General features: G+C 42.3%; 1 protein-coding gene across 1 annotated transcript; it reads left to right on the top strand.

The window, feature by feature from the left end:
• Window positions 1-77,633: 77,633 nt before the first annotated feature.
• Window positions 77,634-132,474, top strand: KCNJ16 (potassium inwardly rectifying channel subfamily J member 16). The gene is made up of 2 exons (XM_067020457.1): window positions 77,634-77,795; window positions 128,838-132,474. Exon 2 carries the CDS (start codon window positions 128,932-128,934, stop codon window positions 130,189-130,191), a length of 1,260 nt encoding a protein of 419 aa, XP_066876558.1. The 5' UTR covers window positions 77,634-77,795; window positions 128,838-128,931; the 3' UTR covers window positions 130,192-132,474.
• Window positions 132,475-144,179: the final 11,705 nt, after the last annotated feature.

The following is a 144,179-nucleotide window of genomic DNA, read 5'->3' as shown; positions in this document are numbered from 1 at the left end:
ATACCTATTTGTATTTGTTTTCTATGACTGCATAACAAATGACCACAAACTTTGTGGCTGAGAGCAGTACACATTTATTATGTCACTGGTTCTGTGGGGCAGGAATCTGGGCTGGGCTTAGCTGGCTCGTCTGGAAAGCTGCCATCGAGGTGTTGGTCAGAGCTGGGCCCTCATCTGGGGGCTTGACTGGGATGGATCTGCTACCAAACCCAGTGCACTGGCAGGATCATCTCTGTGGTTGTAGAACCCAGGTTCTCTGCTTCTTGCTGGCTGTTTGCTAGGGCTGCTCTCCGCTCCAAGAGATTGCCATGGTTCTTTGTCATGTGGCCTCTCATCAGGCCTTCTCACAACAGCTGCTTCCTTCGAAGCCATCAAAAGAGAAAGTCTTTTGCATGAGACCGCTAGCAGGGCAGTTTTATGTAAAGTAATATCGTCATGGCAGTGACATCACCACCTTTGTCGCGTAACTGTTTAGCATCATGACAGGAGAGACAGCGTCCTCGGCAGTTTCTGTGGATCGAAGCAGGTTACAGTTACAGCCACATTCCATAGGAGCAGATTTCACAAAGGCGTGAACACTTGAAAGCCAGGGTCATGAGGCTGCCTTAGAGTCTGTCCACCAGACCGTTCATCCAGGTCTCTAGACGTTAAGTGTACACATCAGAGCATTTGTTCAATTTGTAGACTACAGAATTTAGGCATCAACCTTCCTACCTTTTCAACAGACCTGACTACAGAAACTAGCAAACAGTCATACAGAAATAGAATATGTCACATTCCTGCAAAGTAGAAAATACACAGAATATTCTACTTAGCCAAAGCTGGGTGTCCGACCTCGCTTTTTCTCCCCTAAAACAAGATGAAGATCATCTTAACTTCAGTGAAGTTAGGTCGTTGCGATGAGGGTTGCCACGGGGACCAGCGATGGTGTCATTTCCCTCCTGCAGTCATTCTCCACCCCCATTCACCTCGCTCCAGGCGCTGGGAGGTTGACCACTGTGGAGTCTATCAAGCCCTTTCAGTGCCCGTTGAGTTCAGCCAACGGGAGGCCGCAGCAGGACTGGGGAGAGGAGAAGAGCCAGGTCCTTGCTCGATCATTTCTTCCCCTCCCTGTGGGATCTGCTTAGGCTGCCTGGGTCTCTCTGAGAGCTCCGTCCCCACCCCCATGCTATCCTCGCATGGCAGTCTCTCTACAGGACCCTCCCAACAGGATTCAGTAGCTGCTCTCTTCCCTCCTCCATTTAGGCACAGATAACAATTTGGATGTCCCTAGCCCTGGGGTGCTGCCTCGATTTTGTGTACTTGTGTGTATGTGATTCCTCTGAATGCCCCCCACAGCTTTGCTAATAATTCCTGTATTAAATCTTCCTCAAATTACCATAAATCGAGCATGGCTTTTTTTTTTTTTTTTTTCTTGCAGGACTCTGGCAGATATATCACTCAAAGAATTTAAGTTTTATAAACACAGGGGTTTGTGCATAAAGGGTAATCAAAAAGTTGTCGAATGATGGGAAAAGGGCTCTTTGCCAGTGAGTGCGGTCCTTTTCCCATGCAGCAATTCAGTCGGCCTTGAGGGGCCTCCCCTTCCTTGTGGCGCTCTAATGAGGAGAGTCAATGTGATGGTTCATACTTCCTGGAAAATCTTTCTAAAGGCTCGAGATGATAAATATTGCTTATGCCAGAAGAGATAAGGTGTTGATTTGTTTAAACTTTCTCCTTTACTCTTATCCAGGAAAGAGTTATGGGGAGACAAAGGCAAGATGTGTATGTTTATAGCAGAATCTCAGTGCTGATTTCTGTGTTTCATGATGTCATGATTCACATCCGTCTTTGGTGGAAGAAGCAACAGTGCAGTAGCAAAGGCTGTAAAATATTAAAGAATTGTGGTATAGCATATGTTTAAAAAGGACAAAATAAGTGAAAATATTGGATAAAGCTAAAACGTTTTAAAAAAATAGGCATGCTATAAAGAAAGTCTAGGTAAAAATATGTGAGGTGGTAGAATAAACACTTGAGGACGTGTGAAATGTTTGATTTTTAAAGACAATTAAAAGGGAATTTGGCTGGATATTCCATATTGCCTTGTATGGATGAAAACTGGGTAACTGTGAAGGATTAAATCAATACTTTTGAAGTCTTGTGATAGCTCTACTGTTTATAGGACTATTTCATCGTGTTCTGCTGTTAATATTTGCTCAGTGGTGTCTGATCAGTGAGATCTCACTGAGATTTCTCAAACATTTGTTTTAATCACACAGATACGAGTTATCATAGCTGCAAATAGGAACTAAGCCGCGGCCAGATTTCTGGGCTTTGTCTGCATTCTTTTCTCATATGAGATTTGACATTACAGACCCAAGATATCCTGGATGGACAGAGGGTTTTGGAGCATGAAACCCGTTTCTAGACGTGGAGTCATTTTGTTTGTTTGTTGGCAGCTCAAGGGCCCCTTTTCTTTCAGGCTAATTCCTGTACTGCTGTAAACGTAGGACACAGCATGTCAAGGCTAAACATCTGCTGCTCTATAGACATGCAGTCTGACTTTTAAAAGAGTAAGGACCTGGCTCGGGGACTCTTCGCAGACATCCTTAGTTTTTAAGCTGTCTTCTGTACACTCAGCTTTATGTAATCTTCTAGGAAGGCGTTTTTATAGGGAATCCATAGCTTACCTATACCGGAACTCGGTTAGTTACTCAAAAGTAGTAAACATGTACATCCTGTTCTACGAACGTCTTCAGAGGACTTTTACACATTTTTCTTTTCTGATTTTGAAATCCTGGTTGGAAAGCTCTGGTAGCAATCGTGGCAGAGGTACACTTGCTGTAGTTCTAGGACCAGAGTCCAGAGACCTGTGATCCAGTCCCAGCTCTGCCACGATTTGACTGTGGAAAACGGACCCCTTTCTCCCTCTGAGCTTCACTGTCACCTTCTGAAAAGTAATCCTACAAGAGCAGTAGGTTCTCCTGCGGAAGAACCATGATCCATACAGTTTAAGGTTCTCTAATGTGTACTCTGATTTTAACTTGCTCAAAATACACTGAAGTCTAAGCTCGCTTTCATGAAACTTCTTTTTTTCCTTCATTTTATTGAAGTAGAGTTGATTTACACTGTTGTGTTCATTTCTGCTGTACAGCATAGTGACTCAGTTATATATAGATATGGATATACATATATATGTATTCTTTTTCGTATTCTTTTGCATTAGGCTTTGTCACAGGATACTGAATACAGTTCCCTGTGCTCTACAGTAGGACCCTGTTGTTCATCCATCCTATATATGCTAATTTTCATCTGCTAATCCTACACTCCCACCCCTCCCCTCCCCTCCCCTCCCCTCCCCTCCCCTCCCCTCCCCTCCCCTTCGCCCTATGAAACTTCTGAATTAACGCATTCAAAATATTTATTGAACATTTGCTTTCTTCAGAGAGTTAGGTGGGGTCGTATAAGCAGAAGAAAGTAGCATAGTTATTGAGCCTTTTTTTTTTAACGTTCACTCTCTAAACATGGTCACTGCTTTTAAGGAACTGATGATCTATTAAAAGAGGAAGGCCATGTTTGCACATAAACCCGATGCTTGCCAGGGCTTGAAAAGAGAGTCTGGGACCAGCATCCGAAGACATAAGAAGTCACTGTGCGTCTAGGAACCATGGTACGAAATACAGTAGTAGCGAATGTGTGATTATTTACTGTGAGCCAGAACCTGGGCCAAGTACTTCTCACAGGTGAAAACAAAGTTATTACCTGGGTACCATTATATGCTCCATTCTAGGTTAGAAAGGGGTATCACAGAGAAGTGAAGTGATTTCCCAAGGCCACAGAACGAGACAGTGCTAGAATCAGGGTGCCAATTCAGGCTGCTGTCTGCAAAAAACCCACTCCTTTTCAGGTATAATCAAGATGCTTGATGTAGTCCAATGAAAGTGAAATTATTTTCAACAAGTGACATCAGAGAAGTCTTTATAATAGTCTATCTTCTGGGCCTTTTCAATGTTTCTCAAAGTTATATTTTTTTTAATCCCAAGACCATCTGTCTGAGAATCACTTGGGTGAACTTATTAAAAACATAGACTCCTGGGCCCTATCCTAGACCTATTAAATCACAATTCTGAGACTGGACAAGGAAATCCAAATTTTTAACAATCTCTTCTGATGTACACTAATGTTAACAAATTCTAAGGGAAAGATTAGATTTCAACATGTGAAAAAGTTAAACAACAGTTAACAAAAGTTAAACAACAGTTCTAGGTAGAGAGAATATGAACAAAAGTGTGGCATCCAAAGATAAGCCATTCTGGGGGTTTGAAAGCAAACATTTAGCAGGCATGTAGGGTGTATATAAGGAAATAGCAAGATACAAGTGTAGGTCTTGAAAAAGTACAAGTCAGTCTGCTTTGAGCTTTGAGTAAAGTTCCTAGGGCAATGGACTTTATTGGGCAATCAGATAGAGACATTTGGGGGATTTTTTGGATAGAAAAGTAGCCTATTAAAGGAGAGTTTTAGGGCTTCCCTGGTGGCACAGTGGTTGAGAGTCCGCCTGCCAATGCAGGGGACACGGGTTCGTGCCCCGGTCCGGGAGGATCCCACGTGCCGCGCAGCGGCTGGGCCCGTGGGCCGTGGCCGCTGCGCCTGCGCGTCCGGAGCCTGTGCTCCGCAACGGGAGAGGCCACAGCAGTGAGAGGCCCGCGTACCACAAAAAAAAAAAAAAAAAAAAGTAAAGGAGAGTTTTAGGCAAGTTCGTCAGGTGGCCATTAGGATGGGTGGGGTGTGGATAGATTGGCAAAGACCTTATGTAACTGGGGCTCCTAAATGCCTTGAATGGGTGATATTGATGATATTGAGTACTCAGAAAGGAAGGGAGTAAAGTAAAATACATTTTGGGGGGAAAAAATCACAGTGTAAAGATATTTCCTGGGTTAGATGTTGTGAGAGGAGTCTGAAAGATGGGAGCTTGGACGTCTGGGTGCCAGGGATGATGGAGCACACGAGCAGGAGGAGGGGAGTCTGGGGCAAGCACGGGTTTGGTGGCACGCGGTGGAGAGTCCACTTTGACACACATTCGTGGTGCCAGCCAAACACAGATCTTCATGTCCAATCGGCAGTTCGTAATTCGAGACAGAATTAAAGGAAAACGTCAGCACTTGAGGCGTAGCTTGAGATGTGTGCTGTGCGTGACTGACAGAAGAGGAGAACCTTGAAAGCGAGAAGTAAATGACAGCGCGTAGAGGATTCGAGAAACACACACAGGACGGCACCTGGGGAATCCTTTCACTGCTACAGTGGAGAAGAGATTGAGGAGGAAAGGATGCACTTTTCTGTCATCAAGAAGAGTTAGACAAAAATACAGTCTGAGCTTAACCTTAGGTGCATTCTCTCCTTAAACAGGGGTGCGAGAAATACACGTAAATGTCTCAAAATATATTACCAGTCGCCCTTGCTACGAACGTGCGTTTCCAGAGAACGTACAGTTAAAATTCAGATCCAGTAATCCATGAACACGGAAATGGATTTTATCCCTCTTAACAATCACAATAATAAATTAAGTAGCATTTGAAAGCACCAAGAGAGGAAAGCACACGTCAGATCAAAACTGTTTTATTCCCAGAGTGCACTCTTGCCTTAAAGCTAGGGTGCCTAAAGCAACCCATCGCTGCTGGAGATGCACTCCCTCTGAATCAGCTACTACTTGGGGCCAACTGTGAACCATTCAAAAGGAAAGTCTCATCTTTCTGAGTCCTGAGATTCTTCCTTTGAAAATACCTTATCATCAAGACCTTTAAAATTAATTTTCAAGTCCAACCTGGAAGCAGAACCAGTAAGACAAGTCGATATCAAAAGCAAAAGGGAAACCACATTGATAAAAACGTTGGAGCCGCCAAGTTCAGAGGGTCCAGCTTTTGGAGAGGATTCAGAGGGGTCTTTTCCATCAGAGCCGATTTCCCCTTCTTCTTCGTTTCCCTTTCATGGACTCTGCCTCTGGGCACGTGAAAGTGTCCCTCCATGCAGTGGGGAGTTAGTTTATTTGTGCATGGGGGTGAGGCAGCCTTTGATAAATATAAAACCCCATCATTATCTCATTTTGGTGTATTCTGAGATTTTCCTAAACAGATGTCATGGAAAATTCATTGAGAAAGAACATAACTTGTTGCAAAAGTAACCCACAGATTTTATCTTTCTCTTTTCCCTTAAAAGTTCAAAGCTGGAAGGAAACGACTTAATTGAGATAGGCCTTAAAGAAAAAGAACTTCAGGGTGATTCATGTGTCATTGACTGGGTAGTATTAAGTGAATGGTGTCGGGTGGAAATTTAAATGCTCTCAATGCCCTGTGATCACATCTGGCACTTCAGGCGTGTTCCATGTTCTTACAGCCTTCAATCCTCCTCATTTTGGATATTGCTACCCTTCCTATATTAAGAAGATGCCACCATGAGCAGAAAGGCAACTTTGGGTTTACTTCTCTAAATAACAGACTGGTTTTCCCATGAACTATTGAGAGGCCTTCCTCATGCATCTGATAACAGAAAGAATGCATTTGCAAAGAGAAGAGTGGGTTCAGGGATAGTCCAAAGGACAAAGAGATGATATTGACCATTTGAGAATCAAATCCTTGACTTTGATCGTTGGTTAAGTGCTGTTTGAACTTGTCACTAAAATGGAGAAGTATTTCTAAAGGCCTGTATCCTGGACTATAGTTGAGGGTAAAACTGGAACCATTATTATGGAGTTACAACTAGTCATTTGAGACATGTCTTTAAGATAGGCTTTCTCTCAGAATCCAAGCCTGGATGACCGCGCAAGGTATCTGAGAAGCAGCAAAATCATTTTTCTTCACAATTATCTAAAGAAGTACCCTTACCCTTCTCTGACTGTTAGACGGGTTAAAATAAGAACAACCTACACACAAACAAAATAATGATACGACATCAAGGGATGGTGAAGATGTGGAGACATAGCAACATTCATACTTTGCTGATAGAAATGCAAAATGTTGCAGTCACTTTGGGCAGTAATTTGACAATTTCTTTTAAAGTTTGACATAGATTTACCATATGACCCAGCAATTTTAATCCTTGATGTTTACCCAAGAAACATCAAAATCGGGGTTTACAGAAAAACCTATACAGTAATGGTCTTCTCAGTTTTTTCATAATCGCCAAAACCTGGATGCAATCCAGATGTTTTCCATTCAGTGATTGGATAAACAAACTGGGTTCCATCCACACAATTAAATTGATGTGCTAATCAACAAGGATGAATCTCAAATACATATTGCTCGGTGAAAGAAGCCAGACCCAAAAGGCTGCATACGTACTCTACGATTCAATTTCTAAGACATTCTAAAAGAGGCCAAGTTATAAGGAGGAAGAACAGATCAGTGGTTGCCTGGTGATTGTGAGTGGATCAGTTGACTGCAAAGGGCCAGTGTGCGGGAATTTGGGGACCTGCTAAAACTTTGAGCATCAAATCTCACAGAACTATGTACCACAGAGAGTGACTTCTACTGCATGCAAATTTAAAAGATATATATATATACATATACATACATATATATACACACACACAAATACTACAAACTTATTCTACAGCGTATCTTTTTCAAACTGGAATTGAAATTCAGTAAAAGAGCTTCAGCTTACATGTACCCCAAAAAGGAGATGCTAAAAAGAGTAGAGAAACACTGGGTTTGCTTCTTCGTTAAAAATACCAGTCTGAGATAAAATACTTTGGGGGGATTTTCTGTGCGATCACACTGGTGTCTGGCTCTCCTACTTGTGGCACATGGCTTAAGTACCTCTAATTGCTTTCTTACTCTGACTCTGTGATAATCAATGCATCATAGATGTCGAGAGAGAAAGGGTCATATTTCACCGAATTAATTCGGCAAATACTTCTTCAATGTCTGTCATGTTCCTTACACTCCTCCAGGGAATGGAGACTTATCAGCTTAAATGGATAGACTTCATCCTCTACCAAGCAACCCTGAATTTTGTATTTTTAGTATTCAGTAGTCAAAAATCTTCACCTTCAACTTTATTTTCCGGTTACTGCAAACTTCCTAGTTCATCCGAGCTTCAATTAGTAATTAAAGTTGATTTGAGTGGGATAGGGAGGATGGGAGGGAGATGCAAGAGGGAGGAGATATGGGGATATATGTATACGTATAGCTGATTCACTTCGCTATAAAGCAGAAACTAACACACCATGGTAAAGCAATTATACTCCAATAAAGATGTTTTTAAAAAAAAAAAGTTGATTTGAAAAGCACAAAAAGGTAACATCGAAAGAAAAAAAAAAAACACCACTATCAATTTGGGGGCCTCAGTCACTTCCGATACTATTTTTTCTGTTTCATAACTCAAAAGAACTTGTATCCTTTGCAAGTTGAGGTTCTAGAAACTAATTGGCGTTTTCACTTTCATTTTTAATTCCATAAAATTATAGGCAACCGACAGTAATTTGTTTATTTGAAAGTAACACATAGAAATTAGAGAAGTGCTGCTTGTGAGATCCTGGGACACTAGGTGAGAACATTCTGTCTCTTAGGAAGGCTCCATGTGTATGTGAGATCAGTTATTTAGACAGAAATCTTCTGGATGTGCTAGAGTCAGGAGCTCTCTAGAACTTTGAGAAAGGAACTGTATGTAGTCACAAGAAGCAATCTTTGCATCCAAAACGAGAGTGTGTCCAGGACTTGATAAAACACCTAGGGGATTTATTAATTTCCTCTGGCTGCTACATGTAACACATTACCCCCGACTCCGTGACAATACGAGTTCATCATACTGTAGTTCTGGAGGTCAAAGTCTGAAGTGGATTCCAGTGGGTTAAAATCGAGGGGTTGGCAGGGTTGCATTTTTGTTTGTTTGTTTTTCTGGAGGCTATAGGGGAAAACCTGTTTTCTTACCTTTTTAGCTTCTAGAGGCCACCCACATTCCTCCTTCCATTTTCGAAGCTGGCAGTGGCTGGTCAAGTCTTTCTCATGTCCTGTCACTCTGAGGCTGACTCTTTTGCTTCTTCTTCCATATTTAAGGACATTGTGATTATAACCAGCGCACCGCGTTAACCTGGGATAATCAGCAGATAGGTAACCTTAGTTCCATCCGCTGTCTTTATTCTCCTTTCCACGCAGTGTAATGGATTTACCAATTTACCAGAGATAAATTTATCTCTGGATGCATGTTGACTGGCTTCATGCGGGTCTTTTGTTTTATGTAACGCTGCAAGAGGTATTATAAGGTGCTTCCTGTGCAGATCATCTTTCAAAGAAGTAAACAAGGCAATAGACAGAGGAAGAGAGACAGCCTACAGCTAGTGATGTATCCCCTCGTCCTTCCCAGGCAGCTCATCCTAAGTGACATTACTACCAAAACAAAATCATTGGCCTCCAGTTCCATTCTGTTCTCATTTAAGGCCATGCTAATGTGTCTGTTCACATCTGGAACCACTGCAGGCCGACCCTGGAGAAGCTGCCTGTTCGGTGCCAGATCACTGCGTGAATGTTGCAGCAAGCTGAGTCATACAGATTTTTTGGTTTCCCAGTGCATATAAAAGGCATATACTTAACACTATACTGTAGTCTGTTAAGTGTGGAAGAGCATTAGGTCTGAAAAACAGTATACATACCTTAATTAAAAAATACTTTATTGCTAATTATCATCTGAGCCTTCAGCAAGTCCTGGTAGTAACATTAAAGATGACCGCTCGCTGATCACTATAACAAATATAATCACAATGAAAAAGTTTGAAATGCTGCACGAGTACCAAAATGTGATACAGAGACACGACGTGAGCAAACGCTGCTGGGAAGACGGCGCCCATAGACTTGCTTGACGCACGGTTGCCGCAAACTTTCGATTTGTAAAAAAAATACAGTCTCTGCGATGTGCAGTAAAGCAGAGCACAATAAAATGAGGTATTACTGTACTTCTTTGCGTTGACACTGATACACTTGTCTTTCTAATACCTTTCCTTCAAGAATTTGAAGAACCTCTAAGTCTAGGATAAAACATGGTTTTGCAGGGCTTATGTGTTTCACCCATGAAGAGGATTTCCTCATTTGGGGTAACTTTGACCAGATTTAGCTTTTTCTTTAATCTTTCTTTTTCTAAATAGTGATTTAGAACAACAACAGATGAAAACCATGAGCCGCTCACTGTTTTACTTTGCTGTAAGGAATTCACACACAAAAAATGAATGTTTCTTAAAAAAATCCGAATTACTCAAGTTTAGTGTGGATTTCTTAGCCAATTACCAGTTTCTTTTATCCTAAGGGAGACCACTTGAGAACCTTAAAACTATGTTGGATTCTTTTAGTTCTGTGACTAGAAATTTTTAACAAAGAGTAAGTTCATGCTTTAAAGAAGATGAAAAATGTTTGTAAAATTAACTCAAGGTTTTCTTAGACATCAGTTTGGGTTTTCCTCATCTCTGACCTCATACGTATTTTTATGTGCTAAGTGTACATGGATCTGAAACATACAGATTGAAATAAATATTCGCTGTTTAACAAAGAAGGAAAGGGCTTGGTAAAATGAGATGACTTAGAATAGACGAGACGGGTCAGGACCACCAGATTGGGAGCATGTGTTTTGAAGTCTGACAGATACATGTTTGAATGCTGGTTTTATCAGGGCAGATACTCTAATTTAACCACCCCAAATCTGCTTTTATCCTTCGTCTATGGAAATAGAACCCCCAGACATATGCCAGTTTTTATCTAGGCTCACACACATCTAAAACTACTACCTTTCCCACTCCTGGGCATATATCTGGGTGAAACCATAATTCAAAAAGATACATGCACTCCAGTGTTTATTACAGCACTAGCCAAGACAATACACAATAGCTACACAATGGCTACACAATAGCCAAGACATGGAAGCAACCTAAGAGTCCATCGAAAGAGGAATGGATAAAGAAGATGTAGTACATATTTACAATGGAATATTGCTCAGCCCTAAAGAAAAGAAATTGAAATAATGCCATTTGCAGCAACATGGATGGACCTAGAGATTGTCATACTGAGTGAAGTTAAGCAGACAGAGAAAGACAAATATCATATGATATCGCTCATATTGTGGAATGTTTAAAAAAAAAGCTGATACAAATGAACTTATTTACGAAACAGGAACAGACTCACAGACTTTGAAGACAAACTTATGGTTACCAAAGGGGAAAGGGCCGGGGAGGGATCAATTAGGAGTTTGGGATTAACATATACACACTACTAGATATAAAATTGCTAATCAACAAGGACCTACTGTACAGCATGGGAAACTCTGCTCAAAACTCTTAAATAAGCCATATGGGAAAATAACCTGAAAAATAATGGATGTACGTATATGTATAACTGAATTACTTTGCTGTACACCTGAAACTAACTCAACATTGTAAATCAACTATACTCCAATATAAAACAAAAATTAAATTAAAAAAAAAATAAAAACACTACCTTTCCAAGATTTCCTTACAGTTAATGTGTCCCAATTAAGTAAGTTCCAACCAGTGGTGTATAGAAGTGAAAACTGTGGTATAACTTCCTGCAAGGAGGAGCCGTGTACTTTTTCTTTTTTTCCTTCCTTCCTTGCAGGGCTGGAACGACCATCTTGCAGCAAGATGTAGAAAATGGTAATAGAGCAAAGGTTGAAGGGCCTTGAGTCCCTGATGATAGTTAAACCACTATTAAATTTTCTGTTAGTCTTGGCCAAACCTAATCTAATTCAGTCACTTCTTTGAAACGAATATCTTAAAGGGCTGCTGGGAGGATTAAATGAGATAATATATTTAAATCGTGGAGCACGATGCTCGTCTGTAGAAGGTAAAATAAATGTTAATTCCCGTCTCCTCTCCAGGACAGCTAAAGTTCTTAAGACTTTCATCCATGAAAATATCTCAATAAGTTTGATCTTCAAAGTTAATGGCAAAGGAACATTCTTGACTATGAGATAGAGAGGCCTCTGTAAGGACAATAAAAGAATTTGTGGGTTTTTTGTTTTTTGGGTTTTGGCCACACTGCAAGGCTTGCGGGATCTCAGTTTCCCAACTAGGGATTGAAGCCGGGCCACGGCATTTGAAAGCCCAGAATTCTAACCAATAGGCCACCAGGAAACTCCCAAGGATTTGTGTTTCTTAATTCATTCATTTATATTAACTTATTCAACATGTTTTGAGTACTGATTAAGCCCCAGGCCTGTATTCAGGGTTGTCATTGTAAGAAAGGCTTAGGTTTTGCCAGTGGCAGGCTCAAATTCTATCAGAAAAGAGAGGCAGAGAAGCAGCCGTTAAGATACAGTGATAAGTACCGAAGTTAGAAATGCTCACAAAAATACTATGGGAATAGAGAAAAAAAGTGGCTCAGTCTGTCTGAGGAAGCTAGGAAGATTTTATGAAGGAGAAATTTCAACAGGGAACTAAAAGACAAATTGTTATTTGATAGTGAGGGAAGGAAAGGTTTTAAAATATAGGGAGCTGCATATCAGGGCATGAAACAGTGTATTTAGTGGATAACGGAGTAGTTTTGCAAGGCTGGAGTGATACGCATGAAGGTTTATGAAGAAGGACTGAATAGTAGGTTAGCATCAGATTGTGACCAAAACAGTTTTAAAAATAGGTCTAATGGCAGAGTGGAGGACGCATTATAAAGCTGTAAGTGTGGAAGACAGGGCCTCAAAAGACCATTTAGGGCACATTTTCTAGGTTTGATATAACAAAAAACTAACTCTATTTCAGCAAAAACTGGAAGGTGAAAATATTTCATAAAACATTGGAAGATAAAATCACCATTACTTAGTGACTCTTTGGATGTGGTGATAAAGGGAAAATATTCAGTAGAAGGCTAGAGGTCTCTTAAGCTTCAGATGAGCTCTGTGATAGAGTGCCTTTAAACAAAAAAGAGGCATATGCAGAAGAGGCGGTTATTCAGCTCTACTAGGATAAGGTGAAGCTTACTTGTCCGTGTGATGTCTGGGTGGAAACAGTTAATTGGCAATTGGCTAAATGAATCCGGAGTTCAGAGCTAATCATTCCTGAGTCATATGGGTGGTTGTCACCATGTGGGGAAAGAGTGACATCTAGTAAGAACTGTGAACTTTCAACAAAAGGGCTTGAAACAAGGCAAAAAAAGCTGAAGACAGAAGCCCAGGGAATACTTTATTTAAGAGAGAAGTCAGCAAGACATGCCACAGTTTGGCTCAGAAATTGAAGAAGATAAAAAAAATTGTTAAAGTTAAACTATTAAATAGAATGCTTCACATATTCAGAGGAATATAGAAAAGTATATCACACACCTCTGCACTTGCCACTGAGATTTAACAACTGTTCTTCTAAAGGTTTTGGTTTTGGTTCTTAACATTTAGGTCTATGATCTGTCTTGAGGTGTTTTGGGTTTTTTTTGTTTTTTGTTTTTTCCATATCGTATGAGAGAAGTCCTGAGGTTCTTTCTCTCTCCCCCACTCCTCCCTCCCTCCCTCCCCCTGTCTTCCTTCCTTCCTTCCTTCCTTTCCTTCCTCCTTTCCTTTCCTTCCTCCTTCTTTCCTTTCCTTCCTCCTTCCTTCTTCCTTCCCTTACTCCTTCCTTTCCTTTGTTCCTTCCTTCGTTCCTTCTTCCTTCCTCCCTTCCTTCTTCCTTCCTCCTTCGTTCCTTCTTCCTTCCTCCCTTCCTTCCCTTCCTCCTTCCTTCTTCCTTCCTTTCCTTCCTTCCTTCTTCCTTCTTCCTTCCTTCCTCCCTCCTTCCCTCCCCCTTTCTTTCTTCCTTTCTCTCTCTCTCTCTCTCTCTCTCTCTCTCTCTCTCTCCATAGATAGCTGCCTGTTGGGGAAAACCTTTTCCTCCAACCTTGCTTCTGTTGTAGAAAATCAAGCAGCAGTATATATGGACCTACTTTGGATCCTCTTCTGGTCTGTTGATCTATGTGTCTATCCTTTATGCCAATACCACATTGTCTGAATTATTGTAGCTTTATAGTAAGACTTAAAATCAGGAAATTTAAATATTTGAATTTCCTTTTTAAGATTCTTTCTATTCTACTTTGTCTTCATGACCATTTAAACTTTAGAATCAGTTTTTCAGTTTCTCAGAAAAACCTACCTGGATTTATATTGGAATAGTTGAAATCTATGGATCAGTTGGGTAGAAAATTTACGTTTTAACAATATTGAATCTTCTGATATGTGAGCATGGAGTAGTTAGCTATAGTATTCAGAATTGATCAGTAAATGACTTGAGCCTAGGGATTTCTTTATGGGAGTATTTTTGGTTAGGAACTCAAGTTTTTAATAGATAGTTTACTAGAGGTTTATTAATTTTATTAAATTTTTCAAAGAACCAACTTTTGGCTTTGCCAATTTTCTATCTTTTTTTCTGCGTCATTGAATTTCATCCTTATATTTATTATTTCCTTTCTTCTACTTACCTTGTGTTACATTTTCCCCTGTTTTTCTAAATTCTTAAGTTGGAAGCTCGATGATTGATTTTCAACATTTTAATGTTTAGACATTGATTTAAACTATTACAATTTAAAACATTGATTTTAAATATTTAAAGGTATACATTTCCTCCTAAGCACTGCTTTAGCTGCATCTCTCAATCATTGATATGTTTTCCTTACCATTCAGTTCAAGATATTTTCTAATTTCCCTTCTTATTTTTCATTTGATCTGTGTACTAGTTAGGATGTTGATTAATTACAAAATATTTTAATTTTCTAGACGTCTACATATTGCATTGTTATTGCTTTCCATTTGGTTTAATGGTAGTCTCAAAACAGGCAATGTATGATTTTAAACCTTTGAAAGTTATTAAAACCTGTTTTATTATCCTGCATATGATGTTTGGTCCATGTGGTCCAGCATATAGTTTATCTTGGTAAACATTTCATGTGGGCTTGAAAAGATTATTGTGCAGTTGTTGGATGCAAAGGGAAATCACAAAGGATAACTATGGAATATCATGAACAGCTTTATGCCAAAAAAAATTGACAATTTAGATGAAATGGGACAATGTCCTTGAAAGACACAAACCACCAAAACTAACATAAGATGTGATAGAAAAATCTGTATAGATGCAAACAGTTCTTTATATATTCTTGATATAGTGATTTTCTCTCAGGTAAATTAATTGTAAATGTTTTCTGCTGGGCTGTGGTTTGCCTTCTTATTTTCTTACTGGTGTTGTCAGAAGAGATGTTTTCATTTTGATGACGTCCAATGTATCAATTGCTTTTCTTTTCATGGTTAGTGCATCCTGTCTTGTCTACTCGAAGGTGGAGAAGATGTCCTCCTATGTGTCTTTCTAGATTTAACTTTTACATTATTTTATAACTTTATACTTTTTTTTTCTTGAATTAATTTTTTCATATAGAGCGACAAGTCCCAACTACTTTGTACAATGGAAAATGCCCTCAGGAGAGCATGCTGTGTAAATAGGGGGTCTCACCCAGTGTGGTTCCTTCCTTCAAAGACCCAGTGTCCCCAACTTTCTGCTCTGTTTCATCACTCTGCAGTGCCTTCAGAGTTGCTTTTACATTTTACTTGATTGTAATTGTTATCTGCAGGAATATTAGTATATTCTACTACTGGGCTCAGAACTCCTTTAATCTCCTTTTTAACCAGATACCAGACTGTGATTTTAAAATGTGAAGATTATCTGTTTCAGAAATTCTGGAAAATTTTCAGCTACTCTCTCTTTACATATTTCATTTATTCTCTATTCTCCCCATTTTTCTCCTTTTGTAATTCCTAGTAGCCATTTTTATACTTTCTTATTCTATCCTTCTTATTTCTCTTGATGTCTTATATTCTGAATTTCCCTTTCTCTTTGTGCTGCATTCTGGATAAGGTCCTCAGATCTGTCTTCCAGATTACTAATTCTCATTTCACCAGCAGCTTAATTTTGTCCAATGATCTTTTTTCTTTCTTTGATTACGTATTTTAATTCTGGTCTCCCCCCAGCCTTCCTTTTTTCCCTCATGTTTCCATTGTTCATTTTATATCCTTCATTATTTGACACTTACCTATGTTATATCTTTTTACGTTATTCTGTTACTTCAAGTCTTGTATACTCATCCTCTTGTTTGCTGACCCTACCTCATGAAATGGTTTTTGTGTGTGTGAGGTGCAGCGTTCATGATTCAAGAAGATGTGGCAACGATCTTCAGTGGAGGTTGATCTTTTTCTCAGTGAAAATGTGTGCGTTTAGTTTGCTCTGCAATTTGTTTCTAGGATTTCAAGGGCTAGTGACCTGCCTTTACACTGATTTCTCACCTTGGGGGATACAAGCACCATGTGGGTTGCATAAACTTTGCTCCACACCAGTGGTGTTGGTCTGAGACTCTTAACTTCCAATAGGATGCTTTATTTTGTCCTCCCATTAAGAGGAGCTTAGGCAGAGATATACATTCTCATTGCCACACACACAAGCTGATGAGCGGACTTAGCTAGCCCACCCCGTATGGAAGATTTAAATCTAACCCAGACCTAGCCGGATGTAAGGCTTAATTACAAATCTCAATCTAATGCAAGGTCAATGCAACCTCTCCTGTTCATCTGCATGAGTTAAAATACCAGTCCCAGTCTCCATGGCCTAGCTGCTCTGTTAGTTTCTGGGGTCCCTCTGGTAAGCGTTTGTAAGCTTCTCTCTCTAGCTGGAGTTGCCTCTTTATTTCTGGAACCTGGGAACTTCCCTTCCTTTCATTTGGATTCATTTGGATTCAGCTGTATCATTAATCAAATATTTCTGTGGTAGCGAGGAGAGAGTCCCTCACTACCTGAGAACTTAAAGTTGCCGTTAGAGTTTATTATTCTTGAAGGAATGTAGAGGGTGCATTTCATTTATATGTTTATCCTTTACAGTACTTAGCTCAGGGCTCTAAAAGTCCATTAGTGCTTAATAAAAATCGGCAGAATGAATTTTAAAATGAATCAAAGGAGAGAACTTTAAATAGTAAAAGCTAAAAGAAAGAAGGCTATTTAGTCTTTCAAAAGATGACTTCTCTCTCCCCATCTCAAATGGTTGTTAAGAGCGAGGTGGGGACAGGGCCCGGCAGAAGGTATTACCTTCCTTACTGATGTATCAATAGTCGCAATGTACTGCTTCGTGTCCAAAAAAAAGTCCCCTGCTGGTTGCTGTCCACAGAAATTCTGCCAACATCCTGGTGGTTGCTGGTTTGTAGTTTTATGGGTTTCCAGAGGATCAAACAGTGTATTATTATGTTTGGCTACTGACTCGGGTCAGCAGTTCAAAAGGAGAAAAGAAGGGGAATAAAGTAGCTAGGAGGGGAAATGGGGATCGTACATAAGCTGGTGTATTTAAGCCAATGAGTTGAATTTACTGAGCATGAAGCAGTCTTTACTGAATCTCAGTTAATTTCATTTCAACAGAATATGATTGTATAGGTGCAAAGCTCTCTTTTCTAAGAACTGAAGATATGGCAATTATGTACCAGTTTCAATTTGGACTAAGGAATAAATTAATAGGTTGCTTGCTTCATGTGTATCCTTTTACAAAGTGTTGAAATGGAATGTTTTTTATCAACAATGACAGAAACAAATAGATTATTAAACATACGCCAAATCCCAAACCCCTCTTCCTTCAAAATATATTTATTTACCTAAATATAACTTGTAGGAATATTGATATGAAATACGTAAATATAATATTTGGCATTTAAAAATAACATTCAGTAATTATGGAGGGGCTTCCCTGGTGGTGCAACAGTTAAGAATCCGCCTGCCAATGCAGGGGACACGGGTTCGAGCCCTGGTCCAGGAAGGTCCCACATGCCGTGGAGTGGCTGGACCCGTGCACCACGACTACTGAGCCTGCACTCTAGAGCCTGCGAACCACAACTACTGAGCCCACGTGCCACAACTACTGAAGCCCGCGCGCCTAGAGCCCATGCTCCGTAACAAGAGAAGCCACCGCAATGAGAAGCCCGTGCACCGCAACGAAGAGCAGCCCCCGCTCGCCGCAACTAGAGAAAGCTGGCGCACAGCAACAAAGACCCAACGCAGCCAAAAATAGATAAATAAAATAAATAAATTTATTTAAAAATAATAATTATGGAGTGACTGAAATACATAAACTATTTAAAGATCTGAGACAATGTGTATATTTTCTCAGAAAATGAAGTTCAAATTATTAATGTAAGAAACTCTGGACCCTTGACCATGTCATGATTGAAATCTGCATCCCCAGCACTTTCTTTAGTCTCAGAAAAGAATCAGCATATGTGTAACACTTGTAACATCCTCTTATAGGGCCAAAAAAAGAATCATGTTTGACTTTGCCTTAGATCCGAAAGGGACTGGGAGAGGACCGGTAAAACTATTTTGTTTGCCATTTTGTTTAACATAAGAAAAACTGTTTATTCCCATATCGGTTGCTTCTCTTTCCTGCTTCATTCTCAAAATAATTGTTTAGTGCTCTTAACTCTATAATTAGCTGGCTATCAAGTCTAAAAGGAATAAGAGAGGATTGTGTACTGACATTAAAAAAAGCATCAGGGAGGGATAAATTGGGAGTTTGGGATTAACACGTACACACTACTATATTTAAAATAGATCACCAACAAGGACCTACTGTGTAGCACAGGGAACTCTGCTCCATATTCTGTAATAAACCTAAGTGGAAAAAGAATTGGAAAAAGAATAGATACATGTATAACTGAATCACTTTGCAGTACACCCGAAACTAACATGTTTCAAATCAGCTATAGTCCAATGTAAACTAAAAATTATAAAAAAGCATCAGACACAGTACAGCTCTTTATTATTATTATTAAGACAAAAGTGTGGATATATACATATATTTTATTTATCAGTTTATCCATTATTCTCTCATCAAATAAATATTTATGGAGCACTTATTTTGTGTTTCTAGGCACTAGGAACTCAGCCATGAAGAAGTGAAACAAGACATTCGCTTCCAAGGAGGAAACATTCTGGCCTGGAGGTACCATAAACAAGAAAGCAGATAATGCAAGAGCTGTGTTTAAAACAGGAAAGAAGTAGAGAGTGACCGGCTTGTATTGGGAGGGCTGTGCAGAACAGGGTGGCCAGAGATGGCCTTTCTCAGAAGACACCATGTATGCAGGTATCTGAAGGACGAAAAGGAGCCCGCTTGTTGAGGATAGAGAGAAGCCGCTAATGGCAATACCCAGGCCACGCCCTCCTCTCACTGGGGTCCGGGCCGTAGGCCCCCATCTAAATACTTGGAAGTTATAAATCAAGCTTACAAACCATTAATACAATATTTTCTATAATCCCACCTTGACAAGTAAGCCTCCCTGCCGACCTGGAAGGCTTGCTTGACATTAGAATGCCTTGAACCTTTTGACACTCTTCACTGGCACATGGCGGCAGCATGGGGAGGGCCAGCCCCCCCCCCCAAATCAGCCTGTGTTTCCTTCTCCTCCCACTTCTGGCTGCTCACACCACCTGAGGAGACCCCAGGCTCGCGTGCGGACGCCCCAGTCCACGTGTCCAAGCTCCGTCCGCGCCCTAGCTGCCCGCCGCTGCCTGACAGCCTCTTTGGCCAAGAGAGAACGTGTCACTGTTTTCAACCAAGTTGACTTGACTGCAAGCCTCCCCTGCGACTAAAGGTTCCGACTAGAAAGTTCTCGAGCTGTGACTGTGACTGGGATGTGTCAGGAAAATCAGAAAGGCCGGGGTGGGCAGTGGGCAGTCCCCCAGGGCAGTGGCAAGTTACCAAGTTGAGCATAATCCGCTGCGCTCCACGTCTATCTCATGTCGGCATTTTCGTCTGTTACAGAAATGACATCTCCAAATGCCAGTCTAGCTTGTGGATTTCAAGGAAGAGTTTCCAATCAGATATATGGTATCATTCACCGTGTCTCCACCCTCCTTAAAAGAAAGACCCTGACTGCAGCAACACCTACACGGAGAAAGGAGGAGCAGCTCTGTTTCATGGGTAAGCAGACTGAAGCTCCGTGTTCCATAAGGTGGCACAATAGAAAAGGGCTAGGAGCATGGAGACTCATTTGGGTCCTGAGTATCCTACACGTCGGCTGTGTGACTTTGGATGAGCTAATATCTCTACCTTTAGTTGTATTTAATAAATCATCTCATCAATGGTGACAATAACGGTATTCACCACCTAGCGTTATGGAGGGAATTTAAATGAGCTGACACATGTAATGCGTTTAACAGAACGCCTGGCACATAATTTATGGTCAATAAGCATTCGTTGGTTTTATTTATTACTTCTACTACCAGTACAACTATTTCTGCTATGACTGTTATTCAGAGCTACATTAAGTAATTGAGAGAACTTCAATGTAGGTTTTCTGATTCAAAGACTAGTGCCCTGGAAACCTTTAAACTAATGCTCATTTCAGAAAAGAAATAAAAACGCAAAACAACAAGTAACAACAAAATCCAACAACACCATTACTTGCAGACAACCGCCGTCACCCACAATCACAGTGTTAAAGGAGGTAAAGTCAGGGCATTGACATCTCCTAGTTTTGTAAAGGCAAAGCTGTATCCTTCCCTGTACAATCACACTCACTGTGAAGCTGGCTCAGAACCAGCATCTGAAGAAGCTCTTGACCGTTCACATAAATGGAGAGTGACAGTTTTGAGAATATGAAACAATGGACTACAAAACCTAATTACAATTTGGCCTTTGGCTTTAGGGCTGGAGGTTCAAAATCTCTCTCTCTCTCTGTCCTTCTCTACCTCCCTTCCTCCCTTTTTTCCTCTCTCTGTCTGTCTCTTCCTCTGACTGTCTCTCCCTCACGTACACACAGAAGTACAGACATGCGCGGACGCAAAGACACACACACACACACACACACACGTTAGATGTGCATATGCACGGTTTTTCCTCTGTTGACCACTGTGCTCTTAGACTCACTTTGGCGCCCTGTGACTATTGTAGATAATCGCTGCTACTCAGTAGTTAACTTATACGTGAAATTCCAACATGACCTTAAATACCTTGCTATGTTAGACATTGTATTGCAATTGTGACAGGTTCAACGAGTTAAGATATGGTAGCAAGGTTGTTTTGCAGAAGAAAAATATTTTGTTCTCAGGCTTTGTACCTGGGCTTCATCCTGCTTCTAGGAAAACTTCTAGCCCCTGTGTGGCAAGAACTTTGAGCTCAAGCAGACTGGGGTCAAATCCTGGCTTTCCACAAGGGATTTCTACCAAGTTCAATCTCTCTGAATCTAAGTTTCATTTTCTGTAAGAAAGACTACCATCAATAACTACTTTTGTTATTGTTAATATTTATTATTGTGATTATTCCTTGAAATTAGAGCTAAGAGACTCTATGAAACCCATAAAATCCTTATCTGCCACTCGGGAGGAAAATGTTTGACAAAAGAAATTCTTAAAGAGCGTGCTGTTAGCCTAGGTTCCTTAGAAAGAAAACCCGAGGCAAGGACTGTACGGCGTAGTTTCTTTGGGGAAGTAATCTCAGGTATGAGGCGTGGTGGACTGGAGAAGGTGAAGCAAGATTCGTGGGGAAATGGCATTATTTTGTCCTTTTTGTGGCTGAGTAATATTCCATTGCATTTATGTACCACATCTTTATCCATTCCTCTGTCGATGGACATTTAGGTGGCTTCCATGTCTTGGCTATTGTGAACGGTGCTGCTGTGAACACTGGGGTGCATGTGGCTTTTCGAATTATGGTTTTCTCTGGATGTATGCCCGGGAGTGGGACTGCAGGATCCTCTGGTGGTTCTACCATCCTGTTCCCATAGTGGCTGTACCGATTTACATTCCCACCGACAGCGTAGGAGGGTTCCCTTTTCCTCCACACCCTCTCCAGCATTTATTGTTTTTGCTGCAACGTGAGTGGGCCTAGAGATTGTTATACTGAGTGAAGTAAGTCAGACACAGACAAATATATGATATTGCTTATATGTAGAATCTTTAAAAAAAAAAAAAAAGGCTACAAATGAACTTATCTACAGAACAGAAATAGAGTCACAAATGTGGAAAACAAACTTATGGTCACCAGGGGGTGAGGGCAGGGGAGGGATAAATTGGGAGCTTGGGGTTATAGCATATACACACTACTAGATATAAACTAGATAACTAATAAGGACCCACTCTACAGCACAGGGCACTCTGCTCTCAATACTCCGTGATGGCCTATGTGGGAAAAGAATTTTAAAAAGAGTGGCTACATGTATCTGTATAACTGATTCACTGTGCTGTACACCTGGAACTAGCACAATATTGTAGATCAACTGGACCCCAATAAACATTAAAAAAGAAAAAATAAGATGGGTGGGGAAGCCCACTAGTAGCAGCCTAGTTGAGTGGTCTCCACTGAGCTTTAGTAGCTCCACTGCCTGTGCCCACAGGCAGAAAGATCTGGGCTCACTGCGGTTTAGAATTGCCCGTCTGAAGGAAGGAAGAAGAGGAGATTTATCCACCAGTTCCCATCCTCCAAGGCTCAAAGGTTGACCCCGGGGGCAGCAGTTCCTTAGAGCTTCTGGGATGCACACGTATGAGCGCCCGGAAGGTTCTGGTAACCATCCCACCGTGTGGGTGTCAGAGAGGCCCCGGGGCAGAAAGTGCCGCTGAAGCAAGACCTGGCAGCTGCTGCCTCAGCGCTGGCCTCAGTGGAAGAAGAGCCAAGGCGGCGTGAAGTGGGGCCAGAGAAGGGGCTTCGGCAAGTATTTTCACTAACAACAACGCGTCAGTAATGATAACGGGCTTGTTGTTATCCTTTAGTAGAATTCGAAAGAATATACAAGTGCTTATACGTTCAGATAATTGTTAGTTTCCTTGGGGGATAGAAAATAATGGAGGCAAACACATTTTTTCCCCTCTTGTATTTAATGCAGAGTTTTTCGACCTTGGCATTATTCACATCTGGGGCTCAATATGAATTCTTTGCTGGGGGCCGCGGTGAGCTGCCCTCCGCTCTGTAGGATTCTTAGCAGACGCTGTAGCCTCTCTCCACTAGATTCCAGTAGCAAGCCCTCCGCCACCCTTTCCCTCGTCCCCAAATTGTGAGGACAGAAACAGTCTCCGGACATTGCCAGATACCTCCAGGGGATGGTTGATCACCGCTAGCTGAGAATCACTAAATCTAATAGCGTCGCAATGTCTCTCCCGTCTCCCCTTTCTCTCTACCTGCCCACCCCCATACTGACCCCCATAACTGTTCTCCCGGCCCAAGTACACAAGCAGTTCATACCTATGACTTACACCCCCATCCTAGCGACCGGTACCAACCAAGATTTTTCTCTGTAGTTCTGTTTACTAGAAGTGCTATTAAAAGCAACTTGATAGAGCCAGCGCAACTGGATGTAATTAAGAGCAGTTAAATAAAGGAATCTTATGAAAAAAGTATAAAGGGAGTACTCAAGTAGTTTGCTACAATGAGGTATGTTTAAAAAAATTTTTAATGTGTTTTTCTCCATGTTAAAATGCTCATTTAAGAAGGAACAGCTTAAGTACTACTTCAGAATGTTTCCTTTGGTAAGCCTGAACCAGACCAGCAAATTAACAAAGACAGTATAAGTCTGTCCAGGAACAATTTTTTCCCTTTCAAATGTTATGCATTTCTGTAAAATAAATGTTTAATTTGAGAATTATTTTAGATTTACAGAAAAATTGCCAAGGGAGCACAGATGGTCCCCTACACCACACACCCAGTCAGCCTGTTATTAACATCTTCTACTCGTATGGTCCATTTGTCACAATGAATCAAACAACATTGATACTTTAGTATTAACTAAAGTCAGTACTTCATTCAGACATGTTTAGTTTTTCCCTAAAGCCCTTTCTTTGTTCCAGGATCCCATCAGGGGACCACGTGACGTTTAGTCATCCTGTGTCCTCAGGCACCTCTTGACTGTGGTGGTCCGTAGCATCCTTTCTGACCCTGGGCTTCTAAACCAATAGGTGATGGGTGGGTAGTCCTTCAGGGTAGAGCACTGAGGACAGCTATGGATGAGGTTCGAGAGCCATGGCTTTATACCACCTGCATATCCACCAGGAAACGCTATATCATTGGAATTTCCTGAGACACCAGGAACGTCGAAATGACAAAGAACACAATTTCATAACGATGCACGAGGTTCCCAGGCACACAAAGACTTGCAGCGGCTTTAGATTCTGGTCCCAACCTCCCTTTTCAACCCCATTTCTTTCTGACCCCCCACCCATCACATCCTGAGACCCAGATGTGTCCCCGCTAGTCCCCGTTCTCTGTGTCCCAAGATCTTTTGACTCGGCGTTGGACTTCTGCTGGAAAATCTGTCGGACCGTCTTTCCCCCACCAGTCTTCCTAGTAACACCCTATACCCATCATGCAGGGTCACCTCCTCTTTTGAGCCTTTTCTCACAGTCACAGTCAACTTCCCTGTCGGCGCAGCTCCACGGTCCTCAGCTTGGACTGTTTCCAGTTACCTATTCGTTCTAGATGTCGGCAAGTAATAACAGTCGCCCTGACCGTCCATGGCGCTTCCCCGCGGGCCCTGTGCAGACGCTCTTCATGGCTTGCCTCGTGTAATCTGGGTCGCCCGCCTAGGGCGTGGTTACCCCCTAGTGACCCCACTTCACAGAAGACATGGAAGCACAGCACATTTCTCACTGCCCCGTAACTCGTGAAGTGGGAAACTAAATCTGCCCGACTCTGAATAAGGTCTGAGGCCAGCGCCTTCCTTTTCTGATGTCTAATAAGCTCCCAGCACCACTTTCCTGGCCAGAGCTCGTTGCTTCCCATTCTGCAGTCCCCTGTGTGCTGCTTCGACATAGGGATCCATTTCATGCACGTCTCCATTCACAAGGCCCTCAGTTTAATGCCTTTTACATTGAAGGCATTCACTAAAAGAGCTTACTGAATTGGATTTCTAAAAAAAAAAAAAGTTATCCTGGCCTCGAAGCTTGAACCCAGCGCCCTGAAAGTGAGTTAGAAGAATGCTCATGGGAGGAGAAGAGCTAAAAATACCTCCTCATTAAAGTGACGCTCAGAAGAGATACCGTGAACTCTGGGAAGGAGATGCTTCGGGTTCTCTGGCTGCACAGGGCTCTGGGCCGAGTTCTGACTGGAAGAAACAGGGCCGGCCCACGGACCGTCTTTTGGCCACACTGGAAAATGACCGGGTGTGGGGGAGCGCACTGCACTCTGGGACTCAGCCCACCAGGGGTCCAGACTGCGGGGCACTAACTCCGTGACCTCCAGAAAGTTTCCTGACCTCTCTGGGCTCCAGCTTCCTCACCTGTAAAATGCCGGTGGCGGAGCGCGGGCAGAGCTGGAGGGTCCCTGCAGCTCCAACCCTCTAGGACTCTAGGTGCAGTTATACGAGTCCTGGAAGCAAGGCTCATCCGTGCAGCCTTTTGGGAAAAAAAGGAAAGGAAAGGGGAAAAGAAAACCACTTCGATACGTGTATTTATAGCACAGCCAGTGACTATGAATCATGGCATAATTAATTCTCTTTTGTACAGTTAGTTGCCTTGTTCCCTGACTTGGTGCAGAGTCATTCCCAAGCCCTCCTCAACAGCCGCTTCATTGACAGATACGGCATCTCCCTTGTCGCTTCACACTGCATAAGTTCAAAGCATCCAGACTAATCTCTGAGTTTCTGCCAGTTCCAGATTTCTGTAACTGCATGATTCTCATCTTCTGTGACTGACTGACAGACCCAGTTCCCGAAGGATGCAAGATAAATGGGATCTATCTTGACTTCAGCAAAGCTTGGAATTAACTTCCTCACGTCACTTTTGTCCGTCAAGTTTTAGTATTAAGTGCTTTACCATTTAATTATGATTTGACTAGAAAGAAATGTCCATAGGCTGGTTTGATGCTGCCGTGTGCAGATGCTGGAGTCAGTAGATGACAGACACCCTCTTCTGCGAAAGGATCTGACCCTCCATTTCTTAAATCTGATTCTTTCTGGCACAGCCTTCTGGTAACTTGTCTTCTTAGTGACACCTCCAAGAAGAACGTCTTCTCACAAAACATTTTTCTCTGGTCTCAGACCCCATTCTGGGATTCTTAAAATGGCATCGAGGGAGGTACCTGCAAGTATTCCTGCTTGATATCGTCTTGATTATATTTTGCAAACTTCGTTTTTATTTACTACCCATCGACTTCCACTGTTGAGCTGAGGAGGTATCGTGTCAGTTCCTTTCCCCCTGATTTAGGGAATCGAGGAAAGTTTAGTCTGAAGCTAATAGCAGCTGATTTTATGTTGACAAATTCTGCAGAATGGCCAAAGTGAGAAAAACAGCAGGCCCGTGTAGCAGAAACTCAGGAGCTTTCGCCTCCCACTTATTCCCATCTCATGTCACGTTTGAATTTTGATGGGAGTGGTGTGAATAAAACGTGATGCAACCACAGTTCAGCTTTCCCCTTTGACCTTGAACAAGGCAGTTTACCTACCGGGTTTCGGTTTCCTCACATGTAGAATAAAGAAAGAACTTGGCTGGATGACTTCTAAGGCTTTAAATAAATATACCGGTAGTTCAATGTAAAGATTCAGGGAGCAATCTGGATTCATCCGTTCTTATCTGTCCAAGTTGGCTTGTGTCCTAAAACAGTAAACATTTAGGAGTTATTTTAAAGTTTTTGTTTCTGAACTTAAAATCTTATTTTCCAATGATATGCTTTTGCTGTATCCCTTCGGGGTAATACTATATAAAATGTACGGCCTCAGGGGTGGTGAACTGATCAGCTAGTAACAGCATCACCCTTTTGTCACCTGAGGTAGCAATAGAACATTATATGCCGCACCAGAAGTCTAAACATTTTGGAATCACTCTGGAAAAAATCATCCTGCCGTCAGTGTTCCTGAGCCAGATCGCAGTGAGCCAGACAAGAAGCGCAATTTGGGGGCAGAAATAGCCACTTTTCTTAAAGCAAGGTCCTACCATCCACTTGACCCCAAATGGAACAGGTTTAAAAACACTCAGGGATTTCCAGCTTGTCCTGCTGTGTCTGTCTTCAGCCAGTTGTGAGTACGTAGCTTGCCCTTTGTAGAGCTGTGACTTTCAATCCTATCTTCAGTTTGTAAGCAGACAGAGGTACCACTGCAGAAAATGATAGAGGTACTCTTGTTCTATTTTGTGAGAAAAAATATACATGTAATCTTTTTTACTTTACGTCATATAAAATTCATCATATACATTTACAAAGAAACTTTGAGACTCCATATAAGACAGCAATTTAAGACTTGGGGTCTTCTGAGTTAACTGCATCATTTGTTGTTTTGTACCCTTGGGAGGGTATCTCCTCACCTGTAGCCAATCTGATTTCATAATGCAGCTCAACACTTAACACTTGGAGAATATTGGAGAGAAGGGTGAGGGATGCCCAGAGGTCTTGCATAGAATTTCAAAGGAGATGTTGGTATGTAAACAACTCTACAGTCCCTTTCAGCAGCACAGGCCTCAGGGGCCTTCTGTCAGGACAAGTGATGGGAGAGGGTTGGCAGGTCTCTCGTCTAATCATGGCAACTTTATTTTCCGAGCTTAGTATCTGATTCTTTCCCAGGCAGCCGAACGTCAATGGACAGTCCTGCAGATCCCTTACAGTGCAACTTCTCCCTCATAATATCCGTAATGCAGTGAGATAAGAAATCTGCCAGGGAAGTCTGTGTGTCCAACATGGCAATTTGGGGTTTCCATTCACTACAGAAATGAACCTCAAGTGGGACTCGTTTTGCAAGAAGATAAACATTAATTTCAGGATTGAGTTTGCCTCAGATGCCGGCTGATTCCAACTTTTAGTCTTGTGCGGTTGCCTTGATCTGGAGGAGGCATTATTATTTTTTTATCTAGGGCACTTTGCTGGTTCCTGTTGTCTTTTCTCTGATGTACACTTTGTCTACCTGGTGCGGGAGAAAATGAACAATGACAGAGGAGAAATAGGGATGTATTTCCTTGTCGCAAAACCACACCAAAACAAAAAACTACTAATTCCGAAAGTAAACGTCTCGAGCAAAACAACTTCTTCCTTTGCTGGACAGACACATGTGACTGGAAGGCAGAATGAGAATTGTTCTCACACTGTGTGCTGCCACTGGTAGAAAAAATGGACTTTGCTCCATTTATATCCTGCCATTCTTTAAAGTAATGTTTTTAGGTCTGTTTTTAATTCTGTTAATGTCACATCGCTTTAAATGGTCCCGATTTACAGTGGATTCCCTTTATTAAGCCAGGGCTTCGTGATGTGGCATTTTCTAGAGGAAAACAGTGGCAAATACTGCTGAAACCTGTATATTATAAATGAGATCACATGACTTGCTTGCAAATACTCAGGGCACAAGAAAGTTCCCATTTTTTAATCAGCAGTTGACTGCCCAGGTGAGTAATGAAATCATGGTAGGAGAGAAGGGTTAACGTCTTTCTAATCCATGCCCTCATTCTAAGCAAGGTTACATTCATCTAAACGTTCTTAGAGTGACTAAAAGAAAATCCATCGAGCAGTATATTGTAATAGAAAGACTGTGGCTTTAGATTTTACCTATATTTTTATTCTAGCTTTTCTGCTTATAGGCTGTGTAACCTTGGACAATTACATAACTTTTAAAAGCTTAACTATCTTTCCACCCCCGACTCTCACCCCAAAATGTCTCATTAATTAAAGTTCGTAATAATTACTACATATATCATTGTGAAGATAAAGAAGTATAGCATGTATGGTGATGTACCCAGTGAGGATTGCAGTTTGTACGTGAGGTAACCATCATGTGGGTAATTTATACAGGTTTCTGTGTTTCGAGATGGTACCTGTTGATCTGAGAAATTCCCTAAGAAGTTGCTGGAGATACACACAGGTGTCAATCTACTGTTCTTGGTGAGGACAAACAACTGAATTTTGATTAAACTAGGATCTGAGTGCTCTGGGGACGTGACCTTTTCATAACCTCAAGGAGAGTGAAATTCTGCTGGTAGGGTAGGGCTATATGGAAAAGTTACATGAGAAGCACAGGGGTATCCTGGAAACGGGAGGATTGAGGACTTAACTCCTCTCTGAAATTCCCAGGTGGTGAAACTCACTAGATTGGACCAAGATGGGAGGCCTCAGTGAAGGCTTCCTGTCAGGGGAGGGGAGGTGGCCCTGGGATCTGCAGCACGGGAAGCGCGGGCGTATTCATGAGTACATCCTACACTTGATATTTCTCCAGTGTTGTCCCAAATGTACTGAGAACCAACCAATCCCAGTTCTTTGTCTAAAGAGAGCCAGTCTGTACAGATTCTCCACAAGTGAAGTAAAATTCCATTTCTAATTTCCCAAAGCCTGTCCTCTCTTGGTAAAACAGACTGTGACTTATAAATCTTACTGCCCGGCAGAATGTCCTCAGCTCCTGGACCGCTGGCAGGCAGCTTCCGGCTTGTTTGGAATGGTATGAAGAATTGAGAGGTTTCTCAAATCTGGTGTGGGAAATGGAGAAGATTCAATTCTTGGTGGTCAACAGAAAAAGGGAAACGATTCTTTTCACATCACGGAGAAAAACAATGGCCTTGTTCTTTGGCCTTTGGTTTCATAAATAAGCTTGTTAAGGATCAAAACAGCACCAGGGCCACAAATTCCCTTAGTATCATCTTTTACTTCATTCTCACCACTTTAAAATTGAAGGAGTTCGTGTTTAAGAGAATTCCTAGATAAAGCTGTTCTTTCCTCTCCTCCCTGTTTACCTCTATCCCAGGTCACCCTTGAGTGCTCTCTAGGAGAGGTACTTCTACTGGTCCAACCTTTTTACGTATTTCGTAACCAGTTAGATCCCACCAGATAGAAGCCCTCCGTCAGTTCTTCACTGCTATCCATCTTTTTCCGAACCGGTTGACATCTTGGTCACATCTTGTCCTACAGCCAACTAAAGAAGATGTGTTGCTGTGAAAGATGGCAGACTCGTACCTCGCGTGGCTGGCTTAGGGGCCGTATTTATTTTCTCCCCGTCGTTCTTCTCCTAGCTGTGGAGAGCACTTTACCCTTCTCAGTATGCTTCGGTCAGCGTTATCTAATTTGGTTCTTGTATAAACTTAAGAAAGATCGTGGTATTCTGCCCTTATTGTAGATTCATCATTTAGTCCCCAGATATAAGTGAGCTATGCTAGGCCAGGCATTGAGGAGACAGCTTTGAAGAAGCCATATGCTCTGCCTTCAGGGACATTATAGGCCAGTGAGGAACAAAGGTAAGTAAACGGGCAAGTGTATTATAGGGAAACGACTGCCATCACAGGGCTCCGCGGGAAGGCGTAAGAGAGAGAATCTACATGTTTTGCGACTAGCGTAGGCAGTGTTGGTGTAAACCACTTGGCCTTGACCATATCGGTACATGCTGGTCTGTCTTCCAACTTGCCAGCACCTTCATCTGTTTACCTGAGAGGGCTTCCTCTGGCCACCTAGGCTATTCCTCCCTTGGCCAATGACGGGTCGGCATTAGTGCTTGAGAACCCCAGCTCCCTTGCTCCTCGGTGCATATACTCCATGCTGGTTTCTACCCTTCCCCAGCTGGGTCAAGCTCTAATTACTCCCAGTGAGAACTGTCTTGATAACTCTCTGAGCTTCTCTTCCCCCGTCTCACTTTGGCAGTGAGGATTCTCAGAGCGACACTGTACTGTAGTTGAGGCTTTCTCTCTCGAGCTGGACATGACACGTGATGGGAGGCATGTCGGGGAATTTGTCGTGGACCACAGCGTGCTCCCCCACCTTCAGTTGCTGCTCCCAGGGCAGAAGCCACGAAGGTGATTGGGGTCCTACGTTGTCATTGGAACAGGCAGGACGTGTCTGAAGGTGGTTCCAATCCAAGTCCAGGGCTCTTTAGTATTATTTGATTCAAAAACAGAAACCGCTTGCACTGGTCCAGATCCCCTCCTGTGCGTTCTTAGAGCAGTATCAGGTGATTCCCAATGACTTACTTATTCATAAACCAAACTAATAGAAGTAAGTTCTGATTCTTGCTGGTCCAATTAAGGCATTCTGGCAATTGCCTTTTGGATAAGGTTGTGACTTTTGCTTTATTAGGATGGTACCTGCAATTCATAGATGGGAACCATGGGCTCTCCTTTTATGCTCTCCTAAATTGGAAACACTCAACAAATGCCTTATATACCTACAGCCTCACAGATATTTATCTTCCTTGGCGTTCTAGCATCCTTTACATTTATTCCCTCCCCTAGGCTTCTAGCAATTACAAAATCCATTTACTGTCATTACAAAGCTCCATTATAATTTGATATGTGCGACAATTAATATTCACCATCTGTAATCTTCCAAATGAATATCTGTTTATTCCAATACTTCAGCTGTGACATCTAAAAATGAAGGTAAATAATTTGACAAGGGCCTCAAAAGCCTTGAATATTTTCTTTCAACTGAGAAGTGTGTGACTTCTTAAAATATCTCAAGCTCTTTCTTTCATAGGACTTCTATGAATGCCCTTATGGATATTTTTGTGAGACTAGAAAGGGAAAAGATTTGGATTAAAAAATTCTTGGCTATTTTTAGAGAAGTCCTTAACAATCGAAGGATGTATTTAGAGATCTTTTTCTAAAGGGAATGCTATTCTGTTGTCAATGCAATCCCTAGTTAATAACTGAGGCACTAGAGTTCAAATGATTATCGCCGCCATCCTCAAGTTAGAAGCATCCTCATCATTATCTAAGGAATCTAATATTATACTAGTTTTAGTTGGAGTCCTTGGTTGAAATAGAAACCAACAAACCACCTCTGGGTAACTTAGATGGAAAAATGATAGTTCATGAGATCTGTAGGATCTCTCAGATTTAAGCTGGAGAGCCAGGCTCAGGCAGAAATCAAGGAAGGAAAGGTCCCTTCAAGGTGTCCCCAGTGGACTTCGGGACATCACTGTTCATCAGCTGACCTTTATTATTGCTGCCTCTGAGGTCCAGCAACCCTGGACACTGGCTGTTGCTCTGAAGAACTGAATTGCTCTTGGACGCTTCCTGCTATGCCAAGGGAATCCCCATATTACACTAAAATTTTTCTGACTTTCTACATGCATCCTTTGTTATTTTTTTTCCACTCCAGGGTCAAATGCCGGCCACAGCATCTGATTAACTAAGCTAGGCAATGTGTCCAGAGTTTTTCCTCCAAGAGGCAAAGACAGGGTATATCTGATGTTCCTTTTGATTCATAGTTAAAAAAAAAAAAAAAATGGAATTCCACCTCCTACCTATCACGTGTCCTGGTTTTCTGGAATCATCAAGATTGAAGCCTGTTATTCAGATGTAATGATTAATAGTGCTCCCCTCAGTCTGAAATGTATCCAGGTTTGGATGATGCTATGGAATGAATGTGTGTGTCTCCCCATAATTCATGTGTTAAAAACCTAAACACCAAGGTGATAATGTTAGGAGGTGGGGCCTTTGAGGGGTGATGAGGTCACCAGGGTGGAGCCCCCATGAATGAAATTAGTGCCCTTATAAAAAAGACCTCAGAGAGCTTTCTAGCTCTTTCCACCATGTGAGACAACAACCCTCTATGTACCAGGAAGCGAGTTCTCACCAGACCCTGAATGTGCCTTGATCTTGGACTTCCTAGACTCCAGAACTGTGAGAACTGTTCGTTATTTAAGCCACCCAGTCTATGGTGTTTTGGGGACAGCGGTCTGAAAGGACTAAGATAGATGATAAATGATGTGCTTGCCCGATACCTATTCTAGGATTCCTCCCGCCACAATGTGAAAGGGATAATTAGCTACTAGGAAATCAGATTTTATACTCCTTGTCTCTCTCCAAGATACAAAGTGCAACTGATGCTCTCTTACCCTTTTTCTCCCAAAGAAATAGGTATGGAAAGATGCTTTTCAGTATCGATCCTCTTGAGGTACTTTCAATTTTAATCCTCTTGAGAAGAGCAAAACCTCAGTGTAACTAAGTAGAGAGACTGGCTCCCTGCACAGTCCAGAAATACATCCCATTTATTAGCACTTTTGTTATTCATGGGCCACAAAAGTAGAGAACAGATGGACCACTAAATCCTCCCATGCAAAACGTTATGAAGTCATCACACATATGTCTGACTGCTAAGTAGCATCATTTACTTATGTGCCCGAAGTAAGATGGGGCCGGATATGAAAAACTGCTAGAGATAGTAGCTGGAGGGATTTATGGTTTATACTAATGGGAGCGCAGTAGGATCAAAGAGTAAAAGGAATTTCTTTCCCTCCACCTATAATTGGGATGATGACGAAGATAAACCACTTACTAACAGAGCCTGAAGTGACACCTCCTTCTCTTTTCCTATTTTTCTAGCCCTTCTGTCTGGAGTTTTCACTGACTTCTGTCACCCACCTGTCCTTTCTCCCTACCTAGATGACAGATCCTCTGATGGTCCAAACCACAACTTATGTTCGGTACCCTTTGATGTTGGAGACCATGCCTTGATCATATTTGTCTCCAGTTGCACTTGACATAGTGCTTTGTATGCAATAGACTCTCAAAAATCATTTATAACACTATAATTAAAATTTAACAACATTCAGTGCCATGCATATAAAAAAAGCTCAAAAGGTATGTTGAATGATTGAACATAATTCTGAGTAGAAAAAACCATTTGGAAATTACATGTTTCTGGATGGAGGGTCCTCAACATCTTATAAGCGAAGTTCCACCAATAAACAGATTGGGAACCTTGGGAGATGTATTTATATCTTATGCTGTGAATATAACACAATAAAGGGGGAAGAGAACAGTTTTCTTCCCAAAGAAAACCTTACTAGCTCCTTGGAAACTATTGTGCTGAGTTTATTTTAATGACATTACATCTTACGAGTTTTGATTGTCAAGGACTAAAATTGTGTTCATTATGACTTATCCTGATATTTTAGTTCCCTGAGATGAGTTTGTTCTTCATCATGGGGAAGTAATAGACTGAAAATAGATGCCTCCACAGAGATCATAATAGGTGAGCTCTTTCAAAGGGGAAATTGCTCTTGCCCGGAGAAATGTTCTCACCATTTTACTTTTTTTGATTGTTCTTTCACACCTTATTTCACATAGGAAGAAGTTTTCTTTAATTACCGTAATCAAGTGAGCAGCTTATAGGAAGTGACTCAAAGGAAAAGGTGTAGACTCCTGTGAGCTGATAACATAGAAGCTGGTGGCCACGCCGGAAGGCTTTCAACGGGGAAACACAATGTTCGTTTTGTGCCAGTATTCTGTGGCCAAATAAGCCACCATATTCTCTTATATTTACATGACTTCATGAAATCACTTTCAAGTAAGGGTTTCAGTCTATATCACACATGAATAGGATAGATTGAGCAGAGTTCCCTGTGCTACACAGTAGGTCCTTGCTGGTTATCCATTTTAAGTATAGCAGTGCGTACACGTCAGTCCCAAACTCCCTAACTATCCTTCCCCCGGTAACCATAAGTTTTTCTCGAAGTCTGTGAGTCTGTTTCTGTTTTGTAAATAAGTTCACGTGTATCATTTTTTTTTTAGATTCCTCATATAAGCCGTATCAGTCAATATTTCTCTTTCTCTGTCTGACTTACTCCACTCAGTATGACAACCTCTAGGTCCATGCACGTTACTGCAAGTGACATTATTTCATTCTTTTTTGTGGCTGAGTAGTATTCCATTGTATATATGTACCACATCTTTATCCATCCCTCTGCTGATGGACATTTAGGCTGCTTCCACGTCTTGGTTCTTGTAAACAGTGCTGCAGTGAACTTGTTGGTTATCTACTTTAAATATAGTAGTGTGTGTATGTGAACCCCATGGGTGATCGGGGAAGTTGTTCTGAGGAGATACTACACAGTCCGCAGTATCGGTAGTGAGAGAGAGGCCCTGTGAATACGTGAGAGTAGAATTTTCCAGACAGAGAAGTCTTTGAATTTGCTATCCTAAGGAATATCCTCTTTCAAGGGAAGGCCAGGAGCTCAGACAGTGAGGGTGAGAGGTAGAAAATGAGGTAAGAAAAGTAGCAGGGACCAGACCCTGTGCTTCTTTCTGTTGGCTTGATAAGGTCTCTGGATTGTATTCCAAATGTTAACGGTATGTTTATAAGCACACGGTCTCTGAGACACCAACTGCCACGGCTTGAAAATACCTCTTCTATCTCCTTTACCTTTCCTTTTCAAATGTACCATGCTTGAGGCTTTATTTTACACACAGTTTTGATACAGAAAGGAAAAGACCCAGCATTTAGTATTGATAATGGGGCAGCACCACATAAGGAATGTTCCCGTTTGATCTTCTACAACCACTTTCTGGGATTGAGCTCAGGTTCATGAACTAGTCACACAGCAAGTGGGAGAACCAGGGTTCTGCGGAAGCGCTGTTCCACCCCAAGGTCTGTGCCCGTCCTGCTCCGCCCCTCGATGCTGTCAAGATGCTCCATGCCTCAGGGATGGAGTAGAACTTCCACCCTCTTATCTGAAAATTGTGTGGGTGAACTTTACCTTATAGTCCAAGCTGTAGCCAAGGCTGAACTCAGACTCATGTCATGAAGCCAACAGGATTGTTTTCAGCTTGTTTCGAGTCCTTGCTGTGGGATCTTTGTTGACCACGAATGGGGGAAAATGTAAAGTCATCGGCCAGAACCGCACCTTCTGCGTTACGACGAACACAGCATCTGGCCGAGAGAGTTAGCGTGTTCTGTGGTCCCTCAGTTCTTGTGCTTTTTACTCACAGGTGAAAGTCCTTATGGCCAAGAATGGAATTGAAAAATCTGCCTCCACTAAGAGAAAAATAAATAAGGCCATACTAGGGAATTTCAAGGCCTTTATGCTATGTCAGAAGTTCAAAATTAAACGATTTATCTCTAGTTCCTCTATGGGCAGTAGTCACTTTCCATTTACGTGCTATTAGAAGAAAATGATGTGTTGATATAAATAAAAGCGTTGCAGTAAGGCACATTGACATGGAAATATTAAATCTCGCTCTGCCTTTCTCTCTTAGATTTTGATCTCAGAATACTCTGTTATCAGCTAAGGAATTTTAATGAAGAGGAACATCTGTAAGAAATGCTTCTTCATTTGTATCTCTTAGAGATATAAATATTTGTTTTACGTGTTTCTCACAGCGTGACTAATGAATATTGATTTATTAATCTAAAGCCTTTTCTCAGAACTCTCCTACCTGTGAACTAAAAGATATGTCTCAGAAGAGTGTGGCATTTAGAATCAAATCAAGCAAGGTTTAACTCTTTGCTTTCTCACCTACTCGGTGGTATTTCCTTGGCTAGTTAAGTAAGTCTCTCATAATTGTAATAACTCTCATAATTATATTGTGAGGGGTATATTATTATGTGAGATAACGTATATGAAAGTATACTGTGCGTTGGAAAGCCCACAAGGTAAAAAGGTAATATCGATGATAACCGTCCTTGTGAAGATGCTCACACATGGCGTGTGTAGTTATTCCATAAAACCTGTGATTATCTCAGTTGGCGATTAAAAGGGCAACTCTAAAATCCTAGACCAGTTTCTGTCACCCTGTTATTATATTTTAAAAATCTTTTTCCTTCTGATTATGTGCTCGTTCTTGACATCAGCCTAATTAAGTAATTAGGGAGCCTTGCCAGTTACAAAAAAAAAAGTCTTGATATGAATTCAAGGTCAAATTGGCATTTAAAAAAATTATTTGCCGGGCTTCCCTGGTGGCGCAGTGGTTGAGAATCCGCCTGCCGATGCAGGGGACACGGGTTCGTGCCCTGGTCCGGGAAGATCCCACATGCCGCGGAACAACTAAGCCCGTGAGCCATGGCCACTAGGCCTGCGCGTCCGGAGCCTGTGCTCCGCAATGGGAGAGGCCACAACAGTGAGAGGCCCGCATACCGCAAAAAAAAAAAAAAAAAATTATTTGCCTTTGGAATTAGAATTAATCGCTACTTCTTCTCTTAATGCAATTAAATACTGATCCTTTATGCATGGATAGCGGATGTGTTTTAGCAGCTGACTAGATAATCAGAGCTTTAGAGATGCTACTTTAACAGGCTATTGGGCATATACTGTAAGCATTGGACTAGTTAAATGATTAGTATATTATCATCATTAGCTGTTATTTGACAGTGGGCCAAAGTAATCTATAAACTTTTATAATTGTCTTTTACTGCGTATACCATTGCGTAGTTGCTTTGCAGGCAGGGATGGATTTGGGGAGAGAGGATACGATTCTTGGAAGACATAGAAAAATTGCAGTTGTCAGTTGCTTGTCCTTTGTGTGTTCTCCACTGATCACTGCACATAGACTGTTACAAAGCACTGTATTCTATACTGTGAGTGCTGAGGAAAGGCCTGGGGCTGGAGCGGGGTGGGGACATACAAGGCTTTTGCAAAACTGTCCTCTAATGGACAGTTGTCTCATAGCCTGAAGGGCCTTGAATGACAGCACAAAGACTGATTCCATTGAAGACATTTTCTAGGTCCGCTAGTTAAATGTTTCAAATTTGGAATATATGTATTTTTGTTTTTTCCCCCCAGTGATTTATTTATTTTTTTAATATTAAACAGTGTCAGTTCCAGTCAAACAAGACCTAATTTAAATTTTTCAAGAATACTTTGTGTTCATCTATCTCTCATGTGGTCACAGAGTCAGTCAACACATATTTACAGATTGCTGACTATCTAGGAGACACTGTTGTGTATTGGAGTCCCCGCTGTGAGCAAGTTTGACATGTGCTGTGCTTCTTCCTGCCTTTTCTTCTACATTGTACTCTTTGCGAGGAATCACAAAGCTCCACACTGAGCGGGAGCCACTTTGAAGTTCTGCACAAAAACAACACGTGACCCCCGAGATTAAAAAAGTAACTTCCTTCTATCACAAAGAGAAGAGCTCACATTTTCCTCTCTGTTCTATTTTGTGAAGAGGGAACAGGAGTTTGGGTAAAACTTTTAAGTCTTTTTTTTTTTTCAAAATACGGATCATAAAGCAAAACAACAAACAAGGGACAAAGAACAAAAGCCACAGCAAGAGCAACAAAAAAGCCAGGAGTCGGATTCCAGCTCAATCTAAGGCAATACCTCCGTGAAAGGTAGCAAGGACGATCATTCCTATAGCCTCTTCCTATTAATAGAAGAAACACAAAGAAGAAGAACAAGTAGCCATTGTCTGGCTTCCTTTTAACAATTGTGACCATACATTAAAAAAAAAAAAAAAAAAAAAAAAAACTGGAGAAGAGAATAATTATCTCCTTCCTTGATTCACACAAGCAATCGTTTTTGTTTTCATAAAGACAGACCAAAAGGCATTCCCCTATAAAATTTGGGATTGTTACTAAATCATCAGATAATCTCTTCTACTCTATTTTGCTATCGGTGAATCTTTTACCTATTGTCCCAAATAATGGCATATGGCCATGTTCCAAAGGTAAAGAAAAATAACATTGGGCTTATGCATGCTTTTTAATAGCCATATTCCAAAAAAGGTAATTTTTTCCAAAACAGGTTTGGTAGTCATGGTTTCTATTTTTAATTTGTACTTAACAGGCCATTTCAGTTCTCACCATCCGCGTGCTTTGGGTTTACTTACCTCACTTAAGACAGGTCTGTTTCCTTTTCTGCTTTATGGAAACCTGCACCATCTGCCCCCAGTGCCCTAATAGCCCGCCGTGAGGTTTAGGTTTACAGCCATACTGACACATTTGGTGGGGGGAGGGCTGGCAAAGAAAGTAAAGGAAAGAGAAACAAAAGAACGAAGCCAGTTGAAATTCAACTCAATTAATGGAAAACTTTCAGCTTAGCAAAGCGTTGTTATTGCACACTGTAAAAGGAAGTTTAAGTTTTCTAAAAGGGCATTTATTGCTGTATTTACTATTAATATTATTAATTCCTTTTTATTTGCAAAGTGCTTGGTCTTTGAGAGCTTTATGTTGTCATCACATGCATAAGTGAGATCTGTTTAGAGGAAGAAGCATTAAGATCATTTTACATTAAAAATAAACCAACTCAATTGAAACATCTCACCAAGATACATGAAAAGATTCTCAATATCATTAGTTATTGGGGAAAAGCAAATTTAAGCCACAGTGAGATAATATTTCACACTCATAGGGTGGTGGTAATAAAAAATAATACAATATAGAGGATGTAAAAGAAACAAAAACTCTCTTACGTCGCTCATGGAAATGTAAAATGGTTCAGCACTTTGGAAAACAGTTTGGCAGTTCCTTAATAAGTTAAACATAAATTGACCATATAAAGCAGAAATTCTACTTCTAGGTATCTACCCAAGAGAAATGAAAGCCCACGGCCACACCAAAACATGTACATGCACGTTCATGGTAGCATTATCCGTAATAGGCCAAAACTGCAAACAATTCAAATTTTCATTAACTAAATAAAATACGATGTTTCCATACAATGGAATACCATTTGGCAATAAGATAAAGGTACTGACACAGGCTGCAACATGGGTGAACCCTGAAAGCATTATGCTAAGTGAAATAAGCCAGGCACGAAAGACTACATATAGTATGATTCCACTTATATGGAAATACAAGGATACAGATATAGAGAGGGACAAAACAAACAGTGGTTACTTAGGCTGGGGCAGAAACAGGGATTAACTGTAAAGGGGGCCTGAGGGATCTCACTGGGGTGATGGAAATGTTCTAAATCAGGATTATAGTGACAGATGCACAATTATGTACCTTTACTAAAGCTCACTGAATTGCACACATAGTGGAGTGGAGCAGGGCAGTGGGTTTTCGGTACAGGTGTTCTAGCACCATTTCAAGATGGAAAGGGAGGTGAGCCCTCAGGTAGGAAAGAGACTTGCTAGAGAGGTTAGTCAATTCCGTGTCTCTGTCTGTACCACCTGCTCACACCGTGAAACCTTTATGGCCAATAAAAACAGGAAGTAGACCGTCCCTGGAGCTAAGATTTTATGTTTTCCTGCCCCAAAGGACAACATAAAAACTACCATAGCCTTAGATTTTATACTTTTCAGGTGTTCAAAAGAGGGTGCCGTGTGATGCAGGGCACTTGGAAAGGAGAGCAGCTGAAGTCAGGTGTGGGCAGGGAGGGAACAGGACACCTGGTAATTAAGGCCAATCCAAGGCCAGATGAATAATAAATGCAGCAGAGAAACAGGGCAAGTGTCACCAGAGAGGGTGAACAATGGCTTTCGACGTGTATCCTGCCATACTCAATAGAAACTGCATATGTTAACATACAAATGAAGTCTCAATACTTAAAATCATTCTTCCTTTCCACTCTATTAGAGCAGCAACTTTGGAGCCCCTTTCTCTGCGATGCATCAGCATTAAAGCAGCAGCATCATTCACGTGCTTCCATGAATCCACATGGCTTTGGGGTTGATATCCCTCCATCTGGCAGATGGAGGGATGCAAAGGGTGCTACATGTCATTGTTTTCCAGTGATTTGCAGTTCAGTGAAAGATATAAGCCAGACACGTACGTACATAAATAAGTGCAATAAAACAGGAGAGCAAATGCTAACAGCCAGAGGTGTCATGGTGAGTGGTAGTTCCTAAATGCCTTTCCATGTGCTGTTTCTAGACGGGCTGCATTAAAATCAGAAAAGGAATAAAAGCACAACTTCTCTAGTCCTGCCCTGGCGCCTTGCTACTCAGTGTGGTGTCAGGGAATCACCTGGAAACTTGATGGAAACAGAACCTCCATCCCCACCCTAGACCCGCTGCATCAAGATGGTGCATTTTTAATAAGGTCCCCGGGCTCTTCCTGTGCACATGGCGTTTGAGGAGACACCAGTCTGGGCTATAAAATTAGATGCTCCCGGTGCGGTGTCCTGAGCGCGTGGATTTGTGACAGGGTCCCCAGCGGGTTCTGTGTTCTGATCATCCAGGGGAGGTGGTGATCCCTGGAGACTTGGGAAATCGCAGAGACCCCACGTGGTGGGTAGGCTGCAGCTGCGTCCGTCGGGTGGGTGGAGAGTGGATGGGAAGAGCCATTCTGTGTGAGCAAAGGTGCCGAGGCAGCACCGCTCATGCCCAGCTAGGTGAGCTCTCGTGCGGCCGGCCCACCCCCTCTGTGGCCCTGTTTCTGATTTCCTAGAAATAGTTAGACGCACACATGCATCTTCCTTCGTAACAGAAGCGCTCCTCTTCTGGATCCTGACAGCCCCTCCAGTTGTCCCTTTGACCTCTGATTCCAGGCCTTCTGCTTTCCTCTAAGAGACCCTACTCCAGCAGCGATCCCCTTCTCCCCTTTCTTCTCCAACGGGCTCCACCCCCCCAGGTGCAAACAGGGGCGGGTGTCTGGCATTCCCCAAGCCCTCCTTGGACGCCACATCGCCCTCCAGCAACTGCCTGCACTCTCCTCCCCTCCACAGCTTTGAGAAAATGGAAACTAGGTTTCGCCTGGTTTTTTCCTACAAAAGAGATACATATTCATTATACAAAATTAGAAAACAAAGTAAAAAGAGAGGAAAAGAGAAGCCATAACCATATTATCAGCGGCTAGAGAACACCATCATCGACTTGTGTGTATTTCTAGCATATTCACCGAAGTAGTGATACTTCCGAAACTTTAAAATGGATCTTCACCGTTCACACTGCTTTATAATCTGCGCGTTACATGTTTAATATTGTATGAGGATTGTTCAGTGACATTGCATTTTAATTTACAGTGTTATTCTTAGTGGTTGAATAGTAGTCAGTGGTGTAGCTGGATCATATTTTTTAATTTAATTTTTATTTACAATTGGAGTAGAGTTGATTCACAATGTTGTGTTAGTTTCAGGTGTAGAGCTAAGTGATTCAGTTGTACATATACATACATCCACTCTTTTTCAGATTCTTTTCCCATATAGGTTAGTACAGAATACTGAGCAGATATGTGAATGTGTAGAATGTGCTCTACAGTAGGTCCTCGTTGATGGTCTGTTTTATATACAGTAGTGTGTACATGTGATTCCCAAACACATAATCTATCCACCCGCTCCCCATCTTTCCCCTTTGGTAACCGTATTTGGTAACTTAGAATTTATTTTCTAAGTCTGTGAGTCTGTTTCTGTTCTGTAAATAAGTTCATTTCTGTCATTTTTTTTAGATTCCATATATTTGATATCATATGGCATTTGTCTTTCTCTGTCTGACTTATTGAAACTTCACTTAGTATGATCATCTCTAGGTGCGTCCACGTTGCTGCAAATGGCATGATTTCGTTCCTTTTTTATGGCTGAGTGATATTCCATTGTGTAAAATATACCACGTCTTCTTCATCCATTCCTTTGCTGATGGGCATTTAGGTGGCTTCCACGTCCTGGCTCTTGTAACTAGGGCTGCAGGGAACATTGAGGTGCACGTATCTTTTCGAATGATGGCTTTCTCCGGTTTATGCCCAGGAGTGGGATTGCTGGGTCAGATGGTAGTTCTATTTTTAGTTTTTTAAGGGACCTCCCTACTGTTCGCCACAGTGGCTGCACCAGTTTACATCGAATGGTCGTCCGTGGTGCAGCTGGACACCGTTTTAGAGGGTTGACGTGTTTCTCTCCAAGCGCACCCTCTTGCACTTGCTTATCCCAGCTGCCTCCTCCCAGCGCCTGCCCCACAAAAGGAGGCTGTGAGTACCAGGCTAAGTATCTTAACCTGGGTTTTTTCTGCAGAAATGAAGACAGAATTTTCAACAGAGACTTTTGCGACTCGTGGTAGAGGGAGTAGAGATAACAGAAAGAAAAGTTTTGCCTTCAGGAGTCTTTGACGGATCTGCTTTTGAAAAGTTTACGACACAACTGTGGCCAGCGTCCGTGGTCACCGTGACTAGGGTCCCCATGGTCAAGGTTGAGAGGGGAGTTGGAGACGCTTGGGCTTGTGTTACGCCCCCCCCCCCCTTTCTAACTAAACCCAGGGGTGGGAAAGACGGAGTCCCTCGATTCTAGTCCCCGAGGATAGGAAGGAGTTGGGCTCCGTGCTCCCAGATTCCCAGCACTACCACCACCTGAAGAGTTGAGTGGAGATGGAAGAGGGGCAGAAGGGACCTGGCGTAGCCCACTAAGCTTCCTGTGACGCCAGACTGGTCTGGGGGAAGAGTCAGGTTCACCTGTGCGTTTAGAAAGGATATGGCATTGGACGAGCCAAGGCACGCCACACAGGAGGTCTGCGTGGGTGGCAGCACCCAGCCCAGACAGGCATGTGGGCGTCTCAGTAGGTGCAGGGTGAAGGGGCAAGTGCAGGAGAACGATGAACTTGGCGATCATGATATGGTCAGGTGCCAGCCGATGATCAGCAGCCTTCCCCTCTGCTCTCACCCCGTTATACGGAAGCACTAACTCAGAAGTGACCGCAAGGAGAGAGAGAGGAGAATGTCCTGAATGGATTACGTTCTTCGTGAGAAAGGAAGGAACCGAGAAAATAAGGTGACTCCTTTGCACACCTGAGCAGTGGCTTAGAAGGGTGGTACCTTCCCACTGATCGAGCTCTACCATAATTTAACGGATCACCTACTTGTAGAAGGCTTTTTTTGCTCCCAGTAGGTCATTATTATAAGTCACGCATAACCAGGCATCGCGTTCGTTCTCTCCACCGCTGGCCTTGCTGAGTCTGTCAGCGTGGTTCAACCCATTTTTTGTTCTTTCTGTGCCGACGAAACTAGTCTTGCGAAGGTAACCGGTGAACCAGGTCCTGCCAAACACAATGAACTCACCATAATCTCTCTATGTCACGTCACTTCCCTATTTGACATTGGTACATGTTCTTCTGAAACTCTCACCTCTCTTGAGTTGCTTAATGTAATTCTTTTATTTCCTCTACTTCTCTCTTTTTTTCCTTAGTTTGCTTCTGCAGCTCCAACTCCTCCAAAACCCATTTAAATGTTGATTTTTTTTCAGATTATCGTTCCCCTTGGTTCCCTCTTCTCCGTTGCCACGTGTTTCAAGTTGATTCTTGGTCAGTGTCACATATTTAACTATCTCCTAAATATGGTACCTCCTAGATCTTCTATATAAAATTTGTACTAGATTGCCTCATTCATGGCATCTTCTTATGGATCTTAATTCACCCATCCATCCATTCATTCATTTAGTGATTTAATATTTATTGAGTGCCAGATATTGGTCTGGGCATTTGTGATATAGTAATAACAACAACAACAAAGCCAAAGAAAATCTGTGCTCTGAGACATTACACTCTAGTTTGATGTGATGGACAGTAAACAAACAATAGAGGGAAAATGGCATTTTTTCAGTTAACCGCTCTAAAAATCAGGCTGTTTTCTTCTTCATACCTATGATTCTTCCTTCAACTACCATAGCCAAGAATGTTATGATTATCAATCAGCTTTTTCGTATTAGAATCATCAGAATCAACCTCAACTCCTCTTCTACTTTGCTTTGGGAAGCAACAGAGCCTAGTGGTTAGGAGTCTGGGCTAGCCCTTCCCACAGATCATGGTTCAAATTTTGTCACTTAAGATAGCTACGTGACTTTGGTCGAGTTACTTAACCTCTCTAAACTTGTATCAAAAAATCCTACCTCGGGGGCTTCCCTGGTGGCGCAGTGGTTGAGAGTCCGCCTGCCGATGCAGGAGACGCGGGTTCGTGCCCTGGTCCGGGAGGATCCCACATGCCGCGGAGCAACTAAGCCCGTGAGCCGTGGCCGCTGGGCCTGCGCGTCCGGAGCCTGTGCTCCGCAACGGGGGAGGCCACAACAGTGAGAGGCCCGCATACCGCAAAAAAAAAAAAAAAAAAAAAAAAAAAAAAAAAAAAAATCCTACCTCGGGACCTCCCTGGTGGTGCAGTGGTTAAGAATCCACCTGCCACTGCAAGGGACACAGGTTCGAGCTCTGGTTCGGGAAGATCCCACATGCCCGTGCACCACAGCTACTGAGCCTGTGCTCTAGAGCCCACGAGCCACAACTACTGAGGCCCGTGCACCCAGAGCCCATGCTCTGCAACAAGAGAAGCCCCCGCAATGAGAAGCCCATGCACCGCAACAGAGTAACCCCCGCTCGCTGCAACTAGAGAAAGCCCGCGCACAGCAACGAAGACCCAACGCAGCCATAAATTAATTAATTCATTCATTCATTAATTTTAAAAAAATCCTACCTCACAAGACTAAGTGTGAGTGAAATAATATACAGTCATTATCCCTGCCTTATATTTGGTACTCACTAAATGGTAGCTATTGTTCTTTTATTATTATTATTAATCCAGTTGGCAATTAAATCTTGCAGATTCTATTTTCTAAAACTTCACTAGCTAAAATGGTAGCCACCCATGCATGTGGTCATTGATCCCTTGAAATGTGGTTAGTCAAAACTGGGAGGTGCTGTAAATGTAAACTACACACTGGTTACCAAAAACAGTACCTAAAGAGAACGTAAAATGTCTCACAGATAATTTTATATTGATGACCTGTTAAGATAATAATATTTTGATCTGTTGGGTTAAATAAAATATACTATTTAAATTGATTTCACATGTTTTGTCTTACCCGTTTAATACAGCTACTAGAAAATTTAGACTTACCTATGTGGCTCTCGTTATAAATATTTCTAAAGGAAGTGCTGTTGGAAACATCTCCAAGTATCGTCCCTCTACTCCATGCATCATGTTTATCATCATCTCTTTGCTGTCTTAGCTCAGTGCTATCCTACTGGCCTCTGCGATTCTTCGAAATCCATCCTCTATGCAGTTGCCTGATTGATACTTCTAAAATGCTAGGAAAGCTTTTTCTACTACCTGGAGATAAATCCAGCCTCCTTGTCTTGGCATACAGAACTTTCTGTGATCATGCGTTTTTACCTCTCTGGACCGTCCTTGAATTCTTTCTCACAGTTTCCATGGAATGGGGCTGCTCAAAGCTATTCATGCTTCTTTGCTATTGTACATGGTATCCCTCTGCCTGAAATGAACCCTCTCATCCTGTCTACCCAAAGAATTCCTCCTTTATCCTTAAAAAACTACCTTGTTGCCCGTGTGCAGTTTCCCCACATCTCCTTTTGCTTTTGTTTATACAACCAAGCTTTCACGAACATTCTTCATTGCCCTTCTCCGTTACTTACTCTCTGTCTTTTTGGGCTTTGAGTTTCTTAAAAACTGGGATTGTAATTTATTACTGTCTGTATGCACCATACATATCAGAGTATTGGTAACAGATTAAGTAAGCAAAAATATTTAAAGGAAGGAAGGATAAATTGAAGGCTTATTTAAAAACATAATAAACAAGCAAGCCATAAAAACAATATAAACTAAATGTTTGGTACTGTCCGTCTTGAAGTTGAAAAAATACTCATGTCTAAGACACACCGAATGCCTAAGTAAATGTAATGTAACCTCTATTTCCAAATATGATAGTTGCATTTTGCATCAGAAGTACTACTGGAATCCACAGCCGATTCTGATTTTTCCATTTCCTGCTTCAGCCAATGGGAGCAGTTGGAAGTAATACAGGCACCTCTTGAAATAGTCAGTTCTTTCATAGAAACTCTAGAGCTTGAGCAGTTCACTCTTTGATGTAAGACTGTCTTCTCTAACGTAAACAGAAAAACAAAACCTGTGGTTAGCTATCCTTATTGGAAGTTCTGTTCTTACATTATTTCCACCGTGAAACTCACATAAGCAATTCTGAGAATAAGGCCCTTAGAGTGCACTCCTTGAAAGTTTGCAAGCCTCTTTGTTCCCTGGGTATTGTCTCCATAGACTGTCCCTCATCCGACAGAAAGCTCGCCTGGGAATTGCCCTTCCCCACTGGGAGAAACCCTAAAACCACTCTCAGGGGCTAACGATTTCTGAACCAGACAAAAAACAACTGAGAGACACGAGCACAGATTTCTGTGCTGTCATCTCATTCCTGGTGATTTATTCAGTGGAAGGCACTGTTTGTTTTCCAAGGTGGAGCCCTTAGGGAAGGTCTGCACTCATCTTTGCAATTTCTTAAGAACCTAAAAACAGATATAGTAGTGTACTGACCTAATTTTCCAGGCAAGGGTTACCCAATAGGTCAGTGGGCTAATTCCAGATTTTGATGTACTGTGAAAAAGTATGGTCATTGGATCAAGAAGTCAGCTGGGGGCGAAAGTTGCCCTTTGAGGGTAACATAGATGACAGATGACATCACCATTGGCCCTGGGCTTGCTTGCCATTGGGGACTGAAGTTTCATAAGTTATCACAAATTAATGTTTGTGCAGCATGGGCTGATGAGAGGCAAAAAGATATGATGCACTTTGTAGGAATTACTTGTATTAGGAAAGAATTCACCAAAAAAACAAACCAAAACAAAAAAAGGTACTTCAGTTTAAATGAGTCTAAAATCTTCATATAGATCCATTCGATTTTAAAATTCACTATTGTGATATACCAAGGTGCTGTTTTTGTAACATACCTTTTTATTATTCACATCATTATTGGTAAGTCAACATTGTGTTAACAGAACAGAGAAATATAATTTATTTTTCATTTACAGTTACGAATTTCACATTTAAACTTGTCATTAAAAATTCTTTATAAACGTAACTTAATGGACTGGTTACAACGGGCATCAACAAACTGTTTCTGGAAAGAGCCAGATAACAAATATTTAACTCTCTGCAGGCCATGCAGTCTCTGTAGCAATCTCTCAACTCTGCCCTTGCATCATGAAAGCAACCAGTAAAACTTTATTGACAAAAGCAGGAAAAATAATAAGCAGTGGGCTGGTGTCAGCCTACAGCCAGTTTGTTGACCCCTAAGCTATGGTATGATACAGTATAGTCTCTCAGAGAGATGCCTTAATTTACTCAACCATTCTCTTATTGCTGGGCATTTAGATTATTCCAAAAATGTCCTATTCTAATAAAAAAATTTTTTTTTTTTTTTTTTGGTACACGGGCCTCTCACTGTCGTGGCCTCTCCCACTGCGGAGCACAGGCTCCGGACGCACAGGCTCAGCGGCCACGGCTCACGGGCCCAGCCGCTCTGCGGCACGTGGGATCTTTCCGGACCGGGGCGCGAACCCACGTCTCCTGCATCAGCAGGTGGACTCTCAACCGCTGCGCCACCGGGGAAGCCGTCTAATAAAAATTTTTAAATAAACGGCTCTGCGATTAAAACTTTGTCTACACTCCCAAAATTGCCCTTAGAATAGATTCCTAGAAGTAGCATTTCTAGATCAAAAGCTGTAAATATTTGTAAAGCTTCCTATTCTTTTGCCCCTTGCGAGGAGTGTAAATTGGTGTGTCGTTTCTGGAAAACAGAACTGATGCCTCCCCAAGAGCTTTTACTAGTTCTAAGTATGCTCATTTGTAAAGGAGAACAAAGAAAGGATCTTATGTTAAGAAAAAGGTATCTCAGTGTATTCGTTTTGTGTGTATGCAACTGTATACAATTTGTATGTTACACAAATTTAATTTTTCCAAGTTTATTATCCATTTGTATGTCTTCTCGTGACGCTTTCATTTATATACATTATACTTTTTTTTTTCCTCTTCTTTACTTTCCCTTTTTTTTTTTCCTCTACCATTTTGTCTTCTCCTCTCCAATTTTATTTCCGTTATCCGTATTTTAGTAGTAAAAAAATCTAAGACCACAGGTTTTTGAATCACACTGCCCAGGTCCGTACTCTGATTCTGCCACTTCCTAGCCATGTGACCTAACTTTAATTTCCCATATTTCTCAACTTCAATATTTCTGAAATAGACTCAGTAGGAGTATCTGCATCATCTGTGGCTTTGAGAAAATTATGTAGAGCACTTTACACATTGCCTTACACACAGTAAATGTTCAATAAATACCACCTATGACAATGACAGTGAAGGCACAATTTCTTCATTATTTAAAGGTTCATTATCCATCTGGTGATCAAATATATTATTACTTCTATTTTCCTTTAACTTTATTTTGATTTAATTAAAAACTCCCCGGATGCTGTTTTGGTGTGAAGTATGAAGACAGGCTTAAACTGATTTATTTTCCAAATAGCTGGCCAATTACTGCAGTATTTTTTACTGAGTAGTACATTCCTTCCTCATTAGTTTGTGCTGTGACCTTTATCAAATATTTTGCTTTTACACATTTTAGGATCTGCCTCTAGTGTCTTAAATTTATCTGCTGGTTCATTCTGACCTCTTCATCACTGATTTAATTATTGCTGCTTTATAACACCCAGTAATACTTGCGTTACTCTAGTCTCCCATTTTTCCCCAGAATAAATGTATTCTCCTAGTTGTATTTTACAGTCATGTTTTCAGTTTCCATAAAGAATTGCTGTCACTTGAATTTGGATCAGAAGTAAAAGATACTTGCCAAAAAAATTCAGAATTGACATCACTATAATAAGCATTCTTCCCATCCTGGAACATAATGTGTATCCTCATTTATTCAACTCTCCTTTTATGTTTTTCGATGGAATTTTACCATTTCCCATATCATGCAAAAATAGATAACAGTTACTGACATTTCATTCTGTGCGAGGGATTTCTCTAAGGACTTTGCATGTATGAATACGTTTAAATCTTAAAACTATAAGAGAAAGGTTTTTCATTATGCCCACTTGACAGTTGGTAAAACTGAGGAACATAGAGATTAGGTCATTTGTCCCCGACCACCCTAGGCCCAAAGTTAGAACCAGAGTCTGCTTCCAAAAGCCCATGTTTTTAATTACTGTGATATACTCATCATATACTTTAGATGTTAACACAATTCTTAAATGTATCATATCACTGTGGCTGTGGGAGTGACATGGTTTTTTCCCCAAATTATTTTTATTTATTTATTTATTTTATTTTTGGCTGCTTTGGGTCTTTGTTGCTGCGCGCAGACCTTCTCTAGTTGTGACGAGCGGGGGCTACTCTTCGCTGCGGTTTGCAGCCTTCTCATTGCGGTGGCTTCTCTTGTTGTGGAGCACTGGCTCTAGGCATGTGGGCTTCAGTAGTTGTGGCTCTCAGGCTCAGTAGTTGTGGCGCACGGGCTTAGTTGCTCCCCAGCATGTGGGATCTTCTCGGACCAGGGCTCGAACCCGTGTCCCCTGCATTGGCAGGCGGGTTCTTAACCACTGCGCCACCAGGGAAGTCCTCCCCAGATATTTTTTTTTAATTGCTAACTGCTAACAGAGAGAGGAAATTTTAATTTATTGTTGATGAACTCATAATTTATTGTTGATGAACTCATAATTTGTACATAAAAATCTACTTTGAGCGTTTACAGAAAAGAAAAAGAAAATTGGGTACAAATGATATTTCAAGGAAAACAAAAAAGAAAGAAAACTAAAATTGAGATGGTTCCACTAACAAACTTAGTTTTGTTGTTGTGTATTTTTCTTGAAGACCAATTTGAATGTTGCAGCACAATACCTTGGTTTAGCTTGAGGAAAGAACCTGTCTTCAGAACAGAGCTGGAAAAACATGACCCGTGATAACTCTATGTCATGGAAAGGTCCATGGACACCCAGAAGAGGAAATCTAAAATTTCCTGCATGTTAGCAGTCTCTGTGCAGTTTCCTTAAGGTTTTCTGCTGTGTTACCTACAGGAAGAAATTGACACGTATTTAACTATATCTCTTAGAGTTCTTCCTTCCCTCAGTACCTTGTGTCTCTGCTGAATGTTATGATACGTTTGTGCCATTTATACACAAGATGTGCAGCTGTGTATACGCGCACACAACATACACATACACACATATACATACACACACATGCATATACACACACATGTACACACACACACAAACACAGCAACGCCAAAGTGAGGCAGCGTCATCAACTGTTGTCAATCAAATAATAGGTTATTCAGAACAATTAACAAATCATCCACTTGAGAGTAATCATGCTAGAAAATTTCCTGACAGTTTGCTATTGCTATGCTAATGTCACTGTCAGGGGAGGGAGATCATTTCTCACTTGAGATTCGAGCTCCGCAGGATATAAATCCCTATACAACCAAAGAAGCCGTAAGAACATGTTTTCCAGAATGCAAGACTATCCCTTGACCCATCAGTCTCACTAATGGGGCAGCATTTATCTCTCCCTTCCCGGGGGCTACTCTTATAGGCTAAGAGTAAAGTAGATGATGTTATATCCAGGAGCTAAAATGAGAAAGATCTGATGTGGGCATATCTGATAAGTCACCTTCCTTGGACCCCAGAAACGTTATGTGTGATTGCTCTGTGAATTAATGCAACAGACAAAGCAACTGGTGGTTTTGCTATTTGTTGTTTTTGCTTCCTCCTCCTCCTCATCCTCTTGTCCTCCTCTTTATTATTATTATTATTATTAATTATTACTGTTTATACTACTACTATTACTTTCAGTGCAGTCCACCTGACTACCCTTTATAAGTTGGTTACCTTCCCCTTTAATTCTGGCACTTTCCTCCCCTGCTTCTTTCATAGGATTTTGTATCTTTTAAGAAACTCTTATTTTTCTAGTGTTGATTGTCTCTCCCTGCTAAAATGTAATCCTTCACAGAGTAGGATGTTGCATCTGTTTTCCGGGTGTACCCACAGAGCCTAAAAGAGCCTGGGACACATAGTAGGTGCTCAATAAATAGATGTTGGATGGATAATAAACATTGCTGGTACATAGAGGGCTAATTACCTCTGTCTTTGAAGGTTTTTCTAAGCAGAGAGACCTGTTGCTTAAATAGTATTTTGATGCATTTATTGACCCAAAAATATTTTATCTGGGCCTTCCATGTACCAGGCACTCTGTTAGGCTCTCTGAAAGATTTAGAGAAAGATTAAGCCATAGGTCTTATCATTGAGATTCTTCTAGTTTATGAGGAAAGAGAAACTTGTGCAAATAGGATTATATTACACTATGGTGGGTTTTAGAAAAAAAAAAAAACAAAAAAACAAAAAAAAACCTTAGGAACAAATAGTTGGTGTATGATTTGCAGCTGTTTTATAGAGGCAGTCCTTCCGGAAGAGGTGATGACTAAACCAAGCATAGAAAGATGGATAAGAGCTTTCTGGGATTGTAAAATGGCAAAGGACATAGTGAGATTTGCACGTGAGATCTGGATGTGGAGGGTGTGGGAAACATAGTCTGTTACTGTCATGCAGCTGGGGCTCTAGAAAGTGCCCCCACGTCGACTTGTAAGTCAGCTCAGAGGCTGCTCCGAGTGGGCCACAGGCTCCCTGCAAGCCGCACCTGGTCCCTAGCCGGCGTTGGCAAAAGGGATGTGAATCTCCAGAGGGAGCTGATGCTGGGGCGATAAGATGCACTCATGTTTTTCTCTAAGCTTCCATCTCACGTGAGTTTCTCCTCACATATTTGGTGGTCATGTGGTTTGGCCGAAGGGAAGAGAGTTTATGAACACCGTGTCAGCAGAATATTGGCGTCAGAATTTCACAGTTATCTGGGTCCTCGGGGACTGACTGGGCTGGACCTCAGACCAAGATTCTGATAAGAAGAGATAATGGGGGTGGGGGGGGAGGTCAAAGCAGGAACCGTGCTTCGTTTAGCCTGAGTCAGAGGTAACCAGAGAAATTTAAAGAAGGAGCTAACGCAAGAAGTTTTGAGCCTGCAAATAGGTAACTCAAAACTTTAAACTCCAATAATTTGTAATAATAATAAAGAAGATTTTTTTTTTCCCCTACCTATCGTATTAAGTTAGTGTTGTCAGCTTTGGTCTAGATGCTTCTGTCATAAGTATACTGTTTACAATATTGTCTTTAAAATGTGTATTGAGGGTTATTTATGATCACTCATTGTACAGTAATTTATTTAATGTGGAGCTCTATTGCAATTAAGATCATTCTGGATCTTTTCGTTTTACACTGGAGGAACCTGAGGCTTACAGGGAGGCAGTGATTTATTCGGGTGACACAGTTGGTCCAGGTTTGGGATGGGGACAAGTCTCCTGACTTCTAATTCAGTTTTCCTCCTAGAATATCTATGAGTCAGGTTCAGATTTTGATCTTGTTCTTGTGGAGAGGGTATGGATTTTCCAGTCGATGTATGGGAGTTTGAATTCCAGGTCTAGTGCTTCTTATATGTGTGACTTTAGATCAGTTAACTTTATTGTTAAAATTTTCATTTAATTTTATTTTTATTGAAGTATAGTTGATTTACAATGTTCTATTAACTTCTGCTGTACATCAAAGTGATTCAGTTATATATACGTACATATACATTCTTTTTTAAATAGTCTTTTCCATTGTGGTTTATCCCAGGATATTGAATACAGTTCCCTGTGCTCTACTGTAGGAGCTTGTTGTTCATCCATCCTGTATCTAATAGCTCACATCTGCTGACCCCAAACCTCCCACTCTGTCCCTCCCCCACCCCCTCCCCCTTGGCAACCACCAGTGTGTTCTTAGATCAGTTACCTTTAAATTTCTGAGCCTCAGTTTCCTCATCTGTGAAATGTGACTATAGCGAGATAAAAGAGATCATATTTGTAAGGTCTCCAGCCCAGGGCCTTCCTCAGGCCGGGCGGTAAGTAAATAAGAACTGATGCTGTCGGCCGGGCGGTAAGTAAATAAGAACTGATGCTGTCAGCACCTCAAATCACCGGTTGGGTTTTACTCTGAGAAGTAGCCTGGTATGGCAGAGCTGCATTTTGGGTTCTATGACCAGAAGTGAGAACTCTGTAAGTAAATTTCAGCTGAATTTCTTACTCCGTGGTTTTGACATTCACGTTCCCTTGTGATGGTGAATAGCATAGAGGACAGTATTGCTTTATTTCAAACACTAGTGAATGCTCCTTTCCCCTGTTGTAGATCCTCAAAGAATAATAACACGTACTGAACTTTACGATCAGTAAGAGAGTAAGATACACCTTTGAAATCGTCACAAATCAAAATCACAAGGAGATATGACTTCACACTTGTTAGGATGTCTATTGTCAAAAAACAAAAAATAACAAGGGTTGGCAAGGATGTGGTGAGGACGTGAAGGATGCAGGAACCCTTGTGCACTGCTGATGGGAATGCAAATTGCTGCAGCCCCTGTAAAAATCGGTATAGACATCAGCAATCCCCACTTCCAGGTATTTTGCGCAAAGGGACTGACATCAGAATCTCAGAGAGATACCTGTCCTCTCCTGGGGTTTTTAATCTCTCAGTCGCATCCACACTGAGCCTCCGTCAACTGTCGATCACAGTTCTCCTTTCCCTCCCCCAGCTGGTTCCCGCAGAGGTTTCTGCTCTGCAAAGTCGTGATTCTCTGTGTTTGCCTGTCCTGTCTCCACGTCTGGGGACAGCGATTTGCCTTGTGACCTCACTTCTTTGAAGCATCTCAGAAGAGTTGTCGATTTTCAGCCTCTTCAGTTTTTCACATGTTCTCAGGAGGCTGTGACAACTGGCGACCTGCTCACATGCCAGACCAGACCATTCTTTTATTTTGTAAATTAAAAATTTCACTATATTTTAAAATGAGAGATACATCCTTCGAGAAATAAAGGATAATGACATATAGTATACATCTAATGATATTGTAAAACGACTGGACTTTGGAATTCATTCCCTGATTCTAATTATTTCCATAATTATCATCCAGTAAAGAAATTAATTAATCCTGCTATTCAGGCTAACTTCCTACGTACATTCATGCAGAGTACCTATTTAGAATGGTCAGCTCCTAAAGCCAATGACTAAAGATCCAGAGGAAAAATGTATTTGGAAAATAAGCGATAGATAATTTCTTAAGTCAACAGAAAACGGAGCCTGAATATTTTACCTAAAAACCCCAAACCAAATTCAAATCTTTCTTTTTCTTTTTTTTTTTTTTTTTTTTTTTGTTTCTTTATTTTTTGCGGTACGTGGGCCCCTCACTGTCGCGGCCTCTCCCGTCGCGGAGCACAGGCTCCGGACGCGCAGGCCCAGCGGCCACGGCTCACGGGCCCAGCCGCTCCGCGGCACGTGGGATCCTCCCGGACCGGGGCACGAACCCGCGTCCCCCGCGTCGGCAGGCGGACTCTCAACCACTGCGCCACCAGGGAAGCCCCCAAATCTTTCAATTGACAACCTACATGGATTTGAATGAAAGTTCCAATTCTATGTCATCAAGAGACCCTTCAGTAAATTTCTGATCGTGTATCAACCCATGAACGTGGAGTGCTCACAGTATTACATTTGAGTCTCCCCCAATTGCAGATGTGTTTTGAAAGAGGGATTAAAAGGAAATGAATGTAATAGCATTTAAAGAATCAGAGAATAATACACCAGCCCAAGTGAGTGAGGTCCATGGAGCTTTTGTTCATTTGTTTTGGTAAATTGACCATTAGTAGAGCCTCCAGGTGATGGAGTCTGTGAGTCCTCCAAAGGTTCTCAGATGGTAATATCTTTTGTTCTGATATTTTCATCCTAATATTGCAGACGACCAACTGTTGTGCTGATAATGAACAGAGCTCAGGTAGTTCACCTCTTATCAACCTCTGAAAGTGTTTCTTACTTTGCAAAAGACCTTGGAGAGTCCTGGCTCTCTCTCAGCCAGTGAGACTCGCTGACCCGAGGCAAATAGTTGACACCTTTTCCGGACCTGCATGAGGGCGGTAGGGAAGCAGTGCCTCTGTCAGGTGTTGCCTTTTCCTGGCCGGAAGCGGATTGCCTCAGCTATTAGGACATTTATTGATGCGTTCTAAGTTTTTACTGCCATCATTGCCAGGCCACACGTGCGCAGAAACTAAATAAACCCTTTTTATATCACGTTCACTACCTTTTGGCAGTACTATAGGCTTGACTTATAATTCAGCAATTAAATTTCCTTTTGCAATGGGAGGAATTTTGAAATGTGGCTCCATAATATCCCTGCATCCAGTGTTGTCAAAGGCTAAACACTCAATGGTTATTTACTCAAAGGTGTAAAGACAGTTTCACGTTGGGCTTTTTGTTTCTCCTTTTCAGCTGTGTCTCTAGAATCTTATTTTTGCTTTGGAGGCAGATCTCTTGTTGTTGACGCTCACATTCCTGGGGTGGGGATTTGAAACTGGGTCTGTGGACTTTTTCCTCTTACCGTGAGCCCTCTGACCTCTGCTGCAGTTTTTCTTTCCTGGGAAGTCCTGCAAAAATGGGAATGACTGACTTTGAAAACTAGCCTATCCAATTTAATTATCTGAAACCTACCACAAATCATGGCTACAATGGGAAGCGTTACTGAAGGTATACCAACCTAGGGCTTCCCCGGTGGTGCAGTGGTTGGGAATCCGCCTGCCGATGCGGGGGACACGGGTTCGAGCCCTGGTCCGGGAAGATCCCACATGCCGCAGAGCAACTAAGCCCGTGCGCCACAACTACTGAGCCTGCACTCTAGAGCCTGTGAGCCACAACTACTGAGCTTGCGCTCTAGAGCCCGCGAGCCACAACTACTGAGCCCACGCGCCACAACTACTGAAGCCTGCGTTCCTAGAGCCCATGCTCCGCAACGAGAGAAACCACCGCAATGAGAAGCCCGCGCACTGCAACGAAGAGTAGCCACCACTCGCCGCAACTAGAGAAAGCCTGCGCGCAGCAACAAAGACCCGACGCAGCCAAAAATAAATAAATAAGATAAATAAACTTTTTTTAAAAAAAAAAAAAGATATACCAGCCTAGTTGCTAAAGAGAGTTTAATTATTTAATTTTTAAAAATTCTTGGAATTATCTACTCACCATGACAACCATTGACTTCAGTGTCATTCTCTTTTTCTCTTTTGAGTCCCAAGACCAACTTCACATGCCTTCAAAGCTAAATATGGTTGATATTAATGTTGAATATGGTTGATAAAGAATAAAGGTCATTTTTAACATCTAGAAGGCGAGGATTCCCTTATAGCAGTGCAACCATGCCAAGGTTGGAAGCTGCACTTCGGTGTGAAGGGGGTCATTGAGGAACTGAGGGCAGACCAGCAAGGACAATCAAGGGCGAGCACATTTGCTTTTAGCAAACAGGAAGCCTGCAGCCTTTCCTTCATAGTACAATACAAAGAGTCAATAAGATCAGGCAGAGGAAGTAATTCAGATCTCACGGTGCCTGCCTCCTTTCTGATAAAGGATAGTTGCAAAATAACGTACACCGTATTTTTTCCTAGAGACGAGATTCATTCACATGAAGGACAACCAAAGGTGATTTATTTATTCATTTGTACATGTACTTAAAAAGCCAATATGGACTGCCCCATCTCTCAGTTACTGCGAAGCGTTAGAGAGACTGAAGAATGGGTGGTGGATGCCAAAGTGATGGAGGCAGGGCCCTGAGCTGTTCACAGCATGATGGGGAAGAGAGCTGTGCTTATAAATAATCATCCTTGGTAGTTACCAGCGTGACAGGAGAGCCCTGAATAGTGCGCCAAGGAAGGACACATTTTGCCTGGGAAGAAGGAAGGGAGAATTTATCGAGGATTTATGGACCCCTTGTAAGTCAGTGGTGTAGTATAATAGATCTGGCTGTTCTAGACTTTAAAGTTTCTCAGTTGGACAAATAAATGAATCCATCTTCATACTACAGATATGTTCTATCCCCTACGAATGGCCTTCGATTGAATCGGGAGTAGGATGGAGCAGCCGAGGCTTTGATCGTGTAGAAACGGAGCAGTAGGTGGTGTGGGGCTGATGAGCTTCCATCTTCATGGGTCCCATGAGTTCTGGTCTCTGCTGGTCTAAGTTAATTCCGTGCTGTAACAGAGCAAGAAGCACCCAAAGCTTTGCCGTTTGGAAATGGCCCCAGTTGAACAAACTTCATTTGCATCCAAGACTTCCTCTTCTTGTTATAAATGCTTCTTGTGAGGTTAAGGTGTGGACATTCCCACCTCACTGGCCACTGTTCTCTGTATGCGAGTGCGTGCGTGTTACAATTCTATCTAGACCTCAGCCAAGAGTTTGGGAAATTTAGGAGGGGGAACTGGGCAGGGGGGACGAGAAAGACAAATTGGAAAAGTTAATTTGAAAAGAGAGAAAGAGGACAGTTCTTCCAGCATGGAGCAGATTCTGTTTCCTTGTTCATCTACCCTCTTTCTCCCTCTCCACATTTTTATTGCTCCTGATGATTCGTGGAACCCATCCTTCTGGAATGCCATGGGTCAAAGTACTGTAAAGAAGTAGAAAACAAAATTGAAAGGCATCTGGAGTGAAACCAGATTACATCTACTAAATGGTACTAAATTCTGTCTTTGGTTTTCTGGCATTCATTCCACTTGGAAGATCTCAAGTAGTAGATTATATAGACAGAATTTGCAAAAAATAATAATAATAATAATAATTTCTAAGTGGCTCTTATGTGCTTTAATGAGTTAATGTAGCAGAGTCCTTTGTATTTTTAAAATAGCCTTGATGTATGGATTTCAAAATATTATAAGTAATAGCTAGTGATAGAAATGCTATCTTATCTTACGGAACTCAAATAATTACTTTGACTTGTAAATGTTAAATGTGTTCCTTACTTTCAGGGTGATAAGTTACTCTTTTTTGACTGTTAGGATAATTGAGGTTGCTAAGTTTTTAGGGTTTTTTATAACAGTGACTGTTATTTTTGTTTAATGTTGGAGAACGATGCAAATAGGGTTTTCTTTCTATGGCAGTCTGCCTATGAGTCTTCATATGCTCTTCAATAGATAGAAATAGAGTCACAGATGTAGAAAACAAACATGGTTACGGTGGGGAAAGGGGTACAGAGGGAGAAACTGGGAGATTGGGACTGACATGTACACATTACTGTATATAACATAATTAATTACGACCTACTTACTGTAGAGCACAGGGAACTCAGTACTCTGTAATGACCTATGGGAAAAGAATCTAAAAAAGAGTGCATATCTGTATATGTATAACTGATTCACTTTGCTATACAGCAGAAACTAACACAAATCAACTCTACTCCAATAAAAATTTTTAAAGAACATATGCTTTTCAATAAAGGCAGTTCATTAAAAGGATAATCACATTTTGTTTATTCAGAAATAAACTCATAAATCAGAAACATATTCTGCTGGACCATGTATCCTGATTTTATTTTCCACAAAATGTGGTCATTTTACCCATGATTACAATAACATAAGTGGCATAGCTTGGAAAATATACTGTTAAAGGAAACATTCTAGTGAGATTTAAAATGTGGAATGCATATTGTCTGAATGGAAGTGAACCTTTGGGGGAGGTACCAAAAAGGACTTTAAACATTAAAATACAGTCAGGGAATGAATGAAATGGGGTAACTGCTTCGGTAGATTTTGAAGTGAGGGTGATCATATTCTTTCCTGCTTTACGATTCTTTGTCTTTGCGGAGATCTCGTCAAGTTCTTGAATTTCGACGTGCTCGTTGTAATGGCCAGTGAAAATGCCATTAATGTAAAATCCCATGGAAATAGCTTGTGACGTTCTCTTTCCACCCACCCATTGTGGTTTCAGTGTTCAGAGCATCCAGGAACCTCCGGATCGGCGTCAGTCCGGAGGGCCTTAAAGTAATTTCAGGACATAAGTGGAGTGCCCATCCGACCTCCAGTAAGTGTGCCCGGTTCCAGAGCGCTTTGCTGTTTTCTCGCGATGACCTTGCAAATCACTTCTGTGATCAAGTAAGACCTCTTCTAACGCTCAGAGGAAAAGAAATACTTTTCATGAAACGATGAGAATTCAAGGAATAAAAGTGACTAGGACAACACATTGGTCCACTCTCGGTGACGATGAGACCTGGAAAAAGTTTGGCATTTGCGACTTCCTATTTACTTTCAAGATGACTGCAAGATCCAGGGCAATTAACATCCAGTCAATAGCTGGGCTCTGCCAATGTACATTTTTCTCCCTGCAGAATACCTACAAGAAATCAGTTTTCACTCAAGAGGAGATTTCTCATTTAGATTAAAGAGACTAACAAGTTCACTTAGCACCACCCCCCTCCCAAGAGCTATAGACAAAGCTTCTGTGCTAGCAAAGGTCATGATGCAATGACCCTGGGCTCCTTACTAGCTGTGTGACATTGAGGTCAACTTCAAGGTTCCCAGTTTTATTTGTAAAATGGGAGTGATAATTTTACGTTGACTCATGAGGTTATAAGGATTAAGAACATACCTCAAGCTCTTAACCTACTGCCAAGACCTTTAGCAAATGCTACGCAGGAGATAGGTGCTTTTTTTTTTTTTTTTAAACATCTTTATTGGAGTCTAATTGCTTTACAATGGTGTGTTAGTTTCTGCTTTACAACAAAGTGAATCAGCTATACATATACGTACGTTCCCATATCTCTTCCCTCTTGCGTCTCCCTCCCTCCCAGCCTCCCTATCCCACCCCTCTAGGTGGTCACAAGGCACCCAGCTGATCTCCCTGTGCTATGCGGCCGCTTCCCACTAGCTATCCACTCTACATTTGGTCGTGTATATATGTCCCTGCCACTCTCTCACTTCGTCACCGCCGTCACAGCTTACCCTTCCCCCTCCCCAGATCTGCTATTAATAGCTCAAGGTGGTTGTTTCTGAGTGGATTTTTCCCGCTGCAGTGATTCTCTTTCAACTCGAAGGTAGTAATGGATTTTTATCTATTGGGGGGCGGGGAAGGACATACAGAACAAACCCTACTTTTTTTCCCTTTGTTATGACGTAAGCTTTCCCTCAGGAAATACCTAGAACAAGAGCAATTCAGATGTAGTTTGAGAGGGTTCCTCATTTTCAAATGGTTATCTAACTAATGACCAAAAGAACCCCGTGACAAGTTGTGTTATTGTTTTCCTCGATTTACTAGGCTTAATGGTGAATTCTCATGGCTAGAATTGCATCATCAGCATAGAATTAGTGTAGTGTTAGAATTAGCTCAGAAGAGGAGAGCTCTGCTCGCTAGAAAGTGGGTACCCTGCCTTACCAATAAAATAAAGATGACAGTTTCTGTATTCTACAGTTTAGAGGGATTTTATTTGATTAATTTTAGATGCCCAAGGAGGCTGGCTTGAAGTAAAGACGTCCTGATTTCTTCTACACACAGAGCAGGTACTGCTTTTTGGAAGTTGGCTGGATGACAATTAATATTATGTATTTTTTAACCCCCCTGTACCACACAGATGACACTTTTATCGCTTGGGGAACTTCAATCTGTTGTTGGCACCATCACCTTGCTGCCCGTGGCACTTCTTCAGGAGTTCTCGGGTTTCACTGAGCTTATGATTTTCCATCTGGTTGTTTTGGAACAACTTTCCTTTGTCCACTGACCAACCCAACAAATAGTAAACGGTCAGGAACAAAAATATCCAGGATCCGGGTGCCGGAATGGATGTGTTTCTCTGACAGAATTCTGCTTCATTTTTAGTAAGAACATACATTCTTCCATTGCTTCTCATCCCATCCCAAGTTGGGACAAACTAAGGGAGCAGGTCCCTGTGTAGATTATATTCTCTACTTAAAACCATTTGTACTCAAACCCGAATCATATCTAACTCACTGCATTAAGAGACCATATTGTTCACTGCAGAGAAAAATCCCATGCCTGAATTACAGTGTATAGGCTTATAGGTCTGTTTTCAGAGACAGGATTGATTGGCATGTCACAGGTCAGCAATATTACTGGATATCAGAATCACATATTACACCTTTCAGGTGAAATAATTTGACTTGTGTTTTATTCAAATCCATTACATTAAAAGCCATATGATAATTGGGTTGTATGTTGAAAAGAAAGCAAGAGAGGAGGAGGAGACTAAAGTCCCAGCTTAATCTCATAGAATAATAAATTACAAATAAATTACTGGAACGTAGCAAAGACTGATCCAAGAATTATGGAATTCCTAGGCTGGAAGGGATGTTGCGGTTGACGTTAGCATCTTAATTTTACAGACGAAAAACTGAGAGGAAGGAAAGTTAAATGACAGCTCAAGGTCACAGGTTAGTAGGTGGCAAAGTTGGGACCGCAAGCTGGACCTTCTCCTTTTTAAGACCAGCGTTTTTCAAAATATGCAGAGTCACAGCGTGTCTCCTCCTCAACATTTTACATTTCAATTGTATTTAATTTAATACACACCTACTATTTTCCATGCCAGTTTAATTCCTGCCATCTCACATGGATGCCCTCTTAAAGCACAGACGTTGCTTGATGAAATTTAATAAAATGATCTAGAATGTACCTTTTATGCTATTTTAGAAATCACTTCCCCAACAGTTTTATTTTTGTATTTTACCAAAAAATAACTGTGTGTGTGTGTGTGTGTGTGTGTGTGTATGATATGTTTAAATGTTTTTCTAGGGCATCTGATTGCATGATGGGAAAGCTCAGTCCTTGTAGCAAAGCAGAATGAATCATAACACATATCATAATTATGTACCCCAGAGATGAAATGCCTGGGTCCCTCTATGCACTTCCTTCTTCACAGAGGCAAGCCAGGGAAGTGGTTATTAGTAGAAGCTCTTGTCCATCCCTGACTAATTTCAGAGCAGTAGTAGCAATTTGCTTCCTGTATATCATGGTGCCTGGAGCCTGGTCTTGTCACAGCACAAGCTACATCTGCATGTTTAGATGACTCGACAGTTGGATTTTGCCAAGTCAGTTCATCAATACACTGTTTTACTGATAGGTTTAAAGTGCAGGCTATGCATCAGGCTCCAAAGCTGCATCCCACAGTGACACTGGGAGTTTCCTTTGGTGGGTCCAAATGGACGTGCAGAAAACCAGTGATGGACTGGGCTTGCAGTAAGGAATTAACATGGCTGGGAGACCAGGCTATTGCAGAGGGAGGCATGAAGGCAGAGTGTGGTAACCAAAAAAGAATAGAAAGTCCACACTCTGTCTGGACACGCGTTAAAGTACCAGGAGACCAGCCAGGAGGCGGAACAGCAGCAGGTTTCAGGTGGTGGCGACAAGCAAGTCGTTCGAGATCACAGCATCCACGGCAGGCAGAGCCCGTAAGTGTTGGCGCCTGAGTGTGAGAGGGGGAATTAGCAGTTCACGACAACGTGCCCGTCCGGTTAAACAAACAAACACATAAAAATCGACTGAGGTAGAAACGAGGGAACTGGCCGTGTGTACCGTCAGCAGTGGTATATATGCTATTTCTTTTTCCTTTCTACTCAAATAACTTACACTTGGGGATTTCAGCTGGCTGTTCCCACCTCTGGACGCTTCTCATTTTTTACCTGCTCTCTCCGCCTAGGAGCTTTACGGCACGTCACCTGTCACAAGCTTAGAGCTGATCAGACAGGAGCATTTTCGATTGGTTACCATTCTCTGCTCTCCTCCCTCCGGTTACTGAGACCTTAACTGAACCAAATGGTGAACTTGAGACAGCGCTGCCCAGTCAAATACACTGCACGATTCAGTCTCTGCCTCTGGAATCCCTATGATTCATTCACCTGTAGCTCTCTCTCTCCTCTCACTTCCTCTCTCTCTTTTTAAATAAATCACGCGAGGCACTGTTACAGGCAGGGCATGGTGCTGTATCCTCATAGCCTGGTCATGCTGAGAATTGCAGTCGTATGAGAGAAATCTCCCATGCAGAATGACCACAGTAACCCAGTAAGGGTAGGGCATTGGAAATACGAGTTCCCACTTTGAAAAGAATATGATTATTTTTTAAACATGTTTCCCTTCTTTGCTTAAAACATAGAAATCTAGTGGGCAATGCTGGGACAGCTGGGACAGTTAGACAGCATTCAAGCTTCACGCTTTGATAATCTCTCATCTCTAGGGAAAAAACAAAAAGTGACTCACAGTCATCTATGATTTATGGAAGAACCATACCGTGCAACTCTGAGAAAGCTGAATATATTGACTCCATAAAGGAAATAGAAACATTTGTCATCAAAGAAATATAGGCAAAAGGGTTTGATACCTTCGATGAAATCATGTTCCCCGTATGAAACATCTGCTGATCTCCTCTTAACTCTAGAAAGCAAATATTGTTCTCACATGATATCCTCATTTGGTGATTCAAGCAAAGTTCCCCAGGAAGGGCCTGGGATTGACTGATTGGTAAATATTTACTTATTTATATTCGAGAAAATTAAGAAACATATTTCCCTAAATATGAAGAAGTTTTTTAAAAATTCTATTTTCTTTTTTTCAACGGCAAAGAAACCCTGTTTAGCAAGTTTAGGAGCAAATTGAGGATCTATTTCCTCTGTTTTGTTCTGTTTTGTTAACTGTGATCCTAGACCCGCCTCTTTCCCTGCTCGTCATCTATCATCCTGTCCAGAGCAATACAAGGCCTCTGTCCCGGGATGGCACGGCTTTCTGCTTGCAGGCTTTGGGATAAAATATCAAGACACTGAGACTTTTACTGATCTTTCCAAACGCAGCTTTCTTGTATTTCCAGAAGTCCGCATTTAGTTGATTCTTCTATAGAGGTGATGGGATTTTCCTCTTGTTTTAATCTTGTCTCTCTTTTTCTGGTTTGACCTAAAAGAGGTTTTTCTAAGTGGCTGTAAAGCTAATGCATATTATTAACACAGAATGTTCTCAGGGGCACAGGAAGTTTTGAAAGTGATCTTTGGTACTGATTATCTTAGCCAATTCTTCAGAACTCAATTTAATCATAGGAGGGATGTGTTCACAGCAAGATTTGCCCCTTACATATGCATGTGCATATTTTATAGGCTGTTTTCTGGGATTAGCACTAAAAACATGATGAAAAAGAGACCCAACATGGTGTGGGTGTTCTTGTTATTTTATATTTACATTGGATCATTGTAAAATCCTCTCTAAAGCATAAGATTCCCAGACAGAGAAGATTCTCAAATCTGTACCTTGTTGAAAAGCCGGATGAGATACATATTGAAAAGCATATGCTTTGGATATTTTATGTAAATAAGCTATGTCACAGAATTGGCGAAACACACACAATAACAACAAAATCCAACTTCAAATGAAACAAGAAAATAACATTTCAAGAGTAAGAAATCGCTGGACACATTTTCAGAGTGTAACAGTAGCTATGCTTTACACAGTACGCTATAGAATACTTAGATTACGATCTGGAACAAACAGAAGAATTAAGAAACAGAGCTGGGATTAAAAAATGGAAGATGAGCGGGAAGGATAACATAATCTAATCAACGAGGCACTCCATCGTGTGTAAGAAGAAAAGAAGCTCTTGGACAATCTTGGCTTTACCATACTACTATGGTCCCGTTGTATGAGGAGATAAATGATATTACTGGGGACAGGGAAAAAATAACAGAGGTCGACGGATTTAATACATCAGCACAACCCTAAGCAGCTATTTGGAAATCTTCACAGAGTTGAGAAAAAGTTTAACTCTTCATTTGACTGTTAGGTATTAAATAACCGTAACCTGAGAAGATACAGTCGGTTCTGCTCTAATACTTGTTTTGAACGTGCAAGTTAGTTCCAGTGCACTTGCTATACTAAGGAGCAATTTGGACATAACCTGTTTGCTTGAGTGTAACATGCCTTTTGAGCAAGCTTCCTGTTTGCCTGTATGTGATTTCATTCTCAAGAAACACTAGGTGGATGAGAAAAACTGCATCAAATTCAACGGAGCTGCGTAGGAATACATGCGCGCGCGCGCACACACACACACACACTCCCTCTCCCTCTCCCTCTCCCTCTCCCACTCCCACAGCCACATCTCAGTTCACCCAACGTCTCATGAGCTCATCCACCTACACCTGGTGGCACAACTTTCCATGAGATTTCAGAGAACGCTCCTTCCCCCACTTCCCAGTAACTCACAAGCTGAAACCTTTCTTCAGACCCCCACTTCCACAAGCAAACCTCAGGCCTTTCCCAAGGTAAAGTGCTATATTTATTGTAGCACTTTTGCATTCCTTAACCGTATATAAAACACTGCCACGGTTTTTATCAGGGTCCTGTCTTTTACTTTTTAATGTATTGGTGATGAAATTTTTGAGTATTGTACCCCAACCCTATTTTCCCCAACAAGTCCTAGTTTTATTGTTTTGTTTTTTTTGCAGATTATGGTGATTTTTAAGGACACTTATATCGTGTTGTAGCAGAACTAACTGCTACCCCATAGAGGAGAGCTCATGAGTAATGGACATGTGAAGCACAGCACTGAAATGCACTAGGACCCTCTGCCCTGGAGGTGCTATTTCCTATGAAATAGGACCTGTTCAGGACCCTCACTCAGTTAGCACGAAAATCTAAACATGTTAGTGCTTTGTCTTCAATTCGGAATTAGTCCCCTGGCCATGTGATTCCTAATGCCCCCCATGGCTCCATTGACCTAGGATGAACCTAACCAGTTGGCAATGCCTCATACTCTGAGACGGGTTTTCCAGAGGCCAAATGGACCCTTTTCTTGCCTTTTCAAAGAGAGCCACACAGGAAGGAAAACAAGAAATTCAACTTTTAAGCTGGCCTATTCATGGCCTTTGCTGAATCCTGGCAAAGAATTGTGGCTTTTCATTGCAATTCATCTCGCTGATTTCCAAGTGGAATGAACTGGCCTTTTCATTACGGCCACAGGAAAGCCAAGTGGTGTGACCCAGGTCATTAAGTGTTGTTACCCGATGAGTGAGAAGTGGGTGACTTTTCAATATGCATTTGGGGAGCCCTGTGGTTTCTTTCACTGGGGTCTGTTTTGTGAAAATCGGTTCAGGGGGCAGGAAAAGTCCGATCTTGCCTGCTCCGTCCGGCTAGAACAACGCGTGCCTTTCTGCTCTGTGTGTGGGGGGTGAGACAAATAGACAGGCTCAGGAGTCAGAAGTGGGGTGTTACCGTTCTTATTTCCCACTTTCTGGAGAGCCCAGCCAGGTCACCGGCTCAAGAACATTCTATTCCCCAAGTGGACCTGTTTACAAAACAGAAGTAGAGTCACAGAGGTAGAAAACAAATTTATGGTTACCAAGGGGGGAAAGAGGTGGGGAGGGATAAATTGGGAGATTGGGGTTGACATATACACACTCCACCCCTGTATATAAAATGGTAACTATTAAGAACCCCACTGTATAGCAAAGGGAAGTTTACTCAATACTCTATAATGACCTGTATATGGGAAAAGAATCTAGCGAATGATGGCTGATTCCGTTTGCTGTACAGCAGAAGCTAACACAACATTGTAAATCAACTGTGCTCCAACAAAAATTAATTATAAAATAATCACCCCCCCAAAAAACCACAGAACATTCTATTCCTGTAACCAGCAGGAGTGTGTTTTCATTAGTTTCTTAGCTTTTCAACTAAAGCCAACACACATACACACATTGCACACAGTACACACATGTACTCGCGCACACACATGTACACACGTGCTCACGCACACACACGTGCACACAGTACACACATATGTACACACACGCACGGTGACACTTCTTCCTTCTATTAACCCCCCCCCCCCAGAGATTCAGTTTGCACAAGAAGGGAAGAGGGATATATTTAAACCCCATTCTAAATTCATTGTTACGAAATATAATGACCTCTAACACTGAACCTATTAAAATACTTTGTGGATAAAGAATATAATTACAGCTTTGCTTTAATTTGAGCTAAATTTACTGTACAAAAAAGGCTCTCTGTGATTTATAAGTTATTGAAATGAATACATTATATTTACTTATCTAGATATTATTAAATATCATCTTACAGTTTTAGACTATGCCATAGTCTTTTGGGTTTCAGGACCGGATTCCAACACTGTAGGGGACAGTTTTCCCCACCAATAAGGGGCAAGGGGTGTCTCCAGACACCAGTTGGATGTCCTGTCATTCACCTCAGTTCTGAAATGCAGTATCCAGAGATAGCATCAGATTCTACAGGTTCAGTCCTACAGGACTGCCCCCCCCCTCACTCTTCAGACACCAGTTATAAGCCAGGGTGTCAACTGACTGCCAACTGTCTCCAAATTGGAGGTTCCAACAACCCCCTCCAACTTGGAATGTCAATCTCAGGTCCGGGTTACAATCTGTACTTCTGGCCATTTCGCTATCAAAGATTCCCACGACCTTCTCCTTGGGTTCGATTGACTTGCTCCAGTGGCTCACAGAACTCAGAAACATGAGTTACTACATCACCCGTTTATTAGAAAAGGATGTACCATCCCACAACGGGATGGAAGAGAGGCACAGGGCGTGGTGTGGGGAAACGGTGTGAGGTCGCCACGCCCCCTCCAGGTCAGCTGAACCTGCTGCACAGGTTCACCCACTGGGAAGCTCTCTGAACCCCATCCTTTTGGCTCCCTATGGGAGCTTCATTACACGGTCACGGTGGATTAAATCATTGGCCAGTGGTGATTGATTCGACCTCTGGCCCCTCTTCCCTCCCCAGGGGTTAAAGGGGGTGGGACTGGTATTTCAACCTTCTAATCACAAAGTTGGTTCCCGGGGGCAACCAGCCCTCGCCCCTTAGGTTACCTGTGGGCTTTCCAAAAGTTAGTGCATTAGCATAACAGAAGACACCTTTATTGCTCTTATCACAGGAAATTCCAGGGGTTTTAGGAGCTCTGGGCCAGGAAGAGGGCTTACTATATACATCACAATATCACACTTAGACTGAACTTTTTGCACATCTAATTCATTATATCATTTATTTTTAAAAAAGAAATATGGTAGTGGGTTAAGGATTGCGATGAGATGTATATAACCCATTAGATACAATCGTTTAAATATCTTTATTAGAAATAAACAATCTATCATCCAGGTATCTCGTTTACATAGTATTAAATAGTTGTTTGAGTGTGTGTGTGTGTGTGTGTGTGTGTGTGTGTGTGTGTGTGTGTGTATGAGAGAGAGAGAGAGAGAGAGAGAGAGAGAATGTACTGGTACTTAGCAATCTTTTTGAAATGCGTAGATCAGGATAAGAGAAATCATTAATGCAAAATAAATTTCTTAGAATAATTGTATGCCAAGGTTTGTCTACACAGTTCTGCTAAATTTTGGCTTCTTTGTTCTTTGCCCTTATGTATAAATCAAAGCAGAGAGTAGAAGTGTGAAATACGTTGCTTTATAAGCTGGATTGTGGTTTATAAGGTATTGAAACAACTGGGCATTATAAATATAGTTAGTCAATTTACTGCAGAAAAAAACTTCGAGGTGTAGTTTATCTTTAAACAGCAGAATAGGGGCCACCTGGTGGCGCAGTGGTTAAGAATCCACCTGCCGATGCAGGGGACACGGGTTCGAGCCCTGGTCCGGGAAGATCCCATGTGCCGCGGAGCCACTAAGCCCGTGCGCCACAACTACTGAGCCTGCGAGCCACAACTACTGAGCCTGCGTTCTAGAGCCCGTGCGCCACAACGTCCTCATCTGATGATGAAGTTCTTCTGGGACCTGGTCCCGATCCCTTTTTTCAATCTTTGCTTTCGTAACAGGTGCCCCCAAACCACAGTCCACCTGCAGCATTCCTGTCTCCCCAATAGTTTCTCTCTTCTGACTTTTTGCATGCTTTCATTTAGGTTCGCAATACATTCATAACCTTCTCTACCTCTTGAAAGTTCATTGGTTCGTTGTGAAATCACCACTTGCACGCAACTTTTGCTGATCTCCACCAGTGGATGGGTTTATCTTTACTTTGCTTCCATAACAATTGGTTTGTGCTTTTTAAAGCTGGTTTATCTTTACTTTGCTTCCATAACAATTGGTTTGTGCTTTTTTAAGCTTTCGCATCACCTAAAATTCAGCAGTTTTAAAAAATATATATTTACTGTATTGTCCTACTACACTAATAATTCCCTGACAGGAGGCAGAGGGGACCGTATCTTATTCAAGTTTTTAACTGTAGTGTTTAGCACACCTCCTGGAATATATAGGTGCTCAGTCAATGGGTGTTAAATCAAATTCCAAAAATATATACATATATGACTACATTTTATAAAAGATGAGGATCCTTTCCTCCTTCCCTTCTGCCTAATCCTTTTACCTCCCCTCTTACTCTCCATCCTTCGCTGCTTTTCTATCTCTTCTAGAAAAATGTAAAACCTCTAATTATGGATCTGCTTTACTGTATAACAAATACAAGATTAAGTGAAAAAACTCAGAATTGCTGTAATTTAGTGGTGCTCATTTTTTGCTGGGTGACTGATCCAAAAGTCCTAAGAACTTGAGTTTGTTTAAACAAGTAAATAAATAAAATAAGCAGAGGAGTTTGTAACAGGAGTAAGATGCATAATGTGAAACAGGAATGAAATGCAGCCGGGGCCTGAAATGACCTGGAAGAAGACGGTGGTGGTCTCTTCACATAGGATCCATATGGGAAAGTCTAGAACTCAGACAGAGATCCCATGGAGCTCTGAGTGTGTGAGGCAGGGTCGTGAGCGTTCTAAAAAATGGGCATCATTCTGAGTTGAACAAACACCTTCAACACATACTAAGTAGTCCCACAGAAAATTACACCAAGAAATAAATTTACCTGATGTATTTGCTCTACATTGAGCTTTAAATCTGTCATAAAAGAGACATAATCTATACCTCAGATTTTGAGATTTCCATTCTGATTTAGGTGTATCAAGCTCTCTCATTAGCTGATGTTATTTGGAACTGGAGATGCAAACATTGCTCTGTAGTTGTCATAATTTGAAATGGTTTTGCTTTCCTTTGGGGGCGGATGAAATTGTGTCTGGGGCAACTTATTGGTATCTAATCAGTATTTGTTAGACCAAGGAAAGATTTGCTCAGCCAATACTTAGGCAAAAACAAGTGGTTTACAGCTCTGGTTCTGTAGCCAGACTGCCTGGGTTCATATCCTGGGGTCTTCATTTGTGAGATGTGAGGCCTTGAGCAGGTAACATAAGATGCCTGTGTCTACCTCAGTTTCCCCATTGGTTAGATGAGAAGAATAAATGACATAACACATGAAAAGGGTACGGCGACTAGTATCCACTTGATAAGTGTTTCTTGTTACCTTTATTTAGATTCTAATGATTATTGCCGCAGTAAAAATATACACTTGGACAATTTAAGAAAAAAAATGTCATCTTCAGTTTTAGAGCAATGCTTTTAGTTATACAGAATCCAACAGACTGCAGTAGACATCATCTTCATTAAATTATTTCATTTGAAATGACACCCACTGACATAGATGCATTTCATTCCCATTTTGTATAAATCACAACCTTTAGGAAATTTTAATTTCACTGTTTAAAAAAATCATTTATTGAAATATTGTGCCTTAGGTTATGGAAAGGCTCAAATGGATGTTCCTTGAGGAAACAAATTCAAGTTGATTATTCTTTCCTTTTTCCCCCACTTCTTATCATATACTCTCTGGAAAACTTGGAACATAGCAGAGTACACAGAATCCATTAGTATTTTTTTTTTTAAAAAAGGTGGAAACGGAGGAAAGGAAGGAGGGAGGAGGAGAAAGGAAGGAAGGAATCAAGGAATGCAGTCTGGCAGGTAAAAGATGGGTGAGCAGAAACTTACTTTAAGAATCAGTTGTAGCGCTTCCCTGGTGGCGCAGTGGTTAAGAATCTGCCTGCCAGTGCAGGGGACACGGGTTCGAGCCCCGGTCTGGGAAGATCCCACATGCCTCAGAGCAACGAAACCCATGAGCTGTAACTACTGAGCCTGCTCTCTAGAGCCCGTGAGCCACACCTACTGAGCCCGTGAGCCACAACTGCTGAGCCGGCATGCCACAACTACTGAAGCCCGTGTACCTAGAGCCCGAGCTCTGCAACAAGAGAAGCCACCGCAGTGAGAAGCCCGCGCATATCAACGAAGAGCAGCCCCTGCTCGCCGCAACTAGAGAAAAGCCCGCACGCAGCAATGAAGATCCAATGCAGCCAAAAATAAATAAATAAATAAAATAAATATATTTTTTTAAAAAGTATTTTGTAGTTCTCTTTACAACGTGAGGCATTTTGATTTGTGGTTTGTGGGACTAGCTGTGTGAACTTTACAACAGGAAAAATCCTGTTTGTATAAGCAAAGGCATCGCATTTCGGTTATATTCCCTCTGGAGATTCAAAGGTTCTCAAATTCTACCCCCTCCGAAGACAAACATCAGCTCCATCAGGCTTCTCCATAGCGGGCACAGAAGTTAAGAACATGTGACTCTAGTAGACAAAACAAGAAGATAGACAGACTCACGGGAAATGTCTAGATTTTGAAAAGTACCTGATGTGGAAAAAAATTAAAAGAGACATAGGAATGGAAAATTCCTTTGCTGGCTTCCTGCTAAGGTGGGATTAGTTACCAGCTGTCAAAAGAAATATCACTTTTAATTCTTATTGGGGGGCGGGAGGGAGGAAAGCATTAGGAAAAAAAAAAAAAAGTCTTGGAAGAGAAGGAAGTAACGAGGACCTTTCTTTTCACAATCCATCCCTGCAGTTTGAAAGTGTACAAGAGGGGCATAAGGAGGGGAGGGAGGGGTTTGGGGCTTGAAGTATTCAGGTAATTGTCTCACTGGCTTCCCTTGGAGAGGCAAAGAAACGAGTTCATAAAAGAAAAATAGTCTTTAAAATAAGGGCATCCTTTGAAATCCGATCAACCATCTTTGATGCAATTCCCATTCCCTTAAGGCTTCCTTGAGGAGAGTGACCGCTTTTCAGCGTATGAGCACTTCGTCCAGAGAAATAGGATTTACACCGCGCTTGGGCACACCTTCACATGGCATGCTGGACAGTTTACAAAGCTCTCTCAGGGCACAGTTTCAGTTAATGCCCACAACTCAAGAGTAAATCCTGTCAGTAAATGCGGCATGAGTACAAGGAAGCCAGCACATGCTCCGAAAGATCTGCTTCACCTGCTTCTCCTGGATGTCGGAAATTCCACGCCTACGAACGCATTCTTTTGCATGAAGACAAGAGCTCCTTGACAAAGGCGAGATTCAAAATTGAATCTCAATTTTTTTCTTAAAACAAAAGGAAAAAAGACTGGAAATAACTTTTCCAAAGGAAATTGAGGCTGGCGATTAATTTTATTGCCTCCTTTGCACTTTTATTCATAGTATCTACAATAAACACACATAACTTGAATACCCAAGAGAGATTCTTGAAGGTATCCTCCCAGTTTTTTCCCTCCTCTGGGAAGGATAACGCAGCTCTTACCCTGTTAGCGTGATTCAGTGTATTAAGCTCTTTTGAGTGGTACGGTAAATCGCATCATTTGTATTTAAATCTTTTGCTGGAATACGTGTGCATCTGCTTATAACAATGCTGAACTGGATTTCTCCTTGAGGAAGCAAATTCAAGTTAACTTTTTTTTCCCCTTTACCTCTTATTGTGTATATTCTGAAGGGCTTGGAACATGGTAAAACCCAGTCCTTCAAGTGGAAATGAGACACCAGGAAGGAAAATTGTGAGAGATGGGATGATAAAGAGAGAAAAAAACTCAGGCACAGATCCAGCGATTATGATGTTGGGTGGAGCGGAAGGGCAGCAAAAGGGTCTCTGGCCTTCGGAGAGGTGGGAACGGACAAGGGATTGTAGGGAAGCTGGTTGAGACAGTGAACTGAAGAAAAGGGTCAAGGAGAGTAAAATCAGTCAATCAGTCAATGAGTCTCTGGTCTCCAAATATGGTCTGCTTAGTTACATTAAAAAAGCATTAATTCCTTAGTATCTATTGTGTTGCTGTTTTCTGCTAGACACTTTGTTGGATTCAGTGATGGATAAGATCCAGTCAGTCCTTACCTGCTAGAATTTAAAATTTGGTGAAGGAAAAGACATATGCAACCAAAAAACCACAACATATAGATTGGAAGGGATAGTGCCTTTAAAAAGTTTATTCTTTTTAAAAATTATTTTTTAAATAAACTGTGAATTGATATTTATAGTAGGCAAGGAAGGAGTTAGTAAAAGGAACCTTGAAGGAAAGATAGAATTTTTTTAAAGACTATTTTTTAGAGCAGTTTTAGGTTTACAGTCACATTGAGGGGAGGCAGAGAGATTTCCCGTATACCCTCTCCTGCTACATAGGCTTAGCCTCTACCGCTACCAACATCACTCACCAGAAAGGTCCATTTTTGTTTGTTTGTTTTTACTAAGGATGAACTTCCATTGACATATCGTAACCAAGGAATCACCATAGTATACTTTAGGGTTCACTCTTGGTGTTGTACATTCTATGGATTCAGACAATTGTATGATGATATATATCCATCACTGTAATATCATACAGGGCGTTTTCACTGCTCTGAAAACCCTCTGTGCTCTGCCTATTCATCTCTCCTCTCCTCTACCCCTCACCAAGCCCTGATCTTTTTTTTTTTTTTTTTTGCGGTACGCGGGCCTCTCACTGCTGTGGCCTCTCCTGTTGCAGAGCACAGGCTCCGGACGCGCAGGCGCAGAGGCCACGGCTCACGGGCCCAGCCGCTCCGCGGCACGTGGGATCCTCCCGGACCGGGGCTCGAACCCGTGTCCCCCTCATTGGCAGGCGGACTCTCAACCACTGCGCCACCAGGGAAGCACCCCCTGATCTTTTTATTATCTCCATAATTTTCGCTTTTTCAGAATGTCATATAGTTGGAATCACACGTTATGTAGGCTTTTCAGATCGCTTTCTTTCACTTAGTAACAGGCATTTAAGGTTTCTCCATATATTTTCATGGCTTGATAGTTTGTTTCCTTTTAGCACTGCTTAATATTCCATTGTCTGGATGTACCTCTGTTTTATTCACCTACTGAAGGATGTCTTGGTTCCTTCTAAGTATTGACAATTATGAATAAAACTGCTATAAATACATGTGTACAGGTTTTTATGTAGATGTAGGTTGTTAACTCTTTTGGGTAAATACCAAGGAGCACAACTGCTGAGTTGGATGTAAAAAAGGTAGGATTTTATTTTATGATTATTTATTTATTTTGCGGTACGCTGGCGTCTCACTGTTGTGGCCTCTCCCATTGCGGAACGCAGGCTCAGCGGCCAAGGCTCACGGGCCCAGCCGCTCCGCGGCACGTGGGATCTTCCCGGACCGGGGCACGAACCCGTGTCCCCTACATTGGCAGGCGGACTCTCGACCACTGCACCCCCAGGGAAGCCCAAGATAGGATTTTAAATTGTAGAAATTCAGTTGGCTTGGAGTTAACGCTGTGTTATTCATTAATGAGAAAAGAGGATCGGTGTCTTTGGAAAAGAGGGAATTGCATAGGACATTCAGCTAGCTCAGGGATTTGCAAACATTTCTCTGTAAAGGGCCAGATACTACATATTGGAGATTTTGAGGGCCACATGGTCTCTGTTGAGACTCTGAGGCTCATCGAATTCTACTGTTGTAGGGTGAATGCAGCCATGGACAAGATGTGAATGAATGAAAGAGTGAGGTTGTGTTCTAATCAAACTGTTTATGGGTACCGAAGTTTGAATTTCGTATAAATTTCATATCACAAAATATTATTCCTCTTTTAATTCCCCCCCCCGCACCATTTAAAAATGTAAAAACTGTTCTTAGTTCCCAGGTTTTACAAAAACAGGAGTAAGGCCAAACAAACAAAACATTTTGTCCATGACAGATTTAGAATAGTAATACCTCAATTCTAGACTTTAGAATTTTGTATAGTATATAGAATTGGTATAGTATATCTTCTTTTTAGAGTCTATCTTCTTTTTAGACCACTACTAAAATCACCAGACAGCAGTGAAGTACAGATGATTGAAAAAGAGATCGTGTTTCCAAGTTCTTATATTCAAGTAATGGATTCTTTCCTCATCTTGTCATTTGACCAATCTTAAAACAAGCCCCTTCAATTTACCTCAGTTTCTCTCTGTGTTTCGGGGGGATTTCAGTTCCCCAGAGCTGAACTTCAATACATTAAATTTTCAGTTAAGGTAGATTTAGGAAGCATAGAATGCAACAGAAAAGCCAATCCAGAGAATCATTTTATTTGGCTTTAGAAAGTGTTTTTCTACTTACGTGTGAGTATGGGTGTGTCTGGTGTTCTGGGAATTTACTTCAAACAAAGGAATGAGGCACTCAGTGATGATCTGACTCGGCCTTGGGATGCCGTCCAGTTTCCCCATCTTTGCTCCTGTCCTGCTCCTCTCTTTGGCCTTTTTTATTCCGTGTTTAGAGGCCACATCTCTTATCAGTCCGAACACTCAGCTAAACACAGCCACCTTCCCTGAGGTTGTCCTTGCAGAGTAGAGAGAGTTCTGTGTGTTATGTTCTTTTAAGTCCTTTCAGATGGACCGCTGATAAAGGAACCTTAGCTTTCCAAAAGCCGGGAACCGAGGAGAGTAGCTGATAATACTCACTAAGCAATCACGTCGGCCTTAGTATGCATACACCACCACGGGGGTGGCCTCGATCTGTATGGAAATGTAGACATTTCTCCAGTCTTCAGATTTCTTGGCAGAAGAGTTAACCTCTGGGTCCACTGCTTCCCTGACATTTATGGGTGATTTAAAAGATACATTCCCTTGGAGGGTTCAAACTCTTCTACCAGTTACTGTGTAACAGGTTGCAAATCACTGTGCTCCTATGAGAATGTCGAAACCTGATTGATAGCTAACAGGTTTGGAACGCTGAGTATCAGCCTGAATAGGAGCTGTTGTTGTTATGATCATTATTCCCATTTTACACATGAGGAGACTGGGATACAGAGAGATTAAGCAGCTCCCAATGTCACAGAGCCAGTAAGTGACAGCACCAACATTGAAATCCACTATTGCTTCCTCAAGAGTTCGTGCATTTACAGCCGCATGGCACAGGGAGATCAGCTCCGTGCTTTGTGACCCCCTAGAGGGGTGGGATAAGGAGGGTGGGAAGGAGACGCAAGAGGGAGGGGATATGGGGATATATGTATACATGTAGCTGATACATCTTGTTATAAAGGAGAAACTAACACAACATTGTAAAACAGTTATACTCCAATAAAGATGTTTAAAAAAATAAAAGAGTTGATGCTTTTAAAAATGCAAACAGGGCTTCCCTGGTGGCGCAGTGGTTGAGAGTCCGCCTGCCGATGCAGGGGACGCGGGTTCGTGCCCCGGTCCGGGAAGATCCCACGTGCCGCGGAGCGGCTGGGCCCGTGAGCCGTGGCCGCTGCGCCTGCGCGTCCGGAGCCTGTGCTCCGCGACAGGAGAGGCCACAACGGTGAGAGGCCCACGTATCACACACACACAAAAAAAGGTGCAAACAGAACCAAACAACCCCCAAACAGCAACTATGGTCGGAACCTAGACATGGCCCCTTAAATTAGGAGGGTGAACCAAACGAGATCGGCCCTCCCAGATCTCCATGCTACCAAGCTCTTTAGAGTAAAGAAAAATGCTAATTACTCTGCCAGCACAGAACTCCTTTTGCAATCTCCTGGATACAGCTGCCCCAGGTTCTGAAGACTTTCGGTTGTCATTTCTTTCGTTTCTCGTGGCTGCCTTTCACATGTTTGGGAACTTTCTCTAGACTCTACCACCCCTTCACTTATTAATCAATTTCGTGACCCCTGGTCAGCCAGCTTGACCCCATGAGCACCTCAACGTTTCGTTTCATCCCCGAGGACTAGTTACTGGAGCAGAGGGGCTGTCAGATTGGACAACAGCCTGTGGTGTATTCATCATCTCTGTCTTAAACTCTGATTCTTGAGGTGGGTGTAGGGGGGCAGGAAACTTTAGCCTCCATCTCTGTCTTCTGTTTGCCAAGGTTTATTCAACTGTAGGTGCCGGTTCTTGGGGACTGCTCTGCACGGGGTAAATGCTTATTAAAGGCGTGTTGAATAAAGGGATGAGGGGCTGCTTAGCTGTTTCTGGTTGTCTTGTCTCGGCTTTCATTGGCATCCCATCTCATCTCTGACCTGCTAAGGTGCACACAAAGAACTCTGGTGAAAAGAGCTTCTTTGCGTTGCTCAGACCAAGTCTGAAAACTTAGCTCCCAGTAACCCTGTTGGTAAATATTTGAGTCACTGACAGGAATTGCTGAGCATATTCCTGGCCCAGGAAATCTTCCTCCTTTGTATCCCAGCCCGAGTGAAGAGTGAGTCAGGCTGTGCTTGGGTGACCTTCTCCCCGTTCTTTCTCCTGTGGTGCAGAGGTGGAGCCATAACCTCAGGCTCAGCTGACCGGCTATTGCCTGCTTTATAAGATGCCAAGGGCTGCCTATGTAGATTCCCAGGGTGGAACTGTAGGAACCAACCAGTGTCAATGGTTAACCCAGGCTCTTGGTGTCTGGAGCTTTTCTTTCCTGTATTATTAACTAAAGAACCTTTTTCCCATTGCCCAGCTGTGAGCACGCAGCTCATAGATCCTCTATGGAGAGAGTGAACTCAGGTAAGCGTTGCTCTATTATTGTCATTATTCAAAGTCATCCAGCCTATGTTTTGCTCAAGCTGGCCTCTTTGATTAGGAAGCAGCAATGCTTTGTATCCAGCAATGTAAATATCAGTGTTGAATTAAATGCAGTTAAGAGAATGTAATTTCCTCTGCAAGGGCTTTAAGTAGGAGTCTGTGTGTCATATTCCTTGAGTTCTTTTGAAACTTTGGTTAAAGACAGTTTCAAATTGGTCTTGAGAGAGTTGACTGAAGAGATCTTATGTGCCACTGTAGATGTAGATATCTAAAAGTGACTTCCTTCTGTCCCATATTTAATACCAGATGGAGTATTCTATAACTTCTATCAAAAGCAAATCATGGCATCCATAGATATGCATACATTTATGAATATATGGCTTCAAGCTTTGGAATGTGTGTTTAAACATCCCCTAAAAAAACTTCAAGAAAAATAGGTTAATTTTTTTCTAAGAATTGTATATAGCTATATGAGAGAAAATAAAAATATCCATTTTTCTAGACTTATATTATTTATTTATTTATTTTTATGCAGCAGGTTCTTACTATCTATTTTATATATATTAGTGTATCTGTGGGGTGAACTGGGAGATTGGAACAGACATATATAGACTTATTTTAACATAGATTCGAAGTAGAGAATTTTCTCCTGTTGTGTTCATTGTAATTTCTCTAAGCCTTTTTTCTTGTCCATTAAAATCTTAGAACTGTTGTCTCTGAGTATCTATTCAGAAAATTATAGATTTATCAATTCTTGCTCTCTGGACGCCATGAATTCTTTAACATATAAAATCAAATTGTCAGGCTTCCCTGGTGGCACAGTGGTTGAGAATCCACCTGCCAATGCAGGGCACACGGGTTCGAGCCATGGTCCGGGAAGATCCCACATGCCGTGGAGCAACTAGGCCTGTGAGCCACAACTACTGAGCCTCAACTACTTTAGAGCTACAGCCCACGAGCCACAACTACTGAGCCCGTGTGCCACAACTGCTGAAGCCCGTGCGCCTAGAGCCCGTGCTCCGCAACAAGAGAAGCCACCGCGATGAGAAGCCCGCGCACCGCAACCAAGAGTAGCCGCCACTCGCTGCAACTAGAGGAAGCCTGCGCGCAGCAACAAAGACCCAATGCAGCTGAAAATTAATAAATTAAATAAATTAATTTTTTAAAAAATCTTAAAAAAATATCAAATTGTCTCCCTTGTTGCTGGCTATAGGTGGTGAACAAGAACTTTTCTTATAAAGCTGATGCATTTTGGTCATTCGCATTATACTCTTATACAGTCATAGGAACTGAAAGGTCATTAGGGAAATAAGACTGGAGTATTTGTGCTAAACACCACCCTTACAGCTACAAGAGACAGACCCTTAAGAAGAAAACAATATATTAATGTACCTTTGCCACTTTACTTTGGAAACTGTAGACCAACCACTCTCTAAGTCAGATTTTAACCAACAAAGTGACTTGAAATGCCTAAGCCACAGCTGTTTTGTGGAATGCCATGTAAGAGTTCCTGAAATTAAGCCAAAAAATAAGTTTAAAGGTGAACAGGGTCCAGAGTTCAATTCACTTCAAATCAGCAGAGAGAAAGAGGGAGAGAGAGAGAGAAACAGAGACAGAGACAGACAGTGAGAGAACCAGAGTAACTGATAGATGTAATTCCTGCTTAAGTTTATTTTTAGAACATGAGGACCGTGATAAAATCAAGGCATTAATCCCACGCGAAACAAGACCATGACAACATTTGAAACTGGAAGAAAAGACTGAAGTGGAAGCGGCACTCAGCGATGCTATTATAATGCATTTCCCTAAATAAGTGCATTTTTATTTGCAAAAGAACAAGAGTTTTAAGGGACACTGAAAAATCTGTTTTTTCCATTGTGCATGTGAATGGTGAGTCCACGTCAAGACTTGGGTATAAATGAGTTGAAAGTTAGAAAATAGCATAAGGTATAGGTTTTGGAAAAACAACAGATATATAAAGGGTATTTAGAATAAATATTTATAACCAAGACCACCCAAGGATTTGGTTGAATCATTTCTTTTTTGAATTCGTAAAACCCATCATTTAACAAACTGTTTAGCTTTTGTCCCCTATGAATTTATCCTTGAGTTACTTCCTTGTTCTGGGAAAAGTGGCCTCAAATCTAACTTTAGGAATAGTGGGTGGAAAATATCATTATTTCAGGCATCACAGACTATAAATATTTCTATGGTAGCTTGGGGAAATAAGCATTTATGTGCTTACTATGTTCTGAATGATTAAATACGATATTCATTGGATCTTCACTACGAGTATGAAAGGAGCTATTATGTTCATTTTATAGATGAAGATTAGATTTTCCACTTTCTGGCTATGTTATCTGGGGAAGTCACGTAACTTCTTCAGGTCTAAGCTTCAAACTCAGTCTTGTGTGAATTCCACAAGGCATGTGCTTCTCATTACCGGATGATATCCTACCTTTTCTAACATTATGATACTAAGAGTTATTAGGCTTGATAGAAACAGCAAAAGGGGAATGTCCCCAGAAGATCTCACACATATGATCTTTGTCTGAGGATGTGGCTGAGAGCACAGACGGGTGGCCAATACCCTCTCTCTTGAACCTGTGAGTGATGTTTTCTCCACAGATACCGGTTTCAACAAACCGATGGGATGCGTGTCATCACGACTCCATCACTCTATGGTAGCGGAAAACTTAACCCTGAAGAAGCCACCCTGATTCTTTTTATAAGGTGATGACTGACACTCTGCTCTTTTTTCCTAAACATTTATGTCACATTGATAAAAGCAGTTCTTGCAGAATGGAGGACATTTTGCTCTTTGTTTTTCCTGCTAGTACCATTGTTTTGAATAATAGGAAAGAACTAAGTTAGCGTTCTTAAGAAGGCAATGACCTACATTTTGTCTGTGAAAAAAGAAACTCTAGAATTCTGATTCTTTTTTTTTTTTTTTTCCCCCTGCCACCATAGTCTCAAACCCTTGACCTCTGTAAGACACCAACATGGAGTTAACGGGTCATCTGGTCATTTCCCTGATTTGATTGTTATTGCACTTAGCGAAAAAATCCACTTTTCTCTAATTTATTCACTGATTGATCCTCTCAACAAATATTTATTAAATATAAAAAAAGTCCTAAAGAAGGAGGGTTCAGTGGGAGATGATTTATTGCAGTGAAACCATTTTCCTTAGGAACTTAACATTAGTGAAGGAGGAAAAACAGATAATTTGTCATTGAGTGATACAACACTTCATCTATTTAACATATTTATTGATTGACTACTGTGTACCAGGCAATAATTAGACATCAAAAATATACTGATGAAAAGAAAAAGACAAAAGTCCCTGCCTTCATGAATCTTGTATTTTAGTAGATGTTGACGGAGACTATCAATAAGTAAAATAAATTGCACGTCAAAGGTGATAAGTCTGGGGCTTCCCTGGTGGCGCAGTGGTTGAGAGTCCGCCTGCCGATGCAGAGGACGCGGGTTCGAGCCCCGGTCAGGGAAGATCCCACGTGCCGCGGAGCGGCTGGGCCCGTGAGCCGTGGCCGCTGAGCCTGCGCGTCCGGAGCCTGTGCTCCGCAGCGGGAGAGGCCGCAGCAGTGAGAGGCCCGCGTACCGCAAAAAAAAAAAAAAAAAAAAAAAAAAAAAAAAAAAAAAAAAAAAAAAGTGATAAGTCTTTATGGAGGAAAACAATAGGGGAAGAAATTAGGTGTGGGAGGTGGAGGAGTGAGAATATTGTATGAGTTATTTTGGAACAACAAGCATCTGTTATCTCCGAGTTTGTGTCGGTCGGGAAAACAGGCTTATCCGGGTCCTCTGGCTCAGGGTCTGTCAGGCTGCAGACACAGAGTCCAGTGGGACCGCAGGCATCTCAAGCCTCGCCCGGGGGAGGATTCTCTTCCAAGCTGAATCACGTGGTACTTGGCAGGGTTTGGCTTGTCTGGGGCAGTTGGATGCGGGGCTCAGTCTCTACTAGCTGTTGGCTAGAGACCTCCTTCAGTTCCTTGCCACTTGGGCCTCTCCATAAAACAGTGCCCAACATGGCAGCTGGTTTCCATTAGCTCTAGTGAGCAAACAGGCAAGACAGAGGGCAGAGTCTTTCTCTAGCCTGATCTTGGATGTGACATCCCCTCCGTTTGGCCACATTCTGTTCATTAGAAATGAGTCACTTATTCCAGCCGGCCCTCAAGGAGAGGGAATTTCACAAAAGTATGAACTCCAGGAGGCAAGGATCACTGGGGACCATGGCCAAAGCTGCTTGACACAGGTTTACACGTTTAAATAGGATGGTCAGAGAGAGCTTCACTAAGTAGGTGAAATTGGGTCCAAGTCCTGGAGGTGGTGAGGGACTGGGCAAGGTGGATACCTTGGAACAGAGCAGTTGAGGCAGACAGAACAGCCAGTGCAAAGCTCTGACGTGCTGGGCATGTTCGAGAAACCACAAGGAGACCAGTGCAGCTGAAGCACTCACAGAGGGAAGAGCAGTAGTGAGTGAGGTCATCTCTGTGCCAGGAGTTTTTTCCAAGATGGAGAGGATTCTGCCAGCTAAATATGTCTGAGACGTCTTTTGGAGATGTTAGAAAAGACCCAGGGTAGGTATAGATTTGAATCGTTTGGAAAAATATTGTGTATGGCAGGCAGGTGATGGTGATAAACAAGATACAGACGTGGGAAATCGGGGTAAATGAACACCTGGCTCCTCCAGCTTGACCAAAGGAAAAACAGAAAGGCGTCTTAACACCCAGACTGTGCTGGGGTTGATGACCTGCTACTCACCAAATGAGACTTGTAAGGAACACGCCAGTCCCGTCAACACAGAAACTCACGCCAGCTTTTGCCAACAGACAGGGAACTACAAAGCAGATGTAGATTTCTTGGGTGGTAAACACTATGAGAAGGCTTTCTCCAAATGCCTCTCTTCTGATTAGGATGTTCCCCTCTCTCAGATTTTAGCCAGTAATGACCAACAAGTCACCCACTGGTCTTAGCATCTTCAAATGATCGCTTTGTTGGAAACCACGCGAGTAAAGGACTCTAAACAAACAGTCCTTCTGAGGTGCGTATTGTCTTAGTCCATCAGGGCTGCTGGGCAAAAATACTATAGACTGGGTGGTTTAAACACAAACATTTATTTCGCACAATTCTGGAGGCTGGAAGTCTTAAGATCGAGGTGCTGGAACATTTGGTATCTGGTGAGACCCAATTCCTGGTTCATATAGGGCTGTCTTCTCACTGTGTCCTCATATGGCAGAAGAGGCGAGAGAGCTCTCGGGGGTCTCTGAGGGCTCCACGCTCATGACCTAGTCACCTTCCAAAGGCCCAGCCTCCTAAATCCATCACATTGGGGGGTTAGGATTTCAATAGATGAATTTGGGGAGGATACAAACATTCAGTATGTAGCATCGATGAATGTCAAAATAAACTCAGATGTTTCTAGGCCCAAGAGCTCAGCTTCAGGGAAAAAAAAAAAAACGGCTTGTCTACACCCTGTAATGATTGCCCTGGAGGATCCCTCTGCAGGGACATTTGCATCCTGCTTTCTTAGCTGGCCAGCCTCAGCAGACTTGGAGGAGAATTCTTTTTCTCATCATTCTTAGGCCATACGTACCCTGGACTTTGTAGTTATTTAAACGTAAGCGGTGGATGACTTTATTTTCTTATAGCTGCTCTTCACTGAAAAAGATGGGATCGATTTTTTTTTTTCCTGTCCCTCCAGGGTTTTCTACTCTAAAATCAAGGATTCACATGCACAATGTGTATAGCATTTTAAAGAGGCTTTTACTTTTAAAATGTTTTCTAGTTACATTGGCTCCACATTCACTCTCTCTCAAAAGGAGACCTGAAACTGTCCACAGATGCAAAGGAAAACTGAAAAAAAGTCAATCATCTAAGAAACAGCCCCCAAATAGACTTACCCAACAGTTCCACATAAAGAAGGTGATTTTTACCTTAGCAATGTCCAGGAGTATCACCTCAAGTTCTGATTTTATGTAAAATATGAGTATAGTTTTAAAGACTTCAGACAGTTGCAATGGCTTTAGATTATGTTCCATAAGATTTATTCTTTTAACTCAAAAAGAAGCATTCAGTTATTCTTTCTTTTTTTAAAGAAAAAAGTATGTTCCAGCACACATGACAAAAACATATTTCATCACAATGAATTTTCATTTTTCATGATACTCCATTTTAAATTAGAACCATGTTCCAATGCAAATCAATAATCATTTATTGCGTCTGGTACCAAGATGACAAAAGACCTGGTCCTTGCCCTCGGTCTGGCAGAAAAAGGCAGATCTGTAAATAATTAAGGGCAATTCAATGACCTAGTACCATGATAACATGAGATATGATGAGCACACCAATGAAATGAACTTTTTTCACGAAAGCGATAAGGTAATCGACAAATTTGTGGCATGTTGCTCTCGTCCTGGGTGTGCTTTTGGAATTCAGAACTTTTAGGCACTGAAATATTGTTTCTACTATGAACTCTTTTACGAGATTTTTTGTTGCCAGAAGCTTACTCTGACAGTTCCCTTAGAATTATTGTTTTCTTTCCCCTGTAGTTTGGTAACTGTATCAGGGTTATCCAGAGAGATAGAACCAATTGGGTACATATATAGAGAGAGAGAAGGAGAGGTAGGAAGAGATTTAATCTAAGGAATGGGTCCTACGTTTGTGAGGGCTGGCAAGTCTGAAATCTGTAGGGTAGGCTGGCAATCTGGAAATTAAGAGTTACTATTGCAGTCTTGTGTCCAAAATTTGCAAAATTTGCAGGGGAGGCCAGCAGGCAGGAAACTCAGGTATGTTGCAGCCTTGAGGCAGAACTGCTTCTTCTGGCTTCTTTGGGACCCTCCGTCTTTACTCCTAATCCCTTCACCTGTTGGATGAAGACCACCCTCACTGTGGAGGGTCATCTGTCAATACTTTACTTAAAATCTACAGATCATAAATGTTCATCACAGCTAACAAACATCTTCACAACAACATCCAGAATGGTGTTGGACCAAACAACCGGGCACCATGGCCTGGCCAAACTGATACGTAAAATAACCCATCCCAGGAACACAGGGCATCTTCACTATGATTGTATTTTGCCATACCATTATTCAACATTCTAAACCTGAAGCTTCAGTTTCTGTAAAAGAAGTTAACTATATTTTACTCATTATATACATTTCAGATTCCATAAGATGGAGATGCCTAAAAATACCATCATTTTTGTATAGAAGCATCCAGTAATTTAATACAGCATTTTCAGTGCTATAGTTTTTTAATAAGGCAACCTGGACAGAGAGAAAATGATTTCTTTTAATTCAGGCAAAGAAAAAGACACCACAGTCTAGCCTTCTAATGGCATTGTCTCTTAACTTCACTCTCTGTACCAGATATTTCAGCTACTATATATTCTCTCTTAGATTTTCTTTTTAAAAAAAATTTTATGGGCGTAGAGTTGATTCACAATGTTGTATTAGTTTCAGGTGTGCAGCGAAGTGATTCGGTCGTACGTAGACATGTATGCATTCTTTTTCAGATTCTTTTCTCACATAGGCTGTCGCAGTGTATTGAGTAGAGTTCCCTGTGCTATACAGGGGGTCCTTGTTGGTTATTTATGTTATGTAGAGTAGTGTGTGTATGTTAATCCCAGGCTCCTGATTTATCCCTCCCCCCTACATTTCCCCTTTGGTAACCATAAGTCTGTTTTTTATATCTGTAAGTCTGTTTCTGTTTTGTAAATAAGTTCATTTATGTCATTTTAAAAATTAGATTCCACATATAAGTGATATCATATGGTATTTGTCTTTCTCTGTCTGAGTTACTCCGCTTAGTATGATCATCTCTAGGACCATCCATGTGGCTGCGAATGGCATGATTTCTTTCTTTTTTATGGCTGAGTATGTGTACTTTATTTTTCATATGTATGAGGCCTGCCGCCCAATGACTGTGTTCACAGTAGTAGCAACATGCCAGGAGCTTTGAGAAGCCACAAGGTAAACATGGTGTATCTTCTTGAAGCATTAATTTAACTCGACACTTTGGATGGAGAATAGACGAACTAAATCATTTAAGTGATAAGCAGGTTAAGTAATTATTTTTGTAATGCAGTATATATTTTAAAGAAAAATCATAAGACTGGAATATTTTGGGCTTCCCTGGTGGCGCAGTGGTTGAGAGTCCGCCTGCCGATGCAGGGGACACGGGTTCGTGCCCCGGTCCGGGAAGATCCCACGTGCCGCGGAGCGGCTGGGCCCGTGAGCCGTGGCCGCTGAGCCTGCGCGTCCGGAGCCTGTGCTCCGCAACGGGAGAGGCCACAACAGTGTACCGCAAAAACAAAACAAAACAAAACAACAAACAAACAAACAAAAAAGACTGGAATATTTTGAGCTTGGGCTCAGTCCGATGTGTCATATTCTCAGATCTCCTAGGATTTGGGGTAGGGATAACGGTGATATACTCATTTCTCTTTTGTTTCTTCAGATTTTTTTTTTTTTTTTTTTTTCGGTATGCGGGCCTCTCACTGTTGTGGCCTCTCCCATTGCAGAGCACAGGCTCCGGACGTGCAAGCCTAGTGGCCACGGCTCACAGGCTTAGTTGCTCCATGGCATGTGGGATCTTCCCGGACCAGGGCACGAACCCGTGTCTCCTGCATCTGCAGGCGGATTCTCAACCACTGCGCCACCAGGGAAGCCCCTTCAGATTTTTTTGATGGACAATTTTGAGAAGCACTGTTAAAGGAGGATTTTTCTGAGGTTAAATACATGGGTTAGGTTAGTACTTGATTAGCTACGGGGCTCTGCCCGCATCCACTCCACCCAAATAGCTACTCACCCGCAGACTTGGCAGTCTTCTCACAACTATGTACTTATCTCATGTGAGACCATCCCAAACAATAGTCATTCAGGACATGCTGTCTCTACTTTGGGAAAATAAGCCAATGTAGCCTCAAGAAACAAGGCACCTGGCATAGGGCTGGACCACAAAAATTTTAGTAGATCTCTGATTCAGGCTTCTTCTATGTGGGAGCCACCGCCTTGAGTCTGGTGAACAAGAGCTTAATAAGACTCACCAACTTGCACTTACCTGAAAGACACACCCAGCCATCCTGATGATCTATGAGGTTATTAACTGACCTTTTAGTGTTCTTGTCATGTACTATTGACTTCTATTTATAGATGGCATAATAAAATCCTTCCCTGGACTTGCAACTAAAATTTGAGAAGGTGCCAGAGTCTTAGAGGCTCTGAGCTATGTGCCAGGATTGTCACATCCAGAAGCTTGCTCCTTTGGTTCGGGTCAGAATTCAGTCAACTTGTGGGTGGTTAGAGAACACTCACGGAGAAAGTAGTGTGGCTAATTTGAGCAAGTTAAGAGTTATGAGTTACACATATTTAAATTTAGGCTTTGTGGGAAAGGCGGTTTCATTTCCTTAAGACTAAATTTTTATTTAGCTGTACCAGATAACAGTATTGAGTTGGAGATAAGATTACGCCATTTACACCAGGAGTTTAAAAGCTAAAGAAACATTCAGAGAAACAAAACTGAACGGAGCAAAATCATAAACAAGCAGACCCGAACGAAACCTAACAGAAGTAAAATATACCGTAATTTAGGCTCACAGCAGGAGTCAGGACCGTGTTTCCATGCCTTATATTACCGTAGGCGGAATAATTTGTGTGTGCTTTTCCTGAACATTCGTGTCACCTCATTCCTGTTCTTCGCTGGCATAAAGGAGGGACACTGTTTCTCCAGTTGTGCATGGAATTTTTTGTGAGGGGAAAAAAAAGTGACTGTATTAATTATGTGCAAAGTAATACCATGATCACTGCATCGTGGACCTGGTTATTTTTGGCATCAAAGTAATAGCATTCAGTAACCACATTGCCACTCAGGAGACAGAACGTGGTCGTCTTTTACACTTTGGTTCCACGACTTGAACAAATGGCATCTCTGCTCTTCTAAGTATGGGCACAATACTCATTCCACTAGGCACTAGGCCATATAAAGATAACTCCGTCAGTTCCTCGCCGATGGGAAAGATGAAGCCTGTCCACAAAGGACACGGGCAGAAAAAGCAACTTTGCTGGGAAATTGGGGGAAGCTTTACAGTGGAGGTAATGCTTGTGTTTCAGCTTGAAGAGAAAAGGAATGTCTGTCTGATCTACAAAGAACTGAACATGTTTGGGAAAGTGTGAGAAGTTCGGCGTGGCCGGAGTAGAGGGTGCTGGTGTAAGAACTGAGGCCGGGCGGTGACACCTGGGCTGAAGAAGTGGTGTGACCTAGCAGTACCTCACCTGGGAAGGCCTTTCGTGGGGTTTACCCTCCCCCCCCCCCAAATCACACGCAACTCTAGTTCCAAGACTGAACTATTTACCCATTCATTACCTGTGACCGATTCTGGGCAAGGAGAAGGATTTAATCAAAAATGTAGAGAACAGAGAACAGATCGAAGAAGCTAATTGCTGATGTTTTTCTGCTTTACAGAGGACGCTTTGATTCTCATGCAAGGCGGGCTTTTTCCAAGACATAGAACTCTTTCTAACGCAAATAACTTCATAATTGCCCAGCAGGGCTCCATTTTCTTCCCAAGTCGTCCATTCGCCAGGCTTTATGGCCCTACACTGCGTGAATATTAACTTGGTGCCACTCTATTTAGGGAGCACGTGGTCAGAATAGTTTTTTTTCACACCTGAATGGAGCGCTTGAGATGGGATCAGGGATTCACCTGCAAAGACGCAGCTCCTCTGTATACCAAGGGATGACTAGATAGACTGAACGGGGCGTTCTGGCGGTACAAAGAACACTGGGCTCAAAGTCAGTCGCCCTCAGTCTTAGGATTGTTATATATTTACTCTTGCTGGGCAGTGTGTAGTTCTCCATTGTCAGTTTCCTCATCTCTAAAATCAAAAGATTCCCATCATTTGTTTCTGCATTCCTTCAACAAACACTTAATAGTGTATGTATACATTAAGTGTGTGTATATTTATATATATAAATAAATACATATACCATATATAAAAATAAATCTATATTATATATATAGGAGAAAAAAATATATATATATACACACACACATTCCTCTAGTGGTTCTGCTTTTCTAATCAAACCCTGGTAACCAATCCTATTAGGTATGTATATATATGAGTTATGGTAAAATATTTGACCTTATATACTGGGTGACACCTGTGGCGCTGCAGCCTGAAGCCGCAAGGCCGGCAGCCGGCAGCACAGGTGGACGTGAGGTGAAGGAGGACGGCCGGGGAGAACCAGCAAAGATTAGCCGGAAGCCGCCAGGACGACACGAAGCTCATGTTCATCTCTCACAGCCCTTGAGCCTCCAGTGAGATCACGGGGGTGTCCAGAGGGGAAGCGGCTGCCCCCCGCCACGTGACCCGGGAGCCGCGGGAGCCGCGCGCGGGAGGAAAGGCCGCAGGAGCACCGGGCTCGCCTGCCGCTCCGGGCCGCCGCGCCCGCCGCGCCAGCCTGCGTGAAGCCCCGCGCCGCCCCGCGCCCCGTGCCGACCTCGCGGTGTGACGAGCGTTACGGGATCCGCCTTGCGCGCGCCCTGCAGAGCGTCTCCCGAGGCCCCGGCCCGCCTGGAACGGGGAAGGAAATGGGATTCTGCGGCGTGTCGTCCCGGCCTAGCTCAACCGAGACGATCCAAACCTACCGCCTCTGACGCCCGCCACTCGGAGTAGAAAACAAAGGATTGAAACATAGTTCCTGCCTCCAGGCAGCTGACCGCGTTCGCTGCGATGCGTGTGATCCCAGAACTGCTCCAAAGGGAGGACGGTGCACACGAACGAGCTTTGCAAGAGCTCAGGTTTTAACGGCCGTGCAGAGTCTCATTCTGGTTACTTGACATGAGATTACCTCTACTTACAAAAAGTGGAAACTGGAGAATAAATGTGTGCTCGGTCTTCTCATAAATGTATATTCCCTGAGATACCCTCCTCGTCTTTATCTTAGTTCACTTTGGGTGAGTGGTGGTGCTGAACGGATAGCAACCGAATCTCTGCACTAACCCAGCTCTTTGGGTTCGCGTCATTCTGTCTGCGTATTTAAGTCACCAACCGTTTTTCCACAGAGACGATGTTTGCTTTGCTTAAGTATAACTTACCCCTCTTTTAACCTGAGGAAAGAAACCCAGAGATATATTAAGAAATGTCTGGACCGCTGGCAAAATTCCTTGACGATGAAAAATGTAGAAAAAAGCAATGAAGATAGGAAGTAGCCTCCAAATGCTATGCCAAAACGGTATTACGAAAGCTGCTTCTTTATCATCGCCATCTTGTATAAATTGTCTCTATTTCCTTATTAGATTACGTTTGACTAACTCAGCTTAATCTGCCTCAGTTTCTCTTCCTTTGCTGCTGTCTAATGGGGTAGATTTAGTGTATTTCAAAGACGTCATGTTTTCTCTGTATCACAAAGATAGTGTCACAAGGATAGGTGGCCTCATCCGTTCTGTGAAGGGTTTGTGTCCGTATCCCAAATGCCCTGTTACCGAAGTCATGGAAAGAAGGTATTTCTGCTGAATCTTCCATGAATGCTACGAGGTTACATGGAGAAACTTATGGGATGTTTCACTTACCAATAACAAAGGAGCATGTGTCATTTCACGGCAGAAATAACGTTTCCAGTTTACTCCCTGATTTTTATTTAACAAACACAGGGTGCTAACTACATGCTGTGCATTGTTCTAAGTGCTTTACAAGTATTCCTCCTTCCACCCCCACGAGAAACTTTATTTTTACAGATAAGAAGACAGGAGCACGGAGAGGCCATGGAATGTTCCCAAGGTCACACAGCTAGTAAGTGGCATAGCTGATTTTGGACCAGGCAGCCTTTCTCTATAAGAAGTGTTTTAAACCATTAACCCACTCCCTCTAAAGGACCTCAATTCCCCATAAATTCAGATCTGTGTGATTGTTAGTAATGCTAAATTATATTGACACATAATTTGGGTTATACACCTAACATTCAAGAAACCTTTGTACGCAACTCAGAGCGAAAGCCTGAGGAAAGCTCAGGCATTGAAATGATAAAATAGAATCAAACTCTCCCCCCTGAACCCTGCTCTCTGCTCTCTGGTTATTGGCTTCTCTGAAGTATTCTGTTTGGCACGCCAAACATTAAGTTGTGCTTTCTCTATCAAAGGCATGTAAAGAATAAAAAACAAGCGAATCAGAAACAGAAAAGAAGATATCTGTACTCTATTTAACAGGCAGAACCCCAGCTGCACCAGCACAAGCATCTGTCATTTTCATCAAAAGTTAACAAACACACAAAAAAGTTAATCGACACAAACAGAATTTTAACACCATTAATCAATAAGGACTTCACCTCATAAAGCAAATATAATAGCCAATCTAAGGAAAGTAATAATTCATTGATGGGGGAAAATACAATCGTTCTTTATGGTCCTAATGACATATGGAAATCGGTCGGCTTTAATACCGAGTATTGAACTAATACCAAACAAGCCATTTGTTTGAGGGGAAAAATATGATAAAAGTAGAGCCCAGTGGGCCTTGACAGAGTTCTTAGTTTAGAGTAGAAAGTCTCCCCTTAATTAATTCAGTATAAAATAGAGCCCTTCTCTGTGCCAGCGAATATTAACTTCATTAGTTAGAAGTCACTGCTCGTGATGTGCAAATTTTTACAATGGAAGTTTTCATGGAGAAGGTAGAAGCAGCCTTAGTTTTCACTCTTGCATTAAAATTAATTAAGAATAACAGTGAGTGATATGAAGTCACCTGTGTTAACTATTTATGGCATAGCAAATCCTGTATTTCATTGGTTCCGCCATTTATCACAAATGAAGTCAAATTTATATGTTGAGAAAGAACATCCAACAAAGCCAGTGATCAGCATAATGAAATTGTATTTTTAACAGTAAAATATTTTCAGTATTCTCTGAAAGAAAATAAAAAACTATACTTCCAAAGAAAGAAAGCTGTTAGCATTACATTTTTACTATTTAAAAATAATTACATGAAAATAATTATTTATTAATCATTTTCCAGGATTCACCATAAAAATGTCTCTTGAAGAAATAGGATGTTTACTTCTTAAGTTGAAAACAAAAACTGTTGGACAAATTTGGCAGTTGCCCTACCCTTAAGACCGTTAGTGCGTTCATGTTAAAGATCCCTGAATTCCTGAAGGTTCTAATAAACTTCTTTGTTGTGCTTGGCATTTCCTTTTGCGTAGTCTCAGCTTTTAAACCAAAGACCAGATCCTTCACTCGCATATTTTTGTTTTTCTTGTTTTACTCTTTTTCCGATTTGATTCCTAATGAAAATAACAAACATTTGTGGGTAGCACTTCAAAGCTTAGAAAGTGCTTTTACAACAGTGATCACATCTTATCTTCAAAACGACTCTGTGAGCTGAGTGAGAGTGACGTAGTAGAATTCTCATTATAGTGATGGGAATGCTTAGGCTCAGGTCGGTGAAGCCATACATGGCACCCAAGGGAACTCAAACTCAAGGGTTTCGACTCCAGATCCATTCCTCTTTCAGAAAACATGCAAATCCTACAGATCCTCCTTTTCTCGCCCATCTCTGCAGTAGAGGGTAACAAGCGATTTCTCAGCGTGCAATCGGTTTGTATTGTAGAATCAGACAGACATGGGTTTTAATCTAGACTGTGCCCCTTATGCCCTATGTGATTTAGGCTTAGAGGTTCTCAAAGTGTGTGCCGGCCCTAGAAGCATTAGAATCAACTGGGAACTTGTAAAAAATGCAAATTCTCCGGCTCCATCTCAGACCTACTGAATCGGCAGCTGTGGGGTTGGAGTCCAGGGTATCTTACAAACCTTCCAGGTGATTCAGATCCACATTCAAGTTTGGAAACCAGGGGGATGTATAGGCCAAGGCACTTCACTATCAAACTTCTGTTTCTCTTTAAATTGGGTCAGTGATAGAGTTTTGGGGGTCAATAGTATGAAACAGTGAATACACAGCAGACAGACGCTTTAGAAATGTTGACCTTCCCAGGGGAGTGAATTTCATTAAAAGGGTTAATTCTAACTCTTTTAATGAATTTGGCCCTCCGTGAGAACAGCAGTGAAGTGACACTTATTTTTTTGGATGCTGCATTTTTTCTAAACCTGGAAGAGAGGACTATTTCTAACTTACAGGTAAATGAGATGGTCCTTTTTGGCTATATTCAAAGTAATTAGTGGCTGCCATTGAAAAGAAATCAAATGAAGTCAGGTGGTGGTGTTTTTTTTCTACTAGGAACTTTAATAAAAGCTCACGGAGGGGGCATGACCTCTGTCTTTGTCACCGGCATTTTATTTGTTGTTTGTTCACGGGATTCTGGCATTTGAGTCATAATAGCTTTGCCCGATGGCCAATTTTAGTTCCGTGTCTTGAATTACTTAAAACTTATAGGTCTTAATGTGGCTTAGTAAATTAAGTCTTCCGTTTAAAATAACCTATAAATTCAATTTGAAAACTCAACGAAGAAAATTTTTTAGCCTTGTGTCCATCAAAACGTTTGAAAGTGGGTCTTCTGTGGCTACACGGAGTGTAGAGATAGGAACAAGCAAATCAAGCCAATTTCTCCTTTTGATTCCTCTTCTCGTCCTCTTCTTGGACCTACAATAGTAGAGAACACTTGTTAAAGACCTACTGTGTGCCAGGCACCATGCTATAAGCTTGGGGTCCTACTATCCTTATTTATTCGGCTCTTTAGGGAGGGGGTGTGGGAAGTATGCTATGACAGGAATTGGGTGATTTAAGCCACATGAGTTGACCACCTACGTTTTTGTTTTTAGATCTAATTAAGAGCCCTGCATAATTTGTACATGAATTTTAACTGCCAGGAAGGAACGAGGGCCTTACTTAGATGCCTGCTTTCGTTCAACACTCCGTCTATAGCCAAATTCCTGAAGTCTGAAGAGAAACAACCACGTAAGCCAGGGGGTTTTTTGTTTATTTGCTCCAATAGTTCCCAAAGGTGGGATTCTTGACTTGGAGGAGACAATGAGGAAAAAAAAAAAAAAATACACCTTATGTTACTAAAGTGTAAAACTGCAGGGTTTCCATAATTGTGGTAGTCTACAACCGGAGGGCACACTAATAAATAAACTTACTTGGCTAGGAAGAAGGGAAAATACTGAGCTATAAACGAGACTTACCACCGTGTGTAACATTCTTTTTTCAGAAGGTTATCATATCTGTTTACCAAATCTATATGTTGGTAAACAATTAAAAGCTAGTTACTTCAGTGTTTACAGAGAACACACAGCTCTGACTACCTCTGTTTAGAATCTCTAGTCACATCACACTCACGATAAAGGCAGAATATGATATTCTAACACTCCATAACCCTGGCAATAACTGCGTCCATCTCCCGAGGTCTAGTCCTGATGTCCCGGGGCTTTAAGCAGCAAAGAGATCTGACTGGGACTGGTGGTGTCTACTTCTGTCCAGCCTCAGCTGCCTCTTTGCACAGCAAGAAAGCTGTTCAATCATTTGCTCAAACATTTATTTTTTTAGGCTCCACCTTGAATTTAATCACATACTTATCTTCCTGCCAAAGTATTTGTGCTGGTAAAACAGGGCAACTCGATCTAGGCAGAACCTGCTCTTTCTGCTTCTATCCAAAGGGTCAGTGGTAGAAAGGCTGATGGCAGTGATTTTATAATTGAATGGAGTAATTGTTCTGAGGTTTTTGTGTTTCCCTTGAAAGAAAATGCTACAGGCTTGAAAGCTCGAAGATAAGAGGGAAAGTCGACGTCACAAAACACTGTGTGCCTTCTCACAGACCTTTAGCTTGTAGAAAACAGATCATCTTTGTTACACTTTGGCTGGATAAAATCGACACATTATATGGGTAACTGAGGTCAGTGGAAACCCTTGGAGTTTATTTTCCCAGGTACTTTTCTGGGCTGAATTATGGGCCTAATTGAGGTTCATAGTGCTACGGACAGACTGAGCTGAATTCGTTGGGTTCATTTACCATATTCGTATGTTAAAGATACTTAAAAGCCCAGAGCTGCCATTGTGAATGATCAGACTCTATAGTCTCTCTTCAAAAGTGACCAGGAAATGTATAAAGGACCGTGTAATTTTGCTAAATTTGTCAAACAGAGAATCTGAAAAATGGAAGTGTGATCCATTTCGTTTGCCTCGACGGCCAAAAACGTAACCAAAACCTTGTTCAGAAATACTGCTTAGCAGATTATGGCTACTGAAAAAAGACTCAAAGTCCTCAGCCAGGCAGGTAAAAGTTTTGCCATTTGGGGCCCAAATTCACGTTTTGGCTCCTCTCTGCCACCATTTCTCTCCCTCACTTTACACCAATGCTGCGTCCTTTCCTCCCTTCTGAAGTATGTAAGTCCTCTCCCACTTAAGTCACCCGTCTGAGCAGGTGTCTCAACGTTAGAGCCAAATCCACCTTTTACGGGACGCTTTTCCAGAGGAAATCAAGCAACAAGGCGCCGCCCTCCTTTGAATTCATCCTGGTTTTTCTATTTTGTTCTCTGCCCATCAGCCGTCAGCCAGGACCGTTTCCCACTCGTTTGACTGTTAGTCGAAGCATAACTGAAATAAAAATACAGTATCGGGGATTATTTCCTGTTTGCTGTAGCTAGTCTTCTGAACCGCTTACTAACTTCCTGTGGACTGGCATTGTGTCTTGTAAATCATACATTTGCGAACAGCCTATTTGTTACCGACCTCTTGGACTCTTTAAATCAGTAGGAATTGGTAAGAGGCCCAATGAGGCATTCAGACAAGTCTTTGCTGGGACTTGTGCTGCAGCAGGAGGGGGCGAAAGCAAGTAATGCGTCGTAACCTTGACCCGTCCCCGGGGAGCGGGGGTGGGGGTGGGGGTGGGGTGTGAGCTTAACCGGGGTAAGGGTGGAGGCGGGGCGGTGTGTCGGGCGGAGTGGTTGGCTGAGGAGGTCCGCTCACCCCCTTCACGGTGCTGCGTGCAGGGGTCCCGCGTGGCACCGTGCTTTGGCTCCCGACACCTCACGAGGGGAGAGGTGACAGTTGCGTTTTGGCCTTTCTGTCTCTTACTGTCCATAATTTGCCCCGACTGCGCATGCACGCAGTTATTTTTAGTCCCTCATAATTCCTTTGTATCTTGTTGCTCCAGGAGACGTTTGTCCAGGTGCAAGCCCTGCAGCAGAGGGTCCCAGGTCCCAGCCTGTCTCATAGTAACCACCTTGAACGTCGTAAAAAGGCCGGGGGCGGGGACGGGTGGGCAAGGAACAGCATTTATGTCTCTGGGGCAAATAATCAAAAGTTCGGCTGAGGAATGATATATAATAAGATTTGCTCCTTGATAGGATAAATTGCAAACAAGTTAAAAACAGGCAGCATTTATTTGGGGTTTTCCTTCTACTCTGTCCCTCACCCTGTCTCCCAGTTCACACACACACACACACACACACACACACACACACACACTCTCTCTCTCTCTCACACACACACACTCTCACACACACACACACTCACACACACACACTCTCTCTCTCTCTCTCTCTCACACACACACACACACACACACACACACACTTCTTCGGATTCTCTGATTTCCTCTCTCCTGCTGGGTGCACTAGTACTTTGCTTTATTTAGCCCCGTGTAGGTCTTTACTTTCCTGCTATTCTCCAGGGAGGGCTGCTTTGCTTGGTTTTTGCCTGTTGCCTCGAATCATCCTGATCCCATACTCTGTGAAGAGTCACTTTTCCCTTATTGTACCCTCTCATGTAATATTTACATTTAAGTTGAGACTCTTGGGTGCATAGACTACACAGTGAATAACATAAGTAAGTCAAGTACTATGATGGCCTGGGATTGGGGGGGTGGGAGGAGTTTTAATTTAGGTGAATTTAGGTTACTTATCCTGTTTAAGCAGTACCTCATTTATGGGCTAGGAAATCAGGTGTTATATAGTACCAGAAGGTCTAAAGTGCGGTCTGCATCACAAATAAATACTCAGTGTTGCATCTGTGAATTGGAGAAAGTTGCAGAAGTTGAAAGAACGTAAGCGTCTCATAATTAGTGAAAGTATGTACTGTATACACAGACACCATCTAGATTGAAAGAAAGGGCTGGCAAAATATTTAGCTGACTGCACCCATCCACATGGTGCTTTATGGTGCGTGTAAGGTGATGAGTCAGAGAAATACGGCCAGCAGAAAAGGTAGGGAAAATGGTCAAATACTTCGACCTTCCTTTTTGTGACTAAAACCAGTTTGAATTGGTAGATCTGACAAGGCTGAAATTTGTTACCCACTCTCCTCCCCCAGTTTAAACTAATGTTTGACTGTTCAAAGAGTCATATTGGGCAAAATGCCATATATCCAAGAACAGGGAGCATCCAACTTGCTATAGTTGATCAGTCTTTGAGAGATGGCAGGAACTGCTGTTTTCAGCAATCTGCAGTGCAAGGCCATGCAGTTTATCCCCAGAAAACTGTTATTATTGAGTACTTGTTACAATCGTTTTCATCAAGATCAGATTCAATGATTAAATTAACCCAGCTTTAACATATTGGCTAATAGATAGAGTTCTAAGAAAGTCAACCTGCTTTGAAGAAAAAAAAAAAAAATGAGTGATCGAATGCATTTTTTAGCTCATATAATAAAGGAGTCTGAATAATTTATTTGGGTTTTTTTTTCCATGAATGATTCAATTTTAAGTATTGGACGAAGGCTCTCGTTTCAAGAAGCACGTTTGTGTAAAGTGGTTTTCCCACATTTCATTTACCACCATGTTCTACCGTTTTGAGAGGTTGAATATACGAACGGTGGCCAAGATCATATATGACAATACAGCTGTGACCCACTGCCCCGAGCTCTGTGGCAAATAGCCCTGGAAGACACATTTTTGTAACAATGGGCCCGAAATCATCAAGAATTGGTCCTTGGCTTCCAACTTCCCTATTTTTTTCCCCCTGCTTCTGACTTCGAACCAGCAAGGGAAAGCAAAATGTGCCTCCTCCTCACAGAAGATGCCCACTTCTAGTACACCTGGTTCCGGCATCTCCTGTCCCCAGCCTCGGATCAGACCACACCTGAAGCCTTCCTTTTTTCTTTTTAACTAGAGTGCTTTCCTACTCTTCTGCCTCCTCTTTGAATCTCTGCCAAACGCGAGTGATGGTGGCGGACTCCCCTGCTAGAGCGGACTCTGAATGACAGCCCCAGCTTGTTCTCATTTGGGTGGCCTTCATTTCTGCAATATTTATTTGATGTCTATATAGAAACTTTTCAATAGCAAAATGAGCCCTGCCCAAGTTGAGACAGTCATCTAGGGCCACTGGACCTCCAGTGGAGAGCCAATAATTCTGAAAGCCAGACGAACTGTTGGAAGTGGTTCAAACTCGGGCCAGGACTCCTTTGACCTGGTTCCGATTGGGGGCACTTGGGCATGTGTGTCATAGTCAGTCCTTTTCCAGGTCATTTTGCTGCAGACGTCTCACCGCTTGTGTCTCCTGCAGGCAGTCCGGTTTGGGGGGCTTGTTTTCTTTGGAAAACGACATCATCTGTAATTAGTTCAAATTGGCTCTATTTCTTTGAGAAGTCTATTTTGCCTTTATTAACTGAGAAGTATGTGGTATTTGGTTTTAGAAGGTTTCAATTCTAATCCTGCCGATACCTTCTTTCATAACAAGACTTTGAGATAGTCTATCGATATATTTCAATCTTATTTAAAAATTGCTAGGGACGTAAGTACCTATCTTATGGGTGGCTTAAGAATGAAAACAAATAACTTCTGTAAAACTGTCACCAAAGTCCTACATACTAATATGTATGTAGTATGTATTCAGTAAGTAATGGCTATGATTATGACATCAAAATAGTGGCTCAGATTTCCAAAGGAACAATCCCTTTTTGTCTGATGTGACAACAGAGACCATTTGGAATAAAGATTTGGAAATTGCTGGTAACTTGCTAGTTTTTCAGATTACATTAGGTATCAGATAAACACGGCTATCTGACAATATATGCATTACAGCCTATGGAGAATAAAGGCAATTGTCTTCATAATTCAGTTGATGTACACTTTCTGCTCTACTGAAAACCACACCTCTCAGACCTGGAATGCTTTGGGATTGGGCAGGACTGTGTTTTGACCTCAGCGTTTTCGATGGCCTCTACAGGTTGAGCAGTTTATCGCTAGTAACTTGGTTAAGGTTTTTGGATATAAACTTGCCTTTTTAGAGCGTCGAGAAATCTACATTTAAAATGTGTAATTCCAGAGCTGCGGTAAGGTACACACGACCCAGCCAGCTGGAGAAAGTAGCATGTTCTTTATTTTCTCTTACATCCTATTACAGTCAAAGAAAGCATCTGACATGGTGAAATGCTCGCTTTGCAGACATGACATGCGCAAGTTTAATTTGTGAATCAAACAAAGGAAAAATTCCTGGGCCTCTTACATGCATTTTTCTTAATATGATCACTGAATACGAGTTGGCCGTTTAATCCTGAACGAGCCATGACTTCACTGGGGTTTGTTCCCTGACTAAATTTCGGACTTCCACACCAGGACGCATCCATCGCATCGACCGCTCCAGTGCCCATGCTGATGTCAGGGGCTTGTGTGAGAGCGGGGCCGGGGCAGGGGAGCCCTCCAGCAAATCTTTTCGGAACAAGCATTTGTGGGAAGCTCACTGTTTTCATCATAAAGGCCCTTTAGTGGTCAATCTGGAAACCACGAATGGAATGCGTTACCCTGTTGAAAGTCTTCAATCAAAACGCATTGGTTTTCTTTGGTGAGTTGCACTAAAAATTAGAGGCACAGGTCATTACATGGAAGTGGGAAGACCTAACAGGAGCACACCTGGAACACGTTTACGGAATACACATTTTCCATCAGATTCTTGAGGAAACGTTCCCAAGGACGGGCCCTCAATGCAGGCCCATGTAACATAGTTTTTAACTTCCCTATGGTTGACTATTTCAAATGTTTTCAACTCTCCTTCAATCTCTGATCCTGTCTCCGTACCCACCATCCCTTTATTGAACCAAGAAATAAAATCACTAGTTTCTTGCCATCCCACCTGTTGACCTCATTACAGCCGTACCCATCCTCCCCTTGGAATCATACTCGACTCTTTCCACCCTTCCCTTTACTCCGCAACTCCTTTCCCTTTTTCCTCCCTCCCTCCCTGATGGATTTCTGCTTCTTGTGGATCCAGACTCCCAAGTACCTCTTGAATCTGTTCCCTTTGCTTTGTTCCCCCAAGTTATGCAATATCTTCCTCACTTGCCTCCCTATCAGTTGTCTGGCCCATCCATTCTCACCACCGCTGCCAGAACACATGCTCTTAAATTCTAATCAGATTGTCCTACTTCCCTGATCAAAGCCCTTTAATCCTGCCTGAGAATAACTGGAATTCTTGAACCTCACTTACCAGATGTGGCCACCACTCCAGCTCTCTCTCTACTTTTCCCCATCCTGGATCCCGCCTTCAAGCCAAATAAACAGTTTAATTTTTCTTGTAACCCCTATTGGGCGCTAACATGGTTTGTCTCCACCAGTTGCGTTCCGTACGAATAGAAGAAGGGTGTAAATTACACTGTTGGGGAAAAATGACTCACGAGTAACAACTGCGGCGTGGATTCCCTAAAGAACAATCACAAACATACCCGTGGCCTTAAAGAAAGTAGAGTCTATCCAAGAGCGAAGAAGGCGACCCATGAGAAGCAGTTTATTCATTTGCAGAGTTTTAAGTTGAATATTTACAGAGTTTCCTTAATGCACGAGAAGGACTTCACAAAGGCTTACTGAATTACAGGGAAACGTTTAAAACTGTAAATCATTTTTTGCACTATCCCTCCTAACAAGCCAGCCGTTTCAAAGCCAGTTTCTTTTTCCTTCCATTAAAAAAATGACAACTTTAATTAAGACTTCGTGGTATATAAGAATTGCTTAGTGATATATATATATATATATAATTTAACATATATCAGCTTTGCCCAATTTTCTTTCCAGGACAGACACTAAAGACCAACTTGTTTTTCCCTGACCTAAATAGTAGAAGCTGGAGGCTTTTTCTGTGACTTTGTCTTTCTCCACCTCCCTACTCTCATTCCCAGAAGTTGCGAAGTTGAATTTTGATGAAATTGGATCTTTGAAGTGGAATTTTGAGTGGAATCTGGACAGATTCTGGGCTGGTCCAACAACACCTCAATAACTGTGAATTAAGACATGTCACATTTTAAAAGGGAGAATAGAGAAGAATAATCAGGATATTGAGCAAATCCTAAAACATGGTTTATGACCCGGGGTATGCCGGAGCAGACCTGTGTCAGCTTCCAAGAGCCAGCTGTTCCCCCCTCTTACCACCTCCACGCTCTGCTACATCCCATCAGCACCTGGATATCAGCCAGGGTTGCAGTTTATACCATAGAAACTGGCAAACTCTTTACAAAACAAAAATAGAGTCACAGATGTAGAGAACAAACTTACGGATGCCAAAGGCAAAAGTGGGGGTTGGGATAAATTAGGAGTTTGGGATTGACAGATACACACCACTAGATAGAAAATAGATAGCTAATAAGGACCTACTGCATAGCACAGGGAACTCTACTCAACATTCTGTCATAACCTATGTGGGAAAAGAATTTTTAAAAGAATGGATATATGTATATGTATAACTGAGTCACTTTGCTGCACACTAGAAACTAACACGACGTTGTAAATCAACTCGACTCTAATTAAAAGTTAAGAAAAAACAAGAAATCGGCAAACTCTGCAGTCAGTCCCTTTTTTTTTTTCCCCTCAGAGAACCCCTAATGAAAATTTGCTAGCACGCAACTGCTTATGAATAAGCTAAGTGTCCCAGCAGTCCTGGTTGACACCTGCCGGCTTGGCGACTCATCCTTTTAGCATTTGTCCCAACACTTTTCACTCTTAAAAGTGACAAGTTCAGTCCTCACTCAGCATATCAGGAACCTAGGAGGCCTTGGAGGGTTTTCCCTGGAGGAAGTGAAGCCGGGGACTCGGAAGGTAAGAAGTAACTAGGAGATTCTGGCCTTTTTTTGTCTGAAGATCTGGCTGTTGGGAGTAGGACGTGACTTGTTTTGCAGAGGGACAGCCGGGGGACAGGAAAATCCTGTGAGAGCTACGGAAGACACATTTTTATCTGAGTTTAAGGAAGGACTTCCTCATTGAGAGAGTTGAGTCACCATAAAACAGGAGCAGAACACGTGAGGCTCGCTGAGGTCCTCGTCCATGAAAATGCCCCGGCGGAGGCCGAGCACCGCCTTTGAGGGGCCGTCACCCCGGGGCTCAGGCAAGGACGTCATGCTGCCCTTGTGCTCTCCTGAGCCTTTGAGGTGACGGGCTCGGCCACTGCGGCGATTCTCACAGGGTCCTGGCTCAGTAATGTGTGTATTCGGTAGATGGTACGACAACCAGCCGGACAGGTGATGCGTTCCAGTTCAGAAGATAATGATCCAAGCAGAAGTGTTTATGGTGCCTTTTTGTCAAGCTTTAAAATGGAACAGTGACCACTCATTTGAGAGGAAGCCCACGCTAACCAACTGACCCCTGATTGGTTTTCTGAGTTCACATTTGGACATCTATTAAGACTGTCCGCTCCACTTTGGCACAGTTTGGCCGAAGAGAGGAAAATAAGTCAGTAAGTTTCCCACAGCTTAGGAACATAGGTAGCGGGACAGACTTTCGCAAGTGGCGGGAGAGGAATGCCCTGTTTCGCAGTGAGAACTTCAGACACTTCCTCTGTCGCCTATGGTCACCGGGCAGTTGGAATAACAGGAAACCCTCCGGCCGGCGCTGGTGGCTCCTCTGAAGTTTGTTTGGGTCTATCCAGAGGCACGGTTTCAGCAGGCGCTGAGACTACACCAGACGACTTAGAATTTCCCCTTAAGTTTGGAAAATTATGTTAGCATAAACAATTCTGTCCATTACCTAGTGTCTACAATGTACCATAGAAAGGTCTAACTTTTTTTTTTCTATTTCAAATCACTCTATTAAATTAGTTTGATTATCTTATAGATCATCGTAAGAAGAGTTACATAGTTTTGCCCTAAGCTCGATGCCTTCCATTTTACACACTTTTGTTACTCTTACCTAACACTTTGCCCGTTCCTTCAGCCATGTAAGATCTTCCAATGTTTTCCATTTTTCGTTTGACTTTTCAGCACCCAGAACTCATCCTCCAGCCCACACGCGTGTCTCTTCCTGTTCTCCCATCAGACTGTTATTTAACGGCATCGAAAGGGCAAATATTATTGTCTGATACTTTTATAAGTGCTTTACAAATATTCATTTATTGCTTCTGCTGAGAGCTATACCGAATGCGTGTCTTTATTATCACTCCTTTACAGATGGGGGGATGGGGGCACCGCGAGGGTCAGGCTTCTAATCAGCAGAGTCTCCCACCGCAGTTCGTAATCACGATGTTGCCTCGCACTTTAAGCCTAAGAAACTGAACCCATCTTAACGCGATTCTCTGAAAAACCAGTGCGGACACTTAATGCCTCAATGGAAATGTGCTTTCTCTCTACCTATTTTCCTGAAGTCTAGCCTTCTTCTTATTTTGAATGTATATTTTCCTAAGCACAGAGCTGTGTTAACATCGAGTTCCAAACACTGCATCCCTTTAGACACATTTTACGTATGTACCTTCTCCTTAAAGAATCCACCTTTATTGCGTTTTAGGAAAGAAATCATGTCTACGTATTTTGTGAATCCATATTCTATTATGGATTCCACTAACCGAGAGTAAAACTCATCTACCTGGTTCTTTGAGGCTAGGAGAGCGGTTCTCAACCAGGGGTGATTTTGTCACCCAGGGGACATTTGACAGTGTCTGGACACGTTGCTGGCTGTCACTGTGGGGCTTGGGGTCATGTGGCATCTCGTGGGAAGAGTTTAGGGTTGTCGCTAAATACCCTCTAAGCCCAGAACATCCCTCTAAGCCCAGAACATCCTCCCACAAAAAAGAATTATCTGGCCCCAAATGCCAAGGCTGAGAACCCCAGGTCTAGGGTGCCCTGTGCATTTAAAGTGACTCTGTTGAGGACAATGTGTGCCCCTCCTCAGCTGTACTATCAAAGCTGTAGAAAACTCCGTGCCTGTGCGACTGACTGCACCTAGTAATGGGCCTCTCATTAACATATCAGTCTGTCATTAAGTAGATTCTCAATTGATGTGTCTCATATTTTATTTGCTCTTCTCACAAATCTGAATGGTTTAGAAAGAACTCAGATTCATAACCTAGTCTGAAAACAAATATAACTCTTAAGGAAAATGGTGATAATAGCAGATTTCTTTAGTACTTGTTATTCACTCACTCATTCATTCATTCATTCATTTTTTTTTCCCAAGAAGTAACTATTAAGCATAAACTGTACACCAAACAATGTTATAGGTGAACAAGTAGTTTAGGATTAGGCTATGATTAATTTGTAGATTAAAGTTAGGATTATTTTAATGTGTACTGAGAAGTTATTAGTATGGGTTTTATATTTTCTATAGTTCATGTTGTTCTACACAATTATATAAACCATGTTTTATTTACGATGAAGTTAAGCATAGTATTTTGCGTAATGTAGGAAAAAATGGGAGAGGAAATGATTTTCAGGAAGTTGATTTTTCACTTTTCACCCAGTTAGTTAAATTGGCGGTTGGTAATATAGCATATGCACAAAGCATGCACAAAGCAGACACAGTTGTTGGTCCAGTACAAGTATTCCACTCTCTCCTCATGATTTTGTAGTGAAACCATGAGACCAAACAGGACACCTTCTTCAAGTCTCCCAAAAGAAGTACTTATTTTTAATAAAAACGACACACAAGAATCCTTGTAGGACATTTACCTAATTAAAACTTAAGAAGTTGGCAAAATCTTCTGTGACAAACTGTACGTCTCTCATGTTGAAGCAAAACAAAAAACTCCCTCCCTGAAAAATAAGCCCCCCTTGAGCCCCGTATTGCTTCCCACCCATCAGCCCATTTTTCTGCTCCAGCTGACAGCAGGACTCCTTACAAAGGGGATACGTGTTTTCTCCACTTCCTTTCTCCCTGTTCCCACTTGTTCCTGATCTAATCAGGCATTTGTCTCCAAAACTCTACTGAGATACCTCTCGTCAAGCCACCAATGACGTCACGTGGCCACATCCAACAGTTAGTTCTTAGTCCTCATCTTGACCTCTCATTAATCTCCGACACAGAGGATCACTCCCTTTTTCTTGCCATCTTTTCTTCACCTCCTACCACATCTCATGGTTTTCTGTCTCTACTTCAAGGAAGTCTCCTTTTTGGTCTCCTTTGTTGGCTCATCCTCATCTTCCCAACTTTAAATTGAGTTGCCCCAGAGCTTAGTCCTGGGAATCTTTCTTTCTCTTTTCTAACTACCCTCACTCCTTGTGTGGTCTCATCCATGTTCATGGTTTTAAATATCCTGTATGTACTGATAACTTCCAATCTTACACCTCCATTCTGAACCGCTCCCCTCAATTCCAGAAGAATACGTATTGTCTACCTGACATCGTCATTTGGATGTCAGAGAGCATATCCAGTTAACCACAATAAAACCTCAACCACTGAGTTCCCCACTTCAAAATTCCTTCTCTCCTGGTTTCATCATCTTAGTAATTGGTACCAGCATCCAATCAATTTCTTAGAAATGTCCACATTTTCATGACTAGTTCATTCCAAATTATAAGACCTCCCAATAGGTGAAAAGTGGATATTGAGTAAGAGACTTATTCTCTCCCATATCCTAAACTTAGAACAAACAAGCCAGAAAGTAAAACGGGCTTCTCAGAAAAATATCTAAACATTGTCCTTGAAACCACTACTGGGCTTGTCAATGGTCTTCAAGGGGCACACATTTCCTTGGAACCCAAAGGAAATGCTGTTTGCCTTAGGTGTACGATTACATAGACAGGGTGTGTTTGCAGAGAAAAATCTTTACAGTGACGGTCTAGGGCACCTACACTTAAGAAGAACACACTTGGAAGAAGTTGTTCAAGTCCTGGAGGTGTTAGTGAGAAAAAAAATCCAGCCTCTGGGACGGTGAGAAGTTTAGGGTCAACTTTCGGCCATTTTGTGATTTGGGGAGAGCCTTGTTGAATAAGTTCGAAAAACAAAGGTGTAGATGGGCAGGAAGGGAGGTTCTTTCTTCTTGATTCTTGTTTTCTGGAAGCCACCACTGGCAAGACTATCTACTACGGGTAGGCATGGGAACAAGTTAAAGAAAGTGTTGATTCACTAGAGGCAAGCGGAGATCTCAGTGGCCTTTGTATGTGGTGAATGTGTCCGGAAAGGCAAAGTAGAGCGAGATTCTCCCGTGGGCTTTCTCATCTCCATGGCGGTGGGTGCTGACAGCTTGAGACAGAGCTCGGAGGAGCAGAGAGAAAGGAGCCCTGGACGTCCAGTTGCCGTGCTCTTATACGATGCCGAGGACACGGGGGTCTGAGCTGAACTTCATCACCCGTAACTAAGGTAAGACCATCGAGTGGGTTACTAAGTGATCCAAGCCTGAAAGCATTGGTCTCTTGCTCGATCTTTTTTGGGTGTATGCCTGCTAGTAGACACCCTTATGATGCTTCCTTTGGCTACATAGTCATGACTGATTGCTGTACGGTCTCTGGCTGGGAATAGTCTTTCTTTCCTTCATATTATCTCTGGGGAATGCTGAATAAAACAGATTAAGGATGCAAGTGCCTTTTATAGATCAGGGAAGTAACCATCAGGAACAGAGAGACAGACTTAGAATCATGATGACTTGTCCAACCGAACGTGACTTATTGATGCCGTGGGGCAATGTGGAAAAGGATGAGCCTTTCATTTCCTGTGGAAATAGTCATTCATCAAACCCTCCTTTTGTGTGTCTTCGTCACTCTTCCACTGTTCCAAAGTGACAACAAAGTGGCATTGCAAATTTGAAACTGTGTGATAAGAAGTGCTGTCACTGACTTGTCGTTAATGATGTCGTGACAGCTAAAAATATAGACAGAAATACTGTAAAGACGCATTAGAAAAAAACTACTAAAAGGTAACTTCAGTAAATAGTAAGCTCCTCAGGCTTTGACGTCTGATTAGGTAGAAAGGCACTGGGCTTTTTAACTTTTAATGTTTTCCTTCTACTCACTGTTGTCCTTTGGTTGGCAATCTGGAGCGTTGCCAGGGAGTCATTAACATCGGTTAACACCCCATGGCTCGACAGTTCATTTCTCTGGTGAAAGGAGCAGAGGTTGAGATAATACAACTTGTCTACCTGGGAATTCCAACATTGCATAGATGCAGGGCCGTGGGTTTAACCATAAATATGTCTTATTTACGAAACTCTTTAAGCTTTTCTTTCTTTCTTTCTTTTTTTTTTTTTTTTGCAGTGTACAAGGCTAGTTTAATTGTAATGCCTAAAACAAACAAAGATTAAACACAAAACATTAAGATTATAGACCAATTTAAATTTTGCTATATAATAAAAGAAACTTTAGAAATTGCAAATTAAATCTACCAGTGGATACGTCTACCCAAGAATGTAAGGATAATATACATTAGAAAAATCTATTGATACAGGTAATATATGAACACATTCAAGGAAAAAAATGATCTTCTCAGTATGATGTATCCAGTAGATGCAGAAAGCTCATTAAATAACATTTGAAGCTTATTCATAATTTTAAAAAATCATTAACAAAATAGACAACAAAAGTATATACCAGGAACGCAGCAAATACCATAACTGTTTAAGCTTTTCTTTTTAAAAGCCCTTCCCCCTCCTTCTTTAATTTCCCATGAGCCTTGAAATCATTTGGAGAATTCACAGGGAGCTAGGGGAACATCCCTAGAGGTTCTGAAAGCCTGTAATCCTGAAGGTAGAGTTCAAATGGGCTGCTTACACCAGCGTGACCTTCCCAAGTGACTTAGCTTCTCTCTGCCTTCTTTTCAAAAGCCTTTCATAATCTCTCTCTTAGATATCGTTTAATCTCCTTCCATTTAATCTCCTTTGATATGGTGCCTGGCACACAGTGGGCACAAACTCAATGGAGACAATTATTATTAGCTCCATTTTAGAGAGGAGGGAAACTCTGATACAGACAGTGATAGTCGGTTAATAGCTAAGCTTAAAGTAATATCTCAAATGGCTCGACTCCAAGGAACATACATCTTGTTCTCAGGTTTGAGAAAATACGTGCCAGTTGCCCTTTCGCAGTTAGGATGAAAGAATACTCACGATATCAAAGGTAGTTCTGGCAATTTACACCAGTCTTGACCCTCTTCTTTTTTTTTTTCGTCTTTCTTATTAGCTGTATTAAGGTATAATTTATATACAATAAAACTCAAACATTTTAAGTGTACAGTTTGATGAATTTTGACAAGTGCATAAGGCATGTAACCAACACCACAATAGAGATGTACAGCACTTCCATCACACCAGAAAGTTCCTCATGCCCTTTTGCTGTCAGTTGCTTTCCCTCACCTCTAGCCCCAAGAAACCACTGATCTGCTTTTTTTTTTATCACATAGTATGGTCTTCTCTAGAATTTGACCCGCTTCTGACATGGTTTTCTGAGCAGCAATATTCCACTTTCAGCTTCCAGACACCCACATTCCATCCCTGGACCTCGCCTCTCTGAGGAGGCCAATCTCCCCCGCGATGCAGCCGAGGTCCCGGGAGGTATGTGGGATGGGCTGGCATCAGGGCGATGAGGGTCCAGAAGCGAGTCCGGGCCGAGGGCGCGCTTTTGTGTGTACGCGGTCTAATCAAGACACATCAGGCATTTCACTTTGATCTTTTTAAAAATCAGAACATCTGCCCCCCATCATGTTCACCACGGCTGCTTCAAGTCAGCCGACGCAAAGTTCCTGGTTTTGTCCAGGTGAAAACTACTGACATTTATGGGACACCTACCATTTTATAATGCTATCTGATTTCATTCTCTGAATTACCCTTTTAAAGGGACGGGGATCAAAAATGTAAAATAGGGCCTCCCTGGTGACGCAGTGGTTGAGAATCAGCCTGCCGATCTGGGGGACGCGGGTTCGTGCCCCGGTCCGGGAGGATCCCGCGTGCCGCGGAGCTGCTGGGCCCGTGAGCCGTGGCTGCTGCGCCTGCGCGTCCGGAGCCTGCGCTCCGCAGCGGGAGAGGCCACAGCAGTGAGAGGCCCGCGTACCACAAAACAAACAAACAAAAAAATGTAAAATAACTAGTTGGAATTCACATAGATAAGTGGTAGACATGAGATAACAACAGAAATCAGTATGACTCCAAAAATCAAATATAAATGATGTAGGTAAAGGTACTATTTTGTTTGCATTATATAAATAATATAAATGGAATAACAGGTTGTGAAAAGAACCTGATGAAACCTTTCTGAGACCCAGACCATCAAAACCTGAATTTGGTTCACCTGCAAGAAATAGTATATGTCTGACCTCACAGTGGGATTCAGGGACAGCCTGGAACACAAGAGTAACTGATCAAGAAGCATCTCTGGCCCTTGGAAACTTCCCTGTCAGCCATTATTCTGGGCTTTCCCTAATTTTTCTCATAAGAAAATCCATGATCCTGCCTGAGATTTTTTTTTTTTTAATTTAGGACATAACACAGAAATACAAAATGAAAATAAAAACAGATCAAGTAAAATACAACATTGATGCAATGAACAAAGGCACAAATAATACCAAAACATGGGTCAGCATGATCTTTCCTCTTGGCACGAAAATGTGGCTCATAATTATTAAAATAAAAAAGTAGACCCAAGTGTTGTTACTTTAACGAGGAGACGAGGTCTCTTTCTGACACTTTATTTTTAATCCTCTCGGATAATCTTTCACCATTGTTCATTTCATAAAATTGGAGGAAATGCTATTTAGTGGTTAATGAAAAATAACATAAAACCTTTAAATCCTTGTATGAAAAGAAGTCTTCAACCTCCTAACAAATGCAGGAAATTCTTCTATGTATATTCTTCAAGTCGGTCATCCAAATGCTGAGTCGATAGGCCTGATGGTCACCAGATCGTTAGAGATACTAACAATGAAAACATTCTTCTCGATACAGAGATTAACCCTACTTCCCTGTAAACTCCATACACAGATCCTGGGTCACACTTCTGTAGCATCACGCAGCAGGGTCCCTTTCTCTACTGCACAAATGTACATGTCCCCTCTCTGCGTGTCTGAGTGTGAACTGCTTGAGCAGGGTCATGTTTCCGTCATCTCAGCACATCTAGTTCAAGTTCAGGGACTATCCTCGGTGCTCAGAAGGGTTTTGAATTCATGAGTGGATACTTTCTTGAATAGCTCCTCCTTCAGTTCTTTCCTTAGTTTTCACTATTCTAGTAACTTCTCCCGAAAAGCAAAATATCCAGAATTGAGCATTATACTTCAGGTATGGAATCTCTCCAATGAAACAAACTTTTATTACTTTCATGGGGAGTTGTGTGTGGATGAAAAACTATTTTTGTTGACTCTTGGCCTTGATTTTCTGGGAAAGTTAGATTTTTCTCAGCTCAGTGGCCACCACCCCCCACTCACTGCTCCTCTTTGCTGGCCTTCTGAGCTTGAGATTGATCAGCGTTTAGTGGAATCACCTGCCTAGATCGCCCTGCTGTGAATTTTCCCAGTCCCTGGGGCTTAGGGGACTGTACCCACATGCACACGCCGCTCTGCTGCCGGTTGGGAGACGCATCAATCCCTAGGGCACCTGAGTGGCTCTAAAACACATCCCAAAGGACTCAGCCAGAACCTCCTGCCATGAGTGTGGCTCTGAACTCATGCCCCAGCCCTAGTGACTGGGGTTCCTCTTTTCTTTTTATTTTTTTGGCTGAGATCAGGTCCAATTTTAATGAGAAATATTTAGTTTTGGAGAAATCTAACTATCATGTTTTGTATTTCACGGTTTTGATTCCTGTGTCCTAAGAACACTTTGCTTACACCCAACTCATAAAGATTTTCTCCTATATTTTTCTCTAAAAGCTGTGTAGTTTTTCTATTTATATTTAAGTCTGTAATAGATCTCAAATTAATATTTGTGTTTAGTGTAGGGTAGGGGTCTAGGTATATTGTTTTCTCTAGGGATATCAAGTTTTTCCAACACCATTTGTTGACTGTTTTTTCTCCCATTGGATTGTTTTCATGTGTTTGTTGAAAAAAATAAAATAGACATATAAGTATATATCAATTTCTTAGCTCTCTATTCTGTTAATTTAACCCATTTATTGACCTTTGTGCCAGTAAAGTAATTATTTGATCACCATATGTTATAGTCAATCTTGAAATTATGTAGCATAAGATAAGACTTCCACGTTTATGTTTCTCAAGTTCGCTTTGGATATTCTAGGTCCTTAACAACAACAACAACAACAAAAAAGAAAACCCACCTATACCCCGATTCTGCTTCCAGAAGGTCCTCTCCTCATTAAGGGTTAAAACTTTAGCTATGGAAGGAGATGAATTTCTTGTAGTTCTTTTCCCCTCCCGACTGTTTACTATCTGTGTGACCCCAGATAAATCTACCAAACTAGTTAAGCTTTAATTCTTCATCCCTTGCAAACTATTAGATACAGGATGGATAAACAACAAGGTCCTGCTGTAGAGCACAGGGAACTCTATTCAACATCCTGTGATAAACGATAACGGAAAAGAATATAAGAAAGAATATGTATATATCCCAGTCTCTCAAGTTATCCCTCCCGTATACACACTACTATATTTAAAATAGATGACTGATAAGGACCTACTGTAGAGCACAGGAAACTCTGCTCAATACTCTGTGATGACCTATATGGGAAAAGAATCTAAAAAAGAGTGGATATGTGTATACATATAACTGACTCACTTTGCTGTGCAACAGAAACCAACACAACATTGTAAATCAACTCGACTCCAATATAAAATAAATTTTAAAAAAGTCTTCATCCTTAAAATGGTGATGATATTGATACCTAGTTCTCAGGATTTGGGGGAAAATTAAACAAATTCATGGATGGGAAGTGCTGGCACCTAAGAAGTGTTTCTTTTCGGGCTGAGGAGCATATATAGATATATATAGATATATATATATATACAGCCCTTATCCTCCCTGCGTCTGGGTTCCCGATGATCCCGCAGCCCAGCTCCACACACAGGCTCAGTTATTTTTGGCCGCACCTCTCTGATGTGGTCGCTCTCCTGCCCGGGTGTCTCTGCCTGCTGCCTGTACTCACCTCTCGTGAACGCCCCACCTCTGCGTTTCCCCTTCCTTCTCGGCCCTCGGCCTCTCACTACTTGGCTGTTACACCAATTCACAAAAGCCCTAGGAGTCTTTTCTCCCCAAACTGTCCTCCGCCAGCTCAACTGAATTCCGGTCCTTCCACAATCATAGGTGGACCTGCTTCCAAGGCACAGCCAGCGCCCCTCTCCAGTGGGCAACCCGGAATCCCTGGCCTTTGACCTTAGGGGTCTGTCCGTTCTATCGCCTATCAGTCCACACACATCAGATTTGGCACCTAGAAAGGCGTTACCAGACTCTCCCTAAATGCATGCTCACAGCCATTGGGGGTGATCCAGTCAGCTCCCCTGGCCCCCAGGCTGCAGAGCAAGAAGCCGTGAGCACAGCCAGCCGTGTTCCACAGCCAGCTGCTGGATCAGCCTTAGCAACGATCTCCCGAGGCTGCAAGGCTCAGAATGTGGCAGTCCTCCGGCTACAGTGTTCCAAGGTGTCCCTCCAAAGCGGGAGAAGGCACTCCCTTCCATCTAAACAATTCTGAATTATAGTGACAATATGTTCACCACCCTTAGGGCGTTTCTTTTGCAATGAAGATAGAAATGTGTTTTTTCTTATCCCAACCTTGGGTTGCTTTGTATTCTTTTATGAGATAGTCAGGTGTGGCCATGACGGCAGACAGCATCGAGGCTCAGAAAAAAAATCAAGTGTATTCTACTCAAACGTCCTCGAGACAGGAGATGTGGCACAGGGCCACGTGGGGGAGACACTGGGGTGGTCCAGAGGCAGAAGACGGCAGCAAAAGGGAGGTCAAGTCACAGCTGGCTTCTGTCAGGGTTTGCACGAGAAAGTCAAAGCAGGGCAGGATGAATAGCTTAGCTGTGGCTGGTTTGAATGATTCTAGAGAACTCTGGGTGATAAGGGTTGTTCCTAGTTGCTTGAGACCTGGCCCTGGGATGATGAAGGCAGAAGAATATTGCCTTCTTGGGTGTACCTGGAGGAGGTGTGGCCCTGGATGAGTTAGTTTGTGTATCTAAAGCATATGCTCATGCTCTGGGCTGGGTCTTTTTCTATCTCTAAGGACTGGCTAGCCCTGAGAAGGGCAGTCTCTCTCCAGCCAGAATATGTCTTTGTTTTCGTTTTCCTTTTAGGATGTCAAAACATCATAATAGGCAGAAAATTTTAAAAGCTTTACAATGCATAGGTATTCTTTCATCTATGGCTTGAGCTGACAGACAGACCCTCCTTTGTCACCTAAGAAATTCAGTGAAATGAATCTCTCTTTACTGTACTGATACTAGCCTGCCACTGACCTAAAGCCCTTTCAGTTTTGGGTCCCTCTTCTCTACCCTGAATTTTTTTCTGTGTTCACTAACCACCACTCTTGTATGACATGGCAGATTTCTGATCACGGTTTTAGTGTCCTTGAGGAGAGCAAGCCAATGTCCTATGAACCTCAGGGAAAATGGCCTTTGTCTAGTTACAGGGATTCATAAACTACCTAAAACATGTGGAGGAGGGCTGGGAATGTTAATTCTCTAATTTACTGATCAGGAACCCCCCACACACACACATACACACATCCTCTTCAGTACGGGCTGTTTACGATTAGGGCTAATCCTTCCATAAGAATCAAGCTTCTGGCTGCAGAAGAAACTAACGCCAGAATAAGTCTGTGTTCTTTGGATCCGAGCGGTAGGAAGCTTTATCCTTTTGCCGCTTTCCTCAGGATGCTCTGTGACATCATCCACACTGGATTGTTTTTCCCCTTTGTATTCAAACACTTTGGCTTAATTCCAAAGGGCGTCCAAAGGCAGCAGACCTTCCCTGCAACCCACCCATGGGCCGTGTAATCTCACAGCTGGAAACACTCAGCTCCATGAAGGGGCGTCGCCCAGCTCGCTTGCTTTGATAGCACCACCCCTCTCCCACCCCAGGCCTGGGCTTCCTCTGGCCTCTTTCTTTGCTGACCCTCTTTAGGTTCTGAGTGGTTCAATCCAGTGGTTTTGCTGGTTGACAGTCACTGGGGCTTGTGGATACTGGTCTGCACACGATGGGCCGACCGTAGCAGTAGAGTTGGGTGGACGTATCTCAGGAAAGCTTGAAAACAACCACAGGTGCTGAGATATTTTCCCACAACCTGCATATTTAAAGTTCCGGGAATAGCATACAATCTCCTTAGTTCTAGAAAACCTGGTTCAAGCCTTAGCTACAAAAGATATGTACATCCAAGAGGATGACATTAACTTTTATGCACCATCTAGAATCCAGTTATAGAGACCTGGGTTGCAATCCTGGTTCTTTCACTTTCCACTTCTGTGACAGATAGTGAAAACTTCTTTTCTCTACGTTTTAGTTTGTTAATTTGCGAAGCAAAAAAAAAAAAAAAAAAAGGTAAAATAAAACAAGCATTTCAGGTTTGTTGCTAAAATTAGGGGAGAGGGACACAGAACTCAAGCACTGAGAGAAGAGACCCAGCTGGACGGAGGGGCAGGTGTCACTAGCAGTGTGGGCTGGGAGCACAGAGAGACGCCTTTATCAGCCTCACAAGTTGCCTATGGGCTGGACCTCCCAGGCCGCATCATTCTGAACTACTTGGAGGTACTTTCTGACCGCTGGGCCATCCCTTTTTAGATAATCGAGATTTTGATTAGCGCCGTTCTGTTGAACTGACAGTAAAGTCTCCTTGGCAAAAGGAGCCGGCCAGGGAATACATCCTACAGATGGATAAGGTCAGAAATCCTTACGTGTTGCTTCCTTACGAAGAGTGTTCTTTGATTCAGATGACAAGGATGGAGGTCATGAACAGCCCTGCGGGGGACAGGAGGTGGACACCAGCTCTGCTCGATGGCACAGGCGTAGATACTGTGTTCCCGTGCCAACGCAACCAGGGACCGAGAGCCCAAGAAGCAAATGGAAGCTCTTGGTTGATGGTGCTGGGGAGTGAAGTTCACAAGATTTCGGTGTCATGTAATCAAAGCCGAATGATTCACAGAACGAATATCTCCTTATACTACTGTGTCTCCTCTCTTGACTGTCTGTGGATGTGGAAGCTGGCATGGATGTATTCACAAACTGTCGAACATCTGTCTTTGAGGACTGGCTTCTGATTTTCCTCAATGAGGGCATCCAATCTCTCTTTCTACAGGAAATTTGCATGGGATTTGGGAGTTCAAACTGTCGATGATATTTACATTTCTCAGTGAAAAAGCCAACATTTCTTCCCCTGGCCCTAAACTCTGTGCGTGGAAAAAGCTGTTTTCGTTCATAGCATATTCTTTCTGTTAAGCTAATCAAACTCCTGCAGGACTGCCACTGCTCGTCAATAGAATGAATTTTTCATAAATGTTATCCACCTTACGTGGGTGCAAACTGGCATTTTGATTAAGCTGAAGCCAAAAGTGATCTTATCAGCAGAGGAAACCTTCCTCTACCTACCCTCCTGCAACCAGCCTCAAATAACAGGAGGCCATGCTGGCTACAGTTACAATTATTATGAGTGATTTTTAATAAAATCAGTAGCTAAAAATTGTTGAATTTTCAAAGTATATTGGAAATCTTTCTTCATGTCGCTATGCTGTGTACATTCTCGGCTAAGAATGAATTTTGATTTGGATGTGGGACATCTGTTTGTTCAAGCCAAGCACCACTCACATTTCCATAGGCAGATTATCTGCCGGATGAATTAGCCCAGGGAATTAAAAATGAAAATTCCTAAACTGCCTTTTGCTCAACTACCCAGAATGTTCCCCTTGATTACATCCTGCCTGTCTGATAGCTTGACTTCAGGTCATTTTAAAAGCCAGCCATGTACAGAAATGGGGCATTCTTTTCAGAGCCTGTGATTTATTCCAAGCCAAATGCAAATCGATTTCTCACTTCTTTCCTTCTGTGGCTTGTCTATGCCACCGTTTTCCTTCCTTAGCCTAGAAAATCAAGAATTAACCACAAAAGCAGAATGCTGGGCAGGTACCTTTGCACCTTAAATGCTGGGGAAAGTCTCGAACCCAACTGCCTTTCTTTTTGGTCTACTACGTGATGTCACTTTGATATTCTTCCCCCGGAGAAGCCTGTACCGTCAGCGGCCTGTCTTGACAGAGCGCACGTGGTGTATTTGGCAAGACTGAGCAGCTCCAGGGCGGTAACCGTCCCCACAATCCTTGGGGACAGCCCCCCAATGCCTCAGGTACAGTTAAAAGTCGATTGAATCGAAGAGTACACAGAGGCTCTTTCCGTGATCTTTTCCAGCTCATTACAGGCACTGGTATGATGGTCTCTCACGGCACGCGTCTAGACATCTGAGCAGGAGAGGTGGGGGACGAGTGCCCCCATCTACCTCAGATTCAAGTCCCCAGAGTTCATCCCAATGAATATTCCAGCCTAAGAAATGCTGGGAACAGAACCCCTTCTCTTTCTAAGAGGAGTCTTGCTAACCTGGTCACCTCTGTTTGTATAGGCATTCACAGATAATGACATCTAACCTTCCAACTTAGGTAGGGTGATTTATCCTTCTTCTCTAGCACTCTAGTGGAAACCGAAGTACAAGCAGTGAAGAAGGCACAGAAAATGAAATGCATGGAAATCCAAGAGTCTTATCTAATGCACTGATTTCTGTCAGCTTCCTAAATCTTCTGTTATCTGTAGTAAGAGGCAATGCCTCTTTGCCAAGTACCCTTGAAAAGGCTCAGTCTAATAGAAAGCTGATCACATGTGATAGGCAACCCACTGCTTAAAGTATTGTCTCAATAGGCTGTCTCTCTGGATCTTCCTAGGGACATCATTTGTCTTGTATTTTAAGACCTTCTCAATTTATCTGTATCAACGAGGGAAAATGGGAATGGAGATAATGGCCAATAACAGCCGCTTTATTTCCACACCCCCCCCCCGATAAAGACGTCCTGGGTTTTCATTTTGACAGCTTGAAACAGAAATTCAATCATTTAAAGGTCAAAGAAGTAGTAGACATTATCCCAGGAGTTCCTGATCTATGAACAAATTACATCTGTGAGATCAAAGATGCCCAGATTGAACAGACTAATGAATGGACTCCCTGTAATTTGCCAAAAGGACAATTTGCAGGCGGTTCTCACAAAACGGGAAAGTAACCACAGAGAGATAGGACTTGGTTTTCTGTTGGAATGCTATACCTACCAAACTTGGAGAAGGTCAAACATGACAGCATATATACACTTTCCATAAAATATATTTGTTCTGGAATGAACAGTTAAGTTCAACCCAAGCAGCTCCCAAACCAAAGTACACAGGAGCTATTCAAGGCCAGTCGTAGGTAACCTGGCACTGGGAAAGCAAAGGGGATGACGGATATACAATAATATCTATTCTTCGTGATACTTGTGGTTCTTCTGGCAGCTCTGTTATGGCTCTTTGAGGGTTATATCAAGGCAGTTAGGTGCTAGAAGGGAACTTTGAAACAGGTCTGGAAATTGCCAGCCTCATGATTCTTAGAGGAAAAAAAAAAAAAAATGGTAGATAACTCTCAACCTCTTCCCCTCACCCTTTCTCTCTCCTCACTGGGACCTATACTTGAGCGGACTGTAGTCACAGCTACAAGCATTGCAGTTAACTACTCATTAAATACCAAAGGCTGTGGAAGCAGCTTTGGGAACATAGCTCATTTACTCGCCCTAGCAACCTATGACCTACAGTTTTTCATAAGGGCAAAAGCAGAGGCTCAGAGACTAACATGCAGAGAGCACAGTCTTACTGGCGATCGAGCAAAAGCCTCTGAACTCAAGTTCACGTCTGTTAGAACCCATCTTCTCCATTCTTGAAGCTCTAACATGGTGGATCTCCATCTTGAGGATATATGAGAATCAGCAGGGGAGCTGGGCAGGGGAATACGTCAGAATGATGGGGGTGGGATCCAAAGATCTGGAGGTATGACGTGTTCCCCTAGGATCTCAGAAGCAGGTTGTAGTAGACTGCACTTTAAAAGAAACACTCTACTGCTTGCGGCGGTATCTGAATGAGGTTTTGGAGTTCATTAATAAGAATTACGAAGAATTGGCTAGGGCCAGCTCTTTAGGCAAATCTACATCATAAATATCTAGTTGCCTTCTTCAAATTCATCCATTTCTAAAGATCATTTCCTTGTGTCTTAAAATCCATTAACACAGACCTTAAAGTGGTCAGGTTGCAAAATAGCACAGTTTTTAATATTTTCCTAACAAAGTGATTGCAAATATTAGGATAAGAGAAAGATTCTTAAAACAGACTTTGGTATACCAAGCCAAGAAGCAAAGGCATTAGCAGTTTAATAGGTTTTGGAATGGGGAAGGGAGACAAGAGGGCACTGAGGGAGAAGAACCACATTCGATGCCTGTTGAATTTGAACTCTGCTTTATGTAGCCCTGAATTGTGACCAGCTGCTTTCATGATTTCTCCAATTGGTCTTCCGCGGCAACCCTGACCCACCTCCCTCTTCTCCCACTTCCTTGTTTTAAATGAGATCTGGTTTTACTTAGATGAATTAAATGTCACTATATTTGTTTCTGTGAATTGTTCCAGCAAAAATTACAGCATCAGTGTCTGACTTTAAATGTCTCTAAGACTGTCTGCTTCTCTGGGCTATTTATAGTTGCCTTTCAAACACTCTAATAAATACTTTTAGATGCCATTCGTTTGCTCCCCCTTTATGGAGCCTCCGAATCCGTACACTTCAAAGTACCAGCTGAAAATACCTGTTTTTTTCTTCTTTGCAAAAGCAATGCATGTTCATTGTAAAATTTTTGAAATTGTAAATAGGCAAATAGAAGAAAAGGGGGGAGAAAAAAAAAAAAACCATCATACCAGAGAGGGCCACAATTCACATTTTGTTTCTATCATTCTGTCTTTTCTCCATGTTTAAATGTATTTAAACTTAAAAAATTATATTGTACAAGCTGTCTTATAGTCCTCTTTCATTTTTTCCACCAAACAATATGTTTTCTATTTTTTCTGTCATTCTTCTACTCTATCACATTTAATGGCTACATTAAATATAATGAGTAATGATATGATTGTACCATTACCTATGAAACAATCCCACATTTATTAGATGGCTAAGCCATAGCCAAAACTCGCTACTACAAATAGCCCTACAAATTAGCCAAGTCTGTCTGCTCATTCATGATCGTTTCTTTAGGATAAATTTCTACAAGCGGAATTGCTAGATCAGAAGCCGAACCAAATTCATAGACTTTTGCCACATGTACCCAACTCACCTCCGGAAATAGTTCAATTTAAATATATATATTATATATATATATATAATGTAATACTATATCTTTGAAATGGCAGTATAATAACATGCATTCCTGTTAGGAGAACCACATTTCTAATAATTCAATCATCATTTTAACAAATTTTATTAAATACTCTTTAGTGCCAGGCATTTTTTTTTTCAACTCCAGATTTCCAGAGTTCTGCAGCATAGTTACACGCAGTTACCATACTAAAAATTGTCAGTTCTAGGGAAGCTGCTAAGCAAAAGTGGATAGAAAGCCTTTTTTTTTTTTTTTTTTTTTTTAAACTCTGTATGAACTGGCAGGTAGGACAGGGGAGAGGCAAGGTACATGGAAGGAAGTGAGAGCTGGTGTTTGGAGAACTGGTAGGGTCGATGGTTTTATGCATCTAGGAATGATGATTCTCTTGCTAGGACTGAAATCTCCTTGAGGATAGTGCATTGTTCAATTGGTCTTAGTCAATTATTTGTTAGTTCACTCCTTCAAAGTCTAATTAGTGAGGGCCCACATGCTGCTTAACGCTCTAGCTGCTGGGGATACAGTGGTGAATAGGATGAGGAGAGCTTTTCTCAAGGAATTTACAATCTGTTCCATGGGGCAATCCAGCCAACAAACAAACAAACCCATCAGTTAGAGGTAAGCACTTTGAAATAAATAAATCGCGTTAACGAGACAGAAAATAACAGTATGGGAGCCCGTTTTAGTTTATATCCTCATCAGACAAGGTCTCTCTGGAAAGGTGGCCTTACGGATGAGACATCAGTGATGATAAGAAGCCACATAGGCAGAAGAGGAAGTGCAAAGGCCCTGGGGCAGGAACATCCTTACTTGTTAGAGTAGAGCTTAGCAAACTTTTTCTGTAGAACGCCAGATAGTAAATGTTGTCGGCTTTGTGGAGCACATGGTCTCTGTTGCAGCTACCTGGGTCTACAGGGGTAACGTGACAGTAAGTAGCCATAGACCATGAATAAGAAATGGTCTGAATGTGTTTCAGTAAAAGTTTATTTACAAAACAACCAAAGAGCTGGAGCGCCCCATGGACTGTAGTTTTCTGCCCCCTGCGTTAGTGAAAAAGGGAGATTTGATGAGGAGAGAGAGTGAACGGTGAGAAGACTGGGAGATAATTTTCAGAGATGGGCAGAGGTCAGATATATATACAATCTGTACACAATACTGATTATGCAAATTACTCTAATTGCAATGGGAAGACACTGGATGGTTTTAAGTAGAGGAGTGACATGTTTTGATTTTATTTTTAAAAAGAGTAGATCCAAGTACAGTAAGAGCAGAAAGAGGAGGTCTCTTAGGAAGCTGTTGCTGTGGTCCATTGAAGACCTGGTCCATTGAAGACCTGGTCCATTAAAGACATGGTGGTTTTGACAATGATGAGAAGTGAGTCGTTTTAAGATCTGCTTTGAAGGTGAGCCAACAGGACTTGCTGCTCGTGTACATAATGGGAGTAAAGGAGAGTGAGAGACCAGCACTCTTGCATATAGGAGATACTTTTAAAATGTAAATTAAACTGAATTGTAACTGAGTGCTTTCTGTTTCAAGAAACAAAAGCTATCCCTTGTTAATACAAGCAGAAGAAAATATTATTGAAAAGATATCAGGTAGCTTATAGCATCAAGGGAAGTATGAAGAGAAAGACCCTGATTTGAGCAAAATCAAGAGGCCAAATGAAAATCTAACCTCAGGGACTGTCTCCCTGGAAGCCGCAGCTTGTGTCTTTCTCTGGGTGATTGAGATGTGCACCATCACACCAGTGGCCTCTTGACTCTTGGTAGTTGCCTGGAATAATAGGATTCAGCATGCTTCTGTCACTTCCTCAGGAATCAAAGTCTTGTTTGTGAAGTTCTGATTGGCTACTCCACAGTCAGGTGACCCTGCTCCAGGTGGTGCAGTTCTGATTGGTCAGTCTAAGGTCAGGTGACCCTGATCCAGGTGGTGCAGTGCTGGTTGGCCACTCCAAGTTCCCGTGACCCTCGTCCAGGTGTAGGGTGAGGAAAGGCTGTAGTGAGAAGTGGCTTCTGCCATCTCAACTGGCATCACCCTATTCCCTGTCACCACCATATCTTATTATCCAGTTATTGAAATACCTTTCTGCCTTACCTTCCCATGTCTGCTTTTAAATTTCTCCAACCAATTTTCCATGGCACAGCCAGAGTGATCTTTTAAAAATGCAAGCCTTATCATGCTGTGCCCTTGGTTAAGATACTTCAGTCGCTTCCACTGCTCTTGGGAGAAAGACCCAAATCTTTCATTCTACCTAGTAGGTCGTTTATGCTCTGTCTCTGTCTCTCTTTCCAGCTTCAAATCCCCGACCCTACCACCACTCCATCCCCTGCCTCATGGTCAGTTCTTCGGAAAGCATGCCCTATGCATCTCTGAGTCACGGAGCCTCTGCAAATGCTGTTCGTCTGCCTGGGAACCTCGTTTTCCCTTTCCTCTTAGACTTGTCCTCATCGTTCAGATTGTAATTCAGGAATCCATCTCTCCCAGACTCCATAAGGAGCCAGTATTATAAACTATTGCAAGAAACAGAGGAGAAATATTCGTTGAAGTTAAGGGTTAAAGGAAGATTATACGGACAGCTTCCAAGGTGCTATAGCCATTGTAGCCTTTTATATCATGCCATTCATTCCTTACAAAAACATTTTGAGATAAGTCAGCTATTGTCCTTATGTTTTAAATAAACACAATGCGGCTTAAAGATATTTGTTAGGATGCAGGTATCATACAACTAGGTGTGGTAGAACTATAACTAGAATCCAAATCTTTGATCTCCATATTCCTGCCTTTTAACTGCGCTACCGGAGGACCATATTGTGGAACTTGGACTGTGCCCCGTGGTCACAGGAGAGGGATGTTTACATTTCAGAATAATCATGCTGGATGAGAGTGGCAAGAGATGGCTTAGCAGGCTGTTAGGTAAACCAGGTAAAACCAGGTTCTTAACTGATCAGGAAAGCTTGAATTCAGTGATAAAATGCAGATGAGTTCCTGTAATGATAGGTTCTTGTGAGAACCAGGCCTTAAGATTAGCTGAGCACAAAGGATGCAGCAGCCAAACCGCACCTTATCAATAGTGACAGCCTTAACAATGAGAGCGCCTCAAACAAACTAAAATAGGGCAACGAGGCGTGAGCTGAGAGCATTTTTACCTACAGCGAGAGCCAGGAGAATTGAAGAGCATCTCTCGGCTCCAATGCCGGGTCCCGGACCCAACTTTCTCCCATCACCCTTGTGAAAGGGCACCATCGCCTCTGGCTTCAGACACTCTCCGTATTCGTACTTCGTTTTGCTTTCCCCTTGGTATCTACGCCACGGCCTGGGTGAGCATCTCCTTTCTTTTATCGATGTCCAACTCTCAAATGCCGATCCGACAAGGGTGGGACTCTTCACTAATTCCTGAAGGTGGGTAGGTCTAGAACATATAGAAGCTCAATTTTTTAAAAGTGAAAAAAAAAAGAAGAAGAATGAAAACGATGAGTCACAAATTCTCCACTGGAGGGTTTTAGAGACCACTGGGCAAGTCCTTTCCTTACACAACCAGGGGAAATTGAACTGTGGTCTCTTAGAGAGATGTTAAGATCTCATGATATCCAGCCTCTGCATGAAGCCGGGTCCCACTCAAGGTAAACTTTGAGCAATGGGGGCTGACATCCAACCAAGACAGGGACGGGTAGGCTGATTTTCAAGATAAGAACAAGAGAAACCTTAAGAGCTGTCTCCGTAAAGCAGGTACATACCATTTAAGACAAAGAATAAGTATGTTACGCGCCTTGTGAATTTCTTTAACCTGTAAACTTTGCCGAGCTTGTCACTCTTGTTTCCTTGAGGTTGGTTCCTCAGAGTAAATAGCAAAAAAATTCTTAACGTGAGAGCTGGAAGTGCGTATGTATCGTGTATATAAGAGTAGAGTGTGTGTGTGTATTCAGAACAAGGACTAGGGAGTTTTCCATTTGGTAACAGTTGTGAGAGAGAAAAGAAAATGACCCGGTCCCTGGGGTCTGGGGGAAGTGGTGAAAGTATAGAGAAGTGGCCCAGGTGGCTTAGTGGTAGGAAACAGTGGTGACATCCATATTTCCTGGGAACCACGTGTCGTCTGCCCTGCTGTCATGCAACTGGGAAGCGCTCTGAGAAAGTTAAAGCATGTGCTCTGATATTTTACAGAAGGGGCAACAGTGCTCGTGGGACCCAGATTCAGGAGGTAATTACTGAATAACTGCTGTGAGCCCAGCACGGTGAAAGACGGCTGCCCAGCCCGATCTCGTTCAAACCTCGCGATAACTCAGTAGCATCGGTAACCCCGCGTCACCAGTGAAGCCACTGAGGTTCAGAGAAAGTCACGTGCATCAGCCACTCACGATGAAGAGGTCAGCTCTGGAGCTGGAGTCGACCTCCCATGCGTGATTTCTCTACAATACCAAAAACACATTTTATTTCAGGCTATTTCTTAATAATGAGGTTATTCTGTTTCTAAACCAGAACAATCGGCTATTACAACTCGTATTATTTTGGTAGCGTCCTGATGTCCAGAAAATGGAGAAACAGAATCCCAGACTTCAAATTTCTTCTACTTTTTTATAAAACACAGCATCCTTTGGGGGTGAGGCGGAATTTACATAGGTGATACATATTACTTAGCAGAAGACGGGGCTGGAACAAGGATCTCCAGATAAAGTTACGAGTGATATTGTCAGGCTGGATTTCTGGTTCTTCCCAACATCTACTTCAGTTGGTTGATAACATATTATAAGTCCCTTTCCTATGATGAAACCCCTCTATTCCATAAACTGGCACAAATCTTTCTAAATTAATTCAGAAGGAGAAAGTGCAAGGTTATATCAGGGAAGAGGTAAAATCCATAGTCACTGAGAAGTTGGACCAGCGATGGAGGGTAGGGCTGGGAGGGAGGAAACAGAGAGGGAACAAAAGCTATAGGTGAAGCCACGGCCTGCTTTGGGGGTGACAGCAGCTGAGAAGGAAACATGAGATACCGTGGATCTGTCAACAAAGGAGACACTGTTTGAAATCGGGGCGTGTGTGGAGAAGGCCGGGCAGTGTCCGGCAGGGACTGGGTGAAGCAGGTGTTCGGTGGCCGGATGTCGAGGTCCACCTAAGAGCGTCTGAATGTCTTATGAGGATTCCAGGCAAGATAAGGCGCAGGCTCAATTCTAAGGCAAGAAGCTGTGGGACAGGTTTTGAGCAAAGTAACTTGTTTGGGTTCTCTCCTAACTCGTCAAACCCCTCTTTCCTTCCTCCTCACCGACCAGAGCCCGCCGCAAGTGTCGTCTGATCACACCTCCCTGGACCTCTCTATGGCCCCCTTTCCCCTTCCCTTACCACAGACTCGACCAAGAGGGTCTTCAAAGACAATGACCTGCATGTGGAATTCAGGACGCACTTTCTACTCTCTACCCCGTCAGCTCTCACGTTTCCACCAAAATTTATCTCATCTAACAGTTTTGCCAGCAAAGTAACCTGATTACTGATGACTTCACGAAACTCATTTACATGCTAAAGAAAGCACTTGTTCACCTCAAAGGCCATGGGCATGAAAAAGTGAATTTTACCAAAGATATTTTAGACTTTTATTTGTGGAGCATCTCAAATTATACAGAGATGATGACTATTGCTATTCATATGTTTATATTAAGTCGATGCTATAGGGACAAGTTCAAATTTTATTATCAGAGTGACACAGGATTGTAAAGTCTTAGCCACTGTGTTATACCTCAACATGCTAACAAAAAGCTTAGGTTTGAAGAACTACCTGCAGGGCGGTCTGCTTGGTAAATGGCTGAATTTGAGAGGACGTGGCAAAATAGCAGAGGAATTGCTTCCGAATTGTTGAGTCTGACTGAGGCCCTTCTGTGCATTGAGAAAAGGGGACAGGTACACAGGCTGCTCCTTTGTTTTGTTGAAAATATTCCCTGTCGTTTCTATAGCCCGTTTGAAATGTGCTCTATACGTAAAGGTTTCTCCTTGAATTCATACAAAGATCTAAAAACCTGGGGACTGAAAGCAGACCTCACTAGCCAAAGTCGATGAAGGAACATTTTTTTTTTTTTTTTTTTTTTGCGGTAAGCGGGCCTCTCACCGTTGTGGCCTCTCCCGTTGCAGAGCACAGGCTCCGGACGCGCAGGCCCATCGGCCACGGCTCACGGGCCCAGCCGCTCCGCGGCACGTGGGATCTTCCCAGACTGGGGCACAAACCCGTGTCCCCTGCATCGGCAGGCGGACTCGCAACCACTGCGCCACCAGGGAAGCCCAGGAACGTTTTTTAATGTCTTAACTTAGTACCAAGAGCAAAGGTCTGAGAAAAGTCGTTGTCAGGGTTGGGTCTGCTCACCCCTCTGACTTCTTTCTCACACGTGTCTGCAGTGCTTTCCTGAGTATCTTTGCAAATTGTAATGAACTTGGATGGCGTTCTCAGGAAGATCCAACATCCTCTCTGTGCGTTGCCTCTTAATCTAAACCACATTTGTAAAAGAACCCCATGTCACGACAAAGAAATTGCATGTAATGACAAAGGTCCTTTCTTACCTCTGTCATTAATCGCCGGCCAAAATAGGTTGAAACTGGTGTAGGAGAGGGACCTTAGATTTAGTATTTACTTTTGAGTTTTATATCCCACGATTTTGTAATTTCAGTGATCATATTTCCATTTTTATTTTTAAAGAAAGGAATTTTGCAATCAATGAAATAGCCACCATCAGTTTCAGGAGAGCAGGGAACACAGCATGTGAAAAGAAATACAGAAGTAGGGACACTGAAAATACTTTTTCATCATGGAATCGGTGGGGACAAGATGATTCTGAAAGCATTAAGGCAATTTTAAAGCCTGGCTTCAATTCTGAGAAAAACAAATGTTAAATATAGAACGTCCAGTCAATCAGTAAGCCTTATCCTCTGTTACGTAATGGCAAGCAGTTGGAAAAGTGCTCAAGGTAACAAAATATGAAAGAAGAGATTAATAAACATCCATGTTGTCTAGCCATTTTGACAAAAGGGCCGCTGTAAACTCCTTAGCTCATGGTGTAGGCTGAGAAATGGTTACTATTAGATAAGATTAGTTTGGTTATGATCTATCATTGAGCTTGAAAACAATTGTCTTTTTGGAAATGCGTCATTTGCGTGGTGAGAGAAGCAAAGGATAGACGAAGAAAGTGTATGCATTTAAACAGAACCTGAAAGCTTTTCTCTTAAGTTGAAATGAATGATCGTGATGATAACCCAACTGCAGAGGATGTGATGGGTTTGGGGGTAGAATTCTCACAGCTGTTCACTTGGGTCCCTGAAATTGTCATATTATTCAGAAATAATTTTTCTACATGCTCACATTTGCTCACTTGTAGCTTGCATTAAGTGAAACTTCATTCACCAATTAGCATACTGTTGAAGGTATATTAAAAACGGCTTGTTTGTAACAGTTGTTGGCATTACTGGAATTCTCAGGGATGCCAACCAAATGCCATTGCACATGAAAACCTTTCTTTTCTCTTTTGGTGGCAGGAAAGAGCAGAGTCACACGGCAGCTCTTGATTTACGAACGGTGCTTTTTCATTGTCAGACTCCCACGATGCGTGCGGCCCCCTTTAAGGAGCTGGGTTAGAAGGAAGCCTTTACCAAGAAAATAACCCTACCTCCCAATCTCCTTCTTAATTTGCAACCACGTGGGCCTTTGATTATAACTGTCCCGTTCTCACGCCTCGAATGATCATGTGAGGGAGTGGAAACGGATGACCTTGGATAGCTTCTTGTTTGTAAAGTGTCCTTCAATTGGCAAATGAGACAGGAACCTACGAAGAATCGCATATATTCTGGGCAAAATTTGTGGGAATATTTTACCTGCAACATTCCAATAAGCATCTTGTCGGCCTCGGGTCCCATCCCGAAAGTATACAGTTTTCTCCCCGAAACACGGCTCAAGTGTTGACCAAAGAGAGGCTGTGACTCTTCAAAGCAGGTCTGGGGGACGGCTGGGTGGAGTGGCCAGGGCGGGCGGACAGACAGGGAGAAACGCGGACACACCTTACAGGACATTTTGGCTGTAGCCAGTGTCCACCCTCGCTGTGGTCCACCAAACAAAGTGTTTAGTGTAAAGAGGGCCCGATCCCTGGAGAAGTAGAAAAATGATTCCTGTTGACTGGAGGGAAATTAACTCATTCCTCCCTTTTCCTAGCAGAGAAGGTGCTGGATAAGTACTTGGTGATTAATTACCTCGGTTGGTTTCAAGGGGTGTCTCCATGTCCAGAACAGTATTTACGCCCACGGAATGTTCTGCGCTGCGGAGTGGCAGCATCCTCTAATCCAAAGCCTCCCCTCCCCCTTCCACGCCCCTCCCGCACCTGAAACACGTAGACAATATGGAAAACATATTCTAGTAATTACTAAACTGTTAACTTCGGGCCCCAGTAACTCCTTTTTTTGGCAGAAAAGTAACTAAGGACCATTTAATGTTGAATTTTCAGATTTGAGCTGGAAAACTATTGGCCTATATCAAGGATGCTAAAAGCAGTAATAACAGTATGTATCAATATAACTTGATCTTTTGAAGACTGAATGGATTTGGAGGGAGGAAAATGATTTTACCCAGTCATAGCTGTGAAGCCGTCAGGAATACAGCGAAGAGCTGGGGAGAAGAGTCCAATTGCAGCATTCTCCCTTTAAGAGGGAAACAAGATTAGCAACCTTGGCAAATTTTCGGCTTCTTTTCAGAGGGAAAGAGAAAAGCTTCCAGTTGCAAAAAAAAAAAAAAAAAAAAAAAAAAGGAAAAGAAAGAAAAAAGGATGGATGTTTTGAAACAAAGGCAGAAGCAATTTTATACTTTATTGAAAGCTTACCTGGGAGTGGTTTTAACTCCTCTGGGGTTAAGAAAGATTTTTTTTCCTCTCAAGACCGAAGGTGGAGCTAGGGTAAAGGAGTTGAATGTGAAATAGCATCCCTGTCAGTTCTGTTCTGTCCTGAAAAGTACACAGGGAAGAAAAATCTCCGTGGAAGAGAGAGGAGGCTACAGGTGCAGAAGGCAAGGGACCATCTGTGATACAACCTGTATGTAAGTTACATCGGAACAGGAACGTAGAAACCCGTAATTGCCTCCTTTTTCTAAGGAAAACCATCTGAGTTAAACAGAAAGCCTCTAAGACGGCTAGACAAATACCTGAGTTCTATTTTGCCTTTTTACGTGACAGATTCTTTTGTTTTCTAAATGCCTCAGGCCAGAAGAGTCTACAAAACGAAGACAATTTTTTTCTTTTCTTTTTCTTTTTTTTTTTAATGTCGGGTCGGAAGAGGTAGTAAGGACTCATTTGGGATAATCATAGTGTTTACTGAAGCCTTATGCATGTATAAAAATGTTATTTTCTCTAATCGCATATTTTGTTCCTGTAAGGACTGAGTTGAATTCTACACTGAACTGAGCAATCAATACTTATTTTTCCTGTAAGGACTGAGTTGAATTCTGAACTGAACTGAGTAATCAATACTTAATGCCTCTATCGTGCAAATGAAGTCTTAGCTGTTTCAGATGGCACCAGATCGCTTCAAATGGGGCACATTGCTCTAAAGATGGAAATTAAAAGCAAGTGTGTCGAATTTTCTGTTTTTCAGGTTTGAAGTGAAAAGTCACAGATAGCCGCCCCCCCCCCTATAGAACAGCCGCCGCCCCAGAGGTCACCCGGATGCCCAAAGGGCATTAGGAAGCATGAGCTATTACGGCAGCAGCTACCCGATCGTGAACGTGGACCCCAAGTACCCCGGCTACGCCCAGGAGCACCTTCTAGCCGAGAAGCGAAGAGCACGGAGGCGTCTCCTCCATAAGGACGGCAGCTGTAACGTGTACTTCAAGCACATTTTCGGGGAGTGGGGCAGCTACGTGGTGGACATCTTCACCACCCTCGTGGACACCAAGTGGCGCCATATGTTTGTGATCTTCTCGTTGTCCTACGTTCTCTCCTGGTTGATATTCGGCTCCATCTTTTGGCTGATAGCCTTTCACCACGGAGACCTGTCGAACGATCCCGACCTGACGCCTTGCGTGGACAACGTGCACTCGTTCACGGGCGCGTTCCTGTTCTCGCTGGAGACGCAGACCACCATCGGCTACGGCTCGCGCTGCGTCACCGAGGAGTGCTCCGTGGCCGTGCTCATGGTGGTGCTCCAGTCCATCCTAGGCTGCATCATAAACACCTTCATCATCGGGGCCGCCCTGGCCAAAATGGCCACCGCCCGCAAGAGAGCGCAGACCATCCGGTTCAGCTACTTTGCCCTCATCGGCATGAGGGACGGGAAGCTCTGCCTCATGTGGCGCATCGGTGAGTTCCGCCCCAACCACGTGGTGGAAGGCACGGTCAGGGCCCAGCTCCTCCGCTACACGGAGGACAGCGAGGGGCGGATGACGATGGCGTTCAAGGACCTAAAGTTGGTCAATGACCAGATCATCCTCGTCACACCGGTAACGATCGTGCATGAGATCGACCACGAGAGCCCCCTGTACGCCCTTGACCGAAAGGCCGTGGCCAAGGATAACTTCGAGATTTTGGTGACATTCATCTATACTGGCGACTCCACCGGCACCTCTCACCAGTCCAGGAGTTCCTACGTTCCCCGAGAAATTCTCTGGGGCCACAGGTTTAATGATGTCTTGGAAGTGAAGAGAAAGTATTACAAAGTGAACTGCTTACAGTTCGAGGGGAGCGTGGAAGTCTACGCTCCCTTCTGCAGCGCCAAGCAACTGGACTGGAAAGACCAGCAGATCCACAACATGGGAAAAGGCCCGCCAGCCCAAGGACCCGGCGCATCGGACACCAAGGTCAGAAGAAGGTCACTTAGCGCAGTTGCCATTGTCAGCAGCTGTGAAAACCCGGAGGAGACCACCACCCCTACCACGGAGGAGTGTAAGGAAGCACCTTATCAGAAAGCTCTCCTGACTTTAAATAGAATCTCTGTAGAATCCCAAATGTAGTCCTGAGGTGTAAGTACCAGGGCTCCCAGCCAGTCGTTTTTACCCCCCTAGCCAATCGCCTTAAGGCAAGTAGCTATAAACGGAGCTTTTAAAGAAGGTGATAGCTGTCTTTGATGGTGAAGGAAGATAAGTAGAGCAGGATAAACTGGATAAAAGATATCTAAACATTACATCGTATCCAACCGTTTAACTTTTTTTTTTTTTTTTTGACTAGCAGATCTCGTGTTAGGGACGCTATTAGGAGGCCTAATCGATTGATTTAAATTTCATCTCCTTTGTTATTCCGGACGCTTGTATTGTCAGTGGGACGTATAATATTCAATAATGGGGAACAAAGGTAGGACACTGGGATAATAGAGAGTAGAAAGGTAAATAGCATGAATAATAAAAATTTTAAATGGATCCAAATTGCTAGTACAATGAGTTACCTATAAAGACATCATATGATCAAGACGCGCAAGGAGCGCGCTGGGTAGATTGTAGCGTTGAGCTGCTTCGCTGTGAAATCGGGCCCTGTGTTGTTTCCCCAGTGTCTCGGTATCAGCCGGCAGAGGCCGTGGCCGTAGGAAGGAACAGTGCCACCGGTTCTGACAGTGCATCCCCTGCCACTTGCCAGGTAATGACCAAGCAGTGCTAGAAGCTACTTTTTCTCTCCTCTGTGAGGCAGAAGAAAAGTTGGTGTTATTACTCAGAGAGGTGTTTCTCCCGTAAATGCTCTGTCTGACTCCAACGCATGGCTCTGCGTGGAGGAACAGAAATAAGGCAGACGCGAGCTTTGTAAGGGGTGTGACAAGGGGACTGCTTATGTCCACCTCCCCACGCCCTCTCTGAGGACAGGAAGGCTCAGGACCCTAGAGATGGGGTGGGGGAATGGAGAGCCATAAACATCCTCAGACTCTTTGAGAGAAAACGTGCTCCTGGGTCCTGGAAGACTGGAGCTCTGGCTACAGAGGGATGGAACCCTGTTTTGTTTTGTTTTGCTGGCAGTTGCTGTGGGGTGAGGAGGTGGGGAGGCTGCCGAGGGGAAAAGTATTTATTTGTGCCTAGAAGCAATTATGTATGTTTCCTGTCTTGGTCGCTTTCAGAAAACACGAATAACTTGAATTGTGAATTTTAAGAAACGCTTCCATTGAACTTGGAACAATCATTTAAATGCAGGACTTTGTGAATATAGTTAAGGTGATTTTAATGCACATTATGAAGTGGGTCAGCTAAGTGCTTTAGAATTGCTTAAATTGTAGGACAGCAGATAAATGTGTACACTCTATTTCCACGTTAAAAGATGTTAATCATGATTACTTTAAACACAAATCCAATCACCGGCGAGTGAAGAGTCACTCTAAGCTTTATCAGTTGAAGACTTACCAGCTATATTCCGAATTATCTGTGTTATTTTTTACATTCTTGCTGAGCTGGTAATAAGTATATGCCACAGGTTTTTATTTGTTTATTTCATTTAAATATAAATATACACGCACATAGTTTTTGCTTTTTTCTGGAAAATCTCTCTCTCTCTCTCTCTCTCTCTCTCTCTCTCTCCCCATTTAAATTAAAGCACACAAGTAAATTTTACTGAATCCCAGAGTCCAAGATTACCAATAGAAGTAAAATGTATAGGTATATAAAGTTTTTCTTTTGTTTTCCTTCTTTTTTCTCCTTGTTGCTTCTTCCCTCCCTGCTTTCCTTCTTTCCTTTTCCTCCTCTTCTCTTTTGCCTGTGAGCAATAAGTTACTTTATGATGCACAAGTGCAAAGCTTGTATTCCTGTTGTTATATGGATAAGAGAGATCTGTTCAGGTCACAGGTTGCAAAACTGTCCTGAAACTTAACATCAGAGTGCTAAATAATGCATTTCTTTTTTCCAGTCTTGTTTCAGGAATGCAAAACCCATGTTTTTAAAATTGCACATGCCCTGCAGATTTGGATTTTGGAGCGGCAGTGACTCAGCTAAATTAGAATATTACAATCTACTAAGTAGAGAACAGCCAACACCACAACAAACAAACTTGCCCTCTTTCCCCCCTTTTTGGCACATTTTATGCCCATCTAGTTTCATTCACTTTCCTTCCTGGACTCTGCTTGTTCACGATCTTGCTTTGTTAGTATCAGGATAGAGGCGTCAATGTCCAATAAATACACTCTGTCGGGCTATGTGACTCTTCCATCAAATTCTCTTACCCAGAATAGAATGCACAGTCAGCAACCCCGTGTAATATTTATCTCCCATTTTATGTTTAGATTGATAACACACTTTGACACCCCAATGAGTTACTTAATAATAAAGATCTTAAAATTGTACAAAAAGTGTGTGCCTATGCTAGTGGAAATTCTGTGGATGTGGTCAGCAGTGGGGGACAGGGCACCAAAACTGAGATTGCTGTTTCATAGAGTTAGGATGTGGGCAGAATTAGAAACCATTTTTTATTCGTTTCTAACAGCTTGCAGAACAGCTCTATTCAAAGGAACAATTAAATGCTCCTGTAAGCATTGCTAGAAACCTCTCTGCAAAATAGCATTTCTAGTTGGAAGTGCTCTGTCAACGATGAGGATATTTTTTCTTCTGGCATTCATCTCCCCCTAAAAAAGACATTATTCAGTAGACCTAATTAGAAAATAAATCGTGACATCAAGGCACTGCTCCACTGTGTTTCATAGCCCGGGAGGAGGGAACACAGGAAGAGAGAAGGAAACGCTATTTTCACGGGGACCACCAGCTCATCAAGTACCCTTAGGTGCTTTGCACAGACACAATTAATCCCCACACAGAAAACAAAGGGGTGGATATTTTTAATTTCCACGTCATCAAATATCTCATTCTTAACTTTATCCTGACTGACACATTCCCAACTGGGATAATAAACTGCCCAGGTTAAAAAAAAAAAAAAAAATTCCGACTGTGTTTCCCAGTCTCCCTTGCAGCCGAGGGTGGGGTGGAGGGTATGCTTCTGTGACATAGTTCTGGCCCACGAGATGCCAGCAGAAGAAAGCTCTTGGGCTGAGGCTGACTGAGCTCTCAAAGGCCCTCTTACCTTCATGCATTCATCCTGCTCTTCACCTGGGCCTCAGACTTGGTAGCTGATGCACCTGCAGCCCTTCTCTTGAGAGTGAGAATCAGGGATGCTCCTTGCAAGGGAAATTGGCCAGGTAAGAAAGAGTGCAAAGCCTAGATTGCACATCTCCAGACTTCTGCAGGGGAGACAATACATACGATTCCAAACTGATAGAGTGAGCCGTAGATCGAGAGGCAATTAACCAGGAGACAAAGGCTGGGAAGGAAAAAAAGGATGTACAAGTTATGTCCAACCTGAACTTGTAGATGCCATTTCACGGAGCGGCTCTCTGTGGAAACCACATATTTTCTGGGAGAGTTGAGGAAATACCACTATGATTGTAAAACAAATACAAAAGAATTACTTCAGGCCTGGAAATCTCTCTGAGACAAGTGCGGGCTGAGTGACCTTGATAAGATAATGGGCCAGGCCTGCTGTCGGGCTGCCCTTAATCTTCTTCCATCCCTCCTGCAGAATTACATTCTGTGTTTTAATGGGACTTTCACTAGGGCTGGTGACCTGAAATCTCTGGAGACGCAGGCCAGCAAGCACTGTACAGCTTGGGCAGAAAAGCAGAACTCTACCCAGGCTGTGTTTCAGAGCCCCCAGCCACATCAGACTGTATGAATTCACCCACGTGGACTCTGAATATATAATATACCAAGGAGCCCAGACCCTGACTTTAAATATTTGTACTTCGTTCCGCCTGACTTGGCCAGGATACGTGATGCAGATTCTCTGGACCACACTCGCCTTTAAATGATTGGGCCCTCATTCTACTCAGTTTAAAATATTTTATTCGTTCCATCCATTTTAAGCATTGATTCTTCCATTCTGAATATTCTGTAAGGCACTGTAAGCCCCTGAGGTGTTTGGTTTTTTTTTTTTTTTGGTTTAAGGTAAGCTTCGCCCTCGGAATTCTAGAAACATCCTTTACATCCTTGGCACTCTCTAAATCACAGAGCCCCGCCCCGCTTCTAAATTTGCTGCAGCCCGTCTCTCACTCTCTAACTTTCACTTTTAAAAGAACACTATGGCCCGTGCTCTGGAGAAAAAACTTGTGGCACCACACACGGAGCGCGAGGAGGAATAACACAGACAAAAGCAGCAGGGAGGCACTTGGCAAATGCTCTGCAGAGGCTGTCTTGGGTGGGAGAGCTTTAAAAATGAAAGCTAGTAACTGAGACGCAGTTTGGATACATCTGTGGGCAGAGAGCAAGCAAGGCCTCCTACGGGGACGTTTTCCTGAAGAGGCAAAATCTAGTGTTGCCTGGACACCATGATTCCTCCGCATTGCTTTGGAGCTTTTCTTCAGTAAGAAAAACCTTATGTCCAAGTGAATTCCCCAGCTCCTCTTTCACGGCTCTTAGTTTACTAAAGCAACTTCACACAGGCCTCTGACGCCCGTGTGGTTGGGTCATGAGATTTGGCCAGGGCCAGGCAGCGTCTTGCTTCAGCAGGTCACCCCGTGCTCCTTTCCTCGGGAAATATCCAGGCCTGCGGTTTGGGATCTTTTGTGCAGAGTTTGGAGACTTAGGTCAACATGGCTGAATGTTTCAAAGTTCAGTAGACTCTGAGCTGCTGAGCACCTAGCAGGGAACATTTAAAATAAACTCTTTTGCTGTTTGGTCTCATTGATTTATTCTATTTTGTAAATACTACAGAGTAAAAGGATACTGGATCTCGAGTCTGTCTGTCATCCCTCCCCCCCAAAAAAAAAGCTACTGGGCTGAGATTGAGAGTCTTCTAAATAATGAAGCTCACCGAGCTGGGGCCCCACTGATGTCAGGTTCTCCGTGGAAGCTCTGGAGGCTCCACACGCTGCCCAGAGAGACAGGTTAATCATTTTCGGTTTTCAGCAAGCCCGGTGGATGAAAGCCCAAACAGACACTAAGTCTTGCTAAGTTACGTAGCCAAAAGAATGCTTTTTCTCTGTTCCGTCATTTACCGCTGGGCTTATAAAACCTTCTTAATCACTATCTAAGTAACGTGCGCTCGAGACAGAAAAGCCCCCAGAGGTTTCGACGCTGTGAAAACTTCTTTACAGCAAAGTTATCAGAAACCTTCAAATTTCCACATAAACTACTTTCTGTCACGTGCGCTGCACACTGTGGTTAAAGGCTCTTTTTTTTTTTTTTTTTTTTTTTTTTTTTTTTTTTTTTTTTTTTTTTAAGGCTCTTTATTTGAATTGGAAGCACATGTTGCAGATCAGTTATTTATCGCGCTTTGGGCTGCCTGTTGATTCTATCTGATAGCAGCCTGCCTGCGGAGGGAGGCTGGCCACCGGGCCGGATTCAGGCGAGAGGCAGCATCTGCCAGCCGCTGACACTTCCAGATGCAAAGGTTCTTAAGACATTGGGGGGTGGGTGGGGAGTCACCAGCGCATCTATAGTCAGAATCCACTTTACATAGGAGGAAAAATTATCTGCCCAAAGAGACAAAGCCTCGGAGATGCAGCCGAGGAAGAAATCACTGCGACCGATGACCGGGGGCTCCCTGGAATCCCCAGAGGAGATACATTTTCTTCTGTCATCATTAAATGGGAAAGTGATCCCTTGAAGACCCTCTGTTAAATAGAAGCCCGTTATTTTCTAGAAGTGCTTCTGAACGGAACTGTTGATTGGCCATTGATTTTTTTTTTTTTAGAGAGGCTGGAATGTGGGGAAGGGGGAAAAAAAAGTGTGGGAAACAGCTGGTAAGAGCAACGATGAATGCGGATAATCTTTTCTAGAATGTAAACAAAATGGTTGAATTTTTAATGTCTCGCCCGCTTCCAGGCCAATGCTAGTGCGCAGTGGGGCACAGCCCCAAGCGTGGACCAGCCACCTAGCCTGTCACCTTGGAAGCAGGAACACGGAGTCTTCTTGCAGGGCCAGCTTTAGGGGATAAGGACACACGGTGAGCAGTGGGCGTTTTCTTCCAGTGAATGGGGGTGCTCCAGTTTTTTGAGGCAGGCCCGAAAAGGAGAGGAGACCAGCCTGAGACAGACCCAGACACCTGGGCTGACAACCTTTGCTCTTTTTAGTAGTTGTACAACCTGGAGCAACTTAGCTGGAGTTTCTGGTTCCTACTTTCCTTATCTGTAGTTTTTCTTGCTGATTTAAGCTGCGATTGAGTGCAGGCTTACGGAGCAGACTGCCTACGTTTGGATCTTCTATCTGCTGTTTTCTTCCCGCGTGACTCTGGGCAATTTTCTTCACTTCTCTGTGCCCCCGTTTTCTCAGCTAGGAGGAGAGGAAAATCATCGCACCCACCTTACAGTTGCTGTAAAAGGATTAAGCGAGATAATATTTGCGAAGTGCCTAGACCAGTAGCTGGCACAGAACGAATGCTAATAATTGTGAGCAATTATCGTTATCGCCAGCAGCGAACTCTTAGGTTCTTTTAAAAGTGTTTTGTCAATTAATATACATTCCTTAACTTTTAATCTGGACTTACGCTAAAGGAAAAAAAAAAATTAAAAGGAGCAATCTTTTGGTAAAAGGAATATAAATTATTGCCATCCAAATGTAAATGATTTGTATACGATCTTACCCAAACCACTTCGGATGAAGTAAATCAAACTTCTTCTCCAGGGCTTCCCTGGTGGCGCAGTGGTTGGGAGTCCGCCTGCCGATGCAGGAGACACGGGTTCGTGCCCTGGTCCGGGAAGATCCCACATGCCGTGGAGCGACTAAGCCCGTGAGCCGTGGCCGCTGGGCCTGTGCGTCCGGAGCCTGTGCTCCACAACGGGAGAGGCCACAACAGTGAGAGGCCCGCATACCGCAAAAAAAAAAAAAAAAAACTTCTTCTCCATTAAGTGAGGCCTCAGGATTTAGTAAAATGGTGCTTTGAGAATAAAAATACTACTCTACTCAGATACACCGAAGACTTAGTGAATCGTACCAAACCAAGGGAAACCGGACTGCATATCATACAGTGTACCCACCATTCCAGGTAAATCACCTGCTGGGTATTAACTTCAAACTGCTTCAAAGAGTGTTTAACTTTTATGTCACGATACCATACATGACACTCAAACTTCTCAATATTTTTTCCCTAAATTAGAGGGGTCCTGGGAGGAGCAATCTCAGTATCCAAAAATGATCTATTACAACCCAAATAAGCTGCTGCAAAATGAACTTGGAAAAACTTGGTCTCGGATGTACTGGTGGCTCCAGGAATAGGCGAACCACCCAGGAGACGGGCTGCCTCAGTCCAGGTGCCACACAAGAGGCGCTGAAGTCACTTGGGATGAGGAAGAACAAGTCTTTTTCTCTAACGTGTGCATCCTATTGTAGGAGGGTCATGGACTTTCAATCAGATGGAAGTGGGCTCAGGTTCCAGATGCGCCCTGCGCCAGCTTTGTGAACTTGGCAATTTCCCAATTGTCACTGAGCCTCAGTTTCTTCCTGAGTATAAATGGAGATAATAATATGCACACGCATCCTGATATACTCTTCACAATCCATATATATGTGTGCACATGTGTGTGAAGACATACACATACACATAACTCCCTGGCACTGAGGAGTTGCTCAATCAACTAATATTTCCTGTTTCCCTCTATATCTATCAGTCCTAGTAGCATGTTTCAAAGGAATTTGAAAGCAAAAGCATTGTTAGCTATAGCATTAGAATGCTTTATTAATGATCACGAAATTATTTTTTTCTAAATATTCATGCTTTCACTGTGATGTACATATAGGTTGATGGCTGAGGTCAACTTTCTAGATGTATTGCCTTCCCGCTCCCAAGAGCAATTGATTTTAGTCCCAGCGCTGCCACTAACGAGCTGTGGGATTTGGGGAAGTTACTCAACCTCTCTGGTCCACAGTTTCTGAACACTCCTGGTTCGCTTTATATTTTTTTGTGATTCTTTGAAGCCACAAAATGTGATGTCTTCCCCCTCACTTTACTTCTACCCATGGCTTTTTTTTTGTTTCTTGTTTTTCTGTGTGTGCTTTTTTCATTAACATATGTAATTTACTACAACCTTTCTATTCTTATGATTACTGGACTATCTAAATTTAACAGAACAATTCCTCTTTCATGTGATTTTCTGCTTCATTTCAAATCTTTCCTTAATGTATAACTAACTGTGATGTACACTGAATACTTCTCATGATAATAAATCAGTAGTTCATTTACAATAATAATATCTGTTGAACTTAGTTTTCAGATCTCATATTACTGTACTTTTAAAAAATTGGACCTACTTTAAATGGCAGAATTTAAGGCATTTAAAAATGACACGTCTGATTTCATAAAAAATGAAATATTGCTTTTGCAATTACAAAGGTCGGAAGCAAGTAGTGGCATAAAAAACGTAGTCACTAAAGTACAGCACTAAGATTCTGATGAGGGCAACCTGCATTTACGACCAATGAACAAAGGGCATCAAATATGCTATTAAATTGTTGAAGTGCCAGAAGGCTTAACCTATGGAAGTTGGGGGGAAATTGCTCAGCCAAGGATGCCAGTAGCCCTTTGTGTTATTATTAACTGATGCAGCTGCAGATTGGTGACTTGTGCAGTGAATGACTTAGACAACTGTACCTGGCCAGCCTGTGTTTCAGTTCCATTTGGGAAAAAGTGGCTGCTCTTTTATATCCTCCCGATAAGCATGCAACTGACTACGATCGCAGCACCTGGATTCCCAGACCCCAGTGACCTCTGAGTTCCCCGAGCCCTGAGGAGAGATGGTCTAATCTCAATGCCAAACGATCATAAAATAAACGGAGAGCACGTTGCAATATTCTGGGTTTTCTTTCCAGTGTCACATCTGGTGTGGAACTGAGAGAAATAGCAATTTGCAAATAACAAATCTGAACCAAAGTTTCCAAAATGGCTTTTTTATTCTTACATTATAAATAAATATCAGAGTAGTCATGAAAGACTAAAGCTTTGAGGGCAACATCAGATGCATCAAACAATGTGAAGTTTTGTTTATCCTTTTCCAGAAATGTACAATAACTGACGATTATCTAAGCTGTCATTTTAAAGCTTTGGACAATAAATAAAGGATCTGCACACCTACTTGTGTAGGTTGGAGCTTCTGGGGGTTGGGGATTTGGAAGAAAGCAAAATATTAACGATTTTGCAGACAGAAGGAAGAAGATAAAAACATAAATAAAGACACTTTCTCGTTTCACCAAAGGCTAGGGCGATGTGTTGGTGTTTTGGAATATCATAATGATAATAATAACAGCAGTATTAATAACAGCAATTATGTCAAAGCCTCCAGTAATTGCAATTCTATTAGGAGGTTGAGTATTTTGGGTCACCATTGTGCCACCTTGTGGCCACAAGAGAACACATGTTTTTTTCCATGAAGTAAATCCATTAGGTTTTTATTTTCCGCCCTCACTTCCTGGGGATGATATTTGGAAGAATAACTTGGGGAGCGTGTTGCCAATAAAGCCTAGAAGCAAAATATAATGGGCACCAGTCAAGTCAAAAATCGCGCATGCTTGAAAGTGACAAACGGCAAATGGTCTAAGGATGAATTCCATGTACCAGATTTTCCCTCTGCTACGTAGACACGGATTATACGTTTCGAAGATGAAATTCGTGTTCATCAAGACTGCCACTCCCGATCCACAAATATAGGCATCGAAGTCTGGAACATCTCCATGGAGAATCTAATAAATAATTTAGCAATCTAATTATCGCATGAGAAAGCAGCCAGCACTTAGGGACCAATGACCAATATACTGTATGAGGATAATCATGTCAATGCGTATATAGAAACAGTTTAATAAACATAATTTTAATAATAGGAGTGAAGATTTGCTTTGTAAATAGGTATATTATCATCTTATACTTTTTGTGCATTTCAAAGAGTTTTGATATTCATTTAAAGGATTTTTCTGAGTTCCACATGTGTCAGCATCCAGCTGTGAGGAACAGAAAAAAAGAGGACTGGCCACCTTCCCACGTAGCACTGTCTGCTGGCAACGAAATAATATATTAATATTTTGTAATCAATTCAGAAATGGCCACTGTTTTATATTAGTAGTACTCGTTTCATCAAGCATATAGTTTTTATCAAGGATGAAAGTATCAGAAAAAAAAAAAAAAATGAAGTTCCAGCAATTCTCTCCTTGTAAATAGTGTGTGTGTGTGGAGAATGAACGAATGTAATAAATTCTCCTAGATGCGTAACCGCGCTCGTATGGGCCTTGAGTCTCTACATCCCTCGCTTGGCGTCTCCTTCTTCGCGTCTATATCTGTGAACTTCTCCATCCGTCCTATGCTCATTGTCTGTATCTCATCTCCCTGTCTTTCTGTGTCTCTCTTTGTCACACTCTCAAAGTTAACCCCGACCGATATCTAGGAGGTGGACGTCTCTAGATTTGAACCCTAGCTCTGTGGATTGCTAGCAGTGTGCCTGTGGGCAAACTACAGTCATCCCTTGGCATCCGAGGGCACTGGTGCCAGGACCCCTGCGGATACCAGAACCCCCCGATGCTCAAGTCCCTTACATAAAATAGCAGAGCACAGTTGGCCCTCGGTGTCCGCAGGTCCCCACACATACCCCGCGGATGGGTTGAATCCCCAGATGCAGACCCTCGGATACAGAGGGCAGACTGTACTCCACCTCCAACTCAGTTTCCTTATCTGTGGAATAGGCCTGAAAGTTCTTACCTCATAAAGTTGTGACAATTAAATGACGAGTTGCATGCAAAAGCGCTTCAGACAATAGCGGCGCAGAGGAAATGTTCAGCGCTTGGAGACTGTCTATTTTTATAGTCTGAACAAAGATCTCTTCTCAATATTCAAAGCCCTGTCATCATAAGATGTTGCAGTACTGCCTCACTTAGAAATATCATATCACCATAAATTAGGTATGTATCTCATAGAATTTTAAAACACAAAAATCTCCCATGGACCTCTTCTAACCTCTTTATCAGTGAAATGATAAGAATCAGAAAGCATATTGCCTACCACCCCATAATTAAATAGCAGAACCCATACCTGATCCATGCCCTCTATCTACCTCTGTGTACTTTCCCTGTGCTGTGGCAATGAACAATGATTCTCATTCCAAACCATGACTCTATTTTTTGACCTTCCTTCCTTCCTTCATCTATCTATCTATCTATCTATCTATCTATCATCTATCTATTTTCCAGGTCTAGAGTTATTGCAGTCAGTGATATAAAAGTTTTCAGTCACAGTACCTGATTTTTCTAAAATTCATTAATTCATGTACTCACATATTGAGGGTCTACCTTGTGTCTGGTCATTCACAGACATTGTAAAGGCAATAATGAACTAACCAGAAAAATAATCTTGCCCTTTGGGAACTTACAATCTAGTAGGAGAGACAGAAAGTAAAGAAACAAATACATAATTTAATGCCAGGCATAGTTAAGTGCTATGTAAAAAAAATAAAGGGGTGTATCCCAGCCAAGAGCGATGGATGCCATTTTAGGTAGGGCAGTCAGGGAAAGCCTCCCAGTTGAGGTAACATTTTCTCAGAAACCTGGAATAGAGAAAGTACCCCATGTGGATACCTGCGGAAATAGAATTCCAAACCAGTGCAAAGGCCTTACAGCAGAAACAAGTTTGAGAATCTGGGGAAGTAGCACAATGGAAAGAGTTCGGTTTTGTGTTTCCGATGCCTACTTGATACTCCCGTGGGAGCACACAGTAGGAAGTTGTGTATCCATGCGTTTTGTGTATCCGATGCCTACTTGATACTCCCGTGGGAGCACACAGTAGGAAGTTGTGTATCCATGCGTTTTGTGTTTCCGATGCCTATTTGATACTCCCGTGGGAGCACACAGTAGGAAGCTGTGTATCCATGCGTTTTGTGTTTCCGATGCCTACTTGATACTCCCGTGGGAGCACACAGTAGGAAGCTGTGTATCCATGCGTTTTGTGTTTCCGATGCCTATTTGATACTCCCGTGGGAGCACACAGTAGGAAGCTGTGTATCCATGCGTTTTGTGTTTCCGATGCCTATTTGATACTCCCGTGGGAGCACACAGTAGGAAGCTGTGTATCCATGCGTTTTGTGTTTCCGATGCCTACTTGATACTCCCGTGGGAGCACACAGTAGGAAGCTGTGTATCCATGTGTTTTGTGTTTCCGATGCCTACTTGATACTCCCGTGGGAGCACACAGTAGGAAGTTGTGTATCCATGCGTTTTGAGTGTGGGAGGAGGTCAGGGCTGAGGATGTACATTTGGAAGCCTTCTGCGTAGATCTGTAGTTAAAGGTATAGGCTTGCGTGAGCTCTGCCAGGAACTGAATGGAGGCTGGGGGGGCAGGGTACCAGAGCCACGGATGCTGAAACACTGTGAGATAGAGACACAGAAGAAACTCATTCAGGGAGGATGAGAAGGGGCCATCCATGAGATTTGAGAAAAGACAGAGAAGAGTGGTTACTTAACAGCCAAGTAAAGAAAGGGATCCAATAAATGACTGACTATGGATGCTGCTTAGATACCACATGTGAGAGAACAGAGTTGACCATGGACTTGAGTGTCTGCCTGGAGTAAATGCCTGACTCAAGGAGATTCAGTGAAGAACAAGGGGTAAGAAAGTAAGGACAACTTTAGAAAACTTTTAGTAGACAAGGGAGAAGATAAGTGCAATAATCATAGCTGGAGGGAAAGACAGGGTCAAGGCAAGCTTTCCATTTCTTCTTTCTTTCTTTGAATTTTTCTTTCTTGTGTTCGTGGGAGGTCGTTGAGCATGTTGATGTGCAGATGGGAAGGATCCCATAGAGAGGAAAAAATAGATGATGTAGGAGAGAGGAGATGAAGAATTAGAGTCTTTGAATAGATGAGGAGTGGCATCTCTAGTCTACAAGTGGAGGTAGGGTGACATTGGAGCCACAGGTACAGGAGGGAAAACAACATATCCACGTAGAGATGGAGAAGTGGGTTTCAAGGTGGGGTAGAGAGGACTGATGGTTGAAGACATTATCTTCTCCCTGCCTCCTTTTTTTTTTTTTTTTCCCCAGTGTGATGAAAAGAAAGGGAATCAGCTGAGAGTAAAAGGTATTAGAGATTTGAGTGGAGATAGGAAATGTTCAGATCCTCATCTCAGAGACCAGGGGTGTGAATGGACTAGGGGAATAGAATAGGATTGCCAGCCATCCCAAAGTCCCCTCTGAGGTTTGCGGTCATACATTTAATGTGGTACATATATACCATGGAATATTACTTGGCCATAAAAAAGAAATATTGAAATAATTCCATTTGCAGCAACATGGATGGACATAGAGGTTGTCATATGGAGTGAAGTAAGTCAGACAGAGAAAGAGAAATATTGAGTGATATCACTTATATGCAGAATCTTAAAAGTAATAATACAAGTGAACTTATTTGCAAAACAGAAACAGACTCACAGACTTAGAGAAGGAACTTATGGTTACCGGGGGGAAGGGTGGGGCAGAGGTATAGTTACGGAATTTGGGATTGACATGCACACACTGCTATATTTAAAATGGATAGGGACTTCCCTGGTAGTCCAGTGGGTAAGACTCCATGCTCCCAATGTAGGGGGCCCGGGTTCAATCCCTGGTCGGGGAACTAGGGATTGAACTAAGGATGCTGCAGCTAAGAGCCCGCATGCCGCAACTAAAGATCCCATGTGCCACAACTAAGACCCGGTGCAGCCAAAGTAAATAAATAAATAAATAAACTTGAAAAATAGCTCCTCAATAAGGACCTACTGTATAGCACAGGGAACTCTGCTCAATATTATGTAGCAACCTAAATGGGAAAAGAATTTGAAAAAGAACAGATACATGTGTATGCATAACTGAATCACTTTGCTGCGCACCTGAAACTAACACAACATTCTTAATCGACTACACTTCAATATATAATAAAAAGTTAAAAAAAATAAAGTAACATCAGCCAGCATGACTGTGTGTTTTTCTTCATCTAGAACATTTATTATAAAGCTTAGTTCCCAAGAATTTATCCGTTTAAAAAAG

This window comes from Kogia breviceps, chromosome 19 (genome assembly GCF_026419965.1).
Source record: "Kogia breviceps isolate mKogBre1 chromosome 19, mKogBre1 haplotype 1, whole genome shotgun sequence".
NCBI lineage: Eukaryota > Metazoa > Chordata > Mammalia > Artiodactyla > Physeteridae > Kogia > Kogia breviceps.
This window is presented reverse-complemented; position numbering and strand designations above follow the sequence as displayed.

Coding starts and splice junctions, on each gene's coding strand:
- KCNJ16 (XM_067020457.1), top strand. CDS start 128,932: ATGAGCTATTACGGCAGCAGCTACCCGATCGTGAACGTGGACCCCAAG.